A 121,896-nucleotide genomic window follows, 5' to 3' on the forward strand; every position below is an offset into this window, starting at 1 on the left:
CCTTGTCACAGACAATGTATAATACACATGGACCTTCTCACAGACAATCTACGATACACATGGACCTTGTCACAGACATTCTACGATGCACATGGACCTTGTCACAGACAATCTATAATACACATGGACCTTGTCACAGACAGTCGACGATACACATGAACCTTGTCACAGACAGTCTATGATACACATGAACCTTGTCACAGACAGTCTACGATACACATGAGCCTTGTCACAGACAGTCTATGATACACATGGACCTTGTCACAGACATTCTACAAAACACATGAACCTTGTCAAAGACAGTCTACGATACACATGGACCTTGTCACAGACAGTCTATGATACACATGAACCTTGTCACAGACAATCTATGATACACATGGACCTTGTCACAGACATTCTACGATACACATGGACCTTGTCACAGACAATGTACGATACACATGGACCTTGTCACAGACATTCTACGATACACATGGACCTTGTCACAATCTACGATACACATGGACCTTGTCACAGACATTCTACGATACACATATGAGCCTTGTCACAGACATTCTACGATACACATGGACCTTGTCACAATGTACGATACACATGGACCTTGTCATAGACAATCTATGATACACATATGAGCCTTGTCACAGACATTCTACAAATCACATGAACCCTGTCACAATCTGTGATACACATGGACCTTGTCACAGACAATCTATGATACACATGGACCTTGTCACAGACATTCTACGATACACATGGACCTTGTCACAGACAGTCTATGATACACATGAACCTTGTCACAGACAATCTATGATACACATGGACCTTGTCACAGACATTCTACAAATCACATGAACCCTGTCACAGACAATCTACGATGCACATGGACCTTGTCACAGACAGTCTATGATACACATGAACCTTGTCACAGACAATCTATGATACACATGGACCTTGTCACAGACATTCTACGATACACATGGACCTTGTCACAGACAATGTACGATACACATGGACCTTGTCACAGACAATGTATAATACACATGGACCTTCTCACAGACAATCTACGATACACATGGACCTTGTCACAGACATTCTACGATACACATGGACCTTGTCACAATCTACGATACACATGGACCTTGTCACAGACATTCTACGATACACATATGAGCCTTGTCACAGACAGTCTATGATACACATGAACCTTGTCACAGACAGTCTACGATACACATGAGCCTTGTCACAGACAGTCTATGATACACATGGACCTTGTCACAGACATTCTACGATACACATGGACCTTGTCACAGACAATGTACGATACACATGAACCTTGTCACAGACAATGTATAATACACATGGACCTTGTCACAGACAATCTACGATACACATGGACCTTGTCACAGACAATCTATAATACACATGGACCTTGTCACAGACAGTCTATGATACACATGAACCTTGTCACAGACAATCTATGATACACATGAGCCTTGTTACAGACAGTCGATGATACACATGAACCTTGTCACAGACAGTCTACGATACACATGAGCCTTGTCACAGACATTCTACGATACACATGAGCCTTGTCACAGACACTCTACGATACACATGGACCTTGTCACAGACAGTCTACGATACACATGAACCTTGTCACAGACAATCTAAGATACACATGGACCTTGTCACAGACAATCTATGATACACATGGACCTTGTCACAGACATTCTACGATACACATGGACCTTGTCACAGACAGTCTATAATACACATGGACCTTGTCACAGACAATCTTTGATAGACATGGACCTTGTCACAGACATTCTACAAAACACATGAACCTTGTCACAGACAGTCTACGATACACATGGACCTTGTTACAGACTGTCTACGATACACATGAACCTTGTCACAGACAATCGACGATACACATGAACCTTGTCACAGACAATCTAAGATACACACGGACCTTGTCACAGACATTCTACGATACACATGAACCTTGTCACAGACAGTCTATAATACACATGGACCTTGTCACAGACAATCTATGATACACATGGACCTTGTCACAGACATTCTACAAAACACATGAACCTTGTCAAAGACAGTCTACGATACACATGGACCTTGTCACAGACAGTCTACGATACACATGAACCTTGTCACAGACAATCTAAGATACACATGGACCTTGTCACAGACAATCTATGATACACATGGACCTTGTCACAGACATTCTACAAAACACATGGACCTTGTCAAAGACAGTCTACGATACACATGGACCTTGTTACAGACTGTCTGCGATACACATGGACCTTGTCACAGACAGTCAACGATACACATAGACCTTGTCACAGACAATCGACGATACACATGAACCTTGTCACAGACAATCGACGATACACATGAACCTTGTCACAGACAATCGACGATACACATGAACCTTGTCACAGACAATCGACGATACACATGAACCTTGTCACAGACAATCTATGATACACATGGAACTTGTCACAGACATTCTACAAAACACATGGACCTTGTCAAAGACAGTCTACGATACACATGGACCTTGTTACAGACTGTCTACGATACACATGAACCTTGTTACAGACAGTCTACGATACACATGGACCTTGTCACAGACAATCGATGATACACATGAACCTTGTCACAGACAATCGACGATACACATGAACCTTGTCACAGACAATCGACGATACACATGAACCTTGTCACAGACATTCTACAAAACACATGAACCTTGTCACAGATAATCGACGATACACATGAACCTTGTCAGAGACAATCTAAGATACACATGGACCTTGTCACAGACATTCTACGATACACATGGACCTTGTCACAGACAGTCTATAATACACATGGACCTTGTCACAGACAGTCTATGATACACATGGACCTTGTCACAGACATTCTACAAAACACATGAACCTTGTCAAAGACAGTCTACGATACACATGGACCTTATTACAGACTGTCTACGATACACATGAACCTTGTTACAGACAGTCGACGATACACATGGACCTTGTTACAGACAGTCTATAGTACACATGGACCTTGTCACAGACAATCTGTGATACACATGGAATTTGTCACAGACAGTCTATAATACACATGGACCTTGTCACAGACAATCTATGATACATATGGACCTTGTCACAGACAGTCTATAGTACACATGGACCTTGTCACAGACAATCTATGATACACATGGACCTTGTCACAGACAATCTATGATACACATGGACCTTGTCACAGACATTCTACAAAACACATGAACCTTGTCAAAGACAGTCTACGATACACATGGACCTTGTCACAGACAGTCGACGATACACATGAACCTTGTCACAGACAATCGACGATACACATGAACCTTGTCACAGACAATCGACGATACACATAAACCTTGTCACAGATAATCTAAGATACACATGGAACACATGGACGATACAAATAGACGATGCAAATGATACACTGATTACAGATTCCATTTTGCTTATCTTCATTTGATAACTGATAAGTCCTGTAAAACTCTTTCATTTTTTAGATAATCATTAATATTTGATCGTAATTGGTCTAGAACAAACTGGTTTCATGAAGGGTACAGTTAGATTCACAATATCACAATGGTTCCTTGATTGCAACGTGTAATTTTTTCATATCATTCTGGTGAACATTCATTTGTGACGATTCCCAGACACTGATCTGGAAAGGATATGAACCTAATGTATAGCATGTATCCCCAGTACTTTCTTAACCAGTGAAGTTAAAGGGGTTTAAAGGGGTTAAAATATAACTGATCTTCAGTAACCCATGCTTGGCGTAAGAGGCGATTAACAAGAATTGGGTGACCAGACTGGCTGACTTGGGTGACACGTCATTTTATACATCTCAATTCGTAATTCAATGCTAATGCAGCTGATGTCTTGACTGACTGGTCCAGGCCTACTTGCTCAAAACGATCTTAGCACTACGACTGTCTTAAGCCTATTTTGGAGAATGGGAGTTAAAATCATTGTAGCACTAAGATCGCTTTGTGCAAGTGAGCCCAGACTAGATGTTAAACTACTTGAACCAGGTGCAACTTAAGTTAAAAACCTAGTTGCACCAGCAAAATTCCAGCTGCGCTGCTTTTAATATGTCCATGCAGATATTTAGATGTTTTATTCAGGAGTTTACCCACTCAAGACTTGACTTGCACCTGGTGCAAGTTAGGCTAATAACTTGGGTGCACTTTGCAATAGTGGGTTGCACCTGTGCAAGTAACAGAGCACTAAGTCGATCTTGCAAATGGCTGGCACCATCAGTAGAGGACATAAGAGGGGTACGGAAATGTTGTGTCATACTCAGTTTAGTTTCATCGTGAGCAAAATAAGAACATAAATCACCATATTATGGAAGTAAAATTAAATGCCTTTGTCATGTTTACAGGGAAATGGAGATTATTGAGTAAATACTTCAAGCCAGCCATCCGGAATGATCTTGTTGACTACTAAATGCATTTTGCTGACTAAGCATCATCCAAACAGGACATAATATAGTTGCAGGACAGGTCCCCAATCAGGGTGCGATTTGAGATTTCGCTATTTACAAACTGGTGCATGTTTAAATTGGCTGGTACAGGTTGCTCGTAGTAACAGGTAGCAATAAATCCCGCAACATGTTAAAGCTATCATCGTGTGTTTTAAATAAAATTAAATAGTAAACAACTAGGTGGAATGTGTTTCTCAGGAGATGAGTTGTTACAAGCATAAACATTTGTGTACTCATAAGTCAGGACTTGGTACAGGCTGAATAAGAATGCAATCACACCTTGCAAAACTGGCATGTAAGTGACAGTTTGAAAAGAAGACATTCATCATCCACAAAAAGGCAGAATTGAGAGCAGAATTCAACATATAACCCCAAACCATGTCTCCAAGCTATTATTGAGCAACACAGTTTGATTTTTGGCAGCAAGGTTTTTCATCATGTGTATTTTTCAGATATGTGAAGTATGTATTTTCTATTTTCTGAAAGCTAATCCATTGTAAAATCAAGGTGTGTCTTATTTGACCATCAGGGCAGGTATGATCCATTGGTGGATTTGGTGAATCAAACCATAACCTTGCATGAGTTCAGTTTGTTTTAGTTTGTTACCTTTCATGAGTTCAGTTTGTTACCTTTCATGAGTTTAGTTTGTTTTAGTTTGTTACCTTTCATGAGTTCAGTTTGTTACCTTTCATGAGTTTAGTTTGTTTTAGTTTGTTACCTTTCATGAGTTCAGTTTGTTACCTTTCATGAGTTCAGTTTGTTTTAGTTTGTTACCTTTCATGAGTTCAGTTTGTTTTAGTTTGTTACCTTTCATGAGTTTAGTTTGTTTTAGTTTGTTACCTTTCATGAGTTCAGTTTGTTACCTTTCATGAGTTTAGTTTGTTTTAGTTTGTTACCTTTCATGAGTTCAGTTTGTTACCTTTCATGAGTTCATTTTGTTACCTTTCATGAGTTCATTTTGTTACCTTTCATGAGTTCATTTTGTTACCTTTCATGAGTTCATTTTGTAACCTTTCAGGAGTTTAGTTTGTTACCTTTCATGAGTTTAGTTTGTTTTAGTTTGTTACCTTTCATGAGTTCATTTTGTTACCTTTCATGAGTTCATTTTGTAACCTTTCAGGAGTTTAGTTCGTTACCTTTCATGAGTTTAGTTTGTTTTAGTTTGTTACCTTTCATGAGTTCATTTTGTTACCTTTCATGAGTTTAGTTCGTTACCTTTCAGGAGTTTAGTTTGTCACCTTTCATGAGATTAGTTTGTTTTAGTTTGTTAACTTTCATGAGTTTAGTTTGTTACCTTTCATGAGTTTAGTTTGTCACCTTTTATGAGTTTAGTTTGTCACCTTTCATGAGTTTTTTCATTTCCTATCATGACTTTAGTTGGTTATTCATGACTGATAGAATTGAACATTCAAGAATGTTTTAAAAGAGATATACTAAATGGAATGTATGTTATTGTTTAACTAAATTATACATTAACTTGTGATTTATTATTGTGCTTGTGACCCAGTATTGGTGATTGTTTCCCAGTATTCAAGGTATGCTGGGAGCACTGCTGGCAGCTACCCGCCCATTAGTTAAAAATGCTTGCTTCTCAGGTTTTACTACATTTTCAGCAATATTCCAGCAATATCATGACAGAGGCCAGAGCTCCAGATAAGGTGGATATTTGCTTATTTTACTCAATAAAAATCACAATTTACAATTTAATTACAAATCTGCGAGTACGAAAAACGCATAAGAATCCTTGTGCACTTTACTCAATTAACTAAATAGCCTTACATATGATTTGGTGTGGCGCGCAAACGCTGATGGTAGGCAATGCCTATATATGCATATACTGTTCTATAGCCGTAGCCACTGTCTGGGGTTTACTCTGATAGTAACATGACTTTCATGTTCAGTATTTAGAAATGGCTGCCAACTGTTTGGCAGTAGGACAACTACTACAAACTTTTAGTCTATTGAGATGTATCTATGTACCACCCATCAAAAGTCTAGGCTCACTTAAAACACCCACTATATGTTATATATGTATACATGGTTGCAACGAAGATGCATTTCTCCACCAACTTGGGGGAAACAACTGCAAACCTTATGCAGATTATTTGCATGAGGATGATTCATCAACTTGCTGAGAAGCATGTGCAAATATCGTGCATGTGAACAGCTGTGTGTTGGTGTAAAGTTTTGATAAGAATTTGCCATTTTTCGCTGAGATTAGTCATTTGTTGAATGCATGACAATAATATTGTCAACATTACGAATTTGTTTTATTATACATCAGTTCATGTGTAAACAGTACCTTTAAACAGTAAGGAATATTTTGCAACATCTAGTTTAGAACAGATGATTGAAGTGTGCAGCTACATTTACCTTAGTGAGCCTAAACTTTTGATGGGTAGCATATTTATTGTATATTAGTATGTAGCTATTTACCCAGTAAGGATAAGAAACTCAGTTCTTTTAATTAATGGGAGTACACAAGATGCTAATTATTTCTCAGAAAATGCAATTACTCAATTACGTAAACAAACATGGGAGTAAATACCCAGTTGCTTGAAAATTATCTGGAGCTGTGCAGGGGACACCAAAATATGCTTCACACATTATACCCAAGTGGGAAATCAATCCCGAGTCTCTTTTGCAAGAGACGTAAACCCTTTAACCACTTGGCTACCCCACAGAAAGATATGGAAACTCTTGCTTGATTCATTAACATCTCAGCTTGTCAAATAATTTTTGTTTGTTTTTTTTTGTTTCAACAGGTCAGAGTTGTGTTTACAACAGTGGCTATGGAAGGAGATCTTGTCCCTTTGAAGAACACCTGTTCCATAACTTGTGATTTGTATGAGCTGTCAGTGAGGTTCTTGGTGCCATACAACAAGGTGATGCCATATCAACATGCATTAATCTTGTTCATAGCCAAATTCAGGAATCAGCCAAAACCTTTATCAATCCTCAGCTGGAGATACTTCACATCATCGAGGCGCTTCTTGTGAGTAGTTCAGTTTCCTTAGTAACCATGGAACATTCCAATTCAGGAAAAATGGACCATGATGAGAAGGATAGTGATTCCGAAGTCGCCAGTGTGAACTATTCTCGGTCACACGTGTCCAACATCATATCACAGATGATCAATGACAGTGAACCTGAGGACACAGCCTTGTCGCGTGGTGATGATGAGGTCGAGGTTGAGATCATCGATGACACTGGTACCAAGTGTCATGTGTGTACTGTCTGTCAGAAGATCTTCTACAAGCCATACCTACTTCGGGTGCATATGGTCAGTCATACTGACCTCAAGCCATACAAGTGTGACATATGCCATAAAACATTTCGGCACCCGTCGTCTTTGTCCATCCACAAGAAGATGCACGCTACTGACTGTCTAGTGACATGTGAAATCTGCGAACGAACATTCACGAGTTCTTCACAACTGCAGCATCACATGCAGAGCCACATTGTACAGCCGACAAGGGTCGAGAACGGGATGAGCTGTCCATCAGAAACGACAGAAAAAGGCACTCTCTTACCCAAAACCAAGAGTCTTTCGTCATCAGAATCTTTTGTAGCTGTTGGTGATTACACAAATGTTTCAAAAACGGGTAAAAAATTGGACAAAAAAGACCAATTTATGTGTGATGTTTGCCAAAAAGTTCTCTCATCTGCTTCCAATTTAAACAAACATAAAAAGGTCCACACAAGAGTAAAGAATATGTGTACTCTCTGTGGCATGACTTTTCCGTTCACTACTCAATACGACCTACATATGCGACAGCACAAGGGTTTGAAGAACCAGGAATGTGACGTGTGTGGGAAGATGTTCCTCGAGCCCGGCAAACTCCGGATTCATATGCGTGTTCACAATGGTGACAAGCCATATGTGTGTGACGTGTGTGGCAATGCTTTCTCACAGTCAGGTAGCTTGAAATTTCATAAACTCAAACATACAGGAGAGAGTCCTTATAAATGTGACGTCTGCGGAAAGGTGTTTCGGACTCCGACAAGACTGAAAGAGCACGAGCGACTACACACTGGCGAGAAGCCATTCTGCTGTGAAATATGCTCAAAAAACTTCAGGACGTCAAAGATGCTTAGGAGCCATATGTTTACTCATGAAAAGGAGAGGCGGATGAATCTGGAGGACTCGGGATTGTGTCGGTCTGGGGATGCTGCAGGAAGCAGCTGCTCGGGCGGTTTTGTGATGGACAGTTCAAAGAACACATCATCTGACTCGACAGATGGATCGCAGACGTCTGTCTCTGACTCACAGATGTCCTGCAGTCGTGCTGGAGACATATGGGGGTCTGCTGATCAGCGACAGATATCCTGGGAAGATATGGATGAAGGAATTTCGGGATCTAAGGAATCAGCCTCAACTCTTGAAAACAGAAATGAGAAATTTGTTTCTGTGTCAGATCGACCAAACGTCATCAGTCATGGGACAGACAAAATATGGAAGTGTGACATTTGTGGCCGATCTTTTACATATCTCTCTTACCTTGAGCGACACAAACTGGTCCAACACACCGACAGTAGGAAGTATTATTGTAAACCCTGTGATCGGATTTTTAAGTCGCTTATGGCCTTTCACGGCCATAAGTCTTTTCATACAGGTGAAGGGAAAACCCGTTGTGAGGTTTGTGGCATCGAGTTCTCCAACAGCCGAAGTTTGAACAACCACAAGAGGGTTCATACAAAGGAGGAGTACACTTGTGGGGTGTGTGAGAAGAACTTTTCTGAGGTTGGGGAACTGTTGCAACACATGGAGGAACATGGCAGTTCCGCTTGAGTCAGCCAGGCGCTAATCCTTTAGTCTTTGCCAAATTGGCCAAGGTGTCACGAGGGCCGACCAAAATGCTTTTTGAGGTTAGGGAACTGGTGCTGTATTTTGAGAATAGTGGAGTACAAAATCTTAAGCTGAGGCAGGCCAGCTATTGCAACGCATGGAGGAACACAGCTGTTCGTCATTGAGACAGGCATAAGTCCACCAAACGTCCTAATTGAAAAACTACATGTATCCTAGGACTGTCAACACGTCTTTACGTGGTCGACAGGGAAATACTTTTTAATTATGACATGCTTGCCATAGAGGCCGACTCAGCTTGTAAGAGGCGACTAACGGGATCGGGTGGTCAGACTCGCTGACTCGGTTGGCACATGTCATCGGTTCCCAAATGCGCAGATCGATGCTCATGTTGCTGATCACTGGATTGTCTGGTCCAGACTCGATTATTTACAGACCGCCGCCATATAACTGTAATATTGCTGAGCGCGGCGTAAAACTAAACTCACTCACTCACTCTTAATTATGACGAACAATATACTAACGAAGACTAAGGCATGGTTGAGTTCAAATTTCTTTTGCTGGTTCCACATGACAAACAGGTATACATGTACATGAATTGGGTTAGTGGAGTTCCTGCTTAAAACAGGGCGTTTCCCACGACCGGCATTGTCCTGCTCGCGGTCATCCCTATACAGGCAGTCCACCGTGACCATATAGATGTACAGCCTTTATACAGTTTCTGACAACAGTGGACTCAACAAATGGCAGATAGAGAAGAAATAGCACTTCCCTGTACATGAGTGAGTGAGTTTAGTTTAACGCTGCACTCAGCAATATTACAGCTATGTGGGGGCGGTCTGTAAATATTCGAGTCTGGACCAGACAATCCAGTGATCAACAACATGGACATCGATCTGCGCAATTGGGAACCGATGACATGTGTCAACCAAGTCAGTGAGTCTGACCACCCGATCCGTTAGTCGACTCTTACGACAAGCACAGTCGCCTTTTATGGCAAGCCTGGGTTGCTGAAGGCCTATTCCACCCCGGACCTTCACGGGTCTTGTACAGGTGATGTGATGACAGACACAGCCCAGGGGGTTGACCGATAAATGTCATAAATGCCATATCCATCAATTAATGAGAGTGACAGTATGGTACAGAGTGGCTGACAAGACAGTGTACAGTGTGGTAGTGATGAGGATTAAGAATGCAGATTAAATAATTTCAGTTAAAGGTCACCTGAAACGTAAAATACAACTCTGCACATTCTGATACCTATATGTATGTACTTACCGAAACAAGTCAACAAAAATGCCAATTCAGCCTTTAAAGTTGAAAAAGAACGCGGAAAAAAGTCCTCGAAATCGGAGTTCAAACGATTCACTAATTTTCCCCCAGCGCTTGGGGAAAAAGTGTTTTCAACAGCAATGGCGCGGTACGCTCATAACGCATGCACAGTGAATGGGTTCGCGGAGCTTGAAACAGTAAGACTGTCTGGAGTATGAGGTCATGAGCAGTAGTCTAATCTTTGCTGTGTACACAAGCAAGTAAATAATCTACTCTTTACATAAAAAGTGCATGTTGATTGTGATAAACAGGTTCTGTCACAGAGAAAGCTCAATGTCTGTTTTATTGACACCTATATGTCTGCCTGCATGTTTTCTAGTGACAATATTTAATGCACAACTTCAATCATTGACCACATGCACTTCGAAATTAGCACCCATCCGGCTTAAAGGACCACTAAACTCAATTTTTGGGTACTCTTTTCATCACTGCATATGAAAGACTTTTGGTTAGTCATAAACGAAACACCATTTGTTTTTTTTTTAAAAAAACCTGTGGTTAATTAATACCAAGCGCTTAAAAGTTGCTAAAAAGCCGTCTGCTTCTCTCTCGCCCGCAAACGAAACCGCAGACAGGTTACGTAACTCTGTCGCCAGAGCCCTACAGTGACGTCATAGAAGGAACGATATCCAGTTAAATGTATAGAAAATGTGTAGGAAGCTCGTCATTTTGCTGATTTCTCGATGTCACCAAAGACATGCTGAATTGTTGTGTTGCCGTCAGTTTTTCCATGGGGTCGGGTGATGGTGTCACTATGCACAGATTTCCACCTGACTCCGTAATTTGTTGTTAGTGTGTGCGAAGTGAGCTTTTTGGAAGCCTGTGGTATATACTAAATCGGATGGTTCGTCCCCTGCCACGCTTCCAGGATAGACAATGTAGTTCAAGTTTCATCGAGTTTATAAAATAAAGACTGCTTACTACACATTGCTGACCAAAAGCATTTTGTATGGATATAACGCTTTCTTCCCCGAAAAGAAGGTTGTGACCGAAGTGACAATATTATCGTAATATTATATTGACCCCTTATATTGACTGATTCCAAGAGTGAAATTGTTATGTTATAAACAATGTCATGTAAAATCCTAATGTCCATCAATAAAATACATATTTTACTACCAGTAGAAAGTTATTGTCTTTTGTAAGTCGGTGAAAACAAACTTAAATAGCATTCATCATCAGACAGGGCGCCGCCGTCATGGGCTAAAGTCCGTTAGAATGATTGAGATTATGATTTGTTCTCATCAAGCTAGAAAATCAAAACTACTTTTTACTGGTAGTTGAATGTGCATTTGAATCATGGCCAAAAGGATTTTGCATGACACAACTTTAACATGAGGACTTCTTCCAAGGAAGCAAGGTGGGGGTCGAAGGGACATTTATATTGCAAGCAATGTTATATTGACCTCCACCTCACTTCCAAGAGTGAAATTGTTATGTTATAAGCAGTGTCATGCAAAATCCTATTGTCCATCAATAAAATACATATTTTACTACCAGTAGAAAGTAATTGTCCTTTTGTAAGTCGGTGTAAACAAGCTTAAATAGCATTCATCCCAAGACCGGGCGCCGCCATTTTTGAAAATCGTGATGTCAAATCCATTTGAATTAATGAGATTATGTATGGTTTGTTCTCATCAAGTTAGAAAATCAAAACTACATAAATATGTATTTGAATCATTACCAAAAGGAGTTTGCATGACACAACCTGTAACATAATCTAAGCGTGGTCGGGGTCGAAGTGAAAAAACCGCGCTAAATTTCTTCACTTGCTAAATTTACTTGGTTTGTAACGTTCACTCACCAGTATGTAGACACTTGTCAATCTACGTCTCCTACTTGGTCTCATAATCCTAATTACTTTATAATCATATTTGTATGCATTTTGAAACTTAATAAAAAGATTTGATCTGCGAATGTATAACAGGAATGTAATATGTAGACATTTCATAGTTTTCCTATATGAATCATAATTCGCACGCACGCCCTAGTGTATGTCGTCTGCATCATTACACTTAACGACGAAAACAATGATTCTGTGGAAAGCTACGACAACTTATTAAAAACAAAAATGTAAATATAAAAATTAAAGTTATAGGAGCAATGTCAGGCTATTACCTTCTTCGAGGCCTATATCAGGGAGCAAGAGACGTAGGGTGCCGTCACTTAACGGCCGCCTGGGCGCTGACCATGCACGGCCCATTCCTATGTTGCACATCGACGTAAAGCTGGTTTCCAGGGCTATCTGGCGGTGTCATCAGAAATGACCTGCCGTCGACAGGTTCGACGTCGGGACGCTTTAAAGTCCGATGTAACTCGATTTTTGGCAGCTTTTCACGCTGCGGGTACTTGTCATGTTTCGTACATCGACCCCAGGGTTTTGATTTGACTCTGGATCGGAAGCCCTGTGTCTTGGCTTTCACGTCATGTGCGACACATGCGGGTGCAGTCATGTTTTCCCACCCTTAAAGCCACCCAAAGCTAAGCCCCGTGCGCGTAACGGAGGCCAAAACAGCTCAGATTTGATATCACCAGGGTTTGATCTATGCATCCTGCGTTCACTAATTGTCCCATCCCGGGAGAAAGAGACATACTGCACACATATCATACATGAAAATTCGGCCACGTGCATGAAGCACCTGGGGTTATCACGGGGTCGACATGGGGTGCCTGGTTGGGCGTCCACGCCCATTTTCCCATCTGTTATAGACCTGTAATTTTACCAAGACAAAAGCCTTACTCGGAGAGCATCTTTTAAACGTCACTCGAACGTTGAATATTCACATCCTATTGACAGGTTTCACATCGACGTGAAGCTGGTCCCCAGGGCTATCTGGTGGTAACATCAGAAGTGACAAATCTTTACCGGGTTCGACGCCGGGGCGCTTTTAAGCCCGATTTATCCCGATTTATGGCAATTTTTTCACGCTGTAGGTACTTGTCATGTTTCGTACATCGACCCCAGGGTTTTGTCTTCGACATGGGTCGGAAGCCCTGTGTCTTGACTTTCGCGTCATGTGCGACACGTGTGGCTGCCGTTATGTTTTCCCACCCTTAAAGCCACCCAAAGCCAAAGCCTGTGCGTGCGGCGGGATGCAAAACAGCTTATTTGATATCACGCGAGTGAGTGAGTGAGAGTGATTAAACATACCTACACATACACTTACGAATTGAAAGCCAGAACTGCCCATTAGCTTTTGGTGTCAGGTGTACGCCGTCCTTGGCTAGCAGCGCAGGTCCCATCCTCATGTGCTGGCTGTGTTCCCAAAGGGTGGCATCCAGACGGCGTCGCAACATCTTCTTCAAGCGCCGGTTCGCCTCCTCCACCTTCCGCTTGTAGGCAGAGACCGTCATGTTCCTTGGTTTTACCCTCGGAAACAGACTCCCTATCACCGCCCTGGAGCCTGGCCGTTTCCACCGAAGGTAGTCCAGAAGATCCAGCAGGTCTTCGACCAGGTCCCGAGGATCAGTAGAGGCCGACACGTCGTTCTCTCCCACTTGAAAGAACACAATGCCCTGAAAAGCTGCATCAAGGGCATCCACCTCAGCTTTCATCCGAGCGACGGTCGCCCCTCCGATCCCACGCACGGTAGTGAGGATGCCATGTGGAGGGGGACAGACTTGAACAAGTCGCCGCACGAAACTATGCCCCAGGATGGCAAAGTGCAGTGGCTTTGAAACAGGAGCTTCAAAAAGTGCGCAGGCCATGACTTGAATGAAGTTAGTCTTCAAAAACGATTTCTGACAATGAGTTGTGTCAAATAATATCAGCACAAGTGCCGTGATGCTCGTATCTGACTGCTAAGTATATATAGCCTGGGTCATTGATACGTGTTTGTACTGAGCTCTGCATTGAACTCACGGGATCAATCGTTCATGGATTAAGACCTGTTGTTAGCTTAAGCCTGACACGACTCACTCATCTCGTTCAGTTATGGGATAAAACAACGAGTCAATGATTGGTGTTTTCAGTCGTAATTGCCGCCACTTTGATTGGCTTCTCACTCAGAAACTCACGGATTAGGCATTACCATCAAAGCATCAGAGCCAAGCTTGTGTGTCCCACCCCGACAAGTGCTTCTGCAAACATGACACCAGTCACGGCACAATTCCAGACAATGTAGTGATGTGATGTGATTGTGTTTGTCTTGTGTGAGGGTGACCTGTAGTAACGCTAAGAATCACAAAGGCAGTGTCTTCGCTTTCTCTCCAGCTGGAATTAAAGACAATACCAAGGCTACATTTCCATACAGCATCAAACAACTTCCATACAACATCAAACTATCGGGAGTACGGATCACACCAGCTGGAACTAAAGACAATACCAAGGCTACATTTCCATGCAACATCAAACTATCGGCAAACATGGAAACCCGGTACTAAGCATCACACCAGCTGGAATTAAAGACAATGCCAAGGCTACATTTCCATACAACATCAAACAACTTCCATGCAACATCAAACTATCGGGAGTACGGATCACACCAGCTGGAACTAAAGACAATACCAAGGCTACATTTCCATGCAACATCAAACTATCGGCAAACATGGAAACCCGGCATTAAGCATCACACCAGCTGGAATTAAAGACAATGCCAAGGCTACATTTCCATACAACATCAAACAACTTCCATGCAGCATCAAACTATCGGGAGTACGGATCACACCAGCTGGAACTAAAGACAATACCAAGGCTACATTTCCATGCAACATCAAACTATCGGCAAACATGGAAACCCGGCATTAAGCATCACACCAGCTGGAATTAAAGACAATGCCAAGGCTACATTTCCATACAACATCAAACAACTTCCATGCAGCATCAAACTATCGGGAGTACGGATCACACCAGCTGGAACTAAAGACAATACCAAGGCTACATTTCCATGCAACATCAAACTATCGGCAAACATGGAAACCCGGTACTAAGCATCACACCAGCTGGAATTAAAGACAATTTTTCCGGGCCAGTTTGTAGGCATTGAAAATATGGCACCTTCACCCGGTAACATATTATCAATGCCTCGGCCGAACGACTGACTTTGTAGACCTTGATGCAAGTATACCATTTCACTTGGGTCAAGGGTTACATCGTCTACCCTTTTCCACCTACTTTGTTTATTTCGCGCTTTTAGTTTTTTATTAGTGGTGTTAGGTGTTTTTGGTTTGAGTTGGTAATGTTTGAGTTTCGTAGTCACCTTCTCTCTCTCTTGGTAATTTTTTCACGTTAATTTAATGTTTTTGGTTTGGGGTTAAGTGGTTTAGGCGGTGTTACTTTTGTCCTTTTAGTTTGGCGTTTATCTCCAGTTTTACGTTCTGTCATTGTCAGTGTTTATTATTCAGTTATACGCACCGCGGTATTCATGGTTTTAGCTTTAAATTTATGTCATTTAGGTTTGGGTTAGCGGATTAGTTTTAACATTGTCGGTATTGATGATTTTAGCTTTAAGGTTATGTCATTTAGGTTAATTCGGAATGGGTTAGTGATTTGGTGTAGAGAGAAGGACGTGGACTTTCCGTTTTAATTTTATGTTACTTTGATTGGAGGTTAATGGTTTGGATTAGAAGGGAACAGCGTTAGGTTGTTCTTTTAATTTAGCATGCACCATGATAACCATAGCTCACGAATTATTGAATACCCATACAATTGCCGTACATAATGGACAGATACCTCAAATATGTTAACACAAATGTATCATACAAATCATGAAACCTGGAAGGATACAACTTTCATTCCAAAGTCTGATTGCTGTGAAGGCACACTTGAGTCGACGTAGGAAGGAGGTCGTGGTTCTTCAAGTACTGTTGGCAGTTGAGCTGCTACACGTGAACAACACACACTACGCTTTACATCAACATGCATAACAAAACGTCAATGTCCGTCTGGCATGTCATGCCGTCGCATCTACCCATCAAGTAGATGTCTCACGTAGCTGTAGACACTACAGCAATAAACCGCTCATTTCCCATATGCCACACCTTAGGGAATCGCAAAGATTTGACACGGCAAATCATGAACAATTACCACCAAATCGACCTAGAGTCTCCTGTCAAGACTCGAACTGGTCTGCCTGCGCCAGCTACCGTTTTACCATCATCGGCACTCCTCTCGGGATCGACCCTCGCCTGCTATGCAACACCAGCATGTCGATCTGCTTCCGACACTATCACCCATCTCTAGGCAAAAGTCAGCAGAGTCTACACTTGCTCACGGGCAAATCAAGACTCGAACGGGTTTGCCTGCGCCAGCTACCGTTTCACCATCATCGACTCTCCTCTCGGGATCGTCCCCTCGCCTGCTATGCAACACCAGCCTGTCGATCTGCTTCCGACACTATCACCCATCTCTAGGGAAAAGTCAGCAGAGTCTACACTTGCTCACGGGCAAATCAAGACTCGAACGGGTTTGCCTGCGCCAGCTACCGTTTTACCATCATCGCCTCTCGTCTCGAGGTCGCCCCCTCAACCTCTGTGCAACACCAGTGTTTTGCCTGCTTCGTGGCTGAGACATCGCCTGCTTCTAGGTAAAATCACCGGCGTATGCACTTGCTCACGGGCGAATCAAGACTCGAACCGGTTCGCTGCGCCAGCTACCCTGTCACCATCATCGCCTATCCTCTCGGGATCGTCCCCTCGCCTGCTATGCAACACCAACCTGTCGCTCTGCTTCCGACACTATCACCCATCTCTAGGCAAAAGTCAGCAGAGTCTACACTTGCTCACGGGCAAATCAAGACTCGAACGGGTTTGCCTGCGCCAGCTACCGTTTCACCATCATCGACTCTCCTCTCGGGATCGTCCCCTCGCCTGCTATGCAACACCAGCCTTTCGATCTGCTTCCGACACTATCACCCATCTCTAGGCAAAAGTCAGCAGAGTCTACACTTGCTCACGGGCAAATCAAGACTCGAACGGGTTTGCCTGCGCCAGCTACCGTTTCACCATCATCGACTCTCCTCTCGGGATCGTCCCCTCGCCTGCTATGCAACACCAGCCTGTCGATCTGCTTCCGACACTATCACCCATCTCTAGGTAAAAGTCAGCAGAGTCTACACTTGCTCACGGGCAAATCAAGACTCGAACGGGTTTGCCTGCGCCAGCTACCGTTTTACCATCATCGCCTCTCGTCTCGAGGTCGCCCCCTCAACCTCTGTGCAACACCAGTGTTTTGCCTGCTTCGTGGCTGAGACATCGCCTGCTTCTAGGTAAAATCACCGGCGTATGCACTTGCTCACGGGCGAATCAAGACTCGAACCGGTTCGCTGCGCCAGCTACCCTGTCACCATCATCGCCTATCCTCTCGGGATCGTCCCCTCGCCTGCTATGCAACACCAACCTGTCGCTCTGCTTCCGACACTATCACCCATCTCTAGGCAAAAGTCAGCAGAGTCTACACTTGCTCACGGGCAAATCAAGACTCGAACGGGTTTGCCTGCGCCAGCTACCGTTTCACCATCATCGACTCTCCTCTCGGGATCGTCCCCTCGCCTGCTATGCAACACCAGCCTTTCGATCTGCTTCCGACACTATCACCCATCTCTAGGCAAAAGTCAGCAGAGTCTACACTTGCTCACGGGCAAATCAAGACTCGAACGGGTTTGCCTGCGCCAGCTACCGTTTCACCATCATCGACTCTCCTCTCGGGATCGTCCCCTCGCCTGCTATGCAACACCAGCCTGTCGATCTGCTTCCGACACTATCACCCATCTCTAGGTAAAAGTCAGCAGAGTCTACACTTGCTCACGGGCAAATCAAGACTCGAACGGGTTTGCCTGCGCCAGCTACCGTTTCACCATCATCGCCTCTCGTCTCGAGGTCGCCCCCTCAACCTCTGTGCAACACCAGTGTTTTGCCTGCTTCGTGGCTGAGACATCGCCTGCTTCTAGGTAAAATCACCGGCGTATGCACTTGCTCACGGGCGAATCAAGACTCGAACCGGTTCGCTGCGCCAGCTACCCTGTCACCATCATCGCCTATCCTCTCGGGATCGTCCCCTCGCCTGCTATGCAACACCAACCTGTCGCTCTGCTTCCGACACTATCACCCATCTCTAGGCAAAAGTCAGCAGAGTCTACACTTGCTCACGGGCAAATCAAGACTCGAACGGGTTTGCCTGCGCCAGCTACCGTTTCACCATCATCGACTCTCCTCTCGGGATCGTCCCCTCGCCTGCTATGCAACACCAGCCTTTCGATCTGCTTCCGACACTATCACCCATCTCTAGGCAAAAGTCAGCAGAGTCTACACTTGCTCACGGGCAAATCAAGACTCGAACGGGTTTGCCTGCGCCAGCTACCGTTTCACCATCATCGACTCTCCTCTCGGGATCGTCCCCTCGCCTGCTATGCAACACCAGCCTGTCGATCTGCTTCCGACACTATCACCCATCTCTAGGTAAAAGTCAGCAGAGTCTACACTTGCTCACGGGCAAATCAAGACTCGAACGGGTTTGCCTGCGCCAGCTACCGTTTTACCATCATCGCCTCTCGTCTCGAGGTCGCCCCCTCAACCTCTGTGCAACACCAGTGTTTTGCCTGCTTCGTGGCTGAGACATCGCCTGCTTCTAGGTAAAATCACCGGCGTATGCACTTGCTCACGGGCGAATCAAGACTCGAACCGGTTCGCTGCGCCAGCTACCCTGTCACCATCATCGCCTATCCTCTCGGGATCGTCCCCTCGCCTGCTATGCAACACCAACCTGTCGCTCTGCTTCCGACACTATCACCCATCTCTAGGCAAAAGTCAGCAGAGTCTACACTTGCTCACGGGCAAATCAAGACTCGAACGGGTTTGCCTGCGCCAGCTACCGTTTCACCATCATCGACTCTCCTCTCGGGATCGTCCCCTCAACCTCTGTGCAACACCAGTGTTTTGCCTGCTTCGTGGCTGAGACATCGCCTGCTTCTAGGTAAAATCACCGGCGTATGCACTTGCTCACGGGCGAATCAAGACTCGAACCGGTTCGCTGCGCCAGCTACCCTGTCACCATCATCGCCTATCCTCTCGGGATCGTCCCCTCGCCTGCTATGCAACACCAACCTGTCGCTCTGCTTCCGACACTATCACCCATCTCTAGGCAAAAGTCAGCAGAGTCTACACTTGCTCACGGGCAAATCAAGACTCGAACGGGTTTGCCTGCGCCAGCTACCGTTTCACCATCATCGACTCTCCTCTCGGGATCGTCCCCTCGCCTGCTATGCAACACCAGCCTTTCGATCTGCTTCCGACACTATCACCCATCTCTAGGCAAAAGTCAGCAGAGTCTACACTTGCTCACGGGCAAATCAAGACTCGAACGGGTTTGCCTGCGCCAGCTACCGTTTCACCATCATCGACTCTCCTCTCGGGATCGTCCCCTCGCCTGCTATGCAACACCAGCCTGTCGATCTGCTTCCGACACTATCACCCATCTCTAGGTAAAAGTCAGCAGAGTCTACACTTGCTCACGGGCAAATCAAGACTCGAACGGGTTTGCCTGCGCCAGCTACCGTTTCACCATCATCGCCTCTCGTCTCGAGGTCGCCCCCTCAACCTCTGTGCAACACCAGTGTTTTGCCTGCTTCGTGGCTGAGACATCGCCTGCTTCTAGGTAAAATCACCGGCGTATGCACTTGCTCACGGGCGAATCAAGACTCGAACCGGTTCGCTGCGCCAGCTACCCTGTCACCATCATCGCCTATCCTCTCGGGATCGTCCCCTCGCCTGCTATGCAACACCAACCTGTCGCTCTGCTTCCGACACTATCACCCATCTCTAGGCAAAAGTCAGCAGAGTCTACACTTGCTCACGGGCAAATCAAGACTCGAACGGGTTTGCCTGCGCCAGCTACCGTTTCACCATCATCGACTCTCCTCTCGGGATCGTCCCCTCGCCTGCTATGCAACACCAGCCTTTCGATCTGCTTCCGACACTATCACCCATCTCTAGGCAAAAGTCAGCAGAGTCTACACTTGCTCACGGGCAAATCAAGACTCGAACGGGTTTGCCTGCGCCAGCTACCGTTTCACCATCATCGACTCTCCTCTCGGGATCGTCCCCTCGCCTGCTATGCAACACCAGCCTGTCGATCTGCTTCCGACACTATCACCCATCTCTAGGTAAAAGTCAGCAGAGTCTACACTTGCTCACGGGCAAATCAAGACTCGAACGGGTTTGCCTGCGCCAGCTACCGTTTTACCATCATCGCCTCTCGTCTCGAGGTCGCCCCCTCAACCTCTGTGCAACACCAGTGTTTTGCCTGCTTCGTGGCTGAGACATCGCCTGCTTCTAGGTAAAATCACCGGCGTATGCACTTGCTCACGGGCGAATCAAGACTCGAACCGGTTCGCTGCGCCAGCTACCCTGTCACCATCATCGCCTATCCTCTCGGGATCGTCCCCTCGCCTGCTATGCAACACCAACCTGTCGCTCTGCTTCCGACACTATCACCCATCTCTAGGCAAAAGTCAGCAGAGTCTACACTTGCTCACGGGCAAATCAAGACTCGAACGGGTTTGCCTGCGCCAGCTACCGTTTCACCATCATCGACTCTCCTCTCGGGATCGTCCCCTCAACCTCTGTGCAACACCAGTGTTTTGCCTGCTTCGTGGCTGAGACATCGCCTGCTTCTAGGTAAAATCACCGGCGTATGCACTTGCTCACGGGCGAATCAAGACTCGAACCGGTTCGCTGCGCCAGCTACCCTGTCACCATCATCGCCTATCCTCTCGGGATCGTCCCCTCGCCTGCTATGCAACACCAACCTGTCGCTCTGCTTCCGACACTATCACCCATCTCTAGGCAAAAGTCAGCAGAGTCTACACTTGCTCACGGGCAAATCAAGACTCGAACGGGTTTGCCTGCGCCAGCTACCGTTTCACCATCATCGACTCTCCTCTCGGGATCGTCCCCTCGCCTGCTATGCAACACCAGCCTTTCGATCTGCTTCCGACACTATCACCCATCTCTAGGCAAAAGTCAGCAGAGTCTACACTTGCTCACGGGCAAATCAAGACTCGAACGGGTTTGCCTGCGCCAGCTACCGTTTCACCATCATCGACTCTCCTCTCGGGATCGTCCCCTCGCCTGCTATGCAACACCAGCCTGTCGATCTGCTTCCGACACTATCACCCATCTCTAGGTAAAAGTCAGCAGAGTCTACACTTGCTCACGGGCAAATCAAGACTCGAACGGGTTTGCCTGCGCCAGCTACCGTTTTACCATCATCGCCTCTCGTCTCGAGGTCGCCCCCTCAACCTCTGTGCAACACCAGTGTTTTGCCTGCTTCGTGGCTGAGACATCGCCTGCTTCTAGGTAAAATCACCGGCGTATGCACTTGCTCACGGGCGAATCAAGACTCGAACCGGTTCGCTGCGCCAGCTACCCTGTCACCATCATCGCCTATCCTCTCGGGATCGTCCCCTCGCCTGCTATGCAACACCAACCTGTCGCTCTGCTTCCGACACTATCACCCATCTCTAGGCAAAAGTCAGCAGAGTCTACACTTGCTCACGGGCAAATCAAGACTCGAACGGGTTTGCCTGCGCCAGCTACCGTTTCACCATCATCGACTCTCCTCTCGGGATCGTCCCCTCGCCTGCTATGCAACACCAGCATATCGTTCTGCTTCTCGCAAACTCGCCATTGAGCCCCCTGTCAAGACTCGATAGTTTTCCGTTTTGCTACACCATGGCCGCTTATGGATCGAGCGTCTTCGGCAGAACGAATGATGAATAGTATGAACAACGTCGCGCGCCGTTGCTCACGCTAACCACCACGTCAACCAAGTGCTTGATCATGGTGGAGGTCGGAATTATCCCCCTATGCACAACCTTGATACTTTCCAACCTCCGTGGGCAGACGTAGAGGGCAGCGTCGCAATTTCCGCATCGCCGTTCCGTTCCCGTCCCGTCTACGTTCGTGCCCGGGGAACGTAGGCATTTTCCGAGCAGTGGCCAAGCTGGCTCGGGTTCCCCTTGTGTAGAAAAGTACGTAAATACGTTGGATAGTTAAACTTTCACCTGACGATAGTACACATTTTAAAAAGTTTAGATTTACTTTATTTGAAAAGATAGAGCAACGAAATTTTGCATGTACCTCCGCCATTAAATGGGCTTTCTGGCAATACCATCCAATTTGACATCTGACTTTTAGAAAAGAAGTTACATAGTATTTTTTTAAAAAGTACAGTAAAAAACGACTATTTTTTCGAACAAATTGTGCAATATACTTTACAATTTTCAGAATAGATGAAATCTGCTTACACCATTGTTGCCGTCACCAGAAGAGCTTTCTAATGATACCAAAAAATGTATGCTACAGACTAGAGTGCTGCAGTTAGAAGCAAAAAAGACGCAATAAGGCAACACGAGAGCAAATGCGCCATTGAAAGGCCGTAGACGCGAAAAGCGGCGGTATATACGGACGTGTGTAGCCTCTCCAAAAACCATTGTATATGTACATGTGATACGTCGTTAGAAGCAGATTTGAAAGGGCATTCATACGCATTATGGACATTTAGGAACGAGAAAACGATATAAAAATTATCAACGAAATTAACTTCCGATTACCGATCCGTTGACACGGAAATAGCATGCGGCAGTACATGCGGACAGCTATACACAACATTGCAGACGTGCATGTTATACATCGCTAGAAACCCCATGGAAAGACCTTTCAAATGAATCATAGACATAAGAAATCCAATGAGGGATAACGAAATTAGAACGAAAGTCTACTTCCGCTAACGGCGCCGTTGCGACGGAACTAACATGCGGCATCAAATCTGGACAGCTATACACAACATTGCAGACGTGCATGTTATACATCGCTAGAAACCCCATGGAAAGGCCTTTCAAATGAATCATAGATATAAGAAATCCAATGAGGGATAACGAAATTAGGACGAAAGCCTACTTCCGCTAACGGCGCCGTTGGGACGGAACTAACATGCGGCATTACATACGGACAGCTATACACAACATTGCAGACGTACATGTTATACATCGCTAGAAACCCCATGGAAAGACCTTTCAAATGAATCATAGACATAAGAAATCCAATGAGGGATAACGAAATTAGAACGAAAGTCTACTTCCGCTAACGGCGCCGTTGCGACGGAACTAACATGCGGCATCAAATCTGGACAGCTATACACAACATTGCAGACGTGCATGTTATACATCGCTAGAAACCCCATGGAAAGGCCTTTCAAATGAATCATAGATATAAGAAATCCAATGAGGGATAACGAAATTAGGACGAAAGCCTACTTCCGCTAACGGCGCCGTTGGGACGGAACTAACATGCGGCATTACATACGGACAGCTATACACAACATTGCAGACGTACATGTTATACATCGCTAGAAACCCCATGGAAAGACCTTTCAAATGAATCATAGATATAAGAAATCCAATGAGGGATAACGAAATTAGAACGAAAGTCTACTTCCGCTACCGGCGCCTTTGCGACGGAACTAACAAGCGGCATCAAATCTGGACAGCTATACACAACATTGCAGACGTGCATGTCATACATCGCCAGAAACCCCATGAAGAGACCTTTCAAATGAATCATAGATATTAGAAATCCAATGAGGGATAACGAAATTAGAACGAAAGTCTACTTCCGCTACCGGCGCCGCTGCGACGGAACGGACAAGCGGCATTACCTACGGACATGCCTAGCATCTTTGCTCAACGTCGCACATGCACATGCCATACACCACCAGAAGCGAATTGAAATGCTCTTTCTAATGAATATAAGATACTGAAAGTCGCATCAGACATGTACACATGATTAACCAAGAAATAACGCACTGATGGTGTTGGCGACGCACGGGACACGCGGCATGACACGCAGGCGTATGTAGCTTGCCATGCCAGTGCACATGGGCTTGTCTTACATCGTCTTGAAGCCCATTTGCATGGGCTTTCACATGCACTATAGATGTTAGGGATCTTCGAAAGGAGAGAGATATTATAAGGGGTTATTGGTGGGGTCGACATGAGTCGGCGGCGGAAGTCAAGCCGGATAGAAAAGCGGCACTATATGCAGACGGTTGCAGCTGTGCACAGCATTGCAGACTTGCATGTTATGCATCGCCAGAAACCCCATGAAGAGACCTTTCAAATGAATCATAGATATTAGAAATCCAATGAGGGATAACGAAATTAGAACGAAAGTCTACTTCCGCTACCGGCGCCGTTGCGACGGAACGGACAAGCGGCATTACCTACGGACATGCCTAGCATCTTTGCTCAACGTCGCACATGCACATGCCATACACCACCAGAAGCGAATTGAAATGCTCTTTCTAATGAATATAAGATACTGAAAGTCGCATCAGACATGTACACATGATTAACCAAGAAATAACGCACTGATGGTGTTGGCGACGCACGGGACACGCGGCATGACACGCAGACGTATGTAGCTTGCCATGCCAGTGCACATGGGCTTGTCTTACATCGTCTTGAAGCCCATTTGCATGGGCTTTCACATGCACTGTAGATGATAGCGATCTTCGAAAGGAGAGAGATATTATAAGGGGTTATTGGTGGGGTCGACATGAGTCGGCGGCGGAAGTCAAGCCGGATAGAAAAGCGGCACTATATGCAGACGGTTGCAGCTGTGCACAGCATTGCAGACTTGCATGTTATGCATCGCCAGAAACCCCATGAAGAGACCTTTCAAATGAATCATAGATATTAGAAATCCAATGAGGGATAACGAAATTAGAACGAAAGTCTACTTCCGCTACCGGCGACGTTGCGACGGAACGGACAAGCTGCATTACCTACGGACATGCCTAGCATCTTTGCTCAACGTCGCACATGCACATGCCATACACCACCAGAAGCGAATTGAAATGCTCTTTCTAATGAATATAAGATACTGAAAGTCGCATCAGACATGTACACATGATTAACCAAGAAATAACGCACTGATGGTGTTGGCGACGCACGGGACACGCGGCATGACACGCAGACGTATGTAGCTTGCCATGCCAGTGCACATGGGCTTGTCTTACATCGTCTTGAAGCCCATTTGCATGGGCTTTCACATGCACTGTAGATGATAGCGATCTTCGAAAGGAGAGAGATATTATAAGGGGTTATTGGTGGGGTCGACATGAGTCGGCGGCGGAAGTCAAGCCGGATAGAAAAGCGGCACTATATGCAGACGGTTGCAGCTGTGCACAGCATTGCAGACGTGCATGTTATGCATCGCCAGAAACCCCATGAAGAGACCTTTCAAATGAATCATAGATATTAGAAATCCAATGAGGGATAACGAAATTAGAACGAAAGTCTACTTCCGCTACCGGCGCCGTTGCGACGGAACGGACAAGCGGCATCACCTACGGACATGCCTAGCATCTTTGGTAGAAAGAAAATATAGCTGAAAAAGATATAGTATGTTAGATATATAAAGAATTGTATGTTTGAACCAAATATATCATGAAATAGACTTTTGCGAAACCACATGAACGAAACATTGCATTGCATTTGAAATTTGACTTATGTAGCGCAGAATGGATATAGAAAAATATATCTGAAAAAGACATAACACATTAGATACATAAAGAATTGTATAACTGAACCAAATACATTATGAGCTATTTGTGTTAACCAGCACTCACCACGTGGAGGTTGCTCATTTAAGAGTGCCATTTTTCTTCTCCTGCACCATTCCCACAACAGCAAGTTCGAACAGCGAACCCCTTTACTACTGCTGTATAAACCTAATGGGTCGAAACTGACATTAGGTTATGGAATTACAGGCTATAACCTACTACTTCTATCCTACGGTTTTGGTTTGATCTACTCTCTGGTCTAGTGTCATGTAGCTTTTCCTGCACCATTCCCACAACAGCAAGTTCGAACAGCGAACCCCTTTACTACTGCTGTATAAACCTAATGGGTCGAAACTGACATAAGGTTATGGAATTACAGGCTATAACCTACTACTTCTATCCTACGGGTTTGGCTTTATCAACTTTCCGGTCTACTTTCACTTTCATCTACTTGTTTCTCACCTTTTGGGCTTTATGAGCTTGCCTTTTCCTTTGCTTTTCCCTTTTCCCTTCCCCCTACCTTCAAGGGGGTGGGTCTGGGGCTGGAGCTGGCTGGAGGAATCTGTTGGAACTGACGCCGATGCAGATTCCTCAGCGTTTGATGTACCCGCTGCTTGTTGGATAACATCTTGCACAAAAGCACACTCACTAGCAGCCTGTAAGGGAGTCTTCTTAGCGTAGTACCTACTGACAGTCTTTTGGCCATGTGCAAGATAGTCACTGGCCATCTTACGTTTTGCAGCATCATCGGGATGCTGCCTTGCCACTTCAGTCTCCAAAGCTTTCCGAACATCCGTGGCCGTAAATGTCCTCCGTTCGTTTTCGAAGTTGGGTTTAAGGAAACCTCTTGTCCTCTGATAGCGGGCCAACTCGAGACACATATTCCCCACTTCAGTGCCGTCCACTCTCCTGAAGAAAGGCGATTTGTCCGGTAGAGCATCTTCAGGCATGTCACCACGTACATATTGACGGTAATCCCTGAACATGTCGTAATCCTCTTTGGACAAGCTTAGGGTGACCAGGAAGCTCATGGACGTCTTGTGGTCCATGAAAGAAAGTTGGTACCTCCCGGCAACACACCGTGCCTTATTGAAATCTGCCAACTTCATACACGACGGCACTGAAGGTCTTTGGGCATGTCCAAGTTGAATTATCCCACAAGACAAGTACCGCATCACCAGGCGCTGATCGTCCTCAGATGGAAGTTGATCTGCCTTGGCCCGGTCCAGGATGTCCCTCACCTCTTGTCTGGTTGCAGGATCGGTGTACCCCTTTTGAACAACGGAAATGGGCGGCGGTTGTTTGGTTTCATCTCTGAATTCTGTAACAGATTTACGGACCTCTTCGCGTTTATACTGGCTAGAGACACCTGTATATGAACAATGCGTAGCACTTGTAAACCTACGCAAATTATCGAAAACCCTTGGGGACATTTGAACGTACGTTTGGCAGTAGCTGAGAAAGGATTTGACAGCTGACATGTAATTTTTAATGCCACCTGCAGATACCCCATTTTGTGAAAGGACCGTGTTAAAATAATGAATTTCATCTACATGCTCAAATATATCAAAGTTGATACAAGCCATATTACTATTTGGGAAAACATGTTTTTGGATATAATAGAAAAACTTAGAAACGCGGCGACACGTGTCACCAGCATTACGCCCTGCTTTTTTAAGAATATTGGTTAAATATTGATAAAACCCTGAAAGTGTCGGCTCACTTTCAGGGAACCTATCGTATAAGCCAGTGTTTGTAAGATTAGCCCTGACTGTGTTTTGTTTGTAATTATACCGAGTACCACTTCTGGTAGACCCAGTTAAACCAGCACTGGTACTCGGCATTGGATTACTAGTTGAAGGAGAGGCTGCAGATGCGTCCTCTCCTTGAATTGTGTGGCCAAAGTGTTTAAGTACCCTGATGTAATCAGGGATTTGATTTTTGTTGACACTGTATGTGCCACAAAATGCCAGTAGAGCCGACATTGACACCAGCTGTGTAGCAGTATAGGACTCGCTACGGCGGCGATTTTGGGCGTGTATGGCGTGTAGACCAGGAGTAGAGCTACCAGGATAACATTGCTTTAAATGCGCGATGCCTTTGTAATATGTTTTACACTTTTGACAAACGACCGAAATGTTTGTGGAAGGCATACTTGATGATAGTGCTGGGACACTTACTTTCTGGGAATGATTGGTCTGGATGTCACAGTCTTGAACAAATTAAGAAATAAACTGCTTATACGATATGTCTATTTAGGGAATAAACCTAGTAATGTTGAGTATCAGTTTGATAAAGTGAGCAACGTAAATGACTGAAAAATGCAGAAATTAAGAACAAACGAGAAGAAATAAAAGTAAAGTTCACTTGCCAATGGTGATTGCCAGCGCTGACTGGTAGTGATCCACTAAGACACTTGGTCTGTGATGATGAAATTGCAGTGACATGCATTCCCTTATATTACCATGTCGCGGTCAGACAACCAATGGGATGGTTTAGATGAAGTTCACGTGGCCAAGCCGGATGTTTCTACGGGGGAGGAGGAAACTGGAAATTGTCCATCTCCATTCCATGCGTGATGTCCATTTGGAGGGGCAAGAGCATGCCAAAAGGTGTGAATTGCACATGCCAAAGGAATTTTATACGCAAAGTTGAAGTCAGTGGGGCGACGAGGTTTAAAATCACAAAGTAGCGGCATGTCAAAAGGAAGTGACCCAAGCTGAGTGATTATAACCATAAGAGAGCAAGGCAGGTGACGAAATTACAATTGCTGATAAATAGCATCTCCAGGGTACGAAGATGTGAACACAGACGAGTGATATGCAGCTAATCACGTAGTAATTAAGTTTACAGGAAGGTAGAGAAGAACGTGTACTCGTAGTATATACAATCAGTCCATGCGGACAGATCTGAAAGAAGTTATGAAAATAATGATGATAAGGAGTTGCGAACGCAACTCAGTAACTAAGTGGCCAGACAGAGGCGGCCTTTGTGATAAGTTACAGTTGTCAGAGCATGGCGCCATCTTGTCTGTTTGATGCGCGTCGTTACATAAGGGAACGTTTATTCGAATGCACAGTATACCTTGGCACATCCACATTGTCAAGGTATTACCGACCCCTTTTACACCATTGGTTTCTGATGCTGAAGTAACAGCTGAGGAAAGATGCGCGCCAGATCCCCAATTCTACCAGCCACACGCACAAGTACAGTTACATAATGCCGCGCATTCCTTGATTAAAAGACGTTCCTTGAATGCATATTATAACCTGGCATAGACGCACTTTCAAGGGCTTTCAGGTGCGTTTGAAACATTAAATGTTGGATGATTGATCGTGAAATTATAGGTGCCGTAACACTGACGGGAGACGTGCGCCAGACCCCCGACTTTAACCGCCATCAGCAGTTGCATAATGACGCGCATGGCTTGACTGTCTGAGGTGACACGAATATACGTCACACCTTGGCACAACCGCACTTTCAAGGGCTTTCCGATGCATTTTAAATCTTTCATTTTGGATGAAGGATAATGAAATAATAGCTGGCGGAAGGTACGCGCCAGATCTCCGTTTTTACCTACCAGTCGCACAAGAACAGTTACGTAATGACGCGCATTGCCTGATTATCTCATGTTGCTCGAACGCCCGTTATAATTTGGCAGAGCCGCACTTTCAAGGGCTTTCAGATGCATGTTAAACATTAAATTTTGGATGGTGGATCGTGAAATTATAGCTGCCGTAACACTGACGGGAGACGAGCGCCGGATCCCCGACTACTTTACCCGCCATTGGCGCAAATGCATTTACATAATGGCGCGCATTGCTTGACTCTCAGACGCGACTCGAATGCACATTACACCTTGGCAGAACCGCACTTTCAAGGGCTTTCCACCACCGTAAAAGTTTATATATTAAGACCACAGGCGTTGCTTCTATGGCTTTATTCCAGTTCGTTGCAACTTTAGCTCTGTCACGTATATTGATTCCTGTGTAGAGCGAATGTCTAATGTTGCACACCAGCATGTTGCACATTTCCAGAATCCCACATGAATGCCCTTGCAAATGCTTTGTAGTTGTAAATATTAACGACGCCGGTATAGCCGGTGAACAGATTTATGTAAATTCCGCCAATCTATATCACCTGCGGTATTTGTTGCATTTCGCACATGAAAACCCATGTAGCTCCACCACTAAATGCGCAACGTGTGCGTTTTATACACTGTCTGACACACGCTTTAACTGGCTTTCAAACGCAGTATAGAAATGCATTTTCTAAGGTGAATCGTAAGAGTGGTTGCCATTAGATCATGACCGGACTATGGTGGCATGATGACTACTGTGATATAGAAGAATTGAAGTTCAACAAAATTACACAAACCATCATGTCGGAGATTCAATCTGGACTGGTTACCAGGGGCACCATTAGAATCACGTTTGCATTTTTGGAGAGAGCGTTGGATCGGGTTTCCAACCATGTATAACATGCATAGATATCACAAAGTAAAAGGCTTCCAAAATACAATGGCGCGAGCGACTTCCACCGGAGGCTGGGTGGAAGAAAAGTCTTCCACCGAGACTCCTGTGGAAGAAATTCAGAAGGCCTAAAATCACGGAAACCTTAATTGCTGGGCTATAAATTTGCCAAAAAAGAAACGGAAAAATTCTACGTGACGCGCAAGGGTCCCGCTATCCAATGACGTGCAGGATGCGCGTGTAAGGCGGCGAATGCAGCTCCCAAGGGAGCCGTGCTGCAATAGGTGATACAATCTGGGTGGCCTATATCGAATGTATCCATCAATATCCACAAAAACAAGTGATGTATAATTCATCTGCAGATTTCCCAAGTGATGTGTCTTTTAACAGTTTAATATACGAAAACGTGATGTATCGTTTCAGGTTTTTCACATTGCTGTATAGTTTCATTGGTTACCCAAGATAGCACACCCGGCAACTAATTACATAATGTGCGTCATTCTTTTAAAAAAGTTGTTTAGTTAGCCAGTAATGAACAATCAATCAATGTATTGGCGGTTAATCCTTTGAAAGAAGTGTGTTGTTTTACATAGACACAGACACGACAGAGTGTATTCAGTATAGATTAGTAAATGTACATACATAAGCGCTACCTTTTGACAAATCCCCCATTTAAATCCCCATAAAACTAATTAATCAATCAGCGTGTTATCGGTTCATCCTCTTATCGATCCAGACAAAAAAAAATGCCAAATGGGGGCCTTTGTCGGGTAATGTAAGTGGCGTTACCACTAATTATACCTGTCATAAATTCATTAACTGAACATCAAGTGAATGATGACAAATAACGTGTAGGTTTATACCACCTAACACGGATTACAACGTAGCGACAAGAAGTGATTTTGACACAATCGTCTATGAAAACAAGGGTTGTAACTCGAAAACTAGGTAAAGCAGGAGACAAAACTAAATGCTAGTAGATTGTGAGAACATATGGCTTTCGTTTTTCTCAACAGGTTTCGCGATTTCAGGTTTGTACAAACCTGTAAACGAAATAGTTTAACCCCTGAAATGTAGATGAGTACTGCACAGACCCTCATTTCTATACCCACTATTACGTCACGGAGACGCGCCGCTCTGATTGGTTGAAATTTCGTTTGCGGCTAAGAATTGTGCACTGTTGACAAAAAGGTCGATTTAAGGTAATTAAAGATCGAAATGAGCAGTTTTAATGATGGGGTTTCATTTATAATGATGTCAGCAAGTGATTTTGCATTTGTACCCTATTAGAGTATATGTGACCTTTAAACACCACAAACAAAGAGCCGGCGAAGCGTATCGGCAAGTGGCCATGGAAAAGGCTTCGTTACACTTCAGTGAACAAACACCGGCTCTGACTGGGTCCGGTATCTCGGCTGCTTCCTGTCGAGGGATGTGAGCCCGAGTACAAAGTATTGCACTTTTCTTTTGGGATCATAGGCTTATATTTTTGTTTATTTGTTGTTTTTTTTCTTATTCAGAAATGCATTTTACATATCATGAATAAGCGATAACTGTGCTTTAATATATGTTTGATGGTTTGGTTGCATGTGACCTTTAAGTCTCGGATGGCTTGGCCACATACCTTTTGGTCTTCGGAAGTATTTCGGCGATTTATGTCCTGAATTAGACACTAAACAACTGATAAAAGTTGCTCTTTAATGTTTTTATTGTATTTTTTCTCTTCAGGAGAATGCTTTGCTGTCATATGTTGTAACGTAGTGGAATATTTCAGATTACGTTGTTGAGCCAAAAACACAGCATCATCTATGGACCACCTCTACCAGCAAGAGATTAATTTTACAGACATAGTTTTAATGAACCAACCCAAAATTATTATCTTAGTTTGTTAACACACTCAAACGAGTGTGTCACACACCTGAGCAATGTGTCTTTCGCGCAAAGTGCCTATCGGAGCATGCGCAAGCAAGCACGCGAGTGAATCAAAACGAACCGTATCCATGGTGAGAACTGATTTTCAGGGACCCTACTTCTGGTATTATGTGACTATCGGATCGGGTAGAACTGATTTTCTGCGACCCTATTTCTGGTACCATGTGACTGTCGGATCGAGGAGAACTGATTTTCTGCTACCCTACTTCTGCGACCATGTGACTGTCTGATCGAGTAGAACTGATTTTCTGCGACCCTACTTCTAGTACCACGTGACTGTCGGATCGAGTGGAAGTGATTTTCTGATACCCTAATTCTAATACCATGCGACTGTCGGATCGAGGAGAACTGATTTTCAGCGACCCTACTTGTAGTACCATGTGACTGTCGGATCGAGGAGAACTGATTTTCAGCGACCCTATTTCTGGTACCATGTGACTGTCGGATCGAGTAGAACTGATTTTCAGCGACCTTATTTCTGGTACCATGTGACTGTCGGATCGTACGTACATGGTCCTATTAGGTGTCTATGTATTCCAACTGGGTAGATCAGTGTTCATCATTTGCTTGATAACTGTACATCAAAACTCCCCATTTATAGCAATAAAGAAGCTGTTATACATAAAACCTGTTCTTTGATATACCAGCATTCTACCCCTGAAAATCCCGGCTAGAATTGATCTTCAGTAGCCCATTCATGTACGAGGCGAATAATGGGATCGGCAGGTCAGGCTCACTGACTTGTTTGAAACATGTCATGGGTTCCCAATTGCGTAGACCGATGCTCATGCTCTTGATCACTGGGTTGTCTTGTTCTAATTCGATTACTTGCAGACCGCTATTGCGGAATGCGGCGTAAAACTAGACTCACTCTATCAGCATTTAAATTACGGAAGTTTCTTACGTTCGAACTCAACAATACTCCAGGTAGATGGCAGGAGTCTGTTAATAATCGAGTCTGGACCAGACAATCCAGTGATCAGCACCATGAGCATCCATCTACAGAACTGAAATGACTATCGACACCATGTCTCAAGGGAGTGTCAACATCACAAAGATTTCGATATTGTTCTGTAATCGGTTATTTATCGATTAACGGAACACCATAAATCATGTTATTATCTTTTTGCATTAAAATGGCATAACGCTGAGTAGTTCACTGTAACTTTATTCCACTAGAATAGTGTTAATTGGCGCGGCTTTAAAACAACGAATATCCACATTCACAAAACACGCTCCATCACGATGAAAGGTTAACTAATAGACTGAAGCACTCTATGATAACACGGCTACCACTCGGCCAGTTAAACAAGCGCCATTAGCGTCTCTTAAAACATAATGGTTTGACTTAAACCACCTCCTAATGCACTTATTTTGCGTATATCCAACGTACAAGGAACCATTATTCCAGAGAAGGTGCTTAATTTTAAAATGGTATAAACCAGGGACAGGTTTTGCTCTCTTAGTTTTCGACCACTCCCATTTCATGACATGTTTGTCAAAAGTGTAATAGAGCACTTCTCGGAAAGGATTCAGAGCCAAACCCCAGACACCCGGTGCAAACGTCACCTGATTAAACATCAGTCCATCATAACTGGTCCAGTAGATCCTGGCGGTGTCAGCTAAGTACAAGATGTTTCGCCGTGTATCAAGGCACAGCACCCGAACCTCTATTCCAGAAATGATTTCCGTCAACAGCCTCCCATAAGGTGTCATCCTACATACGCACTGAGATGGCATCGAGGAAGCGATGAATACCAGCTGGTCAGCATCGTCTACTGCAATTGATGCAATGTACTTGTTTGGTGCCGCTGTCAACACAGCCGTGATCTGTAAGAAAAAGACTTGGATCCCCCAGTTCTTCCAGGGTGCAATCAGAACAATTTCACGCGATGGAACGAACGCGATGGCGTTGATATACGATGCCTTTATATGATGATATGTAGTGTAGGAACCATTCCCAAGGTGGAACAAACGTAATGGCGTAAATTTTCTCTCATTGATGTTTGCAATCATGAGTTTTGTCGTGTCGCCTGTTCCCGCTGAAAGATAATATTTCAGTGAGTGAGTGAGTGAGTGAGTTTAGTTTTACGCCGCAGTCAGCAATATTACAGGTATATGGCGGCGGTCTGTAAATAATCGAGTCTGGACCAGACAATCCAGTGATCAACAACATGAGCATCGATCTGCGCAATTGGGAACCGATGACATGCGTCAACCAAGTCAGCGAGCCTGACCACCCGATCCCGTTAGTCGCCTCTTACGACAAGCTGAGTCGCCTTTTATGGCAAGCATGGGTTGCTGAAGGCCTATTCTACCCCGGGTCCTTCACGGGTCAGATAATATTTCATAGGATCATATGTTGTAATGGATAACAAGGAACATTAATGAAGCGATTGCTTTCGCCAGGAAGTTTGGAATCACGAGGCTTGTCATGTCCTTTGCTTCTGTTGAAATATACACATGCACAAAAGTTAAGCGCCACCCTCTATTTTTGTGATCTGCTACTTTGTATACTCAATGGTAACTATCATAACGAGATCAATGACTGTCACTGACATCACTGGTTTGATTATGTTTGGCAACTAAACGGGTGATGACGCTGTGATGACGACCCATCTGCCTTGCAATGGCCCTTCACGACACGCCAGCATTTTTCATGCCTATCACCTGCCAGCGGCAGTTAACCTCTCAGCGGCAGTTAACATTCCCCACACCATGACTGATTTCCTAACTCTAAAGTGAAGGAAGAATCTCACAACAGACCAAGATTCAGATGGTAGGGAAAGGGAGTTGCACGTGCAGAACGTTCTCCTTGTCATATCTTGACAATCTTAGGTTCAAGGATGTATGGAAGGCTAATTCAGTCATAAACATCTATAGTTTGTATTTCTGACATTCAGTGGTGAAATCAAGACTCTGTGAAAATAGTGGCGCTTAACGTTTGTGCATGTATATATATTCTTTTGCTTCGTATACACAAGCGCATTAATCAGGTACAACCTTCTTTTTACAAGATAAAATACTGCACGTTGTTCTGTATGCTTTGAAACCCAAATTCCACATATTAAAATAGTATTTGTGACATATACTGATCAGCAAAAGAAACGCAATTTTCGGAAAATGAAAAGTAAACGTTCATAGTGATGTCTTCTGTAAAAAAACAGACAAAACAAGACAGAGTTGTTTTTCTTTTGCTGATGAAACACTAACTGAAGTTTGGCAAGAATCTGCGATACTGACAGGTTCAAACAGGATTGGCATTCATGTCTAGAGGAAAGGTCAGAGCTTCGAAACCGCTGCCACCGCTCAGGGACTGCCTGGGTCAATTCTTGTACATTTTGAACCGTAGCATCTCCAGCTCAAATGTTAGCCTAAAAATGTAGGATGGGGTTCATTTCGTGGTTTCATGGTAATGTTTCGATCATGTCCCGGAAATGGGCGATGGCTGCCTGAGAACGGTTACGTCTTACGTTGTCATCTATGAATATTGCAAGAATTGCAACGGGATGGTTTTAAAAGTGTGGCACGAAGGTGGTGTCCCGTACTTCTTGTGACTTATCGATACGCATAAACCGCCCTATTCTGTAATCGGACAAACAAACTCTCTATCTTCAATCCGGGACTTCATTTATGTTATGGAAATTGTCTTCTCACATATTTATAAGAAGTAAAAGACGACCTGCAACAGGCAGTGCACGAAATGTTTGCCCATCAATTCACGTACCTGTCCATTTCTCTGTTATCACTGTAAGAATAAAATTGAATATTTTATATATGCATGACGTGTTGATGTTATCACAAATCATAGGGTTATGCATCTAAACGTACAAATGCACTCTTTAAATATCTGTGAATGCATGGTGACTTTGACTATGCCTAGTACTTGACTTGGCTTTGCGAGTGTTTATAATGAATGATAGCAGCACCTCATATCAAATGTGTTCTTTAAGAACCGCACAATATATGCGTGTTGTTAATTGCTGAAATAAATAAAAGAAGTGATGCAAGCATCTAATTTGACTAAGAATAACGCCGGACTCGACTTTGCGTGTGTCTGTTATAAATGATACCAGCATCTTAAAACAAAATATGTACTCTTTAACCATCACCCAATAAATGCCTGTTTGAACTGATGAAATGCACGAAACAAAGAAGTGAAAGTACCTGCTCGACACTTGCTTTGGCTTTGCATGCTACAATCTACATATAACACCCAACCTGAATTCAACATACGTCTTATAGCCCAGGTGTGCGAGACGGAACAGCACGTGTTAATGACTGAATAACTTGGTGCACGTGTTTCTCGAATACCTGGCTGTTCCTCTCTGCCCCTCGTATCAAACTGCGAACTGTGTCAATATATGTTTGATCCGCTTTCGAGCTGAACAGATTTAGTAGGCAGGATGCTTGCCCATCAATGCACATACCACATGGGTCTCTTTTCCTATGTTCTCAGTGTAAGAATGTTTTCTATATGAATGAAATGTTGGTGTTTATTTCGTTTATGAATCTAACAATGAATGTGTATGATTGAAACTGGGCATTAGCGAACTAGGTTTCATACATCGACCAAAACGGTTATCACTTCTCAAACCTTTGTATACAGAGTGAGAGATATTCTGTATTTTACACCCAGCCTGAATACACCACGCATTCATGGACATAACGTTTTCGAGGTTGCTTTACTACCTCAGTGCACCTAGTAGACCATATGCATTATGTGATCCCAGGGAGTTGAGACTGAAAATACGATATGCCGTATTTTCCCAGTCCACCCAGCTGTGAATGGGTACCTCGTAAGGATGGGAAAGCCACATTAACTCGGTGCACTTAGTAGGCTGCAAGAGTTGTGTGATACTCAGGGAGTTGAGATTGAAAATACGATGTGCCGTTCTGATGGAAATCCAGTGATAAGGGAAAAACAAAGCGCCCTTGAGCAGTTGAACTGGCGAACTGGACATCGGTGCTATACAAGAGTCTAATATACATATAAACAAAAGCTTATGCTGCAGGGATTTTGTCTGAGTATGGAAGTAGATCTACACACGTTACTTTTATACATAGAGTACGAAACGTATATCTGAACATACTTTACGCAACCCGAATACAACACAGGCTTGTAGACAGTGCACAAACCGATTGTCCATGAATTCACATACCTTTGGGTGTCTTTTCCTCGCTTTTCCCTGAAGGAATAACAACACTGAATATGTAAGGTATAAATAAAAGGTTGGTGTTTATTTCGGTTATGAATCTAAACACATGCGCAGCATTTGGTAATGGGCATTGGTGAAATAAATTTCAAATAATGGACAAAACGTTATCACCTCTAAAGAAAAAGAGTGGTGCAATATTCTACTTTGTCTATAACATATGTCTTGGCTTTGCTTGTGTTCATAATAGGTGATATGGCAACGGCCGCACAACAGATGCCTGTTCGAACTGATGAAATTGAAGAATCAAGGAAAGATATGGTTCAAGCACCTACTTTGACTATCTATAACCCGTGTCTCGACTTTACAAGTGTTTATTATTAGTGACAGGCAGGATAGGTTTTCCTGCATCAGATAACATCAGCTGTAGCTATTCATTCATAAGCAAAAGCCAATGCTGTAGGGATTTCGTTCGATTATCGAAAATGACTACTTGTAGTATAGATATAGAGTAAGAAACATTCTATTTATTACGTCCAACCCAAATAAAACGCAGGCTTAGTATAGGCAGTGCACAGTTTGTTTGTCCATCAACTGACATACCTTTAGATGTCCTGTTCTTTGTTTTCGCTGGAAGAACAAATTTGAAAGTGAATAGATTTCAGGCATTGACCAAAATGGCTGTCACCACTCAAACATTATCGAAAGGAAATGAAACCCAATAGGTTTGAAGTTCGGAAAAAATCTTAAACAAAAGCTAATGCTGCTGGGATTTCGTTGGATTATGGAAATTGAGTACTTGTTGCTTCAAATATACAGTAACAAACATTCTGTTTATTATGTCCAACCCAAATAAAACGCAGGCTTAGTATAGGCAGTGCACAGTTTGTTTGTCCATCAATTGACATACCTTTAGATGTCCTGTTCTTTGTTCTCGCTGTAAGAACAAATTTGAAATTGAATAGATTTCAGGCATTGACTAAAATGGCTGTCACCACTCAAATTTCATCGAAAAGAAGTCAAACCCAATAGGTCTGAAGTTCAGAAAATTCATGGACGTAATATTTTCGAGGTCATGTTACTAACCTAAAAAAACCTCGAAAATTAGATACCTCAAACATTTCTCGATATACAATATTTTTGAAGAAAAGCTAACGCTGCTGGGATTTCGTTGGATTATGGAAATTGACTACTTGTTGCTTTAGATATAGAGTAACAAACATTCTGTTTATTATGTCCAACCGAAATAAAACGCAGGCTTTGTGTAGACGTGCATAATTTGTTTGTCCATCAATTGACATACCTTTAGATGTCCTGTTCTTTGTTTTCGCTGGAAGAACAAATTTGAGAGTGAATAGATTTCAGGCATTGACCAAAATGGCTGTCACCACTCAAACATTATCGAAAGGAAATGAAACCCAATAGGTTTGAAGTTCGGAAAAAATCTTAAACAAAAGCTAATGCTGCAGGGATTTCGTTGGATTATGTAAACTGACTACTTGTTGCTTCAAATATACAGTAACAAACATTCTGTTTATTATGTCCAACCCAAATAAAACGCAGGCTTAGTATAGGCAGTGCACAATTACTTTGTCCATCAATTGACATACCTTTAGATGTCCTGTTCTTTGTTTTCGCTGGAAGAACAAATTTGAAATTGAATAGATTTCAGGCATTGACCAAAATGGCTGTCACCACTCAAACATTATCGAAAGAAAATGAAAACCAATATGTTTGAAGTTCGGTAAAAACCTTAAACAAAAGCTAATGCTGCTGGGATTTCGTTGGATTATGGAATTTGACTACTTGTTGCTTTAAAGATACAGTAACAAACATTCTGTTTATTACGTCCAACCCACATAAAACGCAGGCTTAGTATAGGCAGCGCACAGTTTGTTTGTCCATCAATTGACATACCTTTTGATGTCTCGTTCTTTGTTTTCACTGTAAGAACAAATTTGAAATTGAATAGATTTCAGGCATTGACTAAAATGGCTATCACCAGTCAATCCTTATCGATAGGAAGTCAAACACAATAGGTTGGAAGTTCGGAAAAAATCATGGACATAATATTTTTGAGGTTATGTTACTAACCTCGAAAACCTCGAAAATTATATACCTAAACAAATTCTCGATATACGGTATTCTTAAACAAAAGCTAATGCTGCAGGGATTTCGTTGGATTTTGGAGTTTGACTACTTGTTACTGTCGATATAGAGTAAGAAACATTCTGTTTATTTTATGCAACCCCAATAAAACGCAGGCTTAGTATAGGCAGTGCACAATTCGTTTGTCCATCAATTCACATACCTTTAGATGCCCTGTTCTTTGTTCTCACTGTAAGAACATATTTGAAAATTGAATAAATTTCAGGCATTGACCAAAATGGCTGTCACCACACAAATCTTATCGAAAAGAAGTTAAACCCAATAGGTCTGAAGTTCAGAAAAATTCATGGACGTAATATTTTCGAGGTCATGTTACTAACCTAAAAAAACTCGAAAATTAGATACCTCAAGAATTTCTCGATATACAATATTTTTGAAGAAAAGCTAACGCTGCTGGGATTTCGTTGGATTATGGAAATTGACTACTTGTTGCTTTAGATATAGAGTAACAAACATTCTGTTTATTATGTCCAACCGAAATAAAACGCAGGCTTTGTGTAGACAGTGCATAATTTGTTTGTCCATCAATTGACATACCTTTAGATGTCCTGTTCTTTGTTCTCGCTGGAAGAACAAATTTGAGAGTGAATAGATTTCAGGCATTGACCAAAATGGCTGTCACCACTCAAACATTATCGAAAGGAAATGAAACCCAATAGGTTTGAAGTTCGCACAAAATTTTTGAACAAAGGCTAATGCTGCAGGGATTTCGTTGGATTATGGGAATTGAGTACTTGTTGCTGTAGATATGGAGCAAGATACATTCTCTTTATTACGTCCAACCGAAATGAAACGCAGGCTTTGTGTAGACAGTGCACAAATTGTTTGTCCATCAATTGACATACCTTTAGATGTTCTGTTCTTTGTTCTCGTTGGAAGAACAAATTTGAAAGTGAATAGATTTCAGGCATTGACCAAAATGGCTGTCACCACTCAAACATTATCGAAAGGAAATGAAACCCAATAGGTTTGAAGTTCGGAAAAAATCTTAAACAAAAGCTAATGCTGCAGGGATTTCGTTGGATTATGGAAATTGAGTACTTGTTGCTTCAAATATACAGTAACAAACATTCTGTTTATTATGTCCAACCCAAATAAAACGCAGGCTTAGTATAGGCAGTGCACAGTTTGTTTGTCCATCAATTGACATACCTTTTGATGTCTCGTTCTTTGTTTTCACTGTAAGAACAAATTTGAAATTGAATAGATTTCAGGCATTGACTAAAATGGCTATCACCAGTCAATCCTTATCGATAGGAAGTCAAACACAATAGGTTGGAAGTTCGGAAAAAATCATGGACATAATATTTTTGAGGTTATGTTACTAACCTCGAAAACCTCGAAAATTATATACCTAAACAAATTCTCGATATACGGTATTCTTAAACAAAAGCTAATGCTGCAGGGATTTCGTTGGATTTTGGAGTTTGACTACTTGTTACTGTCGATATAGAGTAAGAAACATTCTGTTTATTTTATGCAACCCCAATAAAACGCAGGCTTAGTATAGGCAGTGCACAATTCGTTTGTCCATCAATTCACATACCTTTAGATGCCCTGTTCTTTGTTCTCACTGTAAGAACATATTTGAAAATTGAATAAATTTCAGGCATTGACCAAAATGGCTGTCACCACACAAATCTTATCGAAAAGAAGTTAAACCCAATAGGTCTGAAGTTCAGAAAAATTCATGGACGTAATATTTTCGAGGTCATGTTACTAACCTAAAAAAACTCGAAAATTAGATACCTCAAGAATTTCTCGATATACAATATTTTTGAAGAAAAGCTAACGCTGCTGGGATTTCGTTGGATTATGGAAATTGACTACTTGTTGCTTTAGATATAGAGTAACAAACATTCTGTTTATTATGTCCAACCGAAATAAAACGCAGGCTTTGTGTAGACAGTGCATAATTTGTTTGTCCATCAATTGACATACCTTTAGATGTCCTGTTCTTTGTTCTCGCTGGAAGAACAAATTTGAGAGTGAATAGATTTCAGGCATTGACCAAAATGGCTGTCACCACTCAAACCTTATCGAAAGGAAATGAAACCCAATAGGTTTGAAGTTCGCACAAATTTTTTGAACAAAGGCTAATGCTGCAGGGATTTCGTTGGATTATGGGAATTGAGTACTTGTTGCTGTAGATATGGAGCAAGATACATTCTCTTTATTACGTCCAACCGAAATAAAACGCAGGCTTTGTGTAGACAGTGCATAATTTGTTTGTCCATCAATTGACATACCTTTAGATGTCCTGTTCTTTGTTTTCGCTGGAAGAACAAATTTGAAAGTGAATAGATTTCAGGCATTGACCAAAATGGCTGTCACCACTCAAACATTATCGAAAGGAAATGAAACCCAATAGGTTTGAAGTTCGGAAAAAATCTTAAACAAAAGCTAATGCTGCAGGGATTTCGTTGGATTATGGAAATTGAGTACTTGTTGCTTCAAATATACAGTAACAAACATTCTGTTTATTATGTCCAACCCAAATAAAACGCAGGCTTAGTATAGGCAGTGCACAGTTTGTTTGTCCATCAATTGACATACCTTTAGATGTCCTGTTCTTTGTTCTCGCTGTAAGAACAAATTTGAAATTGAATAGATTTCAGGCATTGACCAAAATGGCTGTCACCACTCAAACATTATCGAAAGAAAATGAAAACCAATATGTTTGAAGTTCGGTAAAAACCTTAAACAAAAGCTAATGCTGCTGGGATTTCGTTGGATTATGGAATTTGACTACTTGTTGCTTTAAAGATACAGTAACAAACATTCTGTTTATTACGTCCAACCCACATAAAACGCAGGCTTAGTATAGGCAGCGCACAGTTTGTTTGTCCATCAATTGACATACCTTTTGATGTCTCGTTCTTTGTTTTCACTGTAAGAACAAATTTGAAATTGAATAGATTTCAGGCATTGACTAAAATGGCTATCACCAGTCAATCCTTATCGATAGGAAGTCAAACACAATAGGTTGGAAGTTCGGAAAAAATCATGGACATAATATTTTTGAGGTTATGTTACTAACCTCGAAAACCTCGAAAATTATATACCTAAACAAATTCTCGATATACGGTATTCTTAAACAAAAGCTAATGCTGCAGGGATTTCGTTGGATTATGGAGTTTGACTACTTGTTACTGTCGATATAGAGTAAGAAACATTCTGTTTATTTTATGCAACCCCAAAAAAACGCAGGCTTAGTATAGGCAGTGCACAATTCGTTTGTCCATCAATTCACATACCTTTAGATGTCCTGTTCTTTGTTCTCACTGTAAGAACATATTTGAAAATTGAATAAATTTCAGGCATTGACCAAAATGGCTGTCACCACTCAAATCTTATCGAAAAGAAGTTAAACCCAATAGGTCTGAAGTTCAGAAAAATTCATGGACGTAATATTTTCGAGGTCATGTTACTAACCTAAAAAAACTCGAAAATTAGATACCTCAAGAATTTCTCGATATACAATATTTTTGAAGAAATGCTAATGCTGCAGGGATTTCGCTAGATTATGGAAATTGACTACTTGTTGCTTTGAATATAGAGTAACAAACATTCTGTTTATTATGTCCATCCGAAATGAAATGCAGGCTTAGTATAGGCAGTGCACAGTTTGTTTGTCCATCAATTGACATACCTTTAGGTGTCTTGTTCTTTGTTCTCGCTGGAAGAACAAATTTGAAAGTGAATAGATTTCAGGCATTGACCAAACTGGCTGTCACCACTCAAATTTTATCGAAACGAAAAAATCATGGACATAATATTTTTGAGGTTATGTTACTGACCTCGAAAACTATATACCTAAAAAATTTCTCGATATACGGTATTCTTAAACAAAAGCTAATGCTGCAGGGATTTCGTTGGATTATGGAGTTTGACTACTTGTTACTGTTGGTATAGAGTAAGAAACATTCTGTTTATTATGTGCAACCCCAATAAAACGTAGGTTTAGTATAGGCAGTGCACAATTCGTTTGTCCATCAATTCACATACCTTTAGATGCCCTGTTCTTTGTTCTCGCTGTAAGAACAAATTTGAAATTAAATAGATTTCAGACATTGACTAAAATGGCTGTCACCACTCAAATCTTATCGAAAAGAAGTCAAACCCAATAGGTCTGAAGTTCAGAAAAATTCATGGACGTAATATTTTCGAGGTCATGTTACTAACCTAAAAAAACTCGAAAATTAGATACCTCAAGAATTTCTCGATATGCAATATTTTTGAAGAAAGGCTAATGCTGCAGGGATTTCGCTAGATTATGGGAACTTGTTGCTTTATATATAGAGCAAGACACATTCTCTTTATTACGTCCAACCGAAATGAAACGCAGGCTTTGTGTAGACAGTGCATAATTTGTTTGTCCATCAATTGACATACCTTTAGATGTTCTGTTCTTTGTCCTCGCTGTAAGAACAAATTTGAAAGTGAATAGATTTCAGGCATTGACCAAAATGGTTGTCACCACTCAAACCTTATCGAAAGAAAATGAAACCCAATAGGTTTGATGTTCGGAAAATCCTTAAACAAAAGGTAAGGTTGCAGGGATTTCGTTGGATTATGGAATTTGACTACTTGTTGCTTTAAATATAGAGTAACAAACATTCTTTTTATTATGTCCAACCCAAATAAAACGCAGGCTTTGTGTAGACAGTGCACAATTTGATTGTCTATGAAGTTGCATACCACGACCTCTTACAACATTCAAAACCTTCCAAGAGCCTTCAAATACTATTTAACATAGGAATGTGGAATTCCGTGTGAGTGAGTGAGTTTAGTTTTACGCTGCACTCAGCAACATTCCAGCTATATGGCGGCGGTCTGTAAATAATCAAGTCTGGACCAGAGAATCCAGTGACCAACAACATGAGCATCGATCTGCGCAGTTGGGAACCGATGACATGTGTCAACCAAGCCAGCTAGTCTGACCCGTTAGTCGCCTCTTACGACAAGCATAGTCACCTTTTATGGCAAGCATGAGTTGCTGAAGGCCTATTCTACCCCGGGTTGACGGGTTGGTCACTTTGAAAACACTGTATATATGTTTTGAAAACACTCTATATATCTTGTATATATGAATACGGCATATATTTTTTTCCATTGTAAATCTTCCACTGTAATGTGCATTCCTATTATGTAGTAAGTAACATGTGCACGCAACATCAGTAAATGCTAGTTATTCATAACCATTCATATTCATAACAATTCTTATTCTTCTGTTGTGTTTGGAATTGCCCAACAGACTCTGTTTATAGAATCCTTATGCTATCGCTATAACGTATTCTTAAAAAACGTAGGGGAACTGTACTCTCAATGTACGATTGTCGAAATTGGGAGATATGTGGGATTGAATCAATGTTGATACAATAATAATGGATGTTTTGAGAATGCATCACCGCATGGATTTCATTCAAAGCAAAGCTGTTCGTTCAGTTATCCCCCTTGTTAGGTGACTGGACTATGACATGAAAATTTCAGCATTACAATTTCCAGTCAGTAGTGTGTGATTCGACCCCGCAAACCCTGACCATGCACAGATGCAAGAAAATTATCGGAAAACATGGTCTTCAGAGGTTTATCGACCTGCCTGAAAAACGTGAAGATCCATAATGACACCCCATGCACGCGTAGGAGGCTCCCACGTTGTGCACGTGCTTCCCATGCGTGTGATGATAACGTGAAATGATGCTGCACACACTTGATGAATGTCATTGTAACATTCCTCAATGGGTTTTCATCCTACCAGACTTCAAAGTTCAGGTCCCCCCACTTTTTTGAAGAGTATAGTTCAGAGCAATTTTGTACTTGATTGAACTATACATGGGATACAAAAACTGTATTTCTTCAACAAATGGTGGTGTCTGATTACGGAAACTGCCTTGTCATATCTAGAGAGTAAGAGACAGTTTCTGTTTTGGGACCAAACTAAACACAATGCAGGCTTAGTAGACAGTGCACAAACTGTTTGTCCATCAATTCACATACCTTTAGGTCCCGTTTCCCCTGCTGTCACTGTAAGGATAAAATTGAATATTTATCTATGAATGAAATGTTGATTCTTATTTCGTTAATGAATCTAAACGTGAATGTATATAATTATCGTTTATGAGATAATGAATCTGAGCTCAAACTCTGAAAACGAACTGACGAAAACGAATCGAAACACTGACGAATCACGTTATCACATCACAGTATCAAATCAAATCAAATATGTCTATTGCATGCAAAGGACTCCTGGTTTTATGTAAAGGGTTTACCTATAAGTAGCTTTACAAATCTGGTAGACAGGTAGACAGATAAATATGTAGATATGGAGACAGGTAAACAGGCAGATATAAGATAAGATATAAGGATAAGATTAGATATAACTTAACTGTCCCGGAGGACATTCCTTTTGTATCAACAACGGCATCAAAATCAATACAAACAAATTTCACAAAAATATACGCAATAGTTCCCTGCAAAAAATGAAAGCTGAAGATAATATTATTAACCATGTAGGCAAAGAGGCTAGGTTAGAAGATATCGCATGCATGGTGACTAATCAAACACATTTTGAAACGAGGGACTGTCGAGCTCTGCTGTAATGGAAGGTTATAAACAGCGGCCCTTGGATCACGTAAGTCGTTTTTTAGGACAAGCATGGGTTTCTAAAGATTAATTCTAATGGGATCTTCAGGTGTATTCTGTGAATTGATAAGTAATACTTACGTCTTACGCATCGAAAGCCGTTTGTTCTGGTGAGGAGAGTCTTGGAATGTCCCTCTATGCATAACTCCTTTCTTCCTATAGGCTGTCGGGTAGTCTAATGGTTAAAGCGTTCGCTCGTCACACTGAACACATGGGTTCGATTCCTCACATGGGTACAAAGTTGGAAGCCCATTTCTCGTGTTTCCCGCCGTGATATTACTGGAATATTGCTGAAAGGGGCGTAAAACTTCACTCACTCCTTTCTCCGTTAATTGTACCCGAGTCTATACCTGGACATTAGACTACACATATAATCATTTACACGGTTGATAGGAACCTTAAGCATGGCCATGGTTGCTGGGCGCGGTGGGCGAGTTGTCTAAGATAAGCTGTCTAAGGCGCCAGGCTAGTGATCCAGCGAGTCTGGGGTGTCGGGATCGAGCCCACCAGATGTAAAAACCTTTGAGTCGACCTTGTGTGCAGACTTTTTCCGTGTTGTCACAAACCCTAGTGTGCAGTACACAACCCTCTACACTTAAAAGAACCCACGAATCCGTTGGTATATGACCAGATGGTGGCCACACGAATACGTGCAAACCCTAGTTGAGGGTACAGCAACGTGCAGTAAACTTGGACGAAGTACTGTGACTATGTGTCCCAGTCCACCCAGCTGTGAATGGGTACCTCGTAACGTATGTAACAGTTATTCCCTGAGATTGACATCCACTGAATGGGAAAAACAGTAAAGAAGCGTTTTGAGCATGCATGCGGGATAGACTATAGTGCTATATTAATACCCATATAATAAATGTTCACGTGTTCGCGTGGTGGCACGTGACTGGAATACAGGCCCTCGTGTCATTGCGAGAATTAAAGATTTTTTTTCTGAAAATATAAAGATTTTGAGATGACCCCCGACTTGAAACGCCTCACAGTACAATATGTCTAGATATGTTGTACTGTGAAGCGTTTCAAGTCGGGGTCATCTCAAAATATTTGGATTTTAAAAAATATCTTTAATCCTCGCAATGACACGAGGGCCTGTGGTCTCAAAGCTTGTAGTGGTTAGAGCGTCCGCCCGAAAAGCGAAAGGTCGTGGGTTCGATCACCGGCCGCGTCATACCAAAAGACGTTAAATAGTACTTACTAGCCCCTGCCTGACACATGTCATTAATGGGTACAATAAGGGCTGATCGGCTCAGAGTTAGTATAATGTGTCTGCGTTGAGTATTCATGTGTAACTGCGGTATGGTATCTCAGTGAGCTGCCACTATAAAACCAGCTCAAGTCTGGGCTTGTACTAGCAGCTATACATACACACGCATGACATCGTCATATGAACGGAATATGCTTAAGTATGACGTTAAATCCCATCTCACCTCACAAGCTAAACAAAACTGTAAATGCAGTTGTTTCCTTAAAAGTGAGTTTAAAAGTTAAAGTTAAAAAGAGTTTAACTGCCATAATCTTCATTACACGTAGAAAACTACCGAGTTGAACTTCTGCTGATGCAAGGTTCCAAAGTCCAGGTTAAGTGAGGATATTTTTACGCCGCTTTAAGCAATATTCTATCAGTATCACGACGGGGGACACAATAAATGGGCTTCACATATTTAGCCCATGTATGGAAACGAACCCGGGTCTTCGGCGTGACGATCATACTATCAGGAGCCTTTAAAGACAGATTAAGAATACGTCAATTGAAGTCCGTTTAGTTTATATATCTACCTTTAAAAAATTGAAACAATTTATATAAAACATAAGTGATAGCTACAGACTACAGAACAAGCGATTGATTGAATCATGTTAATTGTCTTGAATTATGTGAAATAATGAATTATGTGAAATAATGAATTATGTGAAATAATGAATTATGTGAAGTAACACGTGAGTAAATTAAGCCTGATGGTCATAGAAAAAATATTAATCATTGCAAGAATATGACTTTGGACCAGGCCATCAAAATATATAAATAAAAAAATAAGCGAATCTGGGCCTGACAATCCAGTGATCAACAACATGCGCATCGATCTACTGGGTTACTGAAGACCAAGTCAGCGAGTCTGACCGCCCGATCCAGTTAGCCATCTTTTAGGACAAGCATGGGTTACTGAAGACCAAGTCAGCGAGTCTGACCACCCGATCCAGTTAGCCATCTTTTAGGACAAGCATGGGTTACTGAGGACCAAGTCAGCGAGTCTGACCGCCCGATCCAGTTAGCCATCTTTTAGGACAAGCATGGGTTACTGAGGACCAATTCAAGAAATTCCAAAGAATGTGCCAAATATAACCTGATACCTTGTTTTTCAGATAGATTGCATCGTGTCCCTCTGTCTGTAGACGATACTTTGACCAAGTGGCAATACAGGCAAGCCTTTTCTTCAGAAATACGCAAGATGTAATATCACCGAAACGCCCACAATGATCTTTACACATATTAATTCCCAACGGCTGCATTACTTGGTCATGTTGTCCAGTCACGGCCAGAATATGAATTGTGCACATTGTTTGAAGTAGGTGGTCAAGTCGTTTGTGAAGAAGCATCATTCTGAATCAGGATATTGCTGTAAGGGCAGAATTAATAGTCACTATATTCTGATCTGTTGTATTTGAAGTTGGTGTGAGTGAGTGAGTGCGTTTAGTGTTACGCCGCACTGAGCAGTATTCCGGTTATATTGAGGCTGCCTGTAAATACGCTAGTCCGGACCAAATAATCCGGTGACCAACATCATGAGCATCGATCTACCCAACTGGAATACGATGCCACATGACTGAGTTATGCTTTGCTACACGCAGCGATATTCCAGCTATGTGGCGTCAGTCAGTATGGGTTGTTGAAGATCAATTCCAACCCGGATCTTCATATATCTTGACAGGTCTTAGAGTTTGAAGGTTCATCAACACGTGATGGTATATTACATGTAAGTTATTTGTTTGCTTATTTGTTGTTTAACACCACATGGCAAATATACAGCTATACCACGGCGGCAACTAAATATTCAAGTCTGGAACAGATAAGCCAGTGATCACAATAACTGAATTTTGATATGTCTGAACCAAGTCATTACACAGGAAATGACTAAAAATATAAATAAGTTACCTACCTTTCGATGCACAGTGACTTCTCCTCAGGTTGTTCCGCGAGTGATTCTCAAGTTTTCTGAAAACACAATTTATCTCAGACTTCCGTCGCTGCTTCATTGCACTAAAAGCCTTAAATTAAATATTCTTTAGAATATTTGCTTTTAAACATTAACCCTGAAAGCTTCGGGTTTCAGATCATTGCCGTTTTATAAAGATGGGGCGATTAGATAGGATCCAGGAATGGTCAGCTTGTCCCGTGAGAGAATGTCTAGTCATTCTACCGTCTCTTCGTGTGTACGGGGACGCACGATTAATACATGGATGACTATGTATTTTAAATGAACCCTTTGGAATACTTCTCAGGTTACAGTTTCTTTACATGCATAGAAAGCAGATATTCATAATCACTGGAACGGTTCTCTAAATATATACAGGAATACCACCTATGTAAAGTAAATCGTGTATAATTTGGTACCAGAGTATTCAATTACGTCTTCGATTTTCTTTCTTTGTATTTCAGGTTGTTTTCCTTACGTGGCTAAATATATTGTTAAAAAAGTAAAAAAAACCTTTTTCCTTATTCACATATAGCAAATCACACCAATGCGCTCAGTTACATCAGTGAAACGTGAAGATCCGGGTTAGAAGACTCTGACTTTATATATTTATACCAGAGTAAAAATATATACATTCATTTTCTCCCATCACTGATATTGAGTTTCTCTGATGTAATTGTTAAGTAAGCTGAAACGGGACTGAAATATTCATACCGTTTTCATTACAGCGTATCTTCAAGTAGTTGTTACTGTGTCAGATCGAGTGAGTGTGTTTTTTCGCCGCTTTTAGCAATATCACAGCGGGGTGTATCAGCAAGGGGCTTCACAGATTGTACCCCTGAAGGAATCGAACCTTGGCTTTCGGCGTGACGAGCGAACGCTTTAACCACTAGGCTACCACACGGCCCTTGTAAGGGTTCAGCACGGACTATGACACGTTTGTGACAAACTTTCTGAATGCCAAAATGAACTTGCCTGGGTGTGAGAAAGTCATGCTTAGGGAACATTTATCTGTATAAGAAGCTAAATATTTATATCTGTATTACATGTTGCTGGGGAATCGAACCCGGGTCCTCGGCGTGACGCTTTAGGTTACCACTGTGTCAGGTCGAACACTGACAGCTTCATAACATGCTATAGTGGCGTGAGATGGACAGAGTCATCAAAGCCGTTGCGCTCGGTGAAATCCTATTGTATGAAGGCTGTAGATGCATCGTCACACAAGTTGAAGTTACGAAACAATGCAACAGCGATGGCTTGTCGGTCATGTATCACATCAATTGTTTCAGTAAGGGGTCATTCAAAGTTTGACTACTGACCGTAAACTGCTTGATAGTAATCGTTCCTCTGTTATTATTAAGGGCTCACGGGATCGGGTGGTCAGGCTCACAGACTTGGTTGACACATGTCATCGTATCCCAGCTGCGTAGACCGATGTTGATGTGGATCGGATTGTCTGGTCCAGACTTGGTTATTTACAGACCACTGCCATGTAGCTGGAACATTGCTGACTGCGGAGTTAAACAACAAACCAACGATTAATTCACATAATCACAATTACAAGATGAAAAGGTATTTTACAGAATTTTTATAGTTACACCTTTGCGTTGCATTCGTATCATTTTGGTCAAATGGCGACGAGACCAAAACTGAAGAAGTTCGAGTGAGTGAGTGAGTATGTTTTTACGCCGCTTTTAGCCACATTCCAGCAATATCATGACAGAGGAGACCAGAAATGGGTTTCACACATTCTACGCATTGCCATCATCGTGACGAGCGAACGCTTTAATCACTGGGGTACCTCACCGCCCACAGGCTTTCGATAATCCCCATCACTCTGTGAGAGTCAGTCATGTGAAGGTAAACCTTGTTCTCCTTGACTGTGTTTTCCATCACAAGGATAAATATTTCAGTGTCAAAACAGTCAGAGATAGCTCAATAATAAAAGTTTGAATTATTTTTTTTTTCATTTTTTAGAAAAGAAACACAATTGCTTGAACATTTTTATGAATGTGTCTTGTCCCTAAGTCCCTAAGTCTTTACTGTGATGAAAGAGTATGTTTGCTTTGGCACCGCTCTTAGCAATATTCCAGGACTATAGGCTTCACACATTGTACCCATGTGGGGAATCGAACCCGCGCTTCAGCATGAGGAGTAAACGCTTTACCCACTGAGCTACAACACCGCTCCCTATGATGCTCCATGTTGAGTTGCTGGCCATTCGTTGCATTTTCTGTGGTTACAGATTTGATGAAGGCTTTGATCGATATCTCTTGGGCGACTGGTTAGTCTAGTGGTTAGAGCGTTCGCTTGCCACGACAACGACTCGGGTTCGATTCACCGACCCTCGTCCTGATATTCTTGGACTAGAAGTAACGTAAAACATACTCACTCTGTATCTGTGATATTTGTTTGTTTTACTGTATTTCGTCCACGTTTTTTTTATATATTTTCGCTCATGTGTCATGGACACATAACCGTGTGACTGAAATACTCAATCACCTTTATATGAGCGTGGTTCTTAGCTGGCAAATATTTGTCTGTACGCTCAGATCATGTGAATAATGCTGAACGTGAGTTTATTTTTACGCCGCATTTAGCAATATTCCAGCAATGTCACAGAGGGGATGGGGGACCATCAGTAATGGGCTTCACACATTGCTTCCATGTGGGGAAATCAAACCTGGGTATTTTCTGAGTGTCGAGCGAACACTTCGGGAACGTCAGGACGATTGTATAAAATGTGATGCGGACGAATGACTTTGTATTACTGTCAGCAGCAAATGGAATGTGATCTGCATCTCATTACCATATGACTATTAATGATCCGTCGGTCCATCGCGACTCAGACTGGGATAGCAGGCTTCCAGTGACGATGTCCCTGGAAATGAAGATCATGGTGGCCATGTGCGACGGAAACCGAGGGTTTGGAAAAAACGGCAGACTGCCGTGGCCACGTCTAAAGTAGGTGCTGGTGTTTGTTTGTTTGTTTGTTTGTGAAACGTTGGGGTAGTCTTGTGGTTAAGGCGTCAGTTTGTCACACCGAAGACTCGGGTTTGATTACCCACAGGGATACAATATGTGGAACCCATTTCTGGTGTCCCCCGTCGTGATATTGCTGGATTATTTCTAAAAGAGACGTAAAACTAAACTCACACATGTTTTTAACGCCTCAGTCAGCAGAATTCCCGCTTTTCAAGACGGTTTGTAAATATTGGAGAAGGCCAAATGTAGACATACACAAATGAAATACGATGACATATGTCAACCAAGTGAGCGAGAATGACCACTTGACACCATTAGTCACAAGCACGGTTTGCTGAAGATCAAATCTAACTCGGATCTTCACGGATCATATCATAAATCAATAGAGATCGTTCTAGTCCTGATTGAGATATAATGCACTGAAGTACTGATGTAATGCAACACACAATTATGTGGGACTAGTTCGTCATTTTCTGTTATCATGTAACAGAATGCCTCTGATTGATGACAACTAACGACAATATACTGCTATACTTGAGATTGCACTTTCTAAGTAAAGTACAGATTCTATTACTCTTGTTGTGTTGAGTTATATCCGGGATTCGAGCCCACACTCTAGAAGTCAGGCACCCAGTCACCAACACACTAAGTCAGACGCCTAAAGTCCGTTTCCGAAAACTACTAAACCTAAAATACTCAATCAAACACTCACCATAAGAGCAGAGGATGGAGACGACACGACACAGGTAAATGAATAAATAACTTTGTCGACACCTGTAGACGCGCATCCCGAACACCTGGTTGTTCCCTTCTCTGTACTCCTACCTTGCAACAAACAGGTAACTGTCTCAATATTTTAATGATATTTTGTTACACAATTTTATTTATTTTTAGAACATAAATTCTGCAAAAACATAACAGGGTTGGTCTAATGTTTTGTTGATGTTCAGCGTTTCATTGAGTGTATTATGTTTATTAGACAGTGGGTTACAATTCTTCGGTCTGCTTTTGACCTAGACGTACTATACTTGTCCTTCTATACTATACCTTTCCGCAACCCCCACGAAGACGCTATTCGGCTTGTCCGGAATAACACGTTTTGGTCACGAATGGCCCGCTCAGTCACCGCGGCTCCTACTTCCGTATTCATCGCTAACAGTTTATAAAATGACCATAAATTAATACACGCAGGGATATATACTTCGAGAGAACCATGATCCGATACACCAGGGCACGACAAGATTGTCTTCGACCGCACTTGGAATATCTATGCACGATGCTAAAAATAAGTATTGCAGTCAATCACAGTGGCAGGTGACGGTTGGATCGTGCATATCATACAGGTGTGAGGAAGGTTTAAATTATATTGAGGCTACTGTATACAAGGGTTGGGGCCTGACTGCGGCGTTAAATGACATTCAGTCACATGAACATTGTTTATGGGACCTGGGACCATATTAGTTTGATTTAATTATTTATTGATATTCCATCTTTGTTTGCAGAGAAGATGTTGACTACTATTTGAATAAAGTGAAACACAGAAATAACCCAGGTGAGCTGTCCACTGCACTATGTCTGTACCTACTACTACTACTACTACTGCTGCTGCTGCTGCTGCTGCTGCTGCTGCTGCTGTTGCTGCTGTTGCTGCTGCTAGTTCTACCACTACGTCTACTGCTATTACGACTTCTACTACTACCCTGTGTGGTGTCACAAAACCACCCACCCCCGCCCCCGTCAGGGCACCAACGTAGTTGTGTGGCACACCTTCATACCTGTCTCCCAGGAAGACCCAGGAAGTCGACCACACTGCAAAAGCATGATAAACCCATCCCGTATTTCCTTCCTGGCCCCATTGATATATTCTTTCCAGAGCTGTCCATCCTATATCTGTCTGTTAAACACCGTCAAATATTCTGGTGCAGTTTGCCATACAACACTCTCTTGATGAGGGAGCGAGTGTGACTTCACGCTACTTTTGAGCAATATTCCAGCAAATTGGATCTTCAGCATGACTTGCGAACGTTTTGAACCACTGTGCTAACACACACAGACACAGAGCCACACACAGACACACACACAGACACACACACACAGACACACACACACACATGACGCACAGGACACACACTCCCAGTTACAGGGATACACCTGGAAGCAGAGTGTCCAGTGATACATACCTGCTGTCTCTTTGTCCGATCCATAAAGATTTTCGACAAACCACGCCTGTCGTAAGAGGCGACTAAAGGGATCGGGTGGTCAGGCTTGCTTACTTGGTTGACACATGTCATTATATCCCAGTTGCGCTGATCGTTTCTCATGCTGTTGATCACTGCATTGTCTGGTCCACACTCGACTGTGTTGGAATATTGATATGTATGGCATTAAACATCAAAGCAACCAAAGAATTGTGTCCAATCATACATACTCGTTATCACTTTCTTCGGGATTATACCTTATACCTGGAATATTGCTGAATGCGGCGTAAATTCACTCAGTCTGAATTTCACTCTGGTGGAACTTTATTAATATTCCTGTTTTCAGATAAAACTATTGTTGTTCTAGTTATCTTACATCTTGCACGGTGAAAACAGTATGCATATTTGACCCAGAGCTTAATCGCCAGATGGTGCGATATTCATACGTATACATTGAGATATAAAACCGTCATGCTTGATAAGCGAATCGCCATACGCATGCAGTCACGTGGAATTGCATAAATTCAAATTCCCATTTTCAGACAAAATGTTTTATTCTAATCATCTTACAATGCGAAAATATCATGCATATTTCGCCCAGAGCTTTAATACTGGAGAATGATGTGTGCTTAATTTTACACTGATAAGTAAAACATTCACAAAAACGATTGCTATAGTATATTGTCAGTATGTAAATATACTGTTATTGTTAGGCGTGCATTTGATTATCTATCAAAATAAACACAACCGATACACTATCAGTATGTAAATTTACTTTTAATGTTTATCTGTTTAGTGTGTATCTGTGTGTCGAACAAAATAGGCACTACTTATGTTACAGAAAATAAAATGGAAAATTGAAAAAAATTGTTTGTGTTTAGGAACATTTATTTCATTGTTAAGATATTATCATTATGTTAATTGCAGATAACCATCACCCCGCTAGTGTTGTAATTGTCTCGCCATTCGCATTGTTATGTTGAAAACATGGACGTTCGTGTAAATACATGGATGATTCACATTTTCACAAACACACGGGAGCTATCGAGTGTTTTATTGCAGCATAGCCAGTTTAGCTTTACAATAGTCTTAATAATATTCAATCAATATTACTAGCAATCATACATTGTACCCATGAGCCGTCTCGAAGCTGGGTATTCGGTAAGAGGCGTTGGACCATTAGCTTTGCCACAAATGTCTTTCACTTCAGGTTTTCCAGAACAACTGGTATTCTTTAAACGCAAAACAAATTACTTTTTTTTCAGGAATAAATATTTGTTTTCAAAAGAAAACTCCCATTCGACTGGTCACGTGATGTTCTATAAGAACGCGTTTGACAGTCGAATATCGTTTTAATATGCATGTGTTTGGTTCTCTCTGACAGAGAAGAAGAATGTTCACATTCAGGGACGTAAGACGTGGCAGGGAAGCCACAGGTCGAGGACGTCGGATCATAATCAGATTCAGATCGTCATCAGTTCCAGCTTGGAGTAAGTACAATGTCGAAGTTGTACTTGAATTGTAAGTAAAATGTGAAAATATTAGATTTGTATCAAAATTGTGAGTAAAATGTAAAATTATTTGAATTGTATCAGAATAGTAAGTAAAATGTGAAAACATTAAAATTGTAAATAGAAATATCAGATTTGTATTTGAGTTGTATTACGGTTGTAGTAAAATGTGAATATATCAGATTTGTATTTGAGTTGTATTACGGTTGTAGTAAAATGTGAATATATCAGAATTGTATTTGAGTTGTATTACAGTTGTAGTAAAATGTGAATATATCAGAATTGTAAACAAGATATGGAAATACTAGGTTTAAGAGTAAAAGATGCAAATTTGAGAACTATAAGTAAAATGTGAAAAACAAGAATTGTATTGAGGAGGTTGGATACACAATATCAGAATGTCAAGAAATTTATTAATATGGTACCATTTTGTAGAAAACTGTGCCCCGAATCTAAATATGTAATACCAAGTTACCAAGGCATTTTGTTGACAAGTGCCGCCCCCTTGTGGTACCGTCTGTAAAAAGTTAAAAAAAATTATAGATTCACCAATGAAAAAGGATTTTAATAGGAACAAGATTTTTTGTATAACATGAATTTTTACAAAGTAAATTCACACTAGATTAAGATTCCAAACTAAAAAAAGATGTTACCAGGTGGGACAAAAAATGTCATGGAGTATGATTAGAAGCAAGATAAAGGGAAATAACTGCGAAACACAAAAACTGAAGATACGCGCTACTGTTGTCACATTCGCATACGGTATGCACACAAACAAAGGTATCCAACATCTTTAAAGCTGAAAGTAAATGTGCAAATACCAGATGTTAGTTTGCAGTGTTTCAGCGACCATTTCAGCCCAAGAGCGTTTCATAATAATCGTTATTGTTTCATCAAGTCCAATTTCCAAAAGCATTCTTTCTTTCGCCTGTCCTTTTAATGGTACTATCTTTATTTCAGCGCCAGCAAGGACCCCTTACATCCCATAGTTGTGCCCAGTTTTGAGGAGGCGGTCAAGGTCGCAACGTCACCGGAAGTAAAGAGTCAGGTGGAGTCTATATGGATCATCGGAGGTCAACGTGTGTATGAGGTAGTGTATGGCCGACCACTTGACCCCAGTAATAGCCCTATGACCAACTGTAATCCCCGCGGGGGATATTGTTTACGTATACATGTAATATCAGTCACGAGTTTGTGCGGTTGACCATTGTCCAGATGCAAGCATTTACGGGCTTCCGTCGTTTGCCAGTGAAGATCCTGGTTAGAATTGGTCTTCAGCAGCCCATGCTTGTCGTGCCCCTTCATTCCCACAGCGACCAGTGAAGAGCTCATCTTCAGGGTCACATACACGTTGAAAATGATATTCATTTTCGATGTTACAGCTATTACAAAGTTACAGACCCTTTGATGTTACAGCTATTACAAAGTTACAGACCCTTCGATGTTACAGCTATTACAAAGTTTACAGACTCTTCGATGTCACAGCTATTACAAAGTTACAGACCCTTCGATGTTACAGCTATTACAAAGTTTACAGACCCTTCGATGTCACAGCTATTACAAAGTTACAGACCCTTTGATGTTACATCTGTTACAAAGTTACAGACCATTCGATGTTTCAGTTATTAAAAAGTTACAGACCCTTCGATGTTACAGCTATTTCAAAGTTACAGACCCTTCGATGTTTCAGTTATTACAAAGTTTCAGACCCTTCGATGTTAAGCTATTTCAAAGTTACAGACCCTTCGATGTTACAGCTGTTACAAAGTTACAGACCCTTCGATGTTACAGCTATTACAAAGTTACAGACCCTTCGGTGTCCAGGAATATCATGATACCTTCCCGTTTCTATGTTTAAAGAATGAGAACTATAACGGAAACGAGCCAAAACTGCTCTACACTTATCATCATTTGGTGACACCAACTGTGAAAACAGTCTTCAAATGAGAATACGGACGCATGTTAGAACTATTCGCCAGAGCGGAGTGCAACTGTTCATATTCTGCCAGAAAAGGAGTAATGGAACCTACGCTTTGGGCATCCCAGATATACCAAAAGCAATAGGTATAGAGATGAGATGAGATGAGATGAGACGAGACGAGACGAGACGAGACGAGACGAGACGAGACGAGATGAGATGAAGACCCATGCAAACCCGGACCTTAACTGGTTTTGAAAATCTCAAGGGATAGAGTATACTGTGTCTGAATGTCATGATGTGTTCGTGTTCAGCTGCGCTATGTTATCTCAGTAACCTAGCAAAAGCCCAAAATGCATTAACCCAGAACACGATGTCAAAATATTTCCTTTTGCTTCAGGCAGCGATTTCCCATCCGCTGTGCAAACGCATCTATCTCACCAGGATCTACAAGGACTTCGATTCCGACGTCTTCTTTCCCTCTTTCGAAGATGCGTTCACCGAGAGCAGGTAACACTAGAGTGACTGAGTGAAGTTTTATGCTGCTGTTAGCAATATTCCAGCAATATCACGGCCGGGAACACCAGAAATGGGCTCCACACATTGTACCCATGTGGGGAATTGAATCCGGACGCTTTACCATTAGACCAGCGTCTAGATTTTCGAAGGTCTATTAGAGCTAAGATAGTCGTAAGTGCCATTCATTAACATTAACTGACGACTATCTTAGCGCTAAGAGGGCTTCTAGAATCTACGCCCAGGAACATTAGATATTCTGGGACTATGAGAGTTGTGTGCTAAAAATAAACTTAGACAACATAGATATCTGCTGACGTAGGACAGTAAAATAGGTAGTGTATCACAGAATGTAATAACAAACCGACGTTCCAGTACATAACAACGCAATTTGGGGGAACCTGTCATGTATGATTTGAATGGTGGATAGAAAAAAGGAAGTTTCAGATGCAGTGGGCTGGGGAGAAAGGCGAAAGTACTGACTTTTGTCTTCCATTTTTCAGTGACCCGGAAGTGGACGGGACGATCAGAGAGGACAACGGAATTCAATTTCGGTTTGAAGTTTACGACCGGAAGTGACGTCAAGCAACGACTTCAGAACATCCATTGCAGAGGGCCCATACTGAATATGACGAGGAAAATTATGAATGTCTCGTATCATGTTTCAGCGCTGTGTGAATCTGAGAATCCGTTGTTGCCCTTTAAGTTTGTGTTGTGTTGTGTAGTAGTTGGTATTTTTCCAATCTACTCTTTTGATAGAATAAGAAAATGTATTCTCAAGAGCAAAAGAAACTATACTTCTGAATGATTTTATCAGATCTTTATTTCTCGTTAAAATATCTTGAATCAGGGATGTTATGTTTAAATAATGAACTCTGCTGGCGATCACAGAAGAGAAGAAGTCTACATTTTTAAAATGTAATACAACATCAAGAAAACACAGGTTGTTAAAAACGCAGCAAAAATATATAAAGAATTATTATAAGGAATTACAAAAATGTGTTTGAAAACTTACACCTTTCATGAAAAAATGGGATAACACTGTTAGGTGACTTGGTGATTTAACGCCGCTATATGACGGTGGTCTGTAAGTGAGTGTGGACCAGACAATCCGGTGACAGACATCACTAGCTGCTGGGATACGATGACAAGTCAGGTACTTGGAACCACATTAAGTGCATACTTCCCATCAAAGTCTCACTAGAGTAAATGTAGCCTCTTACTTCAATCAACTGTTCTACTCTAGATTTTGCAAAATATTCCATACTGTTTAAAGATACTGTTTACACATGAATTGATGTACTGTAAAGCAAATTCGTAACATTGAAAACATTATTGTCATGAGTTCCAGATATGATAAAACCCAGCGAAAACTGGTGAGTTTCTTCACAAAGCTTTACCCCAAAACGCAGCTGTTTACCTGCACGATATTTGCACATGCTTTTCAGCAATGTGATGCATTCTCTCGATCAGTTCATCTGCATAAGGTTTGCAGCTGGTTACCCCTAATTTGTACAGAGTGAGTGAATGAGTGAGTTTAGTTTTACGCGCGATCAGCAATATTCCAGCCATATGACTGCGGTCTGTAAATAATCGAGTCTGGACCAGACAGTCCAGTGATCAACAACATGAGCATCGATCTGTGCAATTGGGAACCGATGACATGTGTCAACCAAGTCAGCGAGCCTGACCACCCGATCCCGTTAGTCGCCTCTTACGACAAGCATAGTCGCCTTTCATGGCAAGCATGGGTTGCTGAAGGCCTATTCTACCCCGGACCTTCACGGGTCAGTTTGTATAGAAAGTCAACTTCATGTTAATCACCCTTAGAAGTCAGCATGATGAGGATTATCAAAATAAGTGTTTCCGGTACTAAACTTGTTAGTGGCGTGACCTACTAACGCTCTCTATACTAGCGGTTTAACAAGCAGCGACTTAAGGATGTCTTCTGTGTGACAACTTATTCTAATTATCAGTAAACGAAGCGTGCGTAAAATAAGCGGAATTTTGCCAAATGCACAGTCATTAAAAAACGTCATGATTAAACTGAGGGTCCAAAGCCGAATTTGTCTTTCGTGTATTTGGGTATTAACAGAACTTTTGTAAAACTGGATATGTATATTCAACCACCAGTCATTTCTGCAATGATTGCCTATCACTATGACACAGTGAAGATCCGGGTAAGAATTGATCTTCAGTAACCAATGGTTGTCGTAAGTGGCGACTAACGGGATCAGGTGGTCAGACTCGCTGACTTGGTTGACACATCCCAGTTGGGTAGGTCGTTGCTCAAGCTGTTGATCACTGGATTGTCTGGTCCACGCTCGATTATTCGTAGACCGCCGTCATATAGCTGGAACATTGCGGGGTGTGACATAAACCCAACTCACTCACTCGGTATCTGTCGTCCTGTGCATAGAGCGCAGGTCAAAAATCGGGTGAAGTTAAGCAAAGCTGATCACGGAGAGTCCTTGGAAAAGTGACCGTGTTGGCAGCTTGATCCCTGTGAGTTTCTTTCACTCCTGAGAGTTTCTTTGACTCCGGTCCCGTCCAACAACGAAGCGCACGTGACACATGTGGTCTCACCGTTGGCAAATAAACGTGGTTGTTCAAAATTAACTCTGTTCATCCAGCAGTAAGTGGTTACCCGGTAGGACAAGGAGGTTGTTACCATTCTGGTGCCTCACGTGCAGCTAATTGGGCTGATAATGCCTGTTCTTTGGGCTTAATTTGTTCTCAGCGCCACTTTCTATGTTTGAAGTCGGTATTCGGCGCCCTACAAACGCACTATATATTTGTGAAAAGGTCGATAACAAACTGCATTTTAAAAAATCCAATGACTCGGGAAAGGATATCCTTAATGTCACATCTGGTTTAGAATTAGGTGTCGTCAGTTATGTACTGGTCGAAACAAATACAGCATGGGGGGTCTTCTAAGCATGGGGCTGTTTTAGTCACGTTATGGTTGAAATAATCAGTCCTTATGTGGCTATAAATTTTATCTCACTCACTCACATGGGCGTCCTGTGTTTGTCCCAACATTTTCAATAAAGAAACTGATACAAATTGGACAAATTTCCTGATTCCTAATTATCAGACAAATCGTAATATACTTGAAAAATTGTGAAAATGCGAGGGAAAACGCACCTTTATTCTTGTGTCACGCGTTCTTCCTTCACTGTGCATCGAGGAAATGGAGTTGCGTTTGGGACAACTCCACATTTCGTGTGGACAGCGCTTCCACCCTGTGAATAAGTCTATTCATAACAGTCTCATGGACGAGTGAAGAATTATAAACTAAATTTTGTTAATGACGTGATGCTGTCTAACCAGCCAGTGACAATGTTTTAACATGTAAAATAGAACAATCAGAAAGATCACACTGATGGACATGTTTAGCATTTTTAATCAACATTATAAATCTAAATAAAAAATGTGAAATGTTACCTGAGCATCGGCTCGTCACTTTTATTTATTTTTTATTTAATAATGTTTTATTGCCATTTAAAAACAATAATGTTGACTTGGCCGCGTCCCGGTCGAGTCCATTTGTCCACTTTAAGAAAGAGTGTCTTTAAGGACGAGTGTTTCTGAATCTACAACTCATTAACACGTGCTAAACTTTCCAAGCTGTATTTCTGAGAGAGAAAAACTAAAAACGCGTTCCTCCCTCGTCACTTTTCTTTCTTCAAAAAATTAAAAAATATCGTTATACCGGCCTCTTCACTTTTGAAAAAGAAATGTTCCCGAGAAACATTTATTTTTTTATGCAGCCGAATGGAATCTCATCGTATGCTGATGATGTACATTGTCATTACCTATCAGTCATCCAGAGCGTTCCAACACGTCAGTTCATTCGGCTGTTTCAAATAGGATTAATAAAGTTATCCCGGTTGACGGTTTAGAAATTGATGTAAGTGAATATGCCCATATCTGATTTAATTTAGCACCGGCTAGGGCTCGCTCCGGGATGCTATCTCATTATTGTTTGTCATAAGCTAATATCAGATGTGATTGGTTGATTGATTTACTGATTGGGTGAGTGAGTAAGTGAGTGAGTGCTTTACGGCGTTTTCGGCAATATTTCAGTAACAGCACTTCGGGGGACACCAGAAATGGACTCCACACTTTGTACCTATGTGGGGAATCGAATCTGGGCCTCCAGCGTGGCGAGCGAACGCTTCGACCACTCAGATACCCATCGCTATAGAGTTTGTCTATGATCAACTTGTCTAACGGAACTCATTAATTCTGTTTGTTGTTTAACGCAAATGTGCCACCATGCTACATGGTGGTTGTTTGTAAATAATTGAGTCTGAACTACACAATCCTGTGATCAACAGCATTAGCATCGATCTACGCAAATGAGATACGATGACACGTGTCAACCAAGTCAGCGAACCTGCTCACCCGATCCCGTTAGTCGCTTGTTACGACAAGCATGGTTTACTGAAGATCAATTCTAACCCGGATCTCACGGGCGCCTCTTTAAACTAAGGTGGGCACAGCAACCATACATTAGAACTCTCGAAACATACATTAATTAAAAGAATTGTTGTTAAATTTAATTGTTTTTTATTTCTCACGTGTCTATGGTGTCATCTGTGGGTGGACAAAACTGTGGACAAATATGTTTAAAAATATAACTGTGTGAAAGAAATCTTCGATGGTTGTACAGCAACAGCGCAGTTTTCTTTGGGGGTCATGATATCATTTACGTCTGATTATTTCCCAGATTGACGACATAGCATGAAGGTGTGAGGTAGTGTCACGTTGAACGATGAGCCGTAACACAGTATCAAAATGAGTGATGAACTGGAACACAGTATCAAGCTGAACGAAGAGCTGTAACATAGTATCATGCTGGACAGTGAGCTTTTACATACTATCAAACTGGCGATAAAGAACAAACCTGTAAAGAGATAACTATTATGTACAAGGCACTAAAGATTGGTGCTTCAATGACGAGTGACACAGGGAACTTTACTTAGGGACGGAAGAATTTCGTCACTGTCCTATCACACAAAGCCAGCTGTCTTGGCCTAGATACACACAATGTGTGTTAGCTGTGAAAGGAAAGGACATGCGTATCTCATCACGTTTCAAATACGTCTAGAGGTCACCATATCCTATTTTATACAAGTAGAAAACACAGAAAGTTCTCCAACACCGAGTGAGTGAGTGATCAAAGTGTCCTTGACATTTTATGTTTTATTGTTTGTTTCATTGCTCTATATATTTTTGAAAATATTATTCAAGTTTTGTTAAAATCCACATTTGGTTAAGATAGCTTTGTCAATATTGAAAATAGTATTTCTTAATCAGTAGGTATCTGTTTTTATGTGACGTTGTTTATGTTGTTGTTTGTTTATTATCATTATCATCATCATACAACGCCGAAACAAACGTACATGCCTATGGAACAAAAGAAAGTAGACAGAATAATATTTCATTGAGAACTGAAATAACTACATTCTGTATCTTTAACCACCAATCAGTAGTGTGGTAATAGCAAAATTAAAGCTGAGGTAAAATAATATTATTTTCACGTCATGACCCCAAGCACCTTTGTAGCATTGTGCACTTTTTACGAAAAGAAAAATAGCAACAACCTTTGATGATGTCTACGTTGCCAGTCGGTAGTTGTGCATTATGATAATTTATGATTTAAGTTATGACTGGTTTGAATAAAACAATAGTAATTCTGCAATACGAAAATCAAGAAGTATTCTTTGTAAGGTTGCTAGGCACTAGTACAGTCCTTTCTTGTGCTGGAATGTTGCTAAGTGCGGCGTAGAACTACCCTCACTCACTCACTCACTCCATCTCTCACTCTTATTTGTGGAAATGATACAACTAACTTGACATGTTTTCAACCCAACGTTTGTGACTCGTCTCAGTTAAAATGCTTTTTGAAAATATGTATGTTTGTTTATCTAAATGATGAAAAGAAGCTGTTGGTTCATTTTAATATCCCCTGCAAAGTTGCGGAATGTAGTTATCTTCTTATGAAATTATCTTTAAGGTCACTTGCAACGCAAAACGTAGATTCTGTTACCTTTTGGTTTGGAACTACAGGAACAAATTATCAAAATGTAAATTCAGTCTATAAAGTTGGAACACAAAACGATGATAAAACCCCGAGAAATCAGAGTTCAAACGATTCACTAATTTTACCCCAGCGCTGGAGTGAAAAGTGGCTCCAACGTCTGTGCTGTGCTGCGTCCATAGCGCATGCGCAGTGATTAGGTTCAGGCGGCTTGAACCGGAAAGGTGACTCGCAAAAACACAGAGCATGTATTTACAACACTCAACATCTCCAAATATATTCTTTATGGATAACAAGTTTTACTACTGCACATGAGGCAACGTTTCGGTATGGATTCTTGTTTAACAACGGTATATATGCCCATACTAAAACGTCGCATCAAGTACAATAAAAGAAGTTGTTACCCATAAAGAATCTTACTTTCTTATTACTCACCATACTTCTAAAATGCCAATCAAACATATTATCTCTATATACACACAATGAGCCATCAGTGTACCAGCCAACCAATGAAAAGTCTTCGTTACTCTTTTACTGGGTTCGGTCTAACGGGTTCTTTGTTTCGAAGGAAATAAACCCAGCACAAAAAGTGCACTTTTGATTCGCGATTGTACGCCTATAATCTCTGAATTCCTCAGATTCCTGGGGTTGGAGAACCCTCCTTAGCCGTCCGGTTTTAGCATTCAACCAGTGGTGAATCACAGGAGCCATACTCTGGCTCTTCAGAACTGACCAATAACGTTACTGCTTACGATTTAGATAGATATTTGTAAAACAGTGTATTTGACTTTTTGTTTACGTTTTTGAGCATGATGTTGTCGCTAAAATGAGAGAGAGAGAGAGAGAGACAGAGAAAGAAATTGTACTCATGTAGGGAATTAAACCGGGTCTTCAAATGACAAGCAACGATTTGTATTGGAGCTGTTGAACTGTATTTACTTACGAGGAGTCACCGACCTTAACCCCCTCCTCCATTACTCCATTACGTTGTTTACGTCAAACACGTCTTCCTGGGGGCCGTTTCTCAAGTGTTTCAGGCTGAAACAGAAGTAGCTAAATGCATTAAGAAAATCCGTAAACAACACCCCTCCAAAAGCATTCTTTACAAATGGGAAAGTTAATCCCACTGACCACTGTGATTAACGCTGTTGACGGTGCTACCCTTTTTGAAGACAATGGGTCACGTGATGGAATCCGACCAAGGTCACAATAGTTCGTTTCTCTTGTTTCGACACCTGTGCTTTTGTTGTGAAGCTGATGTTCTATGGGGTCAGATTTGATTACATACGAGTATCGTATACGAATTACGGTGACACGTGGACATATGTGTGCACGGGTCGCCAGTAGATGACGTTAACGTCGGTAAGTCTGAGAGTAGCTGTTGTTGACGTCTACACATCATACCACCAAAGTGTGTGTTCGACACGCGTGTATAGTTGTAGTCGAAGTGCGGACATAATAATAATAGTGGACAATAATAATTCTAAAGTGCCTAGTGTCCATCCACAGAGGTTCTCTGGCGCCATAGCAATTATTCACTTATTTTTAGCTTAACAAAGTTTTCAATGTTAAAGTAATTAATAAATCATATACCGATCCATATAATGCTTAAATATTGAATATTCGGGTGTTCATTAACTTTTTTTGTTGAGTATACATGCCATCCTGAACGTCTTGTGGAATGCCAATCGGTTAACGTGAGATTTTTATGAGAGACTTGAAAATAAAGACTAACATTTAATTACATATAATTTTGTTGAGTTTTTCTGATGTATTACATTGAGGTAGTATTCGTTGTATATCATAAGATATCTTTAAAAAATCAGCCACAGGTTGAGTTTGTCGTGAAGTCTGCCAGTATTCTGGCATGTCCCTCTGTGTCGAGGTCGGCTTCAACGATGGAGTTTGTATGTGCCACAGCCAAGACTTCGAGACACTGTTAACATTAGAGGGTTGTACCTTGCTAAAGCGTTCTCACTCGTTAGATTTAGATTCCCCACATGGGTACAGTGTGTGAAGGCCATTTCTGGTGTCCCTCGCCTGGATATTACTGGAAAATTGCTGAAAGCGGCGTAAAATCACACTCACTCACTGACTACATATATTACAACATTAAACAACATCAATGCCCATATACTTAGATGATGTATAATTGTATCTCATAGCTTCAATAAACGAAATGAAAAATAGCGCGTTTCTATGTCAGTCATTGCAAAAATGGCATATTGTGTGTTGAGGGTGTGTCTGAGAGTATACGGGTAGGGTTAGAAGGGTGGATCATGGGGATTTGGTAGGGGACAGGTTGAGTTTGTCGTGAAGTCTGCCAGTATTCTGGCATGTCCCTCTGTGTCGAGGTCGGCTTCAACGATGGAGTGTGTATGTGCCTTAAGAGTTTGGTTTTTTTTTGTTTGTGTGTTTGTTTGTAATGTGTTGCTTTGAAATCACATTTGCAGTCGTTTTCATTTAATTTAGAATATCATATGTATGGTGTGTAAGTGGCAGCATGAATATTGTTTGTCTTCATTTAGTATATCACCAAACTGAAAAACCCCAAGAGTCCAGGTCACAAAAACCAGCGCTGGTGACGGAGAGTCCTTGGATGGATGACAGTGTTTGGCGGCGGCATGACTCCAGGTTCGTTCTAGGACTTCTCTCTAGCTCCACAACGACAGGTGACGCATGTGGTTGCACCTTAGGCAAGTGAGTGTGTTCAAACTTAACAAGCCGTGAATGGGTGCCCGATAGTATAAGTAATATGACTATTAACTTGAAACTTTTACGGCAAGCGTGGGTTACCGAAGGCCTTGTTTGCATGAACACATGACACAAGTAAAAACAGGGAAGTAAATCACTTTTGTCACTGATGCATCAGATTTGTAAGATTCCTTATGTAGTAAACTCCAGATATATCGTACTCAAGGAGATAAACGTTTGAGTTCGTTATAGCCGTCGGTCGGTATAAACGTGATTTAGAGCAACTATAGAACCGACACAAACAGGCCAGCTGCCTCACAGGCAGGGTAACAATAAGTGACTGGGTAGCGTTTTACGCCGCTCTTAACAATATTCCAGAAATATCACGGCGGGGGACACCAGAAATTGGGCTTCAGACATTGTACCCATGTGGGGAATCGAACCCGGACGTTCTACCATTAGATCAGGACTTCAGCTTGACGAGCGAACGCTTTAAACACCGGACGGTGTCTTCTCACTTAACCAGTTTCTGTCAAAACTGGTCTCACACTTAGCCACAATGGGATCTGGCTGACTGGGGTTAGAGTTTTGATAACACTCAGTCCATAGTTGATCCATAGTTTGTTTCAACAAAATTCTCACCAAAAAGGCTTGATAACGGTGTTAAAACCTAAGCCGAAACGTCGCTCTCATAGCAATACAGAAGTTGTTCATCCATATACATGTATTGTCATCCTTCCTTAATACTCCAACTTCTAAACGTCTCTCAAGGTTGGACTCTCGCTATGTGAGAAAGTCATCAGATCTCACATTCAAGTCATTCAACATCGTTCTAAGTCACTCGAGTTAAATGATGTGGATAAAAAAATTCAAATGATGACGACATGTCAATTACACAAGGTAACAATTACACCTGTACATTTAGCCCAGTATCAGGTTCTATGAAAGTGTGATTGCTCGCTTGCTTGCTTGCTTGCTTGCTTGCTTATCAAAAGTTTAACAGGTGTTCGGTCGACTAGGTCTAGGTGTCTAGGGGTTCGGTCAACTAGGTCTAGGGGTTCGGTCAACTAAGTCTAGGTGTCTAGGTGTTCGGTCAACTAGGTCTAGGTGTTCGGCCAACTAGGTCTAGGTGTTCGGTCAACTAGGTCTAGGTGTCTAGGTGTTCGGTCAACTAGGTCTAGGTGTTCGGCCAACTAGGTCTAGGTGTTCGGTCAACTAGGTCTAGGTGTCTAGGTGTTCGGTCAACTAGGTCTAGGTGTTCGGCCAACTAGGTCTAGATGTTCGGTCAACTAGGTCTAGGTGTTCGGTCAACTAAGTCTAGGTGTTCGGTCAACTAGGTCTAGGTGTTCGGTCAACTAGGTCTAGGGGTTCGGTCAACTAGGTATATATGTTCGGTCAACTAGGTCTAGGTGTCTAGGTGTTCGGCCAACTAGGTCTAGGTGTTCGGTCAACTAGGTCTAGGTGTTCGGTCAACTAGGTCTAGGTGTCTAGGTGTTCGGTCAACTAGGTCTAGGGGTTCGGTCAACTAAGTCTAGGTGTTCGGTCAACTAGGTCTAGATGTTCGGTCAACTAAGTCTAGGTGTCTAGGTGTTCGGTCAACTAAGTCTAGGTGTTCGGTCAACTAGGTCTAGGTGTCTAGGTGTTCGGTCAACTAGGTCTAGGTGTTCGGCCAACTAGGTCTAGGTGTTCGGCCAACTAGGTCTAGATGTTCGGTCAACTAGGTCTAGGTGTCTAGGTGTTCGGTCAACTAGGTCTAGGGGTTCGGCCAACTAGGTCTAGGTGTTCGGTCAACTAGGTCTAGGTGTCTAGGTGTTCGGTCAACTAGGTCTAGGTGTTCGGTCAACTAGGTCTAGGTGTCTAGGTGTTCGGTCAACTAGGTCTAGGGGTTCGATCAACTAAGTCTAGGTGTTCGGTCAACTAGGTCTAGATGTTCGGTCAACTAGGTCTAGGTGTCTAGGTGTTCGGTCAACTAGGTCTAGGTGTCTAGGTGTTCGGTCAACTAGGTCTAGGTGTCTAGGTGTTCGGTCAACTAGGTCTAGGTGTTCGGTCAACTAGGTCTAGGTGTCTAGGTGTTCGGTCAACTAGATGCATTTACCCCTTCGCTATCATAAAGGTTTGCTCAACGTTTTCTAAAGAATCACAGGTGTCCTGGCTTATAAGTAAGAACAAGCCCTTCATCCTTCCATCGGTATAATTTGCCGGCGTGATCAGATACGACCTTAAGAAGTGGTGGAAGTGAGGGTTAGGAAGAGGATAGGGGCGGGGTTGTATGGTCAGTATTTCTTTCAACACCCTCTTGGGGCTTACACTTCAAACATAATCACCTGTAAGCACTGGACGCTAATGATAATGACAGTACGCTGTAGTTACAAATGATAGTAATTACACCCGACGGTTTGACACTTAAACCAAGGATTTGAAATTGAGGCAGCCCTTTATTCTAACACCCTCAAGTTGCCGAAAGAAGACCTTGGGGCATTTTGGGAGTGTTGTAGGGGTATTGGTAATTGGGGGGACAGGGCATGGTTGGGGGGTGTGGAGGGGGGGGGGGGGGCGGTGAGAGAGAGAGGGGGGGGGGGGGGCTATATGGTGGAGATGTTACCACGGCCCACGTTTAACCAACTGATGACTGAATGTATTACTTCACAACAACACGTGAAGATCCTGGTTAGAATTGATCTTCAGTAACCCATGCTTGTCATAAGAGGCAGCCAGTGGCATCGGGTGGTGTGGCTCGCTCACTTGGTTGACACATGTGAGCGGTTCCCGTTTGCGCAGATCGATGGTCACTGAGCTGTCTGGTCCAAACTCGATTACGTACAGACTGTCGCTATGCAGGTGGAGAGCAACGGCAGTAAACAACAAACAAACAAATCACCAAATCAACAATAGTGTTGGGAATTAGTATCGCGATATATAGTGATATGTGTCGGCGTATTGTGATTTACTGTGAAAGTGTAACATATGGTTTAAGGTATTGAAATTATTGTTTCATATCCTTTGAAACAATGCCGCTGGCCACCGTCATGATTCAGAGTTTGGTTTTACGCCGCTTTTAGCAATATTCCAGCAATATCGCGTAGGGGAAAACCAGAAATGGGATACACACATCATGCCAATGTGGGGAATCGAACCCGGGCCTTCGGCGTGGCGAGCGAAAGCTTTAACCACTAGGCTACCCCACCGCCCTCAGGACTCAGACGTTATTAGGCTCTAAAGTTTTGAACTGGAGAAAAATCCGCAGCGGTGTCCGCCATTTTTGTATATTTATCAACACAACGAGTGTCAGTGAGTGAGTGAGTGAGTGAGTGAGTGAGTTTAGTTTAGCGGGGGACACCAGAAAATGGGCTTCACACGTTGTACCCATGTGGGGAATCGAACCCGGGTCTTCGGCGTGACGAGCGAAAGCTTTAACCACTAGGCTACCCCACCGCCCCACGAGTGTCAGTATCAACCTATATTTTATATCAATATTTCATAAAAGTCATGCAAATGCATTTATGCAATCAATAAACATCCTAAAAACTATTAATGTATAATAGTACAAAGGAGTACAAATGTCGTAATTATGCTTTACTGTATCACGGAAATTACCAATCGTGTCGGGTGAACCGGTTCGTGAAAAGTGTACCGCAGTGTATCGTATTGTGAAGCTCAAATTGCAATATACTTGTATAACCGGTATTGTAGCCCACCCCTAATTAACAACAGAAAGCAGCGGCAAATTGAGCGAGGAAGAGACATTTCAACACATAAACCGACGGGCAAAAGAAAGTACACACTCGGTGGTTTGGAAGATCAAAAGGAATTTGTGACATACTTCACAAAGCGATCTGTCGTAAGTCTGTGTTAAAGTATGGCTCAACGACTGCTTTGAGTAGCGGGGCCCCGGGGCGTTTGTAACGTCGTAATTGTGATGCCTGTGGGGCGCAAGAAGGCAATTAGTCATATGATATATTCCACCGGGTACCCATCCACTGCTAGGTGACCAGAGGCAATAGTAACAAGCTCACTTGCTTAAGGTGAGACCACGTGTGCTACGCTGTGGGACAGGACTGACGTCCTAGAAACTCTTAGGCGTCAAGCTGCTGAACGGTAATTCATCCAAGGACTCTCAGTTGCTTGACTTCAACTGATTTGTGACCTGGGTTCTATGCACAGAGCCGCATAACACTACTACATGACTCTAAAGAGACTAACAGAAAAGCAGATAAAAATACAGACCCCATTGTCATGTGTAAGTGAGTATTACTGTATGTCCCCACCAAAAGCGAGCAAGCGACTGACTGATAACACCCCACTGTACCTCATCAGCCAAACGCCATTGATTTAAAGGGGCGGTGGTGTAGCCTAGCTGTTAAACCGTTCGCTCGTCGCGCTGTCGACTCAGGTTCTATTCCCCCCATGGATAGAAACCACATTTAGCAATTTTACAGCAGTACCACGGCGAGGGACACCAGATACAGGCTTCACGCGTTGTACCCGAGGGGGAATCGAACCCGAGACTTCAGCGTGACAACAGAACGCTTTAACCGCCATTCTGTCTTACTGTCCTTTGCTTTTAGGGAAATGACAAGCGAGTTCATATCTCGAAGGGGACATAACTCTTTGTGTCTTGAAAAAACAGATGAGGCCAAATTGCGTCATTCCAAGTCAGATCGTCCTGTGCCTGTTTAGCATGTGTTTTTTTTCCGTGTACGGCCTTTACGGCTGCGTGCACACTTTCTGCTCTTTCAGTGCACCTTGATCAACAACAGACTATTCATGCACGCATGAATAAACGCCTTAGCCTCCATACGTTAATAGTCTATTTCCCGAGACACCGCCTTCTGACGCATAATGCTGTGAAACCCGACGTACTCCTGCCCCAAAAACAAACTGCAATCTTCACGAACACTTCCCCCTTCGGGACCCGTTCAAGCATTCACACACGTGAAAATACTACGCCACCATTTGATTTTGTTGTAAACTATTCCGAAAACATAACCTTGAAACGTGTCGCCCGAACGGAATTGACACGTCCCAGAAAGCACCAGCCTCGGACTGGCCTAGGCTAAATAGCTCCCGGATTGATCTTTAGGCGTATTCGGGAGACACCGTGCACGAAGACAACACGTGGCTGAAGTTCGTCACAGTTAATATCACGATTGTTTGATAGTGGTGCTTAGCATTAACACCTTATAAGATGGAAACTCAACAGGTTGAAAACATGGATTGTTTTCCTGACAAAGTGATCCCACCAGAGAACTTTGAAGATTTGATTTCAAGGCTTCGTGACATATTTCAGTCTGACAAAGTCAATATTGACTACGTCAAAAGCCTCATGAGCGCATACAAAAGCGACAGGAATGAGTGGAAAAAATACGCAAAATTTGACCGCAACAGGTGAGCGTTTTTGTTGATATTATATATTTTAAAAGCATACCTGTGTGATTTTGAAAAGGTACATAGTGGTTCTGTATTTCTTTTAACAGGACCGGGGAACTTATTCTTTAATGACGCAAGTCAAGTTGTTATTCGTGATGTGTTTTGTCTTTGAAGACATGTTTTCAGTGTTTATTTACTGTCTTGACCACCTCGTTTGTGACTACCGTAAGGGGCGGTGGAGTGGCCTAGTGGTTAAAGCGTTCGCTCGTAACGCCGAAGACCCGGGTTCGATTCCCAACATTGGCATAATGTGTGAAGCCCATTTCTGGTGTCCCCCGCCGTGGTATTGCTGGAATATTGGTAAAACCGGCGTAGAACCACACTCACTCACTATTGTCTCTTAGTTTGAGTACACAGGCAGCTTTCAGTTATTCTGTATATGATAAATCGCTGCTGCAGACGGTGAGACAATAGTGGACCATTTGGTGGTGGTACCATTGTCTGTCGATTCTTGTGTCCATGGTATAATAAGTGTAAGTAAGTATATATCCATAATACCCTAGTTTATCATGCCCCATTATGCCTGATGTTAACCAGAGCTCCAGATAATTTTCCAAGCAATTGGGTATTTACTTACATGTCTGTTTGTGTACAAGTAACTGCATTTTTATGAGGAGTAACTAGCATTTTGTATACTCACAGTAGTTAAATAAACCGAGTACCTTTACACAGAGTTTCTTATCCTTATTAGGTAATTAGCTAAACATATAAATATAAACAGACTAGAAGTTTTTAGTAATTGTCATGCTGCCAAACAGTTGGCAGCCATTTCTAAATACTGACCATGGAAGTCATGTGACCATTAGAGTAAACCCCGGACAGTGGCTACTAATATATAGTACATATATATTATACATATATGCTGTTTTAGAGTTTGGGCGCAAATGACGAATCATAGGCAAGCCAATATATTTAACTGAGTAATGTACGCTATGTATTATAGGTCTATTGGTTTATGAGTGATTCTAGTGCGGTTTTTTTTTTTTTTTTTTTTTTTTTTTGTTCTCCCAGATTTGTAATTAATTGAGTAAATGTGATTTTTATTGAGTAAAATACGCAAATATGCGCTTTATCTGGAGCTCTGGTTAACGTATCAATATCGGGTTATTTGTTCATAATACTCTGCATTCATCAATATTCTGGTTATATGGCGGCGATCAAGAACCCGTTCTTCTATGCGATCGTAGCGCTGCGACAGCCAAATGTCTAAGCATGGGAGTTACGATCACGTCAACGCTACGATCGCATTGACGAACGGCGCCGTGTTCCCGAACCCGGTTCCTTAAATCGATCTAGCGCTAGCATGATCGTAAATCCCGTACTTTAACATAGACGTGTGACTGTCGTAGAGCTACCGTCGCTTTGAGGAACGGGGCCCTGGACAAGACAATTTAATGACTGCATCTTGGACATCGGTGTTGGCAGTGCGAGAACGATGACATGTGTCAATCAAATCAGCGAGTCTGGCCTCTTACGACAAGCTCGGGTTACCGAAGGTCAATTCTAACCTCCATAAAGCAAAAATAGGACTTGAAAGAGTGACAGCTGGTCAAACATCTAACAGTCATTTGTCCTAGAAATGAATTGTCTTATCTAAAAATGTATATCTTGAAAGAATATGGGACACTCTAGATGGACCTCAGACACAATGTCAAGGTCAGGAGAGCTAAGGCAATCTAGACTATCCCGCTGCTTGCAGGCTTCAGTGGGCCTGTGAGAGAGACATGTTATAATCAACTAACGAGAACCCATTATTTTTGTATTGCTTCAGCGTGCTCCCATCGTAACCCATACCTTAACATAGTCTTACGACTGTCGTAGAGTTAAGGTGATTTTAACACCGATGCTTTTACATACACTTACGACAGTCGTAGAGATAAGGTGATTTTAACACCGATGCTTTGACATACACTTACGACGGTCGTAGCGCAAAGGTTATCGTAACACCGATGCCTCAACATACACTTAAGACAGTCGTAGCGCTAAGTTAATCCTGACAGCGATGCGTTAACATACACTTACGACGGTCGTAGCACAAAGGTTATCGTAACACCGATGCCTCAACATACACTTAAGACAGTCGTTGTGCTGAAATGTTTAGTACAACGGAACCCATGTCTTTATTCTCTAAGAGGAACAAATATGAAACCTTTCGTTTATCCTTCAGACATTTTATCTCGAAAACGAACCCCATGTATATCGATTATATTTACCATTGTTAAATGAACAAAATTGTTCTTGTAAGGAAGTCAGTACTGTTGTTGTTTGCTAAAGGTTTCATAATATTCACGCAAGGGGTTTGTATGTTGCATTGATTAGTCATGAGATCGATACGAGTCGAGAATAGCGAGGTTAGGTGAAAACAAGTTCAACTTTGCGTTCAAGGCTATTACACATGTGTGTCCGTGCCAGTGTGCTTTCGTACACAGGCCCGATTTTATAGTGTTGTAGTCTGTCTTGGTTTAACATAAATACTCCTTTCATACACAGCTTATCCCAACCAGTCCTTGTACTATTCTCTAATAGTGCACCAAGGATGGCCTTCACAGACAGCCGTGTGGGAATCGAACCCCGGTCTTTGGCGTGGCGAGCTGAGACATTCACCACGAGACTACCCCACCACACTTCGTATTATGGACTACAGCTATAACGAACTGCGTTTAGTGGTCCTCTGAGTTCGTAGTAACCGGAGGTAACTGCATTGACGATTCAGTCACGGTGTCAGTCCGTGCGCAGTTCACTCTGCGTGACCTAGTTATGAAACTGTCAATACAGATATAGGTCAGTCTGCTCTATGGTCTGGGAGACACTTAATCGCACGTCTGAAGCTGTTGCCCGTATAGGTATTGAAGACGACCTGCAGGTCCTGTTCTGTTTGCAGACATTCGATGATATCTTGTGGGAGGTTAGTTGACGTTAGTCTAACTCAAGCATTGGTTCCAAACACTGGTTCCAAACATTGCGACATACGGACAACGCTGAATACCCGAATGATTAGCCGAATTTTGGGAGAACTGCGCAAATCTAATGTCCATAGGCCAATCTTGAGAATTATTGTCTGCCATCCAGGCAACATGCATGTCCTTTACGTCGCAATTGGACCTTTCGACTGAACCCTGGCTCTGGGGAGGTCCAGGCTTACCGTGCACTAGAGTCCAAGTTGGTCAAGAAAGCATCAATCCCTGAGAAGCCATCTAAAGGACATCAGATTTGGATGTTGTGAGACAATGTCAGTATTTTGCAACATTGGAACCGCGATTTTTAGTGCTGTGGCAACAGATGAAGATCCGGGTCAGAATAGAATTTCAGTGATCCATGCTAGTCGAAGACTAGCAGATCGGGTAGTAATGTTATTTTGCTAACGCTGATTAATGGGTGGTTAGGCCATTCTGCTGTCGTAGATTAGCCAGTGCTTAAATTTTCGAAGCTCTCTTAGCGCTAAGATAGTCGCGCCATACATTAACATAAACCCACGACTATCTTAGCGCTAACTGACGGTCTAGTCTGTCGGACAGTCCTTGAACCTCATCATTTTGCCTACTGCCAAACCTTCTTAGCAGTGCTAAAGTCTTAAATAAAACAAGTCGAGTTTTCCTCAGGTTTAGGGTCTCCCTGGGGCAAGTTTTCAGTTGAAATGGGTTTGTTTTTTTACGATCAAAATTATATATATTTAGAGACTAAGCCTTAGTCTAATGACTGTCTGACGTTCTGTTCTAATAAACCCTGTCTTCACTGCTGCGTGCCAGGCACAAGGGAGGATGAGGCTGGAAGGGAGATTGGGGGTGGATGGGGGAAGGGATCATGGCTGGTTGACCTGCATTATTCGCTCTCTCTCACTGTGTGTCAGTGTATGAATATCCCGAACCCGCATCGTGTATGAATAACAAGAATGTAGGTCAACCTAAGAGACTTTAAATGCCCTGCCGCCAGGCCATAGATGTGTCCCCAGTTCTACTGATTGCGTTCTAATGTGACTAGTGTGGTGGTTCAACGACCTGTGAGAACACGGTGGGAAACCCCGGTGGTTAAAGCGTTCGCTCGTCACGCCGAAGACTCGGGTTCGATTCCGTACATAGGTCCGATTCGCGAAACCCGCTTCTGGTGTGATATTGCTGAAATATTGTTAATAACGGCGTAAAACCAAACTCGCCCACTGCTTTCATGAATGGCGACGGCGTATGTAGAATGTTTTTGAAAGGTTCTGGGCTTCGGGGCAACTCTGTACCGTAAACCAACCTGGCTCCTTGTTATTTTACCTACACTAAGCAATCGCCCAGCTACATGAGGGCGTTCTGTAAATAATTACGTCTGGACAACACACTCAAGTGATTGGGATCGTGCATAACAATCTACGAGATTGGATACGATGACATACATAAATCAAGGCAGCGGCCAATCCCGCCTTCTTCTACCCGAGCTTTAGTGCAATCTAGAGACTGACAGTATGAGCATCATTGTGCGAACTGTAATGAAAATCGTGATTTTGTGTTTGTTCAAAACCAACTGGGTAGATTTTTGCGTCAGTGTGTTTTAGCCAATAGGTACCATAACCACAGACCACCTCTGTCATCTAGTGAGTTAATGAATAAAGTTTATGCCCGCTTTACATGATTACAGCAATACCACAGCAAAGGACACATGTTGGGAGTCGAACTTGGGTCTTCGGCGTGACAAACGAACGCTTCCACCACCTGGGCACTCACTGACCCAGTTGTCTAATGTCGAGAACGTCCGATTTTCGGGCTCATCTAACAACATGATGTTACATGGTGATATTTGTTGTTATCCCGACTTTGCTCGAGATGAAGGAAAAAGTTAAACTGCCTATCTCAGTGTGATAGCCAAGAGGTTAAAGCTTTCGATCGTCTCGCCAAAGATCCGAGTACATTGTGTGAAGCTTATTTCTGATGTACCCAGCCGTGATATTACTGGAATATTTTCTAAAAGCGGCATAAAACTCTCTTTAGTGAGTGATCAAGCTGGTAGACAATCACTCGCATGTTATGTAAAAGCAATATATATGATGTGCCGCAAATTAAACCTCAGTCAATGCTTGCTCATGAATCGTGCCGTCATGTTTATGCACATAAACACAAGTGTATGTGACACATCGCTGAGCTTTCGTCAAAACAGATAACGCGCATTGTCAAAGTATCGGAGAAGCACGTTATTGATATTTATACTTCGGCAGAGTGACAACACAACCATTGTTTGACTCGCCGTTCATCACTACTCTTCAGGAAAGATTCAAGGCATCAGGGCTGCATTCTAACGGACAGTCATGTGTCTAGAATTTCGAAGCTCTCTTTGCGCTAATATAGTCGTAAGTGCCAAACATTAACATCAGCCTACGACTATCTTAGCGCTAAGAGAGCTTTGACAATCTAGACCCTGGTCGATAAGTCCCGCACACTAGATCTCGTTCTCATGGGTGGAGGGTGTCGGCGTATCGCAGATCTTTGGCACCTGGTGTTCCTAATGGAAATGCCTTTCTCTGAAATGAATGCTTCATTTGAGTGTAGTTCATTTGCGTGCATCATATTTTGTTATTGTATGAGATAGGTATTATGTTTTGGTCAGGTGTAAGGCGGAACGAATCATTCCAGAGACTATATCCACCAAAGACACACTTAATGCAACAGATCCACACACACACACGCTCACACGCACGCTCGCATACATGCATAGGCACGCATCTACCTCACTACCACCACAACCCAAATCTATCCAAAACACAAACGCACACGCATGCACGCACACACACACTCGCACGCACTCACACCAGCCCATCCCTTTTACAACGAAGCTTCACTGCCTACACTAAACCCCACTTAAACCCCATCTACCCACCCATTGAAATACAATCCTCCATCCACCCCTAGACACACACCTTCCCCATCCCGAAACAACCAAACACACACAAACAAACAAAACACTACCTGCCTACCTACATCCAGTCAAAAACACAACACTCCCCTACCCCCAGTTTTCAGAATCAAATGTTGTTTTACGACCGCGTTATATAATTACCAGCTTGCCCTCCTGCCAGATGCACAGAACAAAACAAAATAGGCAAATATTTATACATTCCTGAAACATTACGGTCGGTACATGAGGGCTAGAAGAGAACGGTGTTGCAGACTGACGCGAGTCGTGACCCTGCCATAGTAATCTGACATTCACAGAGTGCCCTGACATTCTGTAAACTAATTGTAATCGGCTAGCACGTATCTGATCCGAACCAGGTCACGTGATAACTAGACACTACTGACAGCGCGTGAAGCCAGCTCATCCCGAGAAGTTAGACTCTGAATATGTAACAAACAAATTCATTTACTAGTAAACTGAAAAGGGGCCTAGGGAGACCAGAGTTTTATTAACCTAAGGAAATCTACACTTGCTTCATTTTGGGCATGGCATGGCAGAGAGGGCCTGGCAGTAGGGAAATAATGTGTTTCAGGGACTGTGAGACAGACTACATTGCAGAGAGGGCTAGGCAGTAGGGAAGTAATGTGTTTCAGGGACTGTGAGACAGACTACATTGCAGAGAGGGCCTGGCAGTAGGGAAGTAATGTGTTTCAGGGACTGTGAGACAGACTACATTGCAGAGAGGGCTAGGCAGTAGGGAAGTAATGTGTTTCAGGGACTGTGAGACAGACTACATTGCAGAGAGGGCTAGGCAGTAGGGAAGTAATGTGTTTCAGGGACTGTGAGACAGACTACATTGCAGAGAGGGCCTGGCAGTAGGGAAGTAATGTGTTTCAGGGACTGTGAGACAGACTACATTGCAGAGAGGGCCTGGCAGTAGGGAAGTAATGTGTTTCAGGGACTGTGAGACAGACTACATTGCAGAGAGGGCCTGGCAGTAGGGAAGTAATGTGTTTCAGGGACTGTGAGACAGACTACATTGCAGGGAGGGCCTGGCAGTAGGGAAGTAATGTGTTTCAGGGACTGTGAGACAGACTACATTGCAGGGAGGGCCTGGCAGTAGGGAAGTAATGTGTTTCAGGGACTGTGAGACAGACTACATTGCAGAGAGGGCCTGGCAGTAGGGAAATAATGTGTTTCAGGGACTGTGAGACAGACTACATTGCAGAGAGGGCCTGGCAGTAGGGAAGTAATGTGTTTCAGGGACTGTGAGACAGACTACATTGCAGAGAGGGCTAGGCAGTAGGGAAATAATGTGTTTCAGGGACTGTGAGACAGACTACATTGCAGAGAGGGCCTGGCAGTAGGGAAGTAATGTGTTTCAGGGACTGTGAGACAGACTACATTGCAGAGAGGGCCTGGCAGTAGGGAAGTAATGTGTTTCAGGGACTGTGAGACAGACTACATTGCAGAGAGGGCCTGGCAGTAGGGAAGTAATGTGTTTCAGGGACTGTGAGACAGACTACATTGCAGAGAGGGCCTGGCAGTAGGGAAGTAATGTGTTTCAGGGACTGTGAGACAGACTACATTGCAGAGAGGGCCTGGCAGTAGGGAAGTAATGTGTTTCAGGGACTGTGAGACAGACTACATTGCAGGGAGGGCCTGGCAGTAGGGAAGTAATGTGTTTCAGGGACTGTGAGACAGACTACATTGCAGGGAGGGCCTGGCAGTAGGGAAGTAATGTGTTTCAGGGACTGTGAGACAGACTACATTGCAGAGAGGGCCTGGCAGTAGGGAAATAATGTGTTTCAGGGACTGTGAGACAGACTACATTGCAGAGAGGGCCTGGCAGTAGGGAAGTAATGTGTTTCAGGGACTGTGAGACAGACTACATTGCAGAGAGGGCTAGGCAGTAGGGAAATAATGTGTTTCAGGGACTGTGAGACAGACTACATTGCAGAGAGGGCCTGGCAGTAGGGAAGTAATGTGTTTCAGGGACTGTGAGACAGACTACATTGCAGAGAGGGCCTGGCAGTAGGGAAGTAATGTGTTTCAGGGACTGTGAGACAGACTACATTGCAGAGAGGGCCTGGCAGTAGGGAAGTAATGTGTTTCAGGGACTGTGAGACAGACTACATTGCAGAGAGGGCCTGGCAGTAGGGAAGTAATGTGTTTCAGGGACTGTGAGACAGACTACATTGCAGAGAGGGCCTGGCAGTAGGGAAGTAATGTGTTTCAGGGACTGTAAGACAGACTACATTGCAGGAAGGGCCTGGCAGTAGGGAAGTAATGTGTTTCAGTGACTGTAAGACAGACTACATTGCAGAGAGGGCCTGGCAGTAGGGAAGTAATGTGTTTCAGGGACTGTGAGACAGACTACATTGCAGAGAGAGCCTGGCAGTAGGGAAGTAATGTGTTTCAGTGACTGTAAGACAGACTACATTGCAGAGAGGGCCTGGCAGTAGGGAAGTAATGTGTTTCAGTGACTGTAAGACAGACTACATTGCAGAGAGGGCCTGGCAGTAGGGAAGTAATGTGTTTCAGGGACTGTGAGACAGACTACATTGCAGAGAGGGCTAGGCAGTAGGGAAGTAATGTGTTTCAGGGACTGTGAGACAGACTACATTGCAGAGAGGGCTAGGCAGTAGGGAAGTAATGTGTTTCAGGGACTGTAAGACAGACTACATTGCAGAGAGGGCCTGGCAGTAGGGAAGTAATGTGTTTCAGTGACTGTAAGACAGACTACATTGCAGAGAGGGCCTGGCAGTAGGGAAGTAATGTGTTTCAGGGACTGTGAGACAGACTACATTGCAGAGAGAGCCTGGCAGTAGGGAAGTAATGTGTTTCAGTGACTGTAAGACAGACTACATTGCAGAGAGGGCCTGGCAGTAGGGAAGTAATGTGTTTCAGTGACTGTAAGACAGACTACATTGCAGAGAGGGCCTGGCAGTAGGGAAGTAATGTGTTTCAGGGACTGTGAGACAGACTACATTGCAGAGAGGGCTAGGCAGTAGGGAAGTAATGTGTTTCAGGGACTGTGAGACAGACTACATTGCAGAGAGGGCTAGGCAGTAGGGAAGTAATGTGTTTCAGGGACTGTAAGACAGACTACATTGCAGAGAGGGCTAGGCAGTAGGGAAGTAATGTGTTTCAGGGACTGTGAGACAGACTACATTGCAGAGAGGGCTAGGCAGTAGGGAAGTAATGTGTTTCAGGGACTGTAAGACAGACTACATTGCAGAGAGGGCCTGGCAGTAGGGAAGTAATGTGTTTCAGGGACTGTGAGACAGACTACATTGCAGAGAGGGCTAGGCAGTAGGGAAGTAATGTGTTTCAGGGACTGTGAGACAGACTACATTGCAGAGAGGGCTAGGCAGTAGGGAAGTAATGTGTTTCAGGGACTGTAAGACAGACTACATTGCAGAGAGGGCTAGGCAGTAGGGAAGTAATGTGTTTCAGGGACTGTGAGACAGACTACATTGCAGAGAGGGCTAGGCAGTAGGGAAGTAATGTGTTTCAGGGACTGTGAGACAGACTACATTGCAGAGAGGGCTAGGCAGTAGGGAAGTAATGTGTTTCAGGGACTGTAAGACAGACTACATTGCAGAGAGGGCTAGGCAGTAGGGAAGTAATGTGTTTCAGGGACTGTGAGACAGACTACATTGCAGAGAGGGCTAGGCAGTAGGGAAGTAATGTGTTTCAGGGACTGTGAGACAGACTACATTGCAGAGAGGGCTAGGCAGTAGGGAAGTAATGTGTTTCAGGGACTGTAAGACAGACTACATTGCAGAGAGGGCTAGGCAGTAGGGAAGTAATGTGTTTCAGGGACTGTGAGACAGACTACATTGCAGAGAGGGCTAGGCAGTAGGGAAGTAATGTGTTTCAGGGACTGTGAGACAGACTACATTGCAGAGAGGGCTAGGCAGTAGGGAAGTAATGTGTTTCAGGGACTGTGAGACAGACTACATTGCAGAGAGGGCTAGGCAGTAGGGAAGTAATGTGTTTCAGGGACTGTGAGACAGACTACATTGCAGAGAGGGCTAGGCAGTAGGGAAGTAATGTGTTTCAGGGACTGTGAGACAGACTACATTGCAGAGAGGGCTAGGCAGTAGGGAAGTAATGTGTTTCAGGGACTGTGAGACAGACTACATTGCAGAGAGGGCTAGGCAGTAGGGAAGTAATGTGTTTCAGGGACTGTGAGACAGACTACATTGCAGAGAGGGCTAGGCAGTAGGGAAGTAATGTGTTTCAGGGACTGTAAGACAGACTACATTGCAGAGAGGGCTAGGCAGTAGGGAAGTAATGTGTTTCAGGGACTGTGAGACAGACTACATTGCAGAGAGGGCTAGGCAGTAGGGAAGTAATGTGTTTCAGGGACTGTGAGACAGACTACATTGCAGAGAGGGCTAGGCAGTAGGGAAGTAATGTGTTTCAGGGACTGTGAGACAGACTACATTGCAGAGAGGGCCTGGCAGTAGGGAAGTAATGTGTTTCAGGGACTGTGAGACAGACTACATTGCAGAGAGGGCCTGGCAGTAGGGAAGTAATGTGTTTCAGGGACTGTAAGACAGACTACATTGCAGGAAGGGCCTGGCAGTAGGGAAGTAATGTGTTTCAGTGACTGTAAGACAGACTACATTGCAGAGAGGGCCTGGCAGTAGGGAAGTAATGTGTTTCAGGGACTGTGAGACAGACTACATTGCAGAGAGAGCCTGGCAGTAGGGAAGTAATGTGTTTCAGTGACTGTAAGACAGACTACATTGCAGAGAGGGCCTGGCAGTAGGGAAGTAATGTGTTTCAGTGACTGTAAGACAGACTACATTGCAGAGAGGGCCTGGCAGTAGGGAAGTAATGTGTTTCAGGGACTGTGAGACAGACTACATTGCAGAGAGGGCTAGGCAGTAGGGAAGTAATGTGTTTCAGGGACTGTGAGACAGACTACATTGCAGAGAGGGCTAGGCAGTAGGGAAGTAATGTGTTTCAGGGACTGTAAGACAGACTACATTGCAGAGAGGGCCTGGCAGTAGGGAAGTAATGTGTTTCAGTGACTGTAAGACAGACTACATTGCAGAGAGGGCCTGGCAGTAGGGAAGTAATGTGTTTCAGGGACTGTGAGACAGACTACATTGCAGAGAGAGCCTGGCAGTAGGGAAGTAATGTGTTTCAGTGACTGTAAGACAGACTACATTGCAGAGAGGGCCTGGCAGTAGGGAAGTAATGTGTTTCAGTGACTGTAAGACAGACTACATTGCAGAGAGGGCCTGGCAGTAGGGAAGTAATGTGTTTCAGGGACTGTGAGACAGACTACATTGCAGAGAGGGCTAGGCAGTAGGGAAGTAATGTGTTTCAGGGACTGTGAGACAGACTACATTGCAGAGAGGGCTAGGCAGTAGGGAAGTAATGTGTTTCAGGGACTGTAAGACAGACTACATTGCAGAGAGGGCTAGGCAGTAGGGAAGTAATGTGTTTCAGGGACTGTGAGACAGACTACATTGCAGAGAGGGCTAGGCAGTAGGGAAGTAATGTGTTTCAGGGACTGTAAGACAGACTACATTGCAGAGAGGGCCTGGCAGTAGGGAAGTAATGTGTTTCAGGGACTGTGAGACAGACTACATTGCAGAGAGGGCTAGGCAGTAGGGAAGTAATGTGTTTCAGGGACTGTGAGACAGACTACATTGCAGAGAGGGCTAGGCAGTAGGGAAGTAATGTGTTTCAGGGACTGTAAGACAGACTACATTGCAGAGAGGGCTAGGCAGTAGGGAAGTAATGTGTTTCAGGGACTGTGAGACAGACTACATTGCAGAGAGGGCTAGGCAGTAGGGAAGTAATGTGTTTCAGGGACTGTGAGACAGACTACATTGCAGAGAGGGCTAGGCAGTAGGGAAGTAATGTGTTTCAGGGACTGTAAGACAGACTACATTGCAGAGAGGGCTAGGCAGTAGGGAAGTAATGTGTTTCAGGGACTGTGAGACAGACTACATTGCAGAGAGGGCTAGGCAGTAGGGAAGTAATGTGTTTCAGGGACTGTGAGACAGACTACATTGCAGAGAGGGCTAGGCAGTAGGGAAGTAATGTGTTTCAGGGACTGTAAGACAGACTACATTGCAGAGAGGGCTAGGCAGTAGGGAAGTAATGTGTTTCAGGGACTGTGAGACAGACTACATTGCAGAGAGGGCTAGGCAGTAGGGAAGTAATGTGTTTCAGGGACTGTGAGACAGACTACATTGCAGAGAGGGCTAGGCAGTAGGGAAGTAATGTGTTTCAGGGACTGTGAGACAGACTACATTGCAGAGAGGGCTAGGCAGTAGGGAAGTAATGTGTTTCAGGGACTGTGAGACAGACTACATTGCAGAGAGGGCTAGGCAGTAGGGAAGTAATGTGTTTCAGGGACTGTGAGACAGACTACATTGCAGAGAGGGCTAGGCAGTAGGGAAGTAATGTGTTTCAGGGACTGTGAGACAGACTACATTGCAGAGAGGGCTAGGCAGTAGGGAAGTAATGTGTTTCAGGGACTGTGAGACAGACTACATTGCAGAGAGGGCTAGGCAGTAGGGAAGTAATGTGTTTCAGGGACTGTAAGACAGACTACATTGCAGAGAGGGCTAGGCAGTAGGGAAGTAATGTGTTTCAGGGACTGTGAGACAGACTACATTGCAGAGAGGGCTAGGCAGTAGGGAAGTAATGTGTTTCAGGGACTGTGAGACAGACTACATTGCAGAGAGGGCTAGGCAGTAGGGAAGTAATGTGTTTCAGGGACTGTGAGACAGACTACATTGCAGAGAGGGCTAGGCAGTAGGGAAGTAATGTGTTTCAGGGACTGTGAGACAGACTACATTGCAGAGAGGGCTAGGCAGTAGGGAAATAATGTGTTTCAGGGACTGTAAGACAGACTACATTGCAGAGAGGGCTAGGCAGTAGGGAAATAATGTGTTTCAGGGACTGTGAGACAGACTACATTGCAGAGAGGGCTAGGCAGTAGGGAAGTAATGTGTTTCAGGGACTGTAAGACAGACTACATTGCAGAGAGGGCTAGGCAGTAGGGAAGTAATGTGTTTCAGGGACTGTGAGACAGACTACATTGCAGAGAGGGCTAGGCAGTAGGGAAATAATGTGTTTCAGGGACTGTGAGACAGACTACATTGCAGAGAGGGCTAGGCAGTAGGGAAGTAATGTGTTTCAGGGACTGTGAGACAGACTACATTGCAGAGAGGGCTAGGCAGTAGGGAAGTAATGTGTTTCAGGGACTGTGAGACAGACTACATTGCAGAGAGGGCTAGGCAGTAGGGAAGTAATGTGTTTCAGGGACTGTGAGACAGACTACATTGCAGAGAGGGCTAGGCAGTAGGGAAATAATGTGTTTCAGGGACTGTGAGACAGACTACATTGCAGAGAGGGCTAGGCAGTAGGGAAATAATGTGTTTCAGGGACTGTGAGACAGACTACATTGCAGAGAGGGCTAGGCAGTAGGGAAGTAATGTGTTTCAGGGACTGTGAGACAGACTACATTGCAGAGAGGGCTAGGCAGTAGGGAAGTAATGTGTTTCAGGGACTGTGAGACAGACTACATTGCAGAGAGGGCTAGGCAGTAGGGAAGTAATGTGTTTCAGGGACTGTGAGACAGACTACATTGCAGAGAGGGCCTGGCAGTAGGGAAGTAATGTGTTTCAGGGACTGTGAGACAGACTACATTGCAGAGAGGGCTAGGCAGTAGGGAAATAATGTGTTTCAGGGACTGTGAGACAGACTACATTGCAGAGAGGGCCTGGCAGTAGGGAAGTAATGTGTTTCAGTGACTGTGAGACAGACTACATTGCAGAGAGGGCCTGGCAGTAGGGAAATAATGTGTTTCAGGGACTGTGAGACAGACTACATGGCAGAGAGGGCCTGGCAGTAGGGAAGTAATGTGTTTCAGGGACTGTGAGACAGACTACATTGCAGAGAGGGCCTGGCAGTAGGGAAGTAATGTGTTTCAGGGACTGTGAGACAGACTACATTGCAGAGAGAGCCTGGCAGTAGGGAAAAATGTGTTTCAGGGACTGTGAGACAGACTACATTGCAGAGAGGGCCTGGCAGTAGGGAAGTAATGTGTTTCAGGGACTGTGAGACAGACTACATTGCAGAGAGGGCTAGGCAGTAGGGAAATAATGTGTTTCAGGGACTGTGAGACAGACTGCTTTGTAGGGAGGGCCTGGCAGTAGGGAAGTAATGTGTTTCAGGGACTGTGAGACAGACTACATTGCAGAGAGGGCCTGGCAGTAGGGAAGTAATGTGTTTCAGGGACTGTGAGACAGACTACATTGCAGAGAGAGCCTGGCAGTAGGGAAATAATGTGTTTCAGGGACTGTGAGACAGACTACATTGCAGAGAGGGCCTGGCAGTAGGGAAGTAATGTGTTTCAGGGACTGTGAGACAGACTACATTGCAGAGAGGGCTAGGCAGTAGGGAAATAATGTGTTTCAGGGACTGTGAGACAGACTGCTTTGTAGGGAGGGCCTGGCAGTAGGGAAGTAATGTGTTTCAGGGACTGTGAGACAGACTACATTGCAGAGAGGGCTAGGCAGTAGGGAAATAATGTGTTTCAGGGACTGTGAGACAGACTGCTTTGTAGGGAGGGCCTGGCAGTAGGGAAGTAATGTGTTTCAGGGACTGTGAGACAGACTACATTGCAGAGAGGGCCTGGCAGTAGGGAAATAATGTGTTTCAGGGACTGTGAGACAGACTGCTTTGTAGGGAGGGCCTGGCAGTAGGGAAGTAATGTGTTTCAGGGACTGTGAGACAGACTACATTGCAGAGAGGGCTAGGCAGTAGGGAAATAATGTGTTTCAGTGACTGTGAGACAGACTACATTGCAGAGAGGGCCTGGCAGTAGGGAAGTAATGTGTTTCAGTGACTGTGAGACAGACTGCTTTGCAGAGAGGGCCTGGCAGTAGGGAAGTAATGTGTTTCAGGGACTGTGAGACAGACTACATTGCAGAGAGGGCCTGGCAGTAGGGAAGTAATGTGTTTCAGGGACTGTGAGACAGACTACATTGCAGAGAGGGCCTGGCAGTAGGGAAGTAATGTGTTTCAGGGACTGTGAGACAGACTACATTGCAGAGAGGGCCTGGCAGTAGGGAAGTAATATGTTTCAGTGACTGTGAGACAGACTGCTTTGCAGAGAGGGCTAGGCAGTAGGGAAGTAATGTGTTTCAGGGACTGTGAGACAGACTACATTGCAGAGAGGGCCTGGCAGTAGGGAAGTAATGTGTTTCAGGGACTGTGAGACAGACTACATTGCAGAGAGGGCCTGGCAGTAGGGAAGTAATGTGTTTCAGGGACTGTGAGACAGACTACATTGCAGAGAGGGCCTGGCAGTAGGGAAGTAATGTGTTTCAGGGACTGTGAGACAGACTACATTGCAGAGAGGGCCTGGCAGTAGGGAAGTAATGTGTTTCAGGGACTGTGAGACAGACTACATTGCAGAGAGGGCCTGGCAGTAGGGAAGTAATGTGTTTCAGGGACTGTGAGACAGACTACATTGCAGAGAGGGCCTGGCAGTAGGGAAGTAATGTGTTTCAGGGACTGTGAGACAGACTGCATTGCAGGAAGGGCTACGCTGTAGGGGAAATAATGTGTTTCAGGGACTGTGAGACAGACTACATTGCAGAGAGGGCCTGGCAGTAGGGAAATAATGTGTTTCAGGGACTGTGAGACAGACTACATTGCAGAGAGGGCCTGGCAGTAGGGAAATAATGTGTTTCAGGGACTGTGAGACAGACTACATTGCAGAGAGGGCTAGGCAGTAGGGAAGTAATGTGTTTCAGGGACTGTGAGACAGACTACATTGCAGAGAGGGCCTGGCAGTAGGGAAGTAATGTGTTTCAGGGACTGTGAGACAGACTACATTGCAGAGAGGGCTAGGCAGTAGGGAAGTAATGTGTTTCAGGGACTGTGAGACAGACTACATTGCAGAGAGGGCTAGGCAGTAGGGAAGTAATGTGTTTCAGGGACTGTGAGACAGACTACATTGCAGAGAGGGCTAGGCAGTAGGGAAGTAATGTGTTTCAGGGACTGTGAGACAGACTACATTGCAGAGAGGGCTAGGCAGTAGGGAAGTAATGTGTTTCAGGGACTGTGAGACAGACTACATTGCAGAGAGGGCTAGGCAGTAGGGAAGTAATGTGTTTCAGGGACTGTGAGACAGACTACATTGCAGGAAGGGCTACGCTGTAGGGGAAATAATGTGTTTCAGGGACTGTGAGACAGACTACATTGCAGAGAGGGCCTGGCAGTAGGGAAATAATGTGTTTCAGGGACTGTGAGACAGACTACATTGCAGAGAGGGCCTGGCAGTAGGGAAATAATGTGTTTCAGGGACTGTGAGACAGACTGCTTTGTAGGGAGGGCCTGGCAGTAGGGAAATAATGTGTTTCAGGGACTGTGAGACAGACTACATTGCAGAGAGGGCCTGGCAGTAGGGAAATAATGTGTTTCAGGGACTGTAAGACAGACTACATTGCAGAGAGGGCCTGGCAGTAGGGAAATGATTTATTTCAGGAACTGTGAGACAGATTACATTGCAGAGAGGGCCTGGCAGTAGGGAAATAATGCGTTTCAGGGACTGTGAGACAGACTACATTGCAGAGAGGGCCTGGCAGTAGGGAAATAATTTATTTCAGGAACTGTGAGACAGATTACATTGCAGAGAGGGCCTGGCAGTAGGGAAATAATTTATTTCAGGAACTGTGAGACAGACTACATTGCAGGGAGGGCCTGGCAGTAGTTAAATAATGTGTTTCAGGGACTGTGAGACAGACTGCTTTGTAGGGAGGGCCTGGCAGTAGGGAAATAATGTGTTTCAGGGACTGTGAGACAGACTACATTGCAGAGAGGGCCTGGCAGTAGGGAAATAATGTGTTTCAGGGACTGTGAGACAGACTACATTGCAGAGAGGGCTAGGCAGTAGGGAAATAATTTATTTCAGGAACTGTGAGACAAACTACATTGCAGAGAGGGCCTGGCAGTAGGGAAATAATGTTTTTCCGGGACTGTAAGACAGACTACATTGCAGAGAGGGCCTGGCAGTAGGGAAATAATTTGTTTCAGGAACTGTGAGACAAACCACATTGCAGAGAGGGCCTGGCAGTAGGGAAATAATGTGTTTCAGGGACTGTGAGACAGACTACATTGCAGGGAGGGCCTGGCAGTAGGGAAATAATGTGTTTCAGGGACTGTGAGACAGACTACATTGCAGAGAGGGCCTGGCAGTAGGGAAATAATGTGTTTCAGGGACTGTGAGACAGACTACATTGCAGAGAGGGCCTGGCAGTAGGGAAATAATGTGTTTCAGGAACTGTGAGACAGACTACATTGCAGAGAGGGCCTGGCAGTAGGGATATAATGTGTTTCAGGGACTGTGAGACAGACTACATTGCAGAGAGGGCCTGGCAGTAGGGAAATAATGTGTTTCAGGGACTGTGAGACAGACTGCTTTGTAGGGAGGGCCTGGCTGTTGGGAAAATAATGTGGTTCAGAGATTGTGAGACAGACTATTCAGAGATATATACTGTGTACGTACATACTGTAGATTCTTACACCGAAACACCCCTCTATGCAATTAACATAAATGTCACCTATAACGTCGTAGGCTTCCTTAGTTATTGTATTACTCTCTGATCAAATATGTGCTTCTATAAAACCTAATGGTCCGTGAAGATCCGGTTTAGAATTGATCTTCGGTAACCTATACTTGTCGTAGTGAGTGAGTGAGTGAGTGAGTTAATATTTAACGCCACATCGGCCATATTTTAGCCATATCGTGACGGTATACTTGTCGTAAGAGACGCCTAACGGGATCGGGTGGTCAGACTCGCTGACTTGGTTGACACATGTCATCATATCCCAGCTGCGTAGATCAATGGTCATGATGTTGATCACTGGGTTATTTAGAGACCGCCACCATATAGCTGGAATAGTGCTTAGTGCTCCGTAAAACTAAACTCACTCGCTCACACACTCACTCACTCACTCACTCACTCACTTGTGTAATGCTTAAACTGACAAACACAAGAAAGTTCACAAATGACACTGAGGCTATTTAAAAAGTGTTGTGAATTTGACTGGCAGCGCCGCAATTGGGTAGGGTATGTGTGGCCCGGTATGTGTGGCCCGGTATGTGTGGCCCGGTATGTGTGGCCCGGTATGTGTGGCCAGGTATGTGTGGCCCGGTATGTGTGGCCCGGTATGTGTGGCACGGCATGTTTTGGTAATATATCAACAAATGTCTGTAACTTATAAATCTCTGTACGACCCTTTCAAAATATTTTTTACATTGTGTTTTGGAGAGTAATCCGAAAGCTTCAGTTGTGTACTATATCATGTACGCTAATTTATAAATTTCACGTTTTGTAGTGCATAGAAGTGACAGCTGTTATAAAACAAGCTTTACTTTATTAGCTAACTGCTCCGACTTAGTTTTATCGAGATGGGATTGCCTTGCCTTTGCATGTAGCTTGGACGCGTGCCAGTGGTGTCCTTGGATATGCATAACTATCTCATATCTTTTATCGGCATTCCAAATTGGTGAGTCATAACTGAAATGTGCACCTTTATGAATGACAAATGCTTCGATCGACGTTTCGATGTAGATTCGTACACTGTGTCTACACCTAGACGGTGAGGATATATACATACATATATATTAGTATGTTGTGACAAACAGCAGATGTACACTAGCAACAACATGTAATAGGAAATAAAAACAAGTGCAGGTAGGGGATGGCGGTGATTCTGACATGATCAGTTTGGGTTTAGGAATTAGTTTGGCCGAGATGACCCTCTTGGTTGTCAGAAGTGTATTTTGAGGCTGGTAAAGACATGTTGCAGATGATGAAGATCATGTTCTGAAGATCATAACTGCCGGGTGTCGTTGTTCAAAGCAGTCTGAGCGCTAGGTGATCGTAACTTCCATGCTTTAACATAGACTTACGACTGTCGTAGCGTTAAGGAAATTTTGACACCAATGCTTTAACATGACCGTACGGCATGGTCGTAACTCCATGCGTAACATGCGTAACTCCCTGAGGGACAGAGAGCTAAAGAATTACGCTACGAAATATATACTTTTCAACATTATAATAAAGCCTTTTCAATTTTAGGAGATGGTAAAAAGGGATGTTTGTTATTGCTCTGTCTCCATGATGAACTGTGGAGGAATGATGATTTTTAAGCTTGATAACAGTATACGCATCAACACGTCGCTCTATGAAATAAACAAGAATTTGTCAACCATAGGGGTGTATGTTTCATATCTTATAAAGATTCAACTAATGTTTATGATATGGCTGCTTTCATTCAAAATCATGACTGCGCTTCATCAGACGTGACATCAGACGTGACATCAGACGTGACATCGGAGGTGACATCAGACATGACATCAGATTTGACATCAGACTTGGCATCAGACTTGACATCAGACTTGACAACAGACTTGACATCAGAGGTGACATCAGACATGAAATCAGATTATTAACATGGAGATTGTACCAAGCACCTTATGCAGGAGAAATTTATAACAATGTAACGAGAAACGCCATTTCCTGAACACAGTAGATCGATGCTCATGAAACACACAAAACCGAGTAGAGTCAGGTTAAGTTAACGCTCATCACGTGCCGCACGTGCATTTGTTTCACTGTTCCAACTACTGCGCTTCCCCCCTTGTAATGCAAGCCAGTAATAGAGATTTGAACTACGATCGTTTGTCAAACAACGTTTAATAAAATTCTATCATATATTCTATCATAAGATTCCTAATCTTAATTTCCCTTTATCTAATTTAACTTTTTGGTTAAAGTGAAGTTAATCAGTACATTTTCAGTGCAAACAGACTATAAACAAAGCTGAATATTTGCCAAGGTAAGATGACCTAGTCAGAACTGACATTGAAATACACAACAGCCTGGAAATAGATACAATTATCATAACTATGTGAACGTCCGTACACAATCAATGGCATGCCCATTAATTATACAACGGAAACTATTATTAGATAAACGCTGAACTGTTATTGCAACGTGTTCCCGTAAACCTTGGTAAATGTACAACAGTGTATCCATATATCAGTGTTAGGAACCAAATAACCCAAAAGGATAGGACTCAACATCCATTGTCATTGCGTGTACAGAAAAATACTCTTTGTATAGTTTGTCTTTAGAGGCTATTTCAAACATCATATATTGAACAGCAAAAGAAATGCAACTTTGGCGTTTTGTCAAGCGGTTAAATAGAGGCAGAAATAGATAACATGATAAACATAAATAAACATGAACGCTTGATTTTATGAGATATTTTTAAAATAAGAAATATGTTTCTTTTACTGTTTAATATATATTTATACACCGTAAAGATCCGGCTGGAGATTAGATTTCAGGAACCTATGTATATAGATGGCACATGTCATCGTATCCCAGTTGCGTATGTTGGTGGCGTGCTGTTGATTGTCAACAACAACAATAGTATAATTAGCTGCTGATCAGCTGATGTATTTAACTAAGTATTATAACCACAGACCGCTCTAAGCGTCTAGTGAGTGAGTAAGTCATGTTTTACGCCGCTCTCACCGATACTCCAACGCCCGCGAAATTGGCTTCAGACACCCGAAGGACGTATTGTACAGTACAGGCGTATTTTGCCTGTTGTGCGATTTGGCGCAAGATTTCATCCCCCGCGAACCCGCTTCATTGAACACAAATGTGAGTGAGTTTACTTTTACGTCGCGTTTAGCAATATTCCAGCAATATCACGGCTGGGAACACCAGAAATGTTCTTCATATATTGTACCCATGTGGGGGATCGAACCCGGGGCCTGGGAGTGACGAACCGTAATCATTAGGCTAAACCCCTCAGATTCCACCCGCCTGGTTTACCAAGCGGAACTAGTATCCACTGTTCTCATAATCTCAAAACCCAAGGTGTTGTTTCCCCAACGCGGGAAAGAGAATTACAACGATTAAGCTCGGCTTTGAATACCTTGGAGTGAAAGTCATGAGCTATCACAATGGTTATCCACTAATCTATCTGTCGTTATGCCGAATCCTTTCATTCAAACCACTTAATGACACTTTTAACGGATCTCCTGAATCCGCGTTATTTTCACACGTGTTCACAGTGTCCACATAACTCTTTGTGGGGCTTCTCCGTAAGCAGGTGTAATACCCCTGGCGTTTCTTCAGACGTGTGAATATCTTGCGGTATAAACCCTTAAGATCATGTTGATTTGGCATGCACCTGCATTGTCATAAACACATTACATGTAGTAACTGAACCGACATCTACCCCCTAGGCATCCGGGCATACCATTTAATTTGTCTTGGCGTCTCTTTTAAGATTTTGTAATTATATCAATCTGCACAGATTGTGACGGCGGTGGGGTGGCACGGTGGATAAAGCGTTTGCTCGTCACCAAAGACCGGGGTTCGATTCACCAAATGGGTACAATGTCTGAAGCCCGTTTCTGATGTACCCCTCCGTGACATTGTGTAATGTGGCTAGAAGCGGTGTAAAACTAAACTGACTCAATCCACGCGCGACCTATGAAGATCTGGGGTAGAATAGGCCTTCGGCAACCCATCATTGCCATAAAAGGCGACTATTCTTGTCGTAAGAGGCTATTAACGAGATCGGATTGTCAGGCTTGCTGACTTGGTTGACACATGTCATCGGTTCCCAACTGCGCAGATCGATGCTCATGTTGTTGATCACTGGATTGTTTGGTCCAGACGCGATTATTTCCAGACCACCGCCATGTAGCCGGAATATTGCTGAGTGCGGCGTAAAACTAAACTCACTCACTCCACTCACAGTCCGTGAACTTGTATGTATTTACTTTGCAAGCAAGTAAGACGATGATAAAATTTGCTCTGAGGTATTGGCATCCTCCCGGTATCCGGTGGCATCCACCGTGAAATCCCTTTAAATGAATGAGCAATAACACGGCGGGGACATCGAACATGGGCTCCACACATTACATCCATGTGAGGACTCGAACCCGGGTCCTCGGCGCGACGAGCGGACGCTTCAACCACTAGACTACCTCACCGACCTTTGAAGAATCATTTAGTAATATCGTTGCGCACAGAAGATGCATGTGTTTATGTTTTAAATGCACGAACGAGCGCAGTTAAAAGGTTTGTGAATACGTCTCGAGCAAGAAGGGCCAACAATCTAAACATTGGCATCTGCTTGACAACCTCCATATTTGTAAAAGATTGGACCAGACAATCCAGTGAACTATAGCATGGGCATTGATCTCAGCGAGTGGCAGCCATGTGTGCGTGCGTGCGTGCGTGCGTGCGTGCGTGTGTGCGTGTGTCAGTGTCTGTGTCTGTGCTTGAATGAATGATATTGATGGTAAGATATATACCTTTTTGAAATGAAAGGGTTCAGAACTTGAGGGAAGTCTAGACTTGCTTCGTCGAGGTCTTTACCATTTCAGAGTGGCTAGACAGTAAGGAAATATAGTGGCTCATGAACTGAGATAGACTGCTGGAATTTGGACATCAGATACATGACCAAGTGTCGTCAAAAGTGCTTAATATTTTGTTTTGTCTTTTATAAGCAACAAATGAAGACGATAGTTAAGGAAAGGCATTTCATAATAGGCGTCATACCTCCTGAAAAACATTTCATGGAATCAATAATGTTTGTGAACAAGGACGGTATCTGGAATTCCAAAAGGGAAAACAGCCTCAATAGACTGTGTTTGAGCACGATTGTGTTCATTTCATGCGTTTGTAGAGTGGGTGCAGTGGCAAATATAAGGCCTCGGCCTATCACGCTGAAGGCCCGGGTTCGATCTCCGATGGAGGCACTTAGGTTCGGGCACATTTGTGTAATATCCTTGGACAAGATATATATATGCACATTGTCTAAGTTCACCCAGCTGTAAAATGGGTACCCGTGAGGGTGTGCTGGTAAAGTGAATTTTGTTCATTGTGCCTAACAAGCAGCATGGCTGTATAATCCCCAGGGAATTGAAAAGGTATCTGAAAGTACGACAGTATCCTATGACCGGGAATAGTAATGTGTCAGTAGGTTATATATGCCTGGATATACTAGTAAGCGCCATATAAGCAGACTTTTATTAATTATATGACAATATAGTTTTCATTTAAGACCCTATGCCAAGTCCCACCGCCACCCTTAATAGTTAGATTAAGAACTGTAACACAGCATTGCACAATGGATCTTTCACTGTGTCAGTTAAATGCGCAAAGCCCATGTTCGTACTGAATTTCGAAATAGGTGGGATTTTCCATTACGTACATGAATGATACATGGGTTGTTTGTTCTGCAAGACTGCACACGTACATTGGAAATTAGCGCACCGTACCTATTAAAAACTGGTTTCCAAACAGCTTGTTTGACCTACTGCATCAGGATCAAATGTGTATTCATCCATACAGGAAAGCTATGTGTGCAGAATACATCCTCGGCATGTAGGTTTGCAGAATACATCCATCGGAGTGTTGGTGCCCGACGGAAACGGAATGAGAATGTGAAGACGCTGTGGCTGCGCGTGTGTGTGTGGTGTTGGATGGTTGTATGTACTTACATGTGCGGTCTTATATATACTGTCAAAAAAAATGAAACGCATAGACGCGAAATCTGTTGCGAAAATGTATTTTTAAACATGTATAACTCGGCCACAAATAGACTTTAGTGCATGGAATTTTACACCAGTTTAGAAGAAGGTAATGTCTCTACGACTAAGTGGATACATTTAGATAACGGAGACGCTGACCACGATGGTGACGACGTAGCACGTCACTGACGTCGGGTTTCCTGGCTCTCAGACCGATCTCTTTCAATCTGTTCCATTCTGTTTGGGCGTATATAATCTGAAGTTCAAGGATCCTGGCTGCTGTACTCTCACCCGTGGCAGGACGATCACGCAACTGTAGTACCCGGATGTACCGATCTTGGGCTGCAATGATAACTCGAGGTCGAGGTACGGGGACGGTCGTTTATCATACCTGCTTGGTTGCAACGAGCTGCAAACCATGATATCTTGGTCAACATTGACACCTGGCAACAGAAGACTGGTAATATACAGCATGCATTCTTTCAATGGCGATGTTCAAGTTCAAGTGTCAAGACGTGACGTAGTGATTTGACCTTGAAACTCCTTCAAAACGAATGCCAATTTCTAGAAAACAATCTGGATTATTATTGCCACACAGTGAATGCTCTTTACTGCACAATTTCAACTAGAAGGTGATCTTGGTTGCGTTGTGGCGATGCCTTTCTAATCCTTATGAGAAATTTCGGTTAAAATCGAGTTTTTACTTGGGCAATTGTGTAAAATCATGTTATCTACGCTTTGTTACATACTTTAACGATTCTTTGAACACAATAGGGAAAGACGAGAGAGAGAGAGTGGGAGAGCGAGCGAGCGAGAGAGAGAGAGAGAGAGAGAGAGAGAGAGAGAGAGAGAACGCACTGGCTGCGGTAGGTTCAGGAAGCTTGTTTGTATCGGTGTAAAGTCGCAGTACTGTATTTACTTCCGCGGAATGTTCTCTCTATAAATAATTAAATCTGGGTCACACATCCAAGGGGCTAACATAATGAACACGGGTTTATTCAACAGAAGAAGGATGACATGCATGAACCGCCCGATCACGTATTTCCCTTATTATAACAGGCGTTGGTTCGCAAGACCATTTTTGAATCGGATTTCAAAGTTCATGTATTTTGAGTTCCTTTGTTCTGTGATCACGACTAGATCTAGAAATAGTATTTCTACTGGTTGATTAAACACCCCGTGTGTCATCAAGCTCAGCAGTATATAGATTTGCTGAGTCATTCTTGGACGGAATAGGGAGTACCACCACCTAATTGACATATATTTCATGTACTGGTAATATATACTGGACAAAATAAGTTAGGGATATTGGTATTTTTACGGCTGATGTTCCATCAGTGCGTCAGTGAATAAATACATCATTATTCATGATTTCAAAATTTACATATATCCTTAGATATTTTTGGATATGTTTTAAACTGTATTTATCATCCATATGGAGAAGCATGAGCAGCGTCATATAATAAGAGAAATTATGGATAATCAAGAAATTATTACACGAGCAAGTGTGCCACATGACTGAAACGAAACTCGTGCAAAATTGCGTACTGCTCTCGATGGGGCAACACAAAATGTCGCACTCGTTTCGCATAGGTCATATACGACATACAATAACAATCTCTCTTTTCTTAATTTAATGATATATATATATATATATATATATGGATATTATATGTATAAAATTACGAACAATTTACCTGAAATATGACGATATTTCTGATTGTCAATTTAACATCCCGTGCGTCATTAGGCTCGACAGTATTATATTTGCTGAGTCATGGTTGGGCGGGAACTAGTGTTGTACAACGTGTATATTCTTTTGAAAATATTATTTATGAGCAGCAGAATATCGGCGCTTCTAAATGTACATGTCGTTATTTCTCATTTTTATAAAGGAAAATCGCAGGATGAGCTGTCCTGACCAGAGGGTTTTCTGGTCATCAATATTTTGATCGTATTGGTTTTCTAACAAGTAGCCTCGTGTAAAAAATGCTTAGTCATGTTTGGTCCAAACCTCTTGTTATACCAGATACAGGGTTGTAAGGCGTGTCAATACGGTCCGGTAAGCGAGGGATGCACTGGTAGAGAAAAAGGCGTACATAAGACATTATTACCCGAGGGAAAGGGTTTACAACGTTTACAGCGCCATGTTGAATGTACAAAATATCTTTTTATTTTATTTTGGAGATCGATAAGTTCGCTACAGACCATGTGACTTGTAAACAAAATGGCGTCTGCTTCTCGACTGGATTTTCAAAATCAGTGAAGCATAATCTGTCAAGCTTGTAATTGCTATAAAATTGGTTCATTTTGTTTAGGTTGAGTGTGCAAAATGACTCAGTGTATAAAATAGTTAAAATAAAGCAGTGAAAGTATGTAGCGTACAACTGTACATAAAAAAACTCAAAAACAGCTAAATGAACGTTTTTCAAACTCCGTGCACTACATGCGTCATATCCTGACGTCATATATACGATTGCTAGCGATACAACTTCTCGACGGAGAGTTTGGCGGTTACCGTGGCAGCGGGTAATAGTTGTTCCCCGCCGTGACGCGGAACGGGGTCTATGTATTCAACAGCGCCCATGCGTACGTCGGTACGTACGTACGTCCCGTTAACAAGGCGATATATCATGTTGTACGCAATGTCTTCATATTTGGTGACAGGGAGGGGTGCAAAGAAAGGGACAGCGAGGTGTACAAGAAGTACGTCTACAAAGTTATTGATTCATTAACCTGTGCCATGCCGTCTCCATCCTTTCTCGCACACCTGGCTGTCCTTTTGTCTGCACTCCTCCCTCGTAACAAACAAGGAACTGTACCAGTATGTTAATGACAGTTTCTTAAGCAACATTTTTCTGTGATGCATGACAATATTAATAGATGAAAAGATACTTGGGAATAGGTTATTCATAAACATCATGGCTCGTCATATATATAGTGACTACCTTTCTAAACTGAAATATTCAGCAAGACATGGGGACACTTTTTAGTCAAACAGACTGTAGGGGGTTGTGACAACACTGAAAGAACCTGCAAGTAATGGTAGCTCCAAGGTTGTTACACCCGGTCACAAGTAGGAATCGATCCAGGAACCTTTCACATTCTAGCGCAACAGCTTGCCAGCCATGCCCCTGATATAGTCATAGTCTTAGTCTAAAGCCTCGCGTTCGATTCCCCACATGGACACAACGCGTGAAGACCATTTTTGGTGTGTGTACACCGTCACGATATTGCTGGAACGTTGCCTAAAGCGGCGTACAACTAAACTCACTCACTCATAGTCTATAGCTAGTGTCATATATAACAGGTGTTCGGTAAGTAAACTACACTTACACGTGTGAGTAAGTGAGTGAGTTTAGTTTTACGCCGCACTCAGCAATATTACAGCTATATGGCGGCGGTCTGGAAATAATCGAGTCTGGACCAGACAATCCAGTGATCAACAACATGAGCATCGATCTGCCCAATTGGGAACCGATGACATATGCCAACCAAGTCAGCAAGCCTGACCACCCGATCCCGTTAATCGCCTCTTACGACAAGCATAGTCGCCGTTTATGTCAAGCATGGGTTCCCAAAGGTCTAATCTACCCCGGGACCTTCACGGGTCCCGCCTCTCAGAGATTACAGAACACCTTTGTGTGTTATTTGCTTTTACTAAGCCGTCTGAAATAGCCCGGCTTTATCAGCGTCCAAATAATTGGTGTCATGGAGTGAAACCTTTCTAATCTGATGTTACATACGTTTTCAAATCCATCGGGACCTGCATGGGTACCTTACGCTTGTTACTAATTTTACGAAATGTTGTGTACATATTTCAATCTTAATGCGTATAAAATGCGTATAAGAACTATAGTTATAGCGAACTAAAATTAGAGGTCCGTTGCGTTCGGTACACCCGTAACACACTTTACCATATAGGTGTCAAGATATATGTAGTGATAAGTATGAGTCATTTCTTACAGTGAAGGTAATTAATTGCAATAACATTAACAAAGTTCCACTCAGCAGGTCTGGAAATAGCTAGATCAGTCTAGCCGACATTGCAATTGATTCGAGTCAAGCTTTCTTTTGAAAGCTTGTTGAGACAGTCCACGTAGGGATGGATAAAGTAGCTTAGTGGTTAAAGCGTTCGCTCCTCACGCCGATGACTTTCGAGTTCAATTCTTCACATTTCTGGTGTATTCCGCCCTGACATTGCTGGAATACTGCTAAAAACTTATTAAACTAAACTCACTCACTCACTCCACACAGTATACTGACTGCATGCCAGTACAGCCCTGCTATATTCCCTTCACCATCTCGAGTGAGTGAGTGAGTGAGTGAGTGAGTGAGTGAGTGAAGGACTTAACAAATTGTACCCAGGCATGCCGCGTAACAAGCTTTAACCACTGGGCTACCCATCTGCCCCTTAACCGTGTAAAAATAGGATGTGTTAATCTTTTCTTTCCGCTAGCATCGGCTATTTTCGGCCCTTTTCGTAACGGCAATCGCCCTGCACTGCCGATCGTGTTCAGACAGTTTCACAGAAGGTTCTCGAGGTTCATCTAGTCAACAGTTATGTCATGACATGTTAAGATCAATGCTGTTGACAGTATCCTTATGACACAGTTTCAGTTTAGTCACAGACTGTGACCATCGATCTCCAGTTTAGTCGCGATCTATAGTCTAGTAGCTACAAACTACTAAAAGCACAAACAAGCAAATCGGTAGGGCCCATGCACCACATTATCTTTCCCGTCCAGCCTTTTCTGCAATGCTTGAGTCCTAAATTAGTTAGAGAGTGAGTTTAGTTTTACGCCGCTTTTAACAATGTTTAAGGAATACAGGGGCTAGGGGTATACGCTAAAGGACAAAAGGTGGGATATGCACACCTGTGCGTCTGTGCGCACGCACACGCAGAAACACGCACACGCACGAAGGCACACATACGCACGCAGGAATACACACTGAGCGTTAGCCTAGATCGAGATACTGGTGTACATACGATGGGTGGTTCTAATCAGGAATGTCTTTATGGTATAGTGGGGAGCGAAAGGTCGATGGCTCCATCCCGGCCAGGAGCATTGGGATAATCTAGTGGTTGAAGCGTTCGCTCGTCATGCCAAAGACTCAGGTTCGATTCTCCACATGGGTACAGTGTGTGACGCCCACTTCTAGTGTTCCCCGCCCTGATATTGCTGGAACACTGCCATAAGCGGCAATAAACCATTCTCACTCAATCCACTGGCGTCATATCCTTAGACATGCAGTGACGGTGTTGGTTGTTCTGTTGGGTTCTCGCCCTTAAGGGCGTTAAACAAGGGCCTGTTGTGTGGGAGTCTGGGTTGGGTATGAATGTTTATCTGCGGCTTGATGTCTGAGATGTTATCTCGAATTTATTCCTCTTGTCATGCAGGAACGCACATATGCACACGCACGCGCACACACACAACACACACACAGCACACACACACACACAGACCACCCCCATTGCAACATACACACTGCACACCCGTAAATGCACTTACAGACACATACGCATAGACACACAGAGACACACAGAGACACACAGAAACACAGACACAGGAACACACAGAGACACACAGGAACACAGACACAGGAACACAGACACACACACACACACACACACACACACACACACACACACACACACACACACACACACACACACACACACACACACACACACACACCGTTCACTGAGACATGCATGGCAGTCATATTTACAGAAACGTCATAAATAATCCACACACCGTTTCCATTCGAGTCGGTGACCAAAACTAGGGAACGATCGTATTAGAGAACTAGTTTAACCTCGTGCTGTCAGCACACATCCCTCACTATAACGTGCAGCATTATTGTTACCGGTGTACTTAATGCTCGATATCGTGTTGCAGACCTAATTTTCATTATCCGTATCAATATGTACAATCAATATTACCTGTTGATTTTACACAATGAATTAGCATATCACAGCTACTTTGAAACTCATGGCAGCCGTCATGACCGTATTTCCTTCAATAAGCGCGCGGGAAGTAATATTTTCAACTTCCAGACCCGGCGCTTATTGCAATTATTGGGGGTAATTAGTTGTTAGGGGCCGTAACGTCAAAGTTGGCGACGGGAAGCTGTAAACAAGTGTGTTAATGCATGATTTTCCTGAATATAATTGTTAACGTTTACTCAATCGAAAAGTAATTCCTATCTACTTCTGGCTTCTAGAACAATTAAACATTGACACTGAAATTCATGAAAATCACATATTAACAATTTTCTTACCAGTGAAAGCACGATGACAACATTTCTGAAAACTCTTCTGAAAGTTTGATTTGAAACCTATTTTTGAAACCGCTGCTTTACCACCAGCTATTATCAGAGGTCCGGCACATATCAGAGATCCTGGATTTATTAGAGGGAATACAATACTCTGGTATAAATCAAAATGTTTCGACAACAAAACGTGAGTGTTTTGACACAAGGCATGAACGTCACCACGACACATGTTCTCCATCAATCTATACAATGATCATAAACTCGTCACGCTGTTCACGTCGGAATCAGATTAATTATTTCTCATAGCCCAATAGGTATATAGCATAATGGATTTATACAATGGGGACAGTTCAGTCCAAATATTCATGATTACCATAATTAATTTACGTGTCAAACTACATGCAATGTATTTTTTAGCTAATATTCACAATATAATTTAAGTGGATGAACTACACTGTGGACATATATTTCAGTATTAAATAATATTCATTTTGGTGAAAAGTACCTGCAATGGAGACGTGTTTTTGGATTTAAACAGTTGGATATAAATTTTAATTTACATAAGAAACTAATGAAGCATTATTGCTTGTGTGTTTAAAGTTTTTATACTGAACTTTGCCTGTGAATGTAGGATGGTAAAGATCATCGGGGAGAGAGAGAGTGAGTTTTTGAGTTTTAGCAACATCAGAGCAATATCACCGGGGACACCAGAAATGGGCTTCGCACATTGTACCCATGTGAGTAACAGAGCGTGACGAGGGAACGCTTTAACCACTAGGCTACACCACACCCATGAATTACCAGGGGAGGTAGGGTGGCTTAGTGGTAACTGTGTACGCTAGTCCTACACAAGGTCCGGGGTCTATTGCCGACATGATTACAGCACGTGCAGCCAGTGTAGACATGGTCGCGATATAATCGTACAATGGAGAGGGTTGAGAGAGATTTCCTATCACTGTGCAATAACTATATTTTAACCATGTGTGTCTTTGGTTTTTCAGTTATAGCTATATATACATAATATTAAACATAATTAGTATATTAGTTATTTATAGTAAAACAGTTTTACAAGTAATTAGTGAGAGCGGGGCGGTGAGGTAGCCTAGTGGTTTTTGCGTTCGCTTTTCGCGCTGAAGAATCTTGTTCGATTTATGACAAGGATGCAATGTGTGAAGCACAATTCTGGTGTCCCCTGCAGTGGCATTATGCCTTATATCAAAACTGAATAAAGATTCGTTCGTCATCTGTAACTAATTCCAAGGAACACGTGTTACGATAGACTAATGATTGTAAACAGCTGTTACCAAGACAGGGGGTGACACATGAGCTTACTGGGGCGTCCTTGCACACAGATAGTACATGGCGGTACTTTAATCGCCTCTCGGCCCTTACAACAAGCATTGACTGCCGAAAACCAGTTCTATCCTGAATTTGACGGGGGATAGGGGATGAAGGTAGTGTAAGTAGTATGTAAACAATCTCCTGCACCAAATTATCGTGTTGTCAAGAAGAAAAGTCAATATTGCATTAAACCTGTTGTCAACTGTTGACGACTCAGAAAAGATTGTTTTCAAGTTCTTAAAATATTCATTACAATTTCATGTGAGTATGCACATACATATGACTGTATATGATTCAAATAAATGTATAGAACTTATAGCGTGAGTTTAGTTTTACACCACTTTTATCAATTTTCAAGCAAATATCACAGGGGGAGACCAGAAATAGGCTTCACACATTGTACACAGTCGAGCTCGGATCATCGGCGTGACGAGAGAATGCTTTAACCACTTGGCTGCTCCACCGCCCATAGAAGGTTAGTAACATGCAGTGATAGTATCGGTGGTCAGTTAACTGGATGTTATAAACAATTAGACTCCATGTGGATAGAACGATGTGATATGGTGGGTTGGGGTTGGGGATGGGGTTGGGGGTGGGGATGGGGATGGGGATGGGGATGGGGATGGGGATGGGGGTGGGATTGGGGATGTCTCTTTGAAAAAATATCGAAAAAGGAAATAATTCCAAATAATTTAGTTTAGACTGACGTATAAATGGACTGCCACAAAAATATTGTGATGAAATTCATTCCTGTTTAAATATTATTTAGATTTATAAACAATATATTAAAATGTCATCGTTTCCAAATTGTGATCACTGGCTTGCCTGGTCCAGACTCGACTGTTTACAAACAGCTGCCGCGTTACAGGAATACTGATGGGTACGACGTTAGCACACAAACGAAAACAAAAACAAATCATATTAAATCATATCCCAGAATCTCAAATGATGGAGACCTTTCAACCCCCCATAAACAGGAAACTTCAAGGGCGTGTTCAACTCCCAGAGCTGTTAAATGGAACAATGGTATACATGAGTGTCCGTGCGAAGGATGGAGTAGGCAGCTACCTTGTCCTAAACTAATACGACTTCAACAATAAAACAATAAGACAATAAACCGTAAAACAGTGTCAAGTGGCACATAGGCATTTATATTGTAAATACCATCTAACACATTTTCTTGAGTGATAAGACATTTATGAAAGTCACAATCAAAAACGTAAAATGTTTACGCTGTTGTAGAAAATAACATAAATAGCACCGGATGTGAACTTTCTTTTGCATGTCAGTTTAAATTACTTACTAGAGCAAGTTTGTGTAACTGTCAACTTTATCAGCTAATATATCATAAAACAGTTACATAGAGAGAAAACAGGGAAGACTGTTGAATTATACTCTCTGGTGTAATACAAGCGTTTGATTTTGTTGAATAGTTTACTTATATGTACTTACACGAGGTATGGTATAAAAGACCAGTTTAAACAGGTTATCAGTTATGTAGGTAATATTAGCAATTCCGATTTCAGGAACAAGAGTATATAAAAGGTAAAATACTAAGATCGGGGTACGTCAGGGGAATTACTTTTCTTGTTGATGATAATAGACCCTGAACCCGTGGAAACATTTAGAGTTTCATTATGTATTTGCAGTGCTGGGCCAAACGGAAACTATGGTTCTTCGTCTGCGGTTGTCTGTGTCTTTGAACCACATTAATCTTTCCTGTTTTTCCCCTTCTTCACTTCGAAGGCCCTTAATGAGTGAGTGAGTGAGTGAGTGAGTTTGGTTTTACGCCGCTTTTAGCAATATTCCAGCGATATCACAGGGGGACACCAGAAAATGGGCCTCACACACTGTACCATGTGGGGAATTGACCCCGGATCTTCGGCGTGACGAGCGAACGCTTTAACCTCTAGGTTACCTCACCGAATTTTCTTCGGTACATGATCCCCCATCTTACTGGGTCTCTTTTGCCAATATAAATGGAGTTGTTTTTATCAAAATATTATTTGTCCTGGAGTTATGCGTTAAATTATCAGGAGTGAATGTGTCGCCTGGTCGAACCACCACCACCGCCACACTAATCGATGTTCTTAAAATCAAATCAAACTTGAACACGTTTTTTCTTCTTGTCATATTTGTTACGTCAATCCTGAAATAACTGATGCATTTTTCTTCCTGGTTTTAGTCGATGCCAGTTTTGTTTGCAGTTTTACGATTGCTTCACGTTATTGAGTACATGAGATTTGTGATGGGTTAACGATTTACAATCGATTTTTGGTCGATTACCGATCTCTGATTATTAAGCTGCACTTTATGAACGATAACCAACACTAAATTGTGTAAATAAATTATGTATGTCGAATACTACTGAATTCAACAACACACATGTGACTAGAGAACACTATCTGACATAAAAATCTCCAAAACAACCAAGCAAATTCTTGAAAATGGTGTCACCACTGACAAATGATTCTGTGTATTTTTTTCGCAAAAGAATCTGTTGAAACCTTTTCTAGTATGAAATATGTCTGACACAACATACTCTAATATACTGAAGGCGTTTTAAGTTAGTCTCAATCAGGACAGCCATGTCCAAACGTTGACATGCTATGGCATTCCTGACCTTCATCAAGACAACTTTCTAAGCTGACAGTTATCCAAGGATGGCGATTTTCAGGGAAATGAGCAACAAGTTTCACGATAACCTCCAAGAAGACCTAGGCAGTGACCATTGACAGATGTTTAATCTACAGTTATTGAACGATTTCTATAGATACTCACAAATAACAATTTTTACGCTTGCACTAGTAACAGTAATATACATTGTATGTTACACAAACACATTTTTACAAAATCCTGAACGCTCACCATGTCCTTTGACCTATTGATTAAACCCTTTTCAAAATACATCCCACGTTAAACAGAATGCATATACTGCGTTGAATATACGTGTATATTTGGGATAAACATGACCCCAAACTTGACCTTGAGAAGTGACCTTAACCTCTCCATGACATGTTCTACAGGACTCACAATGGCCACTATGAAAGAGTCTATAGAAGAGGAATATTTTATGTCAATACAATCAGCGTTGTAAGCCGTAGAAACATCACCGTTTGTGGTGGCGCGTACACTACAATTAAGACTTTATGTTAGAGGAGAAAGTGTTTTGTTGAATGTTTTAAGTTTCGGAATCCATTTGCAAGCTGTTCAAGCGATGATAATTCCACAAAACTGTGTCTAGACGTAACAGAAGGTACCGAGTAATGTGATTTCGAAGTCGTTATGAGTCTATTATCTCGGATCACTGAGCACCAACAGAAACTGTACTGGAACTAAGGATCAAATGTCTCTTCCCTGCACAGCTGATGAACAATGCTGTGAAGGCGTCCGTTCCCAGTTAGGCGTTGTCTTGAAAGTTCATTCTAGCCACCATGTGGCCAAAACTGCCCAGTGCCGTCTCGAAACGGACTGAGTAAGTCTAAGTATTCGATTCAATTTTTTTAATGTTCAATTCTGGCCCATTTATCTGCGATAGTTGATCTAACGTCTGTTGCGCAGGTAAACGTTCCTGTAAGCGTGAAAATACTGAATGGCGTTGTGAAATGAGTTTTGTGAGGCCTGGTACTGTTTTTTTTCTGGTAAAGCTCCTCTTGAACAACTCGGTCCACTCGAAACCATAGGAATTCTTCACATTTCGCCTCTGTACCCAATAGCAGTTTAACTGCCCTGAATGCGCACAATGTTAGATTTCTGCCTGTAGTATATAGTTCCCCACATCAAGACGCTACCCTCAAAGTATTTATTTATTTATTTATTTATTTATTTATTTATTTATTTATTTATTTATTTATTTATTTATTTATTTATTTATTTATTTATTTATTTATTTGGATTCATGTGGTTGAGTGTATCACACGACACATGTCATCGGTTCCCAAATTCGTAGATCGATGTTCATGATGTGGATCATTAGATTGTCTAGTCCAGTCTTAATAATTTACAGACTACCGTCATATGGCTTGCAAAATGCATCCACGCCCACATACATTTCGTCATGGATCCTGATGTGGATCACTGGATTGTCTGGTTCAGACTTGATTATTTACAGACTACCGCCATATGGTTTGCAAAATGCATCCACGCACACATAAATGTCGTCGTATGAGGCCTGGAACCTCAGCAGAGGTATAAAGCGGCACATACACAGACACACACAACCCACCTTTCAGTACTATGGCCTTGACTTACTTACTCACCAATCGCTCGAGAGCAGCTGGCCAATCAAAGTGGAGAAATTGCTCACACCTTTTCTCGGTCACGTGGGCGTGTTGTTCGATATTTGTTACGGGCAAGGAGGTTATCTGGGTTAGTTTTTGAAGATTTTGGCTCCTGTGATTTAGGCAGAAACATACCCTTGACCGATTTATTTATTTGACGTCCTCACGCGACATCTTTTCGTGTGTTCGAGTACCCAGGATTTTATGGAATGGTGGAGAGTGGGTTGGGTGCTGACGTGAGTGTTATGTAGGTATTATGTGGGTTATTTATGTGTCATGAAGTATTCAAAACCTAGGGGTACTCTAGTTTCACGCATGAGGTATGGACATAGCCCGTGGACATTAGAGACTGCCAATTATTAAATGAATATCTAATGATTGTAGACAAATAGTAGCTTTGAGCAAAACAAGAGAGAGAGAGAGAGAGAGAGAGAGAGAGAGAGAGAGAGAGAGAGAGAGAGAGAGAGAGAGAGAGAGAGAGAGAGAGAGAGAGAGAGAGAGAGAGAAATTCTCAAGGAAGTCAGCCTATTTCGCTTCAGTTGTACATTTTTACGCTTGGGTTAGTAAAGAAAAGTGTCCGCACTAAAATTAGAAGCACCTCAGTAATAAAGACATGACTTTGCATGTTTAATGAATCCAGACTCACTGTTTACAGACAGCCGCCTTATATCGAATAGTGTAGTGTGGATCGAATGGTGTCGTGTGGATCGAATAGTGTAGTGTGGATCGAATAGTGTGGTGTTGAAGAACCAGTCAACCAATCATATCGATGACCATTAATAAGTCTCCACTTCAACGATATTCCTTATTATCAAGCCCACTGCCAGCCATGTGTAAATAGAGGATACTATATGTGTGTCCATAACGTTTACGACACGAGTTCCTATACGTGGGTATTTCCCGAGCAAGACCGAGGGACATGCCGATATTTAACCCCGAGTGACGTTAAACTTAGTATGAAATGGTCACGAATATGATATTATATATTTATTACTGAAGTCTTCAAATTGAGGAAAATATGCTCAAATCTGCTTTCAAACATGGAATGACTGACTACCCGCCGTTGCAGCATGTAAAACGCAACGTCATAGAAGAAACATGACTAAGTGATATTTTGCTCTGCGGCATCATATGAAAAATATGAACCTCGATATTTTCACCGTCACGGGTAATAATATATAATATCGCCATGGACCGACTGACATGGTGCATATGTCTGTGTACAGACGTCCTGTGTCATCAGCCCAATATGTCATCCTTAATGAACTATAGCCTGGATTCCTATCAATCTGCAGCTGGATACTGAGCCATCAGTCGATTATCTCCCTTGTACGCCGTTGCGTGATACTTGTACTACTGTTTGGTCTCAGACAGGTTGGTTGATTTGTTGTTTAATGCCGCACTCAGCAATTTTCGAGCTATATGACAACAATCTGTATATAATCGGGTTTGGAACAGAAAATCCAGTGGCCAACATCGCGAGCATCAGTCTACGCAATTAGGATACGATGACGTGTAAACCAAGTCAGCGAACGTAACTACATGTACCTGACCCGCTTGTCGCCTCTCACGACAAGCACGTGTTGCTGAAGATCAGTTTTATCCTGGATCTTAACGGGATCGTGGCATCGGGCAACGAACATTACTTTCTAACACAACTTGAGTGGGTGACAGATGTCCCCAGAAGATCTTTCTTACTGTTTGTGGCTATTCAAAATCAACTATTTTCCCACTGATTTCTATGTAAAGTTATATACCTCATATATTTATATTCTCATAATTTGAACTTTAGCCAATTAAACACTTAAATCTCAGACTCTATTTCAACTTAAGATAAAAGTTGTTTAACAAACAATCATAGTTTCAAATCGCTATTTTTGGTCTGTATCAAAAGTGGGGTGGTCGGGTAGCCTAGTGGTTAAAGCGTTCGCTCGTCACGCCGGAGACCCGGGTTCAATTCCCCACATGGGTACAATGAGTGAAGTCCATTTTCTGGTGTCCCCCGCCGTAATATTGCTGGAATATTGCTCAAAGCGGCGTAAAACTAAACTCACTCGCACATTGTATCAAATGTATATAATCACATTAAAGAAAACACCGATAACAGATTAACGCTCATCGCATATCGCACGTACGTTTGTTTCACTCTTCCAACTACTGCGCTTAGATCGCACTTTTGTCATTCCTCCATGGATTATGGGCTCGTTACTGTCAACTAACAGCCATGGAACCATTCGAAGAGGATTCAAACGTTGCTTTTCATCGGAAGTACTAAACAACCTAAGATCTCGCGAAATACCGTCCCCTACTTACGGGACCTATATATTTATTAAGATGTCAAGCATGGCCTTTTTGTCCATTTTGAAACCCACATTTTGAAGGTTAAGTGTAAAACACTTTAAAAGTCATATGCAACGCAAAACTTTGCAGATTCTGTTTAATTATGATATGGACTTACAGTAACAAGTTATCAAAAATACAAATTCAACTTATAAAATTGAAAAATAACGCCATTTAAAAAAAACAAACAAAAACGAACAGGACGTTTCTTGTGACTACAAGCACTTTGCAATTGAGTCTGCAATAATAAAACACACTAGTCCCACAGCTGCAGTTTTCAAGAAAGTGTAGCATTAGAAATACTAATTTCATTGCTATACATTGCTCAGCTTGAAAAGTGAAATTCCTGTGGAAGCATAGAAGGATCCTGCATGTTGATTGCGACCAGCTGTCTCAAAGTCAAAACTCAAACTCTGTTTTATCGACATCTATGGGTCTGCCTACCTGTCTGCTAATGACAACATGCAATACACAACTTCAATCATTGACCACATTGCAGTTTGAACTTATTATGTATCAGGCTAAACAACACAAACAAATACATTGATTTATGGCCCATGCACCCGATTTTGTCTCTGTTACATTATGTAGTTACACAGACAGGCAGCTGTGATACTTGTACACACGGCGTGTTATTACGTTTGTGGATTGCAAACAAACTGCATCCATTTTCCCGGATGACTGGATCGGACGGCAACCGATGCAAACTCAGATTGTCAATTTCAAGTTCGAGTTTGTATTTCGACGTTTCCAGCCACGCAACAGTTCACCGACCGACAAACACATGGAATAACTTGTGAATGTGGTTTTGCCCAGAAGAACCCGAAAAACAAACAAACACAAGATTGAAAAAATTAAAGTAATTTCTGTGTTTTTGACCAGGTACACAAGAAATTTGGTGGACCTCGGAAACGGGAAGTACAACCTGATAATGGTGTGTTGGAATGAGTCTCAGGGAAGTAGTATTCATTCACACGCCAATTCCCACTGTTTCATGACGGTCTTTGAGGGCACACTCCAAGAGGAGCTGTACGCGTGGCCTAGCGATCCTGAAGAGGAAACGGAAATGTCGCCTGTTCGCATCAACACCTACAACAAAGGCCAGACTGCGTACATCTGTGGTGAGTGTTGAACGAGGTGGGGTGAGGCAACGTGAGGTATAGGTGCGAAATGGTATTTTGCCAAGGGTTCGGTATACCGTAATGCAGTCCTAAATTAGATATTTTCGGTTTTCGTACTGTTATTTCTGTCCAGTCTAAGATGACAGTTTTGTTCACTTAAATTAACAATGATTATGATATTTTTTCCATGTTATTGAACGATGTTAGGTTTGGCTCTTGTCTTTGGTGCATTATGTTCATGTCTCACATATGGAATCGAAACGGACCGAACCGAAAACCTCGTACTGAAATGCGCACCGTGCCCTGGTAAATCGCACTGTTTCACCCCTCATGAGGTGATGGTGGTACTATGTGGGCAGAGGTGAGGTGAGTGTTGAACGTGGTGGGGAGAGGTGAAGTGTGGTGAGCGTTGAACGAGGTGAGGAGAAGAGGGGTTAGTGTTGAACGAGATGTGTGAGATGAATGTTGAGCGAGGTGGGATGAGGTGAGTCTTAAACGAGGTAGGGTGAGGTGAGTGTTGAACGAGGTGGAGTGAGGTGAGTGTTAAACGAGGTAGGGTGAGGTGAGTGTTGAACGAGATGGAGTGAGGTGAGTGTTGAACGAGGTAGGGTGAGGTGAGTGTTGAACGAGGTAGGGTGAGGTGAGTGTTGAACGAGGTGGGGAAATGGTCAGGTGTGTTGAGGTGAGGTGAGATGGAACGAGGTGAGGTGAAGAGGGGTGAGTGTTGAACCAGGTAGTGTGAGATGAGTGTTGAACGAGGTAGGGTGAGGTGAGTGTTGAACGAACGAGGTGGAGTGAGGTGGGTGTTGAACGAGGTAGGATGAGGTGAGTGTTGAACGAACGAGGTGGAGTGAGGTGAGTGTTGAAAGAGGCAGGGTGAGGTGAGTGTTAACGAGGTAGGGTGAGGTGAGTGTTGAACGAGGTGGAGTGAGGTGAGTGTTGAACGAGGTGAAGTGAGGTGAGTGTTGAACGAGGTAGGGTAAGGTGAGTGTTGAACGAGGTAGGGTAAGGTGAGTGTTGAACGAACGAGGTGGAGTGAGGTGAGTGTTGAACGAGGTAGGGTGAGGTGAGTGTTGAACGAGGTGAGGTGAGGTGAGGTGAGTGTTGAACGTGGTGAGTAAATGTCAGGAGTGCTGAGCGTGGAACGAGGGGAGGAGAAGAGGGATGAGTGTTGAAAGAGGTAATGTGAGATGAAGATTGAGCGAGGTGGTGTGAAGTGAGTGTTAAACGAGGTATGGTGAGGTGAGTGTTGAACGAGGCGAGGTGAGGTAAGTGTTGAACGTGGAGGGTAAATGTCAGGTGTGTTGAGCGTGGAACGAGGTGAGGAGAAGAATGATGAGTGTTGAACGAGGTAGTGTGAGATGAAGATTGAGCGAGGTGGTGTGAGGTGAGTGTTGAACGAGGAAGTGTGAGATGAATAGTGAGCGTTTGATTGGACGGTCATTGGTCGCTCAAAGGTTAACTGACGCGACCTTCTACTTGGTTTTGTTAGACTCATTGGTGGAGTGTAACGAAATACACTGAGACTAAGTTTACTTAGACTGGTTCGATGAGGTGAGTGTTGAACGATGTTGGGTGTAGATGAGCTGCGTGTGCTACTTTTTGTCTTGGACAACTTTGGTGTTGAACTACTTTGTGTCCTTGTTCGACTATTTTGTGTTGGACTACTTTTTGTGTTAAATTATAAGTTGTATTCTGCTCTCACGGGTATTACGATCTGATGTACGCCTCTTTGTAGCAGTGACACCCGAGCATGTAGGCGAGGGGTGACAGTGCTACCAAAAAGGAACAACAACAATAACAATAATTAAACTACTTACATAAAACAGTTAAAGTCGGCAAAATAAATCTGTACATAGTGAACTCTGCTAATTGAGCGGATTTTCAACTCCAGCCACCGCATGCATCATGTCGGTGGAGAATCGGGCGTTTACCGTGACAGGGGAGACTATTTTCTCCAGTTTTCACCCTCCTGGGACGGATGGCATGGAAACGTGTTAAAGAATCTTTGACCAATGAAATTACAGTCAGTATTTCACAGGGAGGTAACATTATTGTAATTCGGATGTACATGCAGAAAATAGTAGCAAAACAGTGTTGGATGTTGCTGTGTGTTGCTGTATCATGTTGGTGTATGTTGTTGCGTCTTGCTGTATGTTGTTACGTGTTGCGGTATATTGTTGCGTGTTGCTGCATGTTGCTGTATATTGTTGGATGTTGTTGCCTGTGGCTGTATGCTGTTGCGTGTTGCTGTGTGTTGTGTACAACTGTATGTTGTTGCGAGTTGCTGTATGTTGTTGCATGTTGTTGCGTGTTGCTGCATGTTAAGGGTTTACGGCAGAAATGTCGTTACATTTACTAAATGTACACACTGCTGTATTGTACCATGTCTACACATCGACAACCATTCACATACTCATGCGTTTGCTTTCAGATGAAATCGGCCTTCATCGGGTAGAAAACCCGAGTCACTCCGACAGGGCCGTGAGTCTCCATCTCTATTCTCCTCCATTCGATGAATGTAATTGTTTTGACCAGAAGACCGGACACAGCACTCCAGCCAAGGTGACCTTTTGGTCCAAATACGGCAAAAGGACGCCATTTGTAAGTATATGGTTGCGTATGTTCTGATCAACACAAATATACAGGCGTCGCTGATAACACCCACCCGTTATATATCCACCCTGGAGGAATATCTCGCTTCAAACATTATACCACGGGTGTTTAAGGGGAACACGTTTAAAATGTATGCTTTCCAGTGTTGCTGTCAGGTTTGAATAATTCATACAAAAATTTAGTTTTACATAAACAAAATCGAATCGTAGATTCATTAATGAGTATGCTATCCTCCATCACTAAGATGTCTCATGTTCGTCTTACTTAAAAATTCAAACAAACTTCACTCACAATTCACGATTCCTAAGCGCGAATGCGACGTAAAATACCATGCGAACACACTGTCCCTTGTAGCATTCCATTAAGTTCAACCACATAATGTTTTAAACGTGATCGCCACTGCTAGAGAGTGAAATCAAGTCATTTCTTACTCAACCGTTGAAGATATTACTGTTTAATAATTTTACAAAGATATCAAATATTGTGTGTTACAACATCGCGTGGTGCCGGATGTATGACGTCAAAGTGGTTTACAGTTATGACGTGACAATGCTAATACATCTGTCACAATAGTATTAGACCTTGCGGAAAGCTGAGCCATCACACTCGCTGAATTCTTAGGAAAGAAGTACTTAGCTCCATATTATTGTGCTAATGTTGGGTTAGTAATAAATAAAACACTAAACTATGTCCTGTGTAACACCATGCATGTCCCGTGTAAACTCTCCTTTGCTCGTTGGAGACCAAACCATTCACTCGTTTCATAAATATGGTACTACATGGGACGTAGTTTAGTATTCTACGTGTAACAATACATGACAATGCTCCGCAAATCATTCTGACGTCATCGATATACAACGTTAAAATTATATGACGTCACTATCTGCATTTGATACAGATTAGCTGTACTTTTCACACTCAGGACACCGTGTTTACTTTACGAACTGGTAAAAAGACACAATGATTTGGGATGACAAATCTAATTGCTGAAATATCGCATTTAACAACAAAAGATGTCGAATATATCAACACCTCTCAATAATGGTTTTGAAATTTCTCCGCAAGCCTTTGAAATCAGACTTCCCTTTACCCATGATAAAATAAATGATCTACAAAACCTTCGGCTCCGATTCTCCATTTGTCATAGTTGGTGTCTGAAAAGTACAACTGACCCGATTCGGTGATGAAGTACCTTCGCACACGTTGGCCATTTAATGCGTCCCTACTTCTGAAGAATTAAGTATCAATTCAGGTTAAGAAACTTAACTCATAGGCGTAGCTTTGCCGTATTCGGATAATCCGTGGTAGAATTCCACCCAGGATTAGTGTCTTTGTGGTCTGCGAGTGAGCGAGTATAACCTACCGTTGTAATCACAGTACATTTATAATGCGCACTCCTCAAGAATTCTGAAAGCGTTACATTTGCCCTGTGTGTGTGCACTTGATCTCATTCTCTTCTCCTTAGGAAGTATGCAAACTGTGTCTCCTAGGCGTAGAAGGTTACAGCACTTTGGGCAATATTCCAGCAATATCACGACGGGGGGACACCAGAAATGGGCTTCACACATTGCACCCATGTGGGGAATCGAACCCGTGTCTTCAATGTGACGAGTGAACGTTGGAATGGAATCTGGGTAGTTGTCGTGACGACCGAAGGCTGTAACCGCATGGCTAACACCCCCATATGTCCCCACCTTCACCTCCCCTCATTACGACCTAGTCCTTCCGGGTACCCATAAACGGCAACTTTCCTAATCAGACACCACGAGACTCCTTCTTGTGTCTCTAGATAGAACATAAGTTTCGGAAAGAAACTCATATTTATTGGTATCCGTATTTGTTTTTGTTTTTTGTATTTATAAATATATAAAATATAAACTTATATGAAAATAAATTCCACATTCCCTACACTTCAGTAGACCGGCATTACACCAATCTAAACGATCGCGTCCTGCCCACCATGACTGATCCACGTAGATGTACCATGACTCACATACCCGTGGTAAGAGACGACTAACGGGATTGGGTGGCCAGGCTAGCTGACTTGGTTAACGCAGGACATCGTATCCCAGTTGCGGAGACCAATGCTCATGCTGTTGATCACTTGATTGTCTGGGCTAGACTCACTATTTACAGACCGTCGGAATATTGCTGACTGCGGTGTTTAACAAAATAAAAAGAATAACCAGCAAACAGTCATAAGTGTGACAAAATAAATTAGGGCCAAGTTTACACAGCAACAACGGGAAACCCCATCTCACTTTCTGAGTCGTCATAATAATTGGGGCTGAGACGTGTACCCGAGTACGAGGCGGGCAGGAGCATTACCTGTGTTGTCTAATACTCGTTCAAGAACAGTTATCTCCCCTCTCACATCACTTCACGAATCGTATTGTATGTTTGTTTGTTCTTTAACGCCTCAATCAGCAGTATCGCGTATGCTCCAATTGTATGGCGGCCATCCATGAACAGGATATGTGACATTTGAGGAGACAGGTGGCTTTGGTGTGAATTTGCTTGTCCGTAAAAGTGTAAGCGCTTGGTGTATTGTGGATGTTCGTGTGTGACAGCTGTACCTGAATGGGTTTGTTTGTACATAATTTTAATCAAACAATTGCTATAATGAAATCTAATGAGACGTAGGCCTGGTGCCCGGGTGCCTTTTTGCCATACATAACATCGTGTTTTGTGTATATAAGTTATATAAGTAAATCGGCATGTGACAATATAATACAATTTCTGGGGGTTTTATGTGAATAATCGAGTCTAGTCAATCCAATCCACTGATTGACATCATGATCATTCGTCAAAAAGGTTGCAAGCCCAGATCCCCTTACTCGCCCATTAAAAAAAATCCCCCCCAAATCCCACTTTCTGCTGCAGACTAATTCTATTATGATAGGCCAAGGAGTGATGCAAGGAGACTGCATATCTGGGTCCTTTTTCCAAAGCTGTCGTAGCTCTACAACTGTCTAACTTTCTGTACTGCAACATCGACTACGACTGTCGTAGCGTTACCATAGCAATGTGAAACGTGGACCTGTACCAAAGTACGGGGTTGCCAGGACGCCACGTTAAAGTTGTTTTTAATCCGCTCACCTGGGTTATTGCTCTTGAAATTATCGGGGATTTCACCATAGTAAACGTCAGGGACCTGTGCCACCGTGCTTTCCTCAAAGCGGTATTATCAGTGACGATCTGGACCAGAATTTATCTTCAGCAACAGATCTTGTAAGATGCGAACCTGTGAAGATCCGGGTTAGAATGATTCTTCAGCAACCCATGCTTGTCACATGAGGTGACAAGCAGGATCGGGTGGTCAGGCTGGCTGACTTGGTTGACACATGTCATCGTATCTCAGTTGCGAACATCGATACTCATGCTGTTGATGACTGGAATATTTGGTGCGGCGTAAAACATAAATTCACTCACTTAACATACTATGAAAACATCACCTTCACCTTCATAAGGGTGAGTCAGTGAGTTTAGTTTTACGCCACACTCGGCAGTATTCCAGCTATATGGCTGCGGTCTGTAAATAATCGAGTCTCGACCAAAACATCCGGTGATCAAAAGCACGAGCATCGATCTGACATGCGTCAACCTAGTCATCGAGCCTGGCCACCTGATCTCGTTAGTCGCCTCTGACGACAAACATGGGTTACTGAGGGCCAATATTCTAGACCGGACTTGCAAGGATCGCCTTACTAAGAGGTGACTTACGAGATTTGAGAAACTTGCAACCCTTTTGACAGTGCTCAGGATGGATCGGGTGCCCAAACACGCTGTCACGTGTCATTTTATATTATAAACCGATCCTCGTGACGTTGATCATTGGATTTTCAAGTCCATTGTCGATTATTTACAGACTGCCATCCTGTATCTTGAATAATGTTGTGCACGTTGTTGAACAACAAACAATCAAGTCACAACAACTTTAAAACCAACTCACTCACGGTTTGTTGTAGGGACGAGCGGAGACCGCAATGGCAGCCGAAAACAACTAAAACGTCAACCGAGGCTTGTGGGAGGGCGGCCTGCGCTCACAGATTTACAAGAGAAGAAGTCCTGTATGTTTCAGTTAGAAATGTATGCATTCTTCTGCAGGGATTAATTGTAGCGAAAACAGAACAGATAGCGTGTCCAGGGTCGTAAAAATATCATAAACAGCCTGAGACGACAAGTCCACCGAATGTTCCGGAAGTGACGTCAGGAATTTCTTATTGCTCATCAGTCATTTCCAGTGCGATGTGTGCGATTTGAGTGGATGACCTCTGCACTCTTCCGTTTGATTCAAGAAAACAGAGAAACTGTATTACAAAATGCAAAACCCTGGATACACGAGGATGGTGTTGTAGTATACCTATGGCGTAGATTTGATTTTATATATACCTATACATTGTATATGCTACTGTCAGTCACATCTATGTTTACGATGTAATTGGGCAAGACTATTTTGTTTTCTCTGTAGCGATAAACACCTTTGTCCATTGCTCAAGTCAAAATGTTTTGAACAGGTCGTTGTTTTATTTCCATAAAGTTTAATTTAGATCTAGGAGTGATGAAATATAGAGTGAGTTTTCCTTGTTGTAGTCCAAATATATATTTTCGATTATTTTTGTTGTTGAAGAGACGCATTTAAAGAATAACCCATCATTGTGATTTGTTTTGTGTAGATTTATGTGCTTGTTAATCCCTGAATCAAGCAAACTAGAAACACATAAGGTCCAGTTTATATTTACAGTTCCGTTGCAACTTAATTTGGAGGTTCTTTGTAATCTGGTTAAACATGTCCAGTTGTGAAATAACCAGTGTCGTTATTCGGACCTGATCTTTAAATCAACATAAGATGAATTCTTTGTTCTTACATGTTTCAGATAATCTGATTATGAATATGAATATGAATTTGAATTGAATATTGAATGTTGAATTATTTTCAACTACCATTCTGAGTTTTCCAGATAGTGCCTTGTTCTTGTATATGCTACCTGTCTCAACTGTATATTGATTAGTGTATTGAATATTGTTGATATTTGTAATCAAATTATGCCAAATGGATTACAAATGTTATTTTCGTTTATATGGGCATGAGTGCTTATATACACGCCTCACTACTTAACCATAGATTTAGTGAAAAGCGGGTTAACAGGATGCTAGGATTTTATGACGCTTCAATAATTTGTTTTCCCGCATTCGTAACTACTCGTCTCTTTCCGTGACCTACAGGAACCGGAATGACACGGGTAGTTACGAATGGTTTTCTCGATGACACTTGAATTCCCTCGGGTTCACTCGGCTGATTTAGCTTCCTGCATGAAACCTCGAACAGCAACAACGAAACTGCTTTTCCGTTCTGTTATTCAAATTTAGTTACCTGAATCTACCGAGGTTACTACATGTCTGACAAACTAGTTAACCAGTGTCAATGAAGCATAACTTAGGTATTTAACCCTAATTCAACGCACAAATTCCATTCTTATTGTCTGCTTTGATGTAATACAAAATGAAGGCCAACTGATGGCGCAATAGCTCTGTTTATAGATGTTATAATATTAATTCACAACTTTGGGAAGTTAAGGTAATTTTACATATGTGCATAATGGAATATAATGTGGCATAAGAATTTAAAAGTTATTTTGAATGTTTCCAGCAAACTGTACAAGAATGATGGGATAAGAGGCCTCACAAAATCTCTTTAACTGACAGATGATTGATGAAATTGAAATCGAATTAATAGATTTGTTTGATGTTTACCGTTTCATACAAAATCATTGGAATTGTGGAATTGTATTGGCGGATACTGATGTTTGAACCAAGCAAACCGGTGGTTGATACTGTGAACATAAATCAGCATTATTTAGTTGCTGGCAAGAATCTCCATGGATACCAGTTGAACTGTTTGTGAACTGTCTCTTCGTCGACTTCGGATCTAAGACGTGACAACACACTCAGGAAACGTACGTCTTTTAACACAGAACAGTCAAGCACCGGTTTGTCGAAATTCGGTTATCTTGAAGTTAGTGCTTCATCCTAGCTTATTCTTTCTTACGACAATATTTGGCGTTTGTGTCGTGTATCGTACATCTCGAAGTGCATGTGATCATTTATAGTTAAACTTCGAAACAACGATTTTTGTCTCATTGCCGAATGATAACCCGGTGCAATTTTGTTTTTATATATCCTCGTTAGGTTGCTTACAGCTAGCACTATAATATTTACGATCTTGCAAATTGTGCAAAACAAAACATTGTATATGATAAATAATTATAACCTCAAATGTCATGATATATTGAACGATTGATTATTCTTCTCAAGATACAACTTTTTTCGTTGAACGGTGGGAGAATATATGATTTTAATCCATACGGGATTCTTTAATTTTTAAAATCGATCAGTATGTCGACTGTTATTTATTTATAAAACCTGAAATTCTTGTGTTTTAATGTTTTTGGGAACTGATTGTTCACAAGATTTTCATAGCGTCGAAGATCTGTCTTGTTCGTTTCTATTACAGTGAGATTACATTCCATCGTTGCCTTGATAAATACTTGGGTCGTATTGTTAAATATTGGAAACTGTGTACGACTGGTTTTATTGTAAACTTGCACAGGTTTTCGAATATGTTTTCAACAGAATTGTAATGATTTTATGTAAATAAATATTACCAATACAAGTGAGTGTTTCGAGGCGATAGCCTGCATAGATTGCCAAGAAACAGCTTGGTATATTTTGTATACCGTAGACAACAGTTAAATGGTATGATTACACATTGCCATTTGGTACGTGATCAAATGTAACATATGTCATAAGGGATCACACTTTCTTAGTAAAGTCCAGATTCTAGTGCTTTTATGGGGTTGAGTGAGTCCCATGCTTGACTCGTCCCCCACCCTCAGAGTCAGGCGGAAGTCGAGATGGCTGAGCGGGATGCACGGCTGACTTTGAGTCAGATAAACAAAAGTACTAAAATGTGTACTTTATTAAGAAAGTGTAATCCCTTATATTACATATATTACAATTAATACACTGGTACGGACTTCACGTTACGTTGGATGTTTGGTTTGTTGTGGAACGCAACTCAGCAATATTCCAGCTATATGTAAATAGTCGAGTGTGGACCAGACCATCCAGTGAGCAAGTGAGTTTAGTTTTACGCCACACTCGGCAATATTCCATCTATATAATCGAGTGAGGACCAAACAATCCAGTGAGCAACAGTGAGTGAGTTTAGTTTTACGCCGTAGTCGGCAATATCCCGTCTGTATGCCTCTAAGCAATCAAAT

General features: G+C 42.6%; 3 protein-coding genes and 1 long non-coding RNA gene across 4 annotated transcripts in view; 3 read left to right on the forward strand and 1 right to left on the reverse strand.

The window, feature by feature from the left end:
• LOC137259861 (zinc finger protein 43-like) overlaps positions 1–11,835 on the forward strand; it is a 15,843-nt gene extending 4,008 nt beyond the window's left edge. The window contains exon 2 of the mRNA XM_067797492.1: positions 7,341–11,835. Within this exon, the coding sequence (XP_067653593.1) occupies positions 7,598–9,367 (1,770 nt within the window). The 5' untranslated portion in view covers positions 7,341–7,597 and the 3' untranslated portion in view covers positions 9,368–11,835. The remainder of the gene's footprint in view (positions 1–7,340) is intronic.
• Positions 11,836–40,144: 28,309 nt separating this feature from the next.
• LOC137260183 (uncharacterized) lies at positions 40,145–42,280 on the reverse strand. Its single transcript, XR_010954738.1, has 3 exons — positions 42,252–42,280; positions 40,540–40,566; positions 40,145–40,171 (listed from the first exon to the last, which is right to left on the reverse strand). It is a non-coding gene; the product is annotated as an uncharacterized lncRNA (long non-coding RNA).
• A 10,420-nt stretch (positions 42,281–52,700) lies between these two features.
• On the forward strand, positions 52,701–59,948 carry LOC137259940 (dihydrofolate reductase-like). Its single transcript, XM_067797594.1, has 6 exons — positions 52,701–52,811; positions 54,335–54,384; positions 56,415–56,520; positions 57,502–57,631; positions 58,860–58,969; positions 59,479–59,948. Exons 1-6 carry the CDS (start codon positions 52,723–52,725, stop codon positions 59,552–59,554), a joined length of 561 nt encoding a protein of 186 aa, XP_067653695.1. The 5' UTR covers positions 52,701–52,722; the 3' UTR covers positions 59,555–59,948.
• Positions 59,949–72,637: 12,689 nt separating this feature from the next.
• LOC137259768 (cysteine dioxygenase type 1-like) lies at positions 72,638–121,286 on the forward strand. The gene is made up of 4 exons (XM_067797380.1): positions 72,638–73,103; positions 111,759–111,997; positions 114,432–114,601; positions 118,582–121,286. The coding sequence occupies exons 1-4, from the start codon at positions 72,904–72,906 to the stop codon at positions 118,618–118,620; spliced, it is 648 nt and encodes a 215-aa protein (XP_067653481.1). The 5' UTR covers positions 72,638–72,903; the 3' UTR covers positions 118,621–121,286.
• Positions 121,287–121,896: the final 610 nt, after the last annotated feature.

The sequence above is a fragment of the Haliotis asinina genome, chromosome 13, assembly GCF_037392515.1.
Source record: "Haliotis asinina isolate JCU_RB_2024 chromosome 13, JCU_Hal_asi_v2, whole genome shotgun sequence".
Taxonomy (NCBI): domain Eukaryota; kingdom Metazoa; phylum Mollusca; class Gastropoda; order Lepetellida; family Haliotidae; genus Haliotis; species Haliotis asinina.

Coding starts and splice junctions, on each gene's coding strand:
- LOC137259940 (XM_067797594.1), top strand. CDS start 52,723: ATGTCCCTGGAAATGAAGATCATGGTGGCCATGTGCGACGGAAACCGA. Junction 56,521..57,501: donor GTCATCAGTTCCAGCTTGGA/GTAAGTACAATG, acceptor TCTTTATTTCAG/CGCCAGCAAGGACCCCTTAC. Junction 58,970..59,478: donor GATGCGTTCACCGAGAGCAG/GTAACACTAGAG, acceptor TCCATTTTTCAG/TGACCCGGAAGTGGACGGGA.
- LOC137259768 (XM_067797380.1), top strand. CDS start 72,904: ATGGAAACTCAACAGGTTGAAAACATGGATTGTTTTCCTGACAAAGTG. Junction 73,104..111,758: donor GCAAAATTTGACCGCAACAG/GTGAGCGTTTTT, acceptor GTTTTTGACCAG/GTACACAAGAAATTTGGTGG. Junction 111,998..114,431: donor CCAGACTGCGTACATCTGTG/GTGAGTGTTGAA, acceptor GTTTGCTTTCAG/ATGAAATCGGCCTTCATCGG.